At 44.5% G+C, this 143,587-nt stretch overlaps 8 protein-coding genes, 1 long non-coding RNA gene, 1 other non-coding gene and 1 pseudogene across 23 annotated transcripts in view; 5 read left to right on the forward strand and 6 right to left on the reverse strand.

Annotated features, from left to right (window-relative positions):
* The window catches only part of LOC110532740 (uncharacterized), a 9,810-nt gene extending 9,325 nt beyond the window's left edge, over positions 1 to 485 (reverse strand). For 4 of the 11 annotated variants that reach the window (XR_016483531.1, XR_016483533.1, XM_036988813.2 and 1 more), the window contains exon 1: positions 287 to 432. The gene's annotated coding sequence lies outside the window, so the exon portion shown is untranslated. Of the gene's footprint in view, positions 1 to 286 lie in introns of all 11 variants that reach the window. The other 7 variants (XR_016483532.1, XM_090185764.1, XM_036988809.2 and 4 more) reach the window with 4 other exon arrangements.
* Positions 486 to 1,813: 1,328 nt separating this feature from the next.
* On the reverse strand, positions 1,814 to 15,333 carry LOC110531250 (differentially expressed in FDCP 6 homolog). Of its 2 annotated transcripts, none has more exons than XM_036988815.2 (10): positions 15,136 to 15,333; positions 11,402 to 11,542; positions 11,123 to 11,308; positions 10,505 to 10,732; positions 9,146 to 9,401; positions 8,687 to 8,985; positions 4,678 to 4,844; positions 3,869 to 4,067; positions 3,605 to 3,695; positions 1,814 to 3,047 (listed from the first exon to the last, which is right to left on the reverse strand). In XM_036988815.2, the coding sequence occupies exons 1-10, from the start codon at positions 15,280 to 15,282 to the stop codon at positions 2,851 to 2,853; spliced, it is 1,911 nt and encodes a 636-aa protein (XP_036844710.2). In that variant the 5' UTR covers positions 15,283 to 15,333; the 3' UTR covers positions 1,814 to 2,850. The 2 variants fall into 2 exon arrangements, with proteins under 2 accessions (XP_036844710.2, XP_036844711.2); XM_036988816.2 differs by having other exon boundaries at positions 10,589 to 10,732; positions 15,136 to 15,332.
* A 6,271-nt stretch (positions 15,334 to 21,604) lies between these two features.
* fance (FA complementation group E) lies at positions 21,605 to 27,375 on the forward strand. Of its 2 annotated transcripts, none has more exons than XM_090185767.1 (10): positions 21,605 to 21,961; positions 22,130 to 22,751; positions 22,850 to 22,894; positions 22,984 to 23,040; positions 23,129 to 23,272; positions 23,693 to 23,816; positions 25,543 to 25,618; positions 25,827 to 25,893; positions 26,617 to 26,742; positions 26,953 to 27,375. In XM_090185767.1, the coding sequence occupies exons 1-10, from the start codon at positions 21,753 to 21,755 to the stop codon at positions 27,055 to 27,057; spliced, it is 1,575 nt and encodes a 524-aa protein (XP_090041893.1). In that variant the 5' UTR covers positions 21,605 to 21,752; the 3' UTR covers positions 27,058 to 27,375. The 2 variants fall into 2 exon arrangements, 1 of the variants encoding a protein (XP_090041893.1); XR_016483534.1 differs by having other exon boundaries at positions 21,612 to 21,961; positions 25,742 to 25,893.
* Positions 27,376 to 29,266: 1,891 nt separating this feature from the next.
* LOC110532743 (innate immunity activator protein-like) lies at positions 29,267 to 52,203 on the reverse strand. The gene is made up of 10 exons (XM_021616864.3): positions 52,115 to 52,203; positions 39,243 to 39,330; positions 38,795 to 38,928; positions 36,244 to 36,366; positions 35,739 to 35,979; positions 34,562 to 34,615; positions 34,177 to 34,453; positions 33,808 to 33,981; positions 32,408 to 33,197; positions 29,267 to 30,797 (listed from the first exon to the last, which is right to left on the reverse strand). The coding sequence occupies exons 2-10, from the start codon at positions 39,295 to 39,297 to the stop codon at positions 30,702 to 30,704; spliced, it is 1,944 nt and encodes a 647-aa protein (XP_021472539.2). The 5' UTR covers positions 39,298 to 39,330; positions 52,115 to 52,203; the 3' UTR covers positions 29,267 to 30,701.
* Positions 52,204 to 53,113: 910 nt separating this feature from the next.
* On the reverse strand, positions 53,114 to 60,787 carry LOC110531251 (protein FAM107B). Its single transcript, XM_036989288.2, has 5 exons — positions 60,562 to 60,787; positions 57,209 to 57,248; positions 56,722 to 56,890; positions 55,834 to 55,978; positions 53,114 to 55,463 (listed from the first exon to the last, which is right to left on the reverse strand). Exons 1-5 carry the CDS (start codon positions 60,586 to 60,588, stop codon positions 55,359 to 55,361), a joined length of 486 nt encoding a protein of 161 aa, XP_036845183.1. The 5' UTR covers positions 60,589 to 60,787; the 3' UTR covers positions 53,114 to 55,358.
* A 4,978-nt stretch (positions 60,788 to 65,765) lies between these two features.
* On the forward strand, positions 65,766 to 72,028 carry LOC110531252 (protein kish-B-like; annotated as a pseudogene).
* On the forward strand, positions 67,041 to 67,349 carry LOC118966196 (small Cajal body-specific RNA 2). Its single transcript, XR_005053462.2, has one exon.
* A 7,220-nt stretch (positions 72,029 to 79,248) lies between the features above and the next one.
* On the forward strand, positions 79,249 to 114,268 carry LOC110532744 (mitogen-activated protein kinase 14A). 2 transcript variants are annotated; one of them, XM_090185313.1, is made up of 12 exons: positions 79,249 to 79,622; positions 86,709 to 86,838; positions 87,965 to 88,023; positions 98,772 to 98,883; positions 99,164 to 99,193; positions 99,618 to 99,665; positions 99,875 to 99,989; positions 102,245 to 102,316; positions 105,267 to 105,346; positions 108,624 to 108,702; positions 108,986 to 109,159; positions 109,333 to 114,268. In XM_090185313.1, exons 1-12 carry the CDS (start codon positions 79,504 to 79,506, stop codon positions 109,395 to 109,397), a joined length of 1,083 nt encoding a protein of 360 aa, XP_090041439.1. In that variant the 5' UTR covers positions 79,249 to 79,503; the 3' UTR covers positions 109,398 to 114,268. The 2 variants fall into 2 exon arrangements, with proteins under 2 accessions (XP_090041439.1, XP_090041440.1); XM_090185314.1 differs by lacking the exon at positions 105,267 to 105,346 and adding an exon at positions 106,182 to 106,261.
* A 3,856-nt stretch (positions 114,269 to 118,124) lies between these two features.
* tlr5 (toll-like receptor 5) lies at positions 118,125 to 121,371 on the reverse strand (the record flags this gene model as incomplete). The annotated part of the gene is given in 2 exon segments (NM_001124208.1): positions 118,125 to 120,487; positions 121,221 to 121,371. Coding segments are annotated over 2 exon segments (1,995 nt in total). The 3' UTR covers positions 118,125 to 118,512.
* A 3,530-nt stretch (positions 121,372 to 124,901) lies between these two features.
* LOC149981329 (uncharacterized) lies at positions 124,902 to 129,649 on the reverse strand. Its single transcript, XR_016483535.1, has 2 exons — positions 129,501 to 129,649; positions 124,902 to 126,956 (listed from the first exon to the last, which is right to left on the reverse strand). It is a non-coding gene; the product is annotated as an uncharacterized LOC149981329 (long non-coding RNA).
* Positions 129,650 to 134,299: 4,650 nt separating this feature from the next.
* LOC110532746 (carbohydrate sulfotransferase 11) overlaps positions 134,300 to 143,587 on the forward strand; it is a 24,326-nt gene continuing 15,038 nt past the window's right edge. Inside the window, exon 1 of the mRNA XM_021616867.3 lies at positions 134,300 to 134,872. Coding sequence (XP_021472542.2) covers positions 134,779 to 134,872 — 94 coding nt within the window. The 5' untranslated portion in view covers positions 134,300 to 134,778. The remainder of the gene's footprint in view (positions 134,873 to 143,587) is intronic.

Genomic DNA, 143,587 nt, shown 5'->3' on the forward strand with positions numbered 1-143,587 from the left:
GAACCAAATGTTTGTAAACATAATTCAGCATGCTGGCTAACACAGTTGGCAAGAGCGCATAGATAGCTACGCCTTTTAGGGACAACAACATTGACGCAGTGCTCAATTGCTTTGCTGTAGTTGGTTAACTTCATTTCACTTGAATACATCAAAGAACACATTGCAATCTTCTAGCTAATTCCTTAAAAAAACACCACAAAACGTTGAACAATTTAACCGGTACTGCTAGCTTGCTAACGTTACTTGATTCATGATATGACAATATATCAAATCTTACTTTACTCACATGCAAACTTCAAAATAGTTAAATGTTTGCTTGCTTCCAAAAATGTATTCTGTAAATTTCGAAGAAAATATTAAGAATATCCCAGACTTTTCACCCCCAAACAAACCTCAAAACTTCCTGGACATGCGTCAGTTTTACAAAGCACCTATTTTCATTGGTTAAACAACAAACACCAAAATCCAATCGCTGTGAATGTTTATTCTGCGGCCATATTTCCTTTGGCCAATCAACAACAAGCGTGTAAAAACAACTCCATGGAAACGACGCATGAATCTTCACCAGGTGATCTATTGCAGAACCGTTCCATAGGCACAAAAAGCTTATTTTTCTAAATTGTTGTGTTTACATCCCTGTTAATGAGCATTTCTCCTTAGCCAATATAATATATCAAGCTGACAGGTGTGGTATATCAATAAGCTGATTAAACAGCATGATCATTACACAGGTGCACCTTGTGCTGGGGACAATAAAAGGCCACTCTAAAATGTGCAGTTTTGTCACACAACACAATGCCACAGATGTCTCAAGTTTTGAGGGAACGTGCAATATGCACGTTGACTGCAGGAATGTCCACCAAAGCTGTTGCCAGAGAATTGAATGGTCATTGCTCTACCATATGTTGTTTTAGAGAATATGGCAATACGTCCAACCGGCCTCACAACCGCAGACCGTGCACGTGTCAGCACGCCAGCCCAGGACCTCCACATCAACCCAGGACCTCCACATCCTGCGGGATCATCGGACAGGGAAGGGGGTGCTGTAATAAAGCCTTTTTGTGGGGGAAAACTCAGTGTGATTGGCTAGGCCTTGCTCCACAGTGGGTGGGCCTTGCTCCACAGTGGGTGGGCCTTGTTCCACAGTGGGTGGGCCTTGCTCCACAGTGGGTGGGCCTGGCTCCCAAGTGGATGGGCCTATGCCTTCCCAGGTCCACCCATGGCAACACCCCTGCCCAGTCATGTGAAATCCATAGATTAGTGCCTAATTGATTTATTTCAATTGATTTATTTCCTTATATGAACTGTAACATAAGTAAAATCTTTGAAATTATTGCATGTTGCGTTTATATTTCTGTTCAGTAAATAAAGTAGTCAAAAGTTTTTAGTATTTGGTCCCATATTCCTATAATGTAATGACTCTACAAACTTGTTGGATGCACTTGCAGTTCGTTTAGGTTGTGTTTATTTTTTTGTGCCAAATATAAATTGATGTTAAATAATATATTGTGTCATGTTGAGGTACATTTTATTCTAAATAAGAATATATGTTTTTAAACACTTCGACATTAATGTGGATGCTACCATGATTACGAATAATCTTGAATTGATCGGGAATAATGATGTGTGAGAAAGTTACAGAGGGCCAAAGATCATAACCCCAAGACATGCTAACCGTTCACCATTACCGTTAGCATGTCTTAGCATGTCTTTAATGCCTACCTCTGAAATTTAAAAATAAATTGTTAAACAACATTTCTTTCTCTGAGCAATTGTATTAGTATAAAATAATTTCCAAAAGAAATTGAGCATATAATATTGCTCAGTATTTGAATAATTTATTTTATACAGTCATTATTGCTCATCTTTATCAAGGGTGTCAATCATGTCAATCCCACCACATTATTGGATCTTGGTATTTGCAATAAATCTCTCCTGTAATTGTCCTTTTTGGTCAGAAGGTGTCTCTCTTAACACTTTTTTGATACATATTGTCACATCCAATATGTATCCACATCCAAAAAATAAAGCAGGATAATACCTTGAATTAGTTATTCGTTTCGTCACACAAACACTGAGAAGATATAAGGATTGGGAAAATGCAATGTCTACATAGTTTACACACACAGGGTACGCACCTGGCCCCCGAGCTTACATTTCTACATGTGTGTAAAGTTTCAACTGACTCCGGAAACAGGAAATAAAGAGACCACAGAGCTGTTTGCATTAATTTCCACTCTTCTCTGTTTTCATATTGTACCCATTTGGTACAGAGTACTCTCCTTATTTTATTAATATGTCTGTCTGTCTGTCTGTCTGTCTGTCTGTCTGTCTGTCTGTCTGTCTGTCTGTCTGTCTTTCTGTCTGTCATTACAAAGAGGGAGAGAAGAGAACAAACTAGACTCATTTAGTAAATATATTTACAGAATTCATTTTGTGAGATGAAAGAAATCTTCATCTTGTGATCTTTCAGAAGAAATTCTCAACAACAAAACAAACACTTGTGGTTATTCTGTTCTTCATTAAAACATGGAGACTTGCTATCAACATAGCGTGAGATGCTGTGATGGAATACTATTGACATAATACATTTACTACCAATGATGCATCTAATTGTTTACTACCAACTTGGTGGGAGAATAATATTCAAAAGATTAACATCATGTATCTTGACGATTCCTTTATCCCATCCATGCTTTTCCGTCAACTAGACAGAACGTTCACATTGACACCACCTAAAAGATGAATTCATACTCGCTCAGTCTTTCCACCTTTTCCATTACAAAAACCACAAACGAAACACAGTTGGTAACACAGTTTTCCCTTCTAGAGGAGAAGAACCATATCCTCTCAGGGGATGTCCATGCCTCCGTTAGAGGTCTGTGAGAGACGTTTCTCTCCTTCACAGCCTAACCCTGCACCACTGCTGTCCACGTTCTCCTTGCTCTCGTCATCCTGCTCCTCTGACCGCTGTCTCAGACGCAGGCCGGGATCTCTCTGAGAAGGGATCTGGAAACGGGAGAACGAGCCTCCAGAAGATCTCTTCTCTGATACAGGATACAGAAACACAAACACTAAGCCTGCTGTACTGTTTTCTGCTGGACAAGACCACATTGTAACTAAGTATGTCTTGGTCAATTATTCATAAGTGATGATTGGTGAATCTGACAAAGCCATCTTGTTATGAACGAGAACAGTGGTTGTTGGCAGGTAAGTCATCAGTGTACCTGTGGTTTGAAGTTACTGTGTCAAAGACAAGAGGGATGCTAGAGCCACGGGTTTACAGTAGAAAATATGATGAATAACTCAGAAATGCACGAGTACGTCTTATCAACGCTATGCTTAAAGAAAGAAGTACACTAAAAAGAGGTTGTCAAAACCTAGTTACAACCTCAGAGAAAGAGGGACATCTCTCACGACCTTTAGCATACACCTACTACTGTACAGTAGTTCTGCACATCGCATGTCTTACATCGCTCCCTGCTCTTTGTGCATAGTTAAATGTCAAATCGCAAGGAAATGTCTGCCCACTCAAGTGACCTCATTACATCACACGATGCTGAACACTTGACAAAATGGCAACATTTCAATGTGCGTGACATACCTCCTGGTCCAACTGGACTCATCAGCCGGTTCATCTGAACATTCCAGTGTTTGACGTTGGTGCTGGCTTGACGAAGCTTCCTTTGGGCAGCCTATCAGGACACAATGAAGATTGAAACATGTGGAACAAATTCACACTAAAGACATGAATAAGGCTCTAATGTTAATCACATTGATGTTAGTGTTGATAATTAAGCCCAATCTAAATATCCAGTGTTGTTGTGAAGGGAAGTAGTCAGTGTGTTGATAACGGTAGGCTACTCACCACAACGTCCTGGTCGACCCGGTGTCGGTTGGCCCTGACCTCCTCCAGCTGCCGCTGAGCTTCCTCCAGAGCCCGGGTCTTGTTCTCCATCTCTTGCCTCAGCTCCTGCTTCTCTCTCTGGGTCTTCCGGATGTACTCCTCCTGCTCGTCCTGGAGGGCCATCAGGGCCTTCATCTTCTCTTCCTCCTCAGACAGCAAACTGGGCAATACAGATTCAAGGTTTTTTAGAAACATGTCAAGTTAAAACACACAGGGCATACAGTAGTCAGTAAATATAGCATGATTTGCTGGAGATTTAGAAAGAATTCGGTAACACTGTATTTAAAGCCAAGTTATTACAAGCATGGACGAGCCTATATTCTTTATGATATCTTTGCCATGTCTGAGATTCTTTGAGAGCTTTGACAAGCAGGGAACTTAACGCTTGGTATTATATGCAGTGCTCACAGCCAGAAAGGGCATTAATGGAAGGACACGTCAGATAATTTCTTTTTTTGCATGTAAGATTGAGACAGAGCCCATGCACACCCTGTCAACATATCCAACAGATCGTAGCTAGACAACTTCCTCTGCTAAAAACTCTACTTCCTCAGGAACCTCACTAACGCAACAGCCCACCCTTCAACACTGATCAGCTTCTCACCACATCTGTCTCCCTGTGGTGTGCTGTGTTCAATAAAAGACATGCAGCTTATACGTGCTAAGTGGATGCGTTTTCACATGCCGACTGCTAGCCCTACCTGAGCCTGTCTATGGAAGTGAATATGTTTGAAGAAGAATACTGTGTGTGTGCGCATGCAGCACCCTACCCAGTCTGCGCGTATCTAAAGACCTCTTCGTCCTGTCTGGCCTTGATCTCCTGGTGCAAGGCCTCCTCCAGACTCGTCTGCAACCCCTCCAGCTCCTTGATCCTCTTCCTCTGCCGCTCCGCCTCCTCCTCCTTCAGAATCATCTCTGCTTGCATGCTGGCCCGCGACTGGAGAGACACACACAGCATAGAAGATCTGTCACCCACTCTAAATCTGCACCAACCATCCTCCATAGTACACAACACAACCGCCACCCTCCTCCTCCTTGACACAGGTAAGCACACACTCAAAACAGAAGGTTCTATAGACTGCCAAAAAAGGCAGTTGGATCTTGGATCATAACCATAGCAGATCCCTTTTTGGTGCTACATAGAACTTGTTGTAAGGTTATATAAAAGAACCATGCTCATAAGGTTCTCATTGGAACCTTTATGGTGCTATAACCACACTCCTTTCTTCCCTTCACCCTCTCCCCCTTTCCTGTTACTAGCTGTCCTCACCGCCTCCCTCCCTGTCCTCACCGCCTCCCTCCCTGTCCTCACCGCCTCTCTCCTCTCTATCCTCACTGCCTCTCCATCCTCACCGCCTCCCTCCCTGTCCTCACCGCCTCTCTCCTCTCTATCCTCACTGCCTCTCCATCCTCACCGCCTCCCTCCCTGTCCTCACCGCCTCCCTCCCTGTCCTCACCGCCTCTCTCCTCTCTATCCTCACTGCCTCTCCATCCTCACCGCCTCCCTCCCTGTCCTCACCGCCTCCCTCCCTGTCCTCACCGCCTCTCTCCTCTCCATCCTCACTGCCTCTCCATCCTCACCGCCTCCCTCCTCTCCGTCTTCACCGCCTCCCTCCCTGTCCTCACCGCCTCTCTCCTCTCCATCCTCACTGCCTCTCCATCCTCACCGCCTCCCTCCTCTCCGTCTTCACCGCCTCCCTCCCTGTCCTCACCGCCTCTCTCCTCTCCATCCTCACTGCCTCTCCATCCTCACCGCCTCCCTCCTCTCCGTCCACACCGCCTCCCTCTCTGTCCTCACCGCCTCCCTCCTTTCCCTCCCTCCATTGTCACCGCCTCCCTCCTCTCCCTCCCTCTCTGTCCTCACCGCCTCCCTCCTCTCCGTCCACACCGCCTCCCTCCTTTCCCTCCCTCCATTGTCACTGCCTCTCTACTCTCCCCCCCTCTCTGTCCTCACCGCCTCCCTCCCCTTCATCCCTCCATTGTCACTGCCTCCCTCCTCTCCCCCCCTCTCCGTCCTCACCGCCTCTCTCCTCTCCGTCCACACCGCCTCCCTCTCTGTCCTCACCGTCTCCCTCCTTTCCCTCCCTCCATTGTCACCGCCTCCCTCCTTTCCCTCCCTCCATTGTCACCGCCTCCCTCCTCTCCCTCCCTCTCTGTCCTCACCGCCTCCCTCCCCTTCCTCCCTCTCTGTCCTCACCGTCTCCCTCCTTTCCCTCCCTCCATTGTCACCGCCTCCCTCCCCCCTCCCTCCCTCTCTGTCCTCACCGCCTCCCTCCCCTCCCTCTCTGTCCTCACCGCCTCCCTCCCCTTCCTCCCTCTCTGTCCTCACCGCCTCCCTCCTTTCCCTCCCTCCAGTGTCACCGCCTCCCTCCTTTCCCTCCCTCTCTGTCCTCACCGCCTCCCTCCCCTTCCTCCCTCTCTGTCCTCACTTTCTCCCTACTTTCCCTCCCTCCATTGTCACCGCCTCCCTCCCCTTCCTCCCTCTCTGTCCTCACTTTCTCCCTCCTTTCCCTCCCTCCATTGTCACCGCCTCCCTCCCCTTCCTCCTTCCCTGTCCTCACCGCCTCCCTCCTTTCCCTCCCTCCATTGTCACCGCCTCCCTCCTCTCCCTCCCTCTCTGTCCTCACCGCCTCTCTCCCCTCCCTCCCTCTCTGTCCTCACCGCCTCCCTCCCCTCCCTCCCTCTCTGTCCTCACCGCCTCCCTCCCCTTCCTCAATCTCTGTCCTCACCGCCTCCCTCCCCTTCCTCACTCTCTGTCCTCACCGCCTCCCTCCCCTCCCTCCCTCCCTGTCCTCACCGCCTCCCTCCCCTTCCTCACTCTCTGTCCTCACCGCCTCCCTCCCCTCCCTCCCTCTCTGTCCTCACCGCCTCCCTCCCCTCCCTCCCTCCATTGTCACTGCCTCCCTCCCCTCCCTCCCCCTCTGTCCTCACCGCCTCCCTCCCCTCCCTCTCTCTCTGTCCTCACCGCCTCCCTCCCCTCCCTCCCTCCCTGTCCTCACCGCCTCCCTCCCCTCCCTCCCTCTCTGTCCTCACCGCCTCCCTCCCCTTCCTCCCTCTCTGTCCTCACCGCCTCCCTCCCCTCCCTCCCTCTCTGTCCTCACCGCCTCCCTCCCTCCCCTTCCTCCTTCCCTGTCCTCACCGCCTCCCTCCTTTCCCTCCCTCCATTGTCACCGCCTCCCTCCTCTCCCTCCCTCTCTGTCCTCACCGCCTCTCTCCCCTCCCTCCCTCTCTGTCCTCACCGCCTCCCTCCCCTCCCTCCCTCTCTGTCCTCACCGCCTCCCTCCCCTTCCTCACTCTCTGTCCTCACCGCCTCCCTCCCCTTCCTCACTCTCTGTCCTCACCGCCTCCCTCCCCTCCCTCCCTCCCTGTCCTCACCGCCTCCCTCCCCTTCCTCACTCTCTGTCCTCACCGCCTCCCTCCCCTCCCTCCCTCTCTGTCCTCACCGCCTCCCTCCCCTCCCTCCCTCCATTGTCACCGCCTCCCTCCCCTCCCTCCCCCTCTGTCCTCACCGCCTCCCTCCCCTCCCTCTCTCTCTGTCCTCACCGCCTCCCTCCCCTCCCTCCCTCCCTGTCCTCACCGCCTCCCTCCCCTCCCTCCCTCTCTGTCCTCACCGCCTCCCTCCCCTTCCTCCCTCTCTGTCCTCACCGCCTCCCTCCCCTCCCTCCCTCTCTGTCCTCACCGCCTCCCTCCCTCCCCCTCCTCCCTCTCTGTCCTCACCGCCTCCCTCCCCTCCCTCCCTCTCTGTCCTCACCGCCTCCCTCCCCTCCCTCCCTCTCTGTCCTCACCGCCTCCCTCCCCTCCCTCCCCCTCTTTCCTCACCGCCTCCTTCCTCTCCCTCCCCCTCTGTCCTCACCGCCTCCCTCCCCTCCCTCCCCCTCTGTCCTCACCGCCTCCCTCTTCTCCCTCCCTCTCTGTCCTCACTGCCTCCCCTTCCTCCCTCTCTGTCCTCACCGCCTCCCTCCTTTCCCTCCCTCCATTGTCACCGCCTCCCTCCCCTTCCTCCCTCTCTGTCCTCACCGCCTCCCTCCTTTCCCTCCCTCCATTGTCACCGCCTCCCTCCCCTCCCTCCCCCTCTGTCCTCACCGCCTCCCTCCCCTCCCTCCCCCTCTGTCCTCACCGCCTCCCTCTTCTCCCTCCCTCTCTGTCCTCACTGCCTCCCCTTCCTCCCTCTCTGTCCTCACCGCCTCCCTCCTTTCCCTCCCTCCATTGTCACCGCCTCCCTCCCCTTCCTCCCTCTCTGTCCTCACCGCCTCCCTCCTTTCCCTCCCTCCATTGTCACCGCCTCCCTCCCCTCCCTCCCTCTCTGTCCTCACCGCCTCCCTCCCTCCCCCTCCTCCCTCTCTGTCCTCACCGCCTCCCTCCCCTCCCTCCCTCTCTGTCCTCACCGCCTCCCTCCCCTCCCTCCCTCTCTGTCCTCACCGCCTCCCTCCCCTCCCTCCCCCTCTTTCCTCACCGCCTCCTTCCTCTCCCTCCCCCTCTGTCCTCACCGCCTCCCTCCCCTCCCTCCCCCTCTGTCCTCACCGCCTCCCTCTTCTCCCTCCCTCTCTGTCCTCACTGCCTCCCCTTCCTCCCTCTCTGTCCTCACCGCCTCCCTCCTTTCCCTCCCTCCATTGTCACCGCCTCCCTCCCCTTCCTCCCTCTCTGTCCTCACCGCCTCCCTCCTTTCCCTCCCTCCATTGTCACCGCCTCCCTCCCCTCCCTCCCTCTCTGTCCTCACCACCTCCCTCCCTTTGTTATCGCTTCTTTTCCACCGTCTCCCTCTCCCCTCCCAGTCTTCACCTCCTCTGCCTCGCGGAGCTGCACCTCCAGGGCCCGCTGCATCTCATCATGCTGCTGACGCCTCCTCATCTCGTCCTGTTCCAGGAGAGCCTGGGCCTGCCTCTGTGCCTCCTTCAGGAGCTCCAGCTCGGCCAGCTTACGCTCCTTCTCCTCCTGGAGGGCCCGAAAACGTTGCAGCTCCTCCTCCTTGGCCAGCCGCCTCCTCTCCCGTTGCTCCCTCTGCTCCCTCCTCTTCAGCTTCAGGTCCTTGTGGAGAGAGGTCTTCCCTTCAGTGTGTAGACGGATGGCTGTCTGAATGGCTGTGGGGAGGGAGGGGGATAGGCTGTAACAAGTTGTACAATAGTACTTCCACACAGGGCTCACATTATATATTCACTCTTAGAGGAGCCTGAAGTCTATTGCGAGTGAATGCATTATTAGTAGGAGGGATCACTGAGTAGAAGAACATGTCCCACAGACCTGCTGTCCATTCCTGTCTCTGCTTGGTGTCTGAGGCACTCATCTCATAGGTCTTGGAGAGAGTTTTCAGACAAAACATACACCTCTTCCCATCTCTGTCTGGCAGAACCTCCACACAGCAGTCCCCGTCCAGAGGGATGTTTCCCTGGCGATCCTTGCGGTCCTCGCTGGTGTAGTAGGCCAGGGTACCGGGCCTTAGGGTGAACCAGCGCTCCTTCCAATTCCTCCTCAGCTGACCCTTCTTCCAAAGATACCCCTGGAGGCCACAAAGTCAACACACACATTATTGACATAGAACAACTTATCACTGACACATCCCCTTTTGCCCTTACCAATGTTTGCAAATCTTTAAGGTGGTGGCAGCAATATGGTGGAAGATACATCACTACACAGCTTAAACACTCAGTTGCCAGTTTATTCGGTACACCCATCTAGTACCAGGTTGGACCCCCCCCCCCCCTTTTCCTCCAGAACAATCTGAATTAAAATGTTGCTCAATTGCTATCAAGGGACCTAACGTGTGCCAGGAAAACCTTCCCCACACCATTATACTACCGCCACCAGCCTGTACTGTCGACACCAGGCAGGATGGGGCCATGAACTCATGCTGCTTACACCAAATCCTGACACTGCCATCATCATGACGCAACAGGAACTGAGATTTGTCGGACCAGGCAAACTTTTTCCACTCGTCAGTTGTTTAGTGTTGGTGATGGCGTGCCCACTGGAGCCACTTCTTCTTGTTGTCAGCGGATAGGAGTGGAACCTATCAGCTGCAGTAGCCCATTTGTGACAAGGACCGACGAGTTGTGCGTTCTGAGATGCCGTTCTGCTCACCACTGTTGTACTGCGCCGTTGTTTGCCTGTTAGCTTGCCCGATTTTTGCCATTCTCCTTCAACCTCTCATCAACGAGATGTTTTGGCCCACAGAACTGCCGCCGATTGGACGTTTGTTTGTTACGCCATTCTCTGTAAACCCTGACGTGTGTGAAAAGTCCAGGAGGCCGGCCATTTCTGAGATACTGGAACTGGTGCATCTGGCACCAACGATCATACCACACTCAAAGTTGCTTAGGTCACTCATTTTGCCCATTCTAACATTCAATCGAACAGTAACCGAATGCCTCAATGCCTGCCTGCTTTACATAGCAAGCCACGGCCACGTGACTCACTGTCTGTCGGAGCGAACCATTTTCATGAACGGCGTGGTGTACCTAATAAACTGGCCACCGAGTGTACATATCCCTTCAGACATGCTAACATCAAGATTTTCTGGCCAAGCGGGAGGGAAAGGGAGCGATGTGGGACCGGCTGAGAGACAGACAGACCATACTGCTCTATTGTTTTCAGGTAGCCTACCTCTTTGAGGACATCTCCGACTATCTCCCTGTACACCTCCTCTATGGCCATGCTGGTGATTTCCTGGTCCATGCCTCTAGTTACCTTCCCAGAGTTCATCATGTCCAGGAAGGACCAGACAGTGAAACCATTCTGCTGCACTGTATCCTTGGAGATGAAGTCCTCCAGCTCCACACAGTTGAGCTCAACACTCATGGCCATACACATCTTCTTGAGCAGGTATTCCACCTGAACAAATAAAGTGTGGAGCACAAATATTTGGCATAGAAAAAGACATTGACATTGTATATTGTGGTGAAAATAGTTGCCTTTCACTTGTTTTGCCACCAGTGAAATGTATTGTTTTTGATTGATAAGGTAACCTCCTCCATTTTGTTTTTAGTGAAACAACCTTGACTGCTGGTTCTCACGCAGAGCCACTGTGCTCTACTCTAAAAGCTGCCTGTAGCTTATCATAACAACACTGCCAACAGCAGTTGTGAAAAACAGACTACAGGAAACCAGAAGCTATGTGACATGCAAGCCCACATTTACTGCGCATAAAGGACCACAAGTCTGCAATTTTTTTCCGAGATTTGGCAGGTAAATACTAGGACTGGATGGTGAAGTTGAACTCACCTCATCTGGGACCATAATCAGAGGGTATTTGTCCTCTGACAAAAAGTTAAACAGGCACCAGAGACTAAAGGCATCTTTCCCTGGCAACACGTTCTTATTGTCCTTCCCCGGCTTGTAGTTCTTCTTAGCAGTGAGAGTCCAGCAAAGCTCATCTACTTGTTCCTTGACAAAACAGCCCTCTTCTACCTGTGTGCAGGAAACATAATAATACACACAATGTTGAGTGAGACTAACAAAAACATAAACTCAGCTGTTGCCATGATGCATGCATTTCATTACCTTGTCCAGTATGTATTTGTTGAGGTAAGGCATGTACCCCTGGCTGGAGACCGGTCCATCATCATCATCCCTGAAGTGTTCTTCCAGAGCCACTGGGTCGTGGGGGATGGACAGAACCGTACACAGGTTATGGGACAGAACCTAAAACACATGGACAACAGGTAGATCTGGAGGAGTTTTTTTTATTATTTATTTTTATTTCACCTTTATTTAACCAGGTTGGCTAGTTGAGAACACCTTTATTTAACCAGGTTGGCTAGTTGAGAACACCTTTATTTAACCAGGTTGGCTAGTTGAGAACAAGTTCTCATTTGCAACTGCGATCTGGCCAAGATAAAGCGTAGCAATTCGACACAAACAACAACACAGAGTTACACATGGAGTAAACAAAACATAGTCAATAATACAGTAGAACAAAAGAAAACAAAAAGTCTATATACAGTGAGTGCAAATGAGCTAAGTTAAGGAAATAAATAGGCCATGGTGGCAAAGTAATTACAATATAGCAATTAAACACTGGAATGGTAGATCGGCAGAAGATGAACCAATACGGAACGTAACAGACGTCAATATTAGTATCTGGCCAAGACCTGTTTATAAACCTTGTACAGACTTGTCTCTGTCAGACAGAAAAGAGCATTAAATACTTTGACAGTTTAAGACCTGAAACACAAAAGCTGAATCATTACAGTATTTTAGTCTCAGAGGAAACATGCATCATGCACCCATCACGTCAGAATACAGGAGAAGGATATAGTCAAATATCTATTGGGTTACTTCAAGAGAGCTTCTTGTGTTCACACAACAATGTTCCAACTGCCATTTAGACCTTCTGATAAGATTGAGGATGCTCTCATGAAAAACAAGAATAAATGACTGGACCTTACTGAAATAGAAGTTGAGAGATATGTATCTTATTTTGAGAGAGACTCAGTAAACCCGTGTAGAACCCAGCCTTCATTTTCTGACACATCATCACCACATCCTGTCCTCCTCTCCTCCTCCCTCACTCAGTCAACCCTCTTCTCACAACTGAACCAAGGATTTTATTGGGATCCCCATTATCTGTTGCTGAAGCAGCAGCTACTCTGCCTGGGGTCCACACAAAACATAAAATATGACATAATACAGAACATTTAACTACACACATTTTAAATAAGCACAATGGAAACATAAACGTTCCTCTGGACAGTTACACGCATACATACTGACTGTACACTGGTACATATACATGTGAGTTATAGGGGAGAGGTGTGTTGTGAGGTGTTTTATTTTTTAAAGCAAATGTAGCTGTTTGCTTGAATAATTTGAGATGGGAAGGAGTTCCATGTGATCATGGCTCTACATAATACGTTGGGTTCCCTTGAATTCATTCTGAATGTCTGTGTCTGGTGGGTTATGTCTGTCAGAGCTGTGTGTAAGTTGATTATACAGGGAAGTTTGAATTTCACAATATTTCTCACAAAAACAAGAATGAATGCAGCCAATCTCTCCTCTACTATGAGCCAAGAGAGACTGACATGTATACTGTTGACATTAGCCCTCTTTTCTACATTGAAGGGCAAGACGTGTTGCTCTGTTCCGCGCCAGCTGCAGCTTTTCTAGGTCCTTAGTTGCAGCACATGATCATATCATCAGGCAATAGAGATGATTTGATAAAACTAGAGCTTGCAGGATTTGTTTGGTCGACTGTGGCGTTAAAAAAAAGAAGCAGAGCATCTCTTTATCACAGACAGACCTCTCCCCATCTTCACAACAATTATTCCTTGACCATGACACTTTACGGTCTCAGCTGACACCAAGAAGTTCTCCCCCCTCAACTTCCTCAACAGCCACATCATTCATTACCAGATTCAGCTGAGGTCTAGAACTTAGGGAATGATCTGTACCAAATACAAAACTCTTAGTTTTAGAGATGTTCAGGACACAGTTTATTATTAACCAACCACCCATTACAAAACTGACTGTATAATGTTAAATCATCAGCGTACATAGACACACAGGCTTTGTTTAACAGTAAAAGGCCCTAGAGTGCTACCTTGCGTTACAACACACTTGCCATGTTTTACTCCCAACCCACGATATGGCAGCAGATGTAAAGCCATAACACTTAAGTTCTCTCAACAACAGGTTATGGTCAATAATATCAAAGGCTGCTCTGAAGTCTAACAGTACAGCTCCCACAATCTTCTTATTATCAATTTATTTTAGCCAATCATCAGTCATTTGTGTCAGTGCAGTACATGTTGAGTGCCTTTCTCTATAAGCATGCTGAAAGTCTTAATTATTTTTCAAAAAGTTGCTAAGAGCCGGCAGCAAGTTGATTGATCGGCTGAACGAGTAAAGGGGCGCAATACAGCCTGCCATCATCTTCAGTAGCTTTCCAGCTAAGTTATCAATACGAGATGGATTCTCACACTAACTTCACAGAATTTAAAATTACAACGCTTTCTTTCATTATTAGATATTTTACGCATGAATATGTTGGCTCACAGTTTGTTGTTGGCATTTCATGTTTGCGTTTGCCCACTTTGCCAATGAAATAGTCATTAAAATAATTGGCAATATCAAAAGGTCATGTGATGAATAAGCCCCGAGATTCAACAAAACATGGAGTTGAATTAGTCTTTCTGCCCACAATTTCATTTAAAGTACTCCAAAGATTTTTATAGAATTTATATGAGTTTCATAAAACAGTTTCTTCTTATTTCTGTTCAGTTTAGTAATATACATTTCTCAATTTTAAAGAACACCAAGACCCGCGTGGCTTGGGGACCTTCAGCCTCTATGAACCTGACTCCCTGGTCTCTAGACTGGCCCATACTCCAGACCAGTCTGCCAGTACCAGCATGACAGGGATAAGCCTAGTCACGAGGTTCTGATAGTGAAAGCCAGGCCAGGAGCACATGGCTGAATCATGGAGCTCGATGGAGGAGAGTGGGACTGGTCCCACACCATGTAACAATATAGCCTGGTCCGATGTTTGTTTGTGCTCTGGCCAACTCCATTGTTCATTGTCAAGCCAAACAGCGTGACAGGGAGTTGGCATGCTAGCACCAACACACTGGCACTCAGGTTCATATCAATAAGCACTGAAGATGTACGTGGACTGTAGTACAAGTGGCGATGTGGTGACAAGTTATATTCACCAGCTGTCTGGTCGTGCTCAGTGCCACAGTACCAATTGCACTGCATGTGGTGACATCATGGACCAGCCTGGTCACAACTTGGTGATGAGGCCTTCCATTCATAGAAACGCAGAGCAAACTCTCCAGCTCACACATTGCCCCTACTGTGCACTATTTCACTATCATCAGTGTTGTTCTCCCACCCATGGGAAAAATATAGTTACCACTGCGAGCCCTATTACAACACTAAAACAATCAGCTAATAACTTGACACACACAGAGCATGTGCCATGAAGGTTTGCTCAACCAGGAAATACACTCAATCAGATGAAGATCAGCAGAAGATCTACCACATATACAAACATATACAGCATATCAAGATATTCAGGACCAGTTCTGCTCATCTTCACTAATGTCAAAAGTATATTTTTATTGACCCAGAACTATATATTATTGGATGACTCCAGCTACCCCAATAAAGATCTTCATGAGGTCGGAAATGAGAGAGCTGGGTGCCTTGGTTAGAAGACGGTGCCCCTAAAACATGGGGCCAAACCCCTTAGTAAAATCCCATCAATTTTGGCTGAAATGAATCCAGGTGCTCACCTTGAGTTGAGACTTGGACACTTTCCCACTCTTCTCAAGATCCAGAGCAGTGAAACCATACCAAATAGACTTGAGGAGCTCTGAGCGTAGGTCCATGTCTACAGCAGCATAACTTTTTCTCTCTCTCCCTCCCTCCTCTCGATACATGCCCCTACGCTGTGATAGCCTCTCGAGCCACCCACACCCAGTAGTGCTTTGACTGTGGGGCCCTGCTGTGCTGACTGCACTACTAAACCAGTCAGTCTCAGTTGCACCACCTGCTGGCGGGGCATTGTAGTGTAAGGGTCCAATAACAGACTGACATACTCCTTTAATATAGTGAACAAAAATATAAACGCAACATGTAAAGTGTTGGTCCCATGTTTCATGAGCTTAAATAAAAAAGGTACTTATGTAAAATGTCCATTTATTTTTTATAACTTTGCACAAATTTCACACCGTCACACTGTGTGTAGATTGCTGACAAAAAAACAAAACAATTTAATCCAGTTTATAATAAAGCTAACGTAACAAAATGTGGAAGAAGTAAATGGGTCTGAATACTTTCAGAATACACTGTATTCACTATATAAGTCCAAAATATTACAGTGAAGTATATCACCTCCTGCTTAACGTCTTATTTTGAATATAACCAATGACATGTATTTCATTTACTCTTACCTGTATAGTTGGTAGCAGCAGCTGGACTGTCTTGTCTGCTGTGGCTGGTCTTCACCTTCTCCAGTCTCTCCTCTTCCCCTCTTTCATTCTGTTGGCTGCCAGTCCCATTCCATGATACCCTCGAGATGGGGAGGGCAGTGGGGCGGAGAGGTCGAGGTCCCCCAACCCCCAGCAGGTCTCCAAAGTCAGAGGCCGCTGCCTCTTCCTCCTGTGCAGTTCATATGATATCAGCTGCTGTGTCCAGGGTCTCATGCAAGTATAACTGTAATCGCTGCCGAAGGTACTGAGTAAAGGGTCGGCAGGGTTACAGTTACACAGACAAGTTATACTTGCATGATTTAGCATAATTAATTAATTAAACCGTTTTGTTTGAAACTGAGATTGTGAAATTCCCATAAACAAAACATTTTTTTTAATCTTTATTTAACTAGGCGAGTCAGTTAAGAACAAATTCTTATTTTCAATGATGGGTTAAATGCCTGTTCAGGGGCAGAATGACCTTGTACCTTGTCAGCTTGGGGTTTTGGGGGTTTGAACTTGCAACCTTCCGGTTACTAGTCCAACGCTCTAACCACTAGGCTACCCTGCCGCCCCACTTAAACAGGAAGGTGGAGTGGTGTTCCTGTGTGGGTTTCTAACACAGCCCATATATATATATATATATATATATATATATATAAAACTTTTTTTTGTTTTTTATGTTGTTCAGTCTTTGATCTGCTGCAATGTTCAACATTTCATCCGGTTGTAGAGCACAAGTTGTTTTGATCAACTAAAACAACTGATTTCTGTTATTGATTAAACTTGTAGTTGAAACTTGGTATCACTTAACTTCATTCAAACTTTGAATTTGAAATGCCATTGCTATGGAATTTACTGCCTCCAAAATAATCGATTCCTCGACTCCCATTCTCCTATGATTCAGTATTTTTGCAACGAAGGAGACTGGATGGTTGCCATGGTCACTTTAATTATGCCTATACTGTTCAGCAGCTGAAATCAGCAGGATGGGGAGCGGGGGCATATTTACTAAGAGAGGTTTATCATGGATTTCTGAAATAATGATTATGATCACACTTCCTCAATGTAAATATTATGGGGACACCTATACATTTGGCAGCCAAGCATGAGTTATCAGTGTAGCCTTGTCTAGACATGACTTTGAAAACTATCTTCACGTCTTAAAAAAAATAACAATACAAAATACTCTACTCCAGACTTCCGTTAATAGAATGAAAAATAATTACAGGGCAGTTTGTCAAAACTAAACCTTTGTGAATCGTCCACTGGAATAACACACATGCTTGTATAATAATTACATAAACATTTCAAGTAATACTATCCCCATCCAGAAAGGGCTGTGTAACACCGCAAATAATGGGTTTATCAGCATAGTGCACCACATAACCCCATGTGATCTGTCAAGGCTGTGCACAGCGGAATTATGACTGAATAATTCTAGTTCCTACACACCACCTTCTATATTTATACAAAATAGGCCTTCTTATAAGTTGATAAGCATCATGCTAATGCCAGTTCTCTCTAGAATGCAAAATGTCTTCTTAGTAGGACTCCGCAATATTGAGTTGTTGTGTAAGCTATGCGCAGAGGTTTCAGCTTGTTTTGGGAGTCGAGGAAGATTTGACTCCAACCACAGGAGTCTGAGTCTACTCCAAAAATCATAGAGTCTTTCACCCCTAGCTTTAACTAGCTAAAGTGTTAAGTTCAATGATCGGTTAAAAAAAAGGTTTGAACCCCGGTCACACCACACCCAGACCCATATATTTAGTTACGCCAACTTTTAGAATTCTAGACATTCCCTGTTACACGACATTGTTTAAATATTCCCCATGTAATGTTAATTAGGAGGAAAACATGGCTGCCATAGAATGTTGAAGTGTCATGTACAGGGCTGTGAAAAAGTTTTGCCCTCTTTCAAATTCACATTTTTGATACTGAATGTTATCAGATCTTCAACCAAAACCTAATATTAGATAAAGGGAACCTGCGTGAACAAATAACACAATTACATTTATTTCATAAAGTATACAACACCCAATGCCCGTGTGGTACAAAGTAAGTGCCACCTTTTAGCTGCAATGATTCCAAACAAATGCTTCCTGTTGTTGTTGATCAGTCTCATGTCTCAAGACATCAGTCAGGAAGTTAAAGCTTGGTCATTTGCAGTCTTCCAAATGGACAAAGAACCCAAGCATACTTCCAAAGTTGTGGCAAAATGGCTTAAGAACAACAATGTCAAGGTATTGGAGTGGCCATCACAAAGCCCTGATCTCAATCTTATAGAAAATTTGTGGGCAGAACTGAAAAAGTGCATGCGAGCAAGGAGGCCTACAAACCTGACTCAGTTACACCAGCTCTGTCAGGAGGAGTGGGCCAAAATTCACCCAACTTATTGTGGGAAGCTTGTGGAACGCTACACAAAACGTTTGACCCAAGTTAAACCATTTAAAGGCAATGCTACCGAATACTAATTGAGTGTATGTAAACTTCTGACCCACTGGAAATGTGATGAAATAAATCAATCATTCTCTCTACAATTATTCTGACATTTCACATTCTTAAAATAAAGTGGTGATCCTAACTGACCTAAGACAGGGAATTTTTCTTTGGATTAAATGTCAGGAATTGTGAAAAACTGAGTTTAAATGTATTTGGCTAAGGTGTATGTAAACTTCTGACTTCAACTGTACATAAAGTGCATTTGGGAAAGCATTCAGACCACTTTACATTTCCACATTTTGTTACGACAGTCTTATTCTAAAATGTATTAAATTGTATTTTTTTTCCTCATCAGTCTACACACAATACCCCTTAATGACAAAGCAAAAACAGGTTTTGAGAAATGTTTACAAATGTGATAAGAAAGTAAAATATCATCAATAGTATTCTCTAATGGCACACGGAAATATTTATTGAGCCTTTTGGCTTTTCTTATGTTCTTTGTGTAACAGAGTCAAAGATTGTCCTGTAAGCTTTCCCAAAAGCTTGACATTTCTCTACTGGCGCTGCCGAATTGGATCCTTTTTGGAGGCGCAGCTGGTTAGTATGTTTCTGGTTAGTATGTTGCTGGTTAGTATGTTTCTGGTTAGTATGTTGCTGGTTAGTATGTTGCTGGTTAGTATGTTGCTGGTTAGTATGTTTCTGGTTAGTATGTTGCTGGTTAGTATGTTTCTGGTTAGTATGTTGCTGGTTAGTATGTTGCTGGTTAGTATGTTGCTGGTTAGTATGTTGCTGGTTAGTATGTTGCTGGTTAGTATGTTGCTGGTTAGTATGTTTCTGGTTAGTATGTTGCTGGTTAGTATGTTGCTGGTTAGTATGTTGCTGGTTAGTATGTTGCTGGTTAGTATGTTTCTGGTTAGTATGTTGCTGGTTAGTATGTTGCTGGTTAGTATGTTGCTGGTTAGTATGTTGTCAAACAGGGTGGTTGCGTGTTGGAGAAGCGGAGGTTGCAATATCAACTACCATTAAGGATGTTGAGTGCGGAAGTAATACTGCTAAGCAGCACTTGAAAGCTGTTACATTTGTTCCCAGCAGGAGCCTTCCTCCCAGGAGGCAGCGATGGCGGTGGCAGCAGAGTGTGGTGCCTCCTCTTTCTCCCCTTGCCCTCCAGGCAGACCAGGACAAACTTCAACCTGAGTAAAGATGTGACCTGTGGCATCTGCATGAAGACGGTGTACGAGAAGACCAGCGCTGGGGATAGGCGCTTTGGCATCATGCCAGAGCTACAGTGTCACCTGGAGAAAAAAACTAAACTTCCAGGAAGAAGTTATAAAGTAAGCGAATGGGGAGAAAGGTTAGTTTATTGTGGCTTGTTTTAGTTTTTGATCATCTACTGTCGGCAGTGTCCTATCTTTTTTAAAACATTTTTTGGACTTGTCGAAGTAACCAACAACTTTATCTCTCTTCCCAAGGGGTTTCCAAAAGTGCAGAGTCAAGTCGGCGTTTTACATCCCCAACAAGTACTGGGTGGAAGGAAAACCAAAGGAAAATCTTATCCGTAACTTTAAAGATAAATGCAGGTCAGCTTTTACCATTCTCTCGACCAGATGTCACTATGGATTTCTGGGGTTCTGGCATCCTAGTTTGATTGTGGTAAACCTATGCTCTGTTTCAACTCCAGAAAATAAGATGTAGTTTCTTCATGTGTCATGGATGCTGTCCCTTCAAGATGGAGTGTCTCTGTTGGTATGACCTGCCTCAAGGCTACAGACCCCATCGCTGCCACGATCATCTTGTGGTATTTCAATGATCGTATTAATGTCACACACACACACACACACACAGTTCAACATAGATAAATGTAAACTGAAACAGATATTTGTGATATTGTTGTGACCACTCAATGCATTTCTAAATTGTAAAAAGCTTCTTCTTTTTTTTCTCACCCAACAGCACCATGCCATGAGTCTGGATGACTTAAACAGCTTCTTGACTGTGTCATTGTTCTGCCTCTTCTGGATGACTTAGACAGCTTCTTGACTTTGTCATTGTTCTGACTCTTCTGGATGACTTGCTGGATGATGACAATGGTGTTCCCGCTGTACCTGGGTGAATATGACAAGTATGACCTATTCTAAGCACTGCCACCCTGCCCCATGGGTTTGGACTGCAATGGGTTGACTAGGGCCTTTACTTTTGATTGGATCCCAGGGTTGTGTGGGTTGTTGCTTGGAGTCATCCTCTTAGACCTGTGATTGGCTGTTCTCTTGCTGTTGATGGGTTTTGGTTCCATGCAAGTTGATGGGTTAATGAATTAGTTGGCTAATTGATGTGATGGCCACCCCACATTGCCTGGTTCCTCTCTAGGTTTCTTCCTAGGTTTTGGCCTTTCTAGGGAGTTTTTCCTAGCCACCGTGCTTCTACACCTGCATTGCTTGCTGTTTGGGGTTTTAGGCTGGGTTTCTGTACAGCACTTTGAGATATCAGCTGATGTACAAAGGGCTGTATAAATACATTTGATTTGTTAAGAACAAATTCTTATTTTACAATGATGGCCTACCCTGGCCAAACCCTCCCCTAAACCCGGACGATGCTGGGCCAATGGTTCGCACCGCCCTATGCGACTCCCAATCACTGCCGGTTGTGATGCAGCACCTTAGACTGCTGCGCCACTTGGGAGCCCAGATTAGGCTTCATGCTTACCTTTACTGTTGACAGGGAAACTCTTGTTGCGGTGTTGACATGATGATTGAAGACCTAATGTTAGATTTGATTTATTCTATTATGTTTTCAATGTACACACAGAAAAGGGAATAAAATATTGTTTCACAGTTTGCTGCTTATTTATTTTTTTCCTGCTGCAGGCATTGGCGATGTCTAATGTTAGTGAATTCCCACATATGCACAAGTGGTACTGTGCATTTGTAAATTCATACCCCTTCTCCTTTTCACATTTTGTTACTTAAGTCTTATTCTAAAATGTATTAAATTTGTTTTCCCTCATCAATCTACGCACAATACCCCATAATGACAAAGCGAAAACAGGTTTTTAGAAATGTTAGCAAATGTATAAATAAAAAAATAACAGAAATACCTTATTTGCCTAAATATTGCGACCCCTGTGTGTCTTAGTTGGCTTCAAGTAAAATTTGAGAACTGGCTTGTCTTTGTTGAACCTTTTTATACTGAAGCCAAAACAGCACACAGTGGTTGTGATAAAGACTGCTTGGTATGGATGACTCAAACACACATTTTCAGTATAGCCTCAAAAAAGTGAAAAACCATTTAGTTAGCCACGTCACCGGGGACCAGCAGTTATCGATCTTACCACTCCAGCTCAGTAGGCGGCGCCAGACCCTCATGTTACAAGTTCACGTCAGGAAGAGGGTGGTGAAAACGTAAACAAAGCATGACATTTTGTATCGCTGGTTAGTTGGAGGCAAAAAACAACATATTACGCTTATTTTAGGCCGTTTCTTGTTATCCATAAGACGACCATGGACACAAATACTTTGTTGCTCCGGTTTGATGGACGCTCCCGGTTGCTGTTTCGTTCTTTACTATCGGGAGCTACTGGTGCCCGTCGAGGTCTGTGGGTGTTCCAGCGGCAGCGACGGTCAGACCCGGACCGCTGCCTACACACCTGTCTCGAGACTCTTTGCCAGCAGGAAATATGCCTGAACAGTGATGCTCAGACCCTGACAACGTGAGAAAATAGTCCAAACTCGTTTATTCCACTAAAGTTAAACAGCTAGGCTTTTTGACCTCGTTGTTTGACTTCTCTAGACTGACCAGACTAGTGATGTGTATTTTAAATGTAAAAAAAATACATAATATACGTTTCTCTTCGATAACCCACTGCTCTTTTCCTTAGCAAACCACTCGTGTGCCTATTTCCAGTTGCCTTCCAACGGAGCCTCGTGTCCTTCCTCCATCTCACCCACCCTTTGCATCCCCGGACCAGTGTCCTTCACCTGCTAGACTGCCTCAGCCAGGGGGAGCATGCCCCAAACCCCTGGGTGTCTGCCCTAGTCGTACAGCTCCGGAGAGACCTGGGAGCCCCTGGGGGGAAGGAGCCTCTAATCACCCCCCAGTGCAGAGAAAGACTAAGGGGACTATGTGAGCGTCTGAGGGATAGTGGTGGTGGTGATGATAAAGCAACAGGATGGGCCTTGTGTTTAGGTGGACCAATAGAGCCACAACTGTCTTCATCCTCACAGGGTGGGCTAGATGTGGTTCCGAAGAGGAAGAGCAGCTGTGTTGATCTGGACTCAGAACCTGAGGACGACGCCGGACAGCAGCGTAAGAGGATGAGGATAAGTCTCTCTCCTGTGGACACTGAGAGGAGTTGTAGCAGTATGGAGTATGTGGTGGGAACGGAGGGTTTGAAGGATGAGATGGAGACGGATCGGGTGGTTGGTGTCATCCCAGAACCAGCTGTGGAACCGCAGCCAGCAGCAGGGAGTCCAAGTGATGCCCTGCCTGAGAATGTAAAGGTGAGATGAATAAAGGACATGACTTAACTATTCAGTCACATTAGTATTCTGTTGACACCACCGAAGAACTGAAAGTAACTTATGTGTTCTTGGTTCAGGCTTCTATCCCTCAAATCAAGGAAATGTTGGAAAGTGAGATGGAGGTAAGATATCTATTTTAATGAAGTGATCATGTCTGAGATGCACTGACTCACATGAAAGGGCCTTAATCCCCTGTGTCCTCTTTGTTTAGTGGGACCAGAGCTCAGTGGATATCTTCAAGGTGCTGAACGACTGTGACCCCTCCCAGGTTGGACTTTTTTAAATTGACACTAAAACATTAGCAAAATCAGGTTGTTCATGAGCACTACTTCCAATAACAACCATTCTCTCTGTAGGTAGAGATCTTATGTAGGATGCTGAGTTTGTCTGAGATGCCAGAACAGACCCTACCTCAGCTCTGTAGCTGCCTGCTAGAACTCTCTCCTGATCTCAGTCACAGCACAGCAGCCACACTCATCAAGAGTCTCCTGCTGGGAAAGGTACCTCACATTTCATTCATATGTACCCTTTTCACACCACTGACCAACACTGAGCCAAAACAAGCTGCACTGGGCTGGCCTGGTTACCAAGCTGCACTGGGCTGGCCTGGTTACCAAGCTGCACTGGGCTGGCCTGGTTACCAAGCTGCACTGGGCTGGCCTGGTTACCAAGCTGCACTGGGCTGGCCTGGTTACCAAGCTGCACTGGGCTGGCCTGGTTACCAAGCTGCACTGGGCTGGCCTGGTTACCAAGCTGCACTGGTTACCAATCCATCATAGTTTCTTTGCTGGAAAGGACAATGTGAAAATAAAAATCTGAGCCAGTACTGTTCAAGTCGGCCTTATAATGTGAATAAGACAATAGCTTGTCAGGCTACCTATATCTCTGACTTCTTCTCCCGTACTGTTGAACTCTGGCAGGTTCTGTCCCTTTCTGAACCTGCCTCACGCTGTCTAGTCACGGCTGTGACGTCACTATGCAGTCGCTACCCCAGGCCAACCTGCCACGCTCTGATTGGACCAGTCCTGGAGGAAGGGCAGACAGGTGAGTGGGACATACACATTGATCAATAGTGGACTCCAAAATAGAAGAGCATTAACTGTCAGTCAATATAGTATTCTCCACCTATGATGTTATATTTAGCCACTAATCATCAATTCATCTTTCTATTTATATATAATCTCTTTATTTACCACGTACGGTTCCTTTGGAAAATATTCAGAGCCCTTGACTTTCCACATTTTGTAACGTTACAGCCTTATTCTAAAATGTATTGCATTGTTCCCCCTCAATCTACACACAATACCCCATAATGACAAAGCAGAAACAGGTTTTTATAAATGCTTGCTAATTTATGCAATTTAAAAAAAAAAATGGATCACATTTATTAAGTGTTTCGACCCTTTACTCAGTATTTTGTTGAAGCACCTTTGGCAGCGATTACAGCCTTGAGTCTTCTTGGGTATGATGCTACAAGCTTCACACACACCTGTATTTGGGGAGTTTCTTCATTCATCTCTGCAGATCCTCTCAAGCTCTGTCAGGTTGGATGGGGAGCGTTGCTGCACAGCTATTTTCAGGTCTCTCCAGAGATGTTCAATCGGGTTCAAGTATGGGCTCTGGCTGGGCCACTCAAGAACATTCAGAGACTTGTCCCAAAGCCACTCCTGCGTTGTCTTGGCTGTGTGCTTAAGGTCGTTGTCCTGTTGGAATGTGAACATTTGCCCCAGTCTGAGGTCCTGAGCACTCTGGAGCAGGTTTTCATCAAGGATCTCTCTATTCATCTTTCCCTTGAATCTGACTTGTCTCCCAGTACCTGCCGCTGAAAAACATCACAGCATGATGATGCTTCACCGTAGGGATGGTGCCAGGTTTCCTCCAGACGTGACGCTTGGCATTCAGGCCAAATAGTTCAATCTTGGTTTCATCAGACCAGAGAATCTTGTTTCTCATGATTTGAAAGTCCTTTAGGTGCCTTTTGGTAAACTTTAAGTGGGCTGTCATGTGCCTTTTTACTGATGAGTGTCTTTTGTCTGGCCACTCTACCATAAAGTCCTAATTGGTGGAGCGCTGCAGAGATGTTTGTCCTTCTGGAAGGTTCTCCCATCTCCACGGAGGAACTCTGGAGCGCTGTCAGAGTAACCATCGGGATCTTGGTCACTTCCCTGACCAAGGCCCTTTCCCCCGATTGCTCAGTTTGGCCGGGCGGCCAGCTCTAGGAAGAGTCTTGGTGGTTCCAAACTTCTTCCCTTTAAGAATGATGGAGGCCACTGTGTTCTTGGGGACCTTCAATGCTGCAGACATTTTTTGGTACCCTTCCCCAGATCTGCGCCTTGACACAATCCTGTCTCAGATCTCTACGGACAAGTCCTTCGATCTCATGACTTGGTTGTTGCTCTGACATGCGCTGTCAACTGTGGGACCTTATATAGACAGGTATATGCCTCTCCAAATCATGTCCAATCAATTGAATTTACCACAGGTGGACTTCAATCAAGTTTCAGAAACATCTCAAGGATAATCAATGGAAACAGTCTCATAGCAAATGGTCTGAATACTTATGTAAATAAGCTATTCGGTTATTTTTAGTACATTTGCAAACATTTCTAAAAACCTTTGTCATTACGGGGTGTTGTGTGTAGATTGCAGAGGAAATGTTTTATTTAATACATTTTAGAATAAGGCTGTAACGTAACAAAATGTGGAAAAGTCAAGGGGTCTGAATACTTTCCGAAGGCACTGTACATCTAAATCTGGGATGTATCATCAGGCAGTGCACAGGCTGAGCTGCTCAACAGATTGATAGAAGACTGCCTGGATCCTCACTTCAGACTGCTGGTGTTTCAGTAAGACAAACCAACCCATTGGGTGTAATGGATCTAACAACTAGTGAAGTGTTCTGGCTGTATTGATTACATGTATTTTAATACAACGTCTTATACAGTCTCATAAGATCTTATTTTGTCCAGAATGACAATCAAAGGGATTTGGTGTGAAGGACTGCTGTCTGTCATTCATGCCTTATACAGTCTCATAAGATATTATTTTGTCCAGAATGACAATCAAAGGGATTTGGTGTGAAGGACTGCTGTCTGTCATTCATGCCCTGCTGGACAAGAAGGTGAACCATAAATCTACTCCATTCAAATACAAACTAGTCCTCTAATGTACCAGACCTACCAAACCAGACCAAACTATACTGAACAAAAATATAAACGAAACATGCAGCAATTTCAACGATTTTACTGACTTAAAGTTCATGTAAGGAAATCTTGTCAATTAAAAAAAGAGTTTTTCCCCACAAAAGGGCATCATTATAGACAGAAATTCTCCTCAGTTTCATCAGCTGTCAGACGATCCCGCAGGTTAAGAAGCCGGATGTGGAGGTCCTGGGCTGGCGTGGTTAAACGTGTTGCGGTTGTGAGGCTGATTGGACGTGTTGCGTTGTGTGATATTTTAGTAGCTTTTTATTGTCTCAAGCACAAGGTGCACCTGTGGTAATGATCATGCTGATTAATCAGCTTCTTGATATGACACCTGTCAGGTGGATGGATTATCTTGGCAAAAGAGAAATGCTCACTAACAGGGATGAAAACAAATTTGTGCACAAAATTTAAGAGAAATAAGCTTTTTGTGTGTATGGAACATTTCTGGGATCTTTTATTTCAGCTCATGAAACATGGGACCAATATAAATGTAGCATTTATATTTTTGTTCAGTATAGTTCTCTAATCTACCATAGCTATCCAAACCAATTTGATTTGATCGCATTGTATGTGAAAACAGAGTATTCATAAAATCTCTAGTCTCTCATTGATTTGAATCTGTTTGTATCACTTTTCAGCTGGAGCTGAATGAAGAGCTGTTCACACTCTTCACTGACCAGCTAAGCTCCCAGGCACCTCACTTCACCAAGTCCATGAAGTATGCCAAGATGATGCTCACTGTGCTGACCAAGTATAACACGCATGTAGGTTATTTCAATCAATCAAACGTATTTATAAAGCCCTTTTTAAATAAGCAGTTGTCCTAAAGAGCTGTACAGTAACCTGACCTAGATCCCAAAGAGGAAACGGAGGCACGTTGGCTATGAAAACACCTTAAGTCCAGTCTAAAGGTATAACTGTCACTTAACATCTGTTTACTGATAGACTGCTATTGTCTGGTTGTATTTGTCCAGGTAACTGTGGCTCACAAACACACACTGTCCTGCTGCTTGTCCTCCAATGAGACATTCTTGAAGAAGTCTCTTCAAGCTGCCCTGAAGAGAATCAAACATTCATGAAATACTGTCTGAATCACAATACTGTTAAACTATTAAATTCATTATAATGACTGATTACAGTAAATGGTAGGGTATTTTTAAAGTCATTTTTACTAAAATGTTATGTCAGCTGTGTTTAAAACAAATTACAAGTCAGACGTTTGTTGTTTCATATTGATCTAATGTAAAAATTCTGGAATTCTGCAAGAACTTGCATAGCATACCTGTAAACCTGTATGTATAAACAATGTTGCAAATGTTTGGAATGCAGTTTTAACCAATCAGCATTTAACCAATCAGCATTTAGACCCACTAGTTGAAATAAAACATGCACAAAAATATTGGTTACCTTTTGGAGAGTGTCTTTGAACCAGTATTTTGCTGTCAGAGAGGCAGACATACATGTGGTATTTTGCTGTCAGAGAGACGAACCAGAGAGACATACATTTGTTACCACAGCATTCACTTTAAGTCCCGATCAGATTTTCTTTAGTGGCACGATGGAAAAAATATCGCAATATTTGCACCCACCAATATGGCTGAACTCCGTGTCCAGTTTATTTTTGCGCAATTTTCGGGTGGACTTCCTTTCCAGCGCAGCGTGAAGGAGGAGAAACCGACAATATGAGGTCAGTAAAAAAATATTTTATAAATAATTTCTAATTTATTTATTTTTGACAATTATTACGGAATATATTTCTGTAAATCAGAACTTCAACAATTGCCCATTGGATGGATTTACATAGAGAACCTTTGTAACTAACATCCTGGACACATGATTTTTGAAGGTCAAATTTACCCAAGGACTTGAGGAGACACTTCTAACTATAGAATTATATATTCTTCTTTAACTCCTTGATTTACTTCAATTCTATCTGATCTAATTGAACACATGAAGCAGTTCAGGATTTACTTCTGATTTATTACTGTTAAAGCAACAACTGTTCAAGAGTCAAGTGTCAACATACTGTATGTTCACCAATCTAATTGGAGCTTGCTCTAAATAATGGGAGGCACTCAAAAGCTTTGCTTAATTTTTTCAAGGCTCAAATAAATTTAACTTCATAATAAGTGGGGTTTTAAATGATTGGTAAATAAATCCCTTGCTGCCCTGTACTACAGTTGTATGTCGTAATTTGTTGTTTGTCCTTTTTTTTCCATTCACAGTAAGGTCTCCAGGGACACGGTTATATGAGGCTGTTAGGGAGGTCCAGCAGGGCTCTCTGGCTAAGCCCAGGAAGTACATTACATCGTTTTTTTCCCCCTCAATCTACACAATTCCACATAATGACAAAGCAACAACAGGTTTAGATTTTCTTGCATGTTTATTAAAAATGAAAAACGGAAATATCACATTTAGATAAGTATTCAGACCCCTTTACTCAGTACTTTGTTGAAGCACCGTTGGCAGTGATTACAGCCTCAAGTCTTCTTGGGTGTGACGCTACAAGCTTGGCACACCTGTATTTGGGGAGTTTCTCACATTCTTCTCTGCAGATCCTCTCAAGCTCTGTCAGGTTGGATGGGGAGCGTCGCTGCACAGCTATTTCAGGTCTCTTCAGAGATGTTCGATCAGATTCAAGTTCCTGCTCTGGCTGGGCCACTCAAGAACATTCAGAGACTTGTCCAAAAGCCACTCCTGCGTTGTCTTGAATGTGCTTAGGGTCGTTGTCCTGTTGGAAGGTGAACCGCCGCCTCAGTCTGAGGTCCTGAGCACTCTGGAGGAGGTTTTCATAAAGGATCTCTCTGTACTTTGCTCCGTTCATCTTTCTCTCGATCCTGACTAGTCGTCCAGTCCCTGCTGCTGAAAAAACATCCCCACAGCATGATACTGCCACCACCATGCTTCACCGTAGGGATGGTGCCAGGTTTTCTCCAAATGTGACGCTTGGCATTCAGCCCGAAGAGTTCAATCTTGGTTTCACCAGACCAGAAAATCTCATTCCTCATGGTCTGGCAGTCTTTAGGTGCCTTTTGGCAAACTCCAAGCGGGCTGTCGTGTGCCTTTTACTGAGGAGTGGCTTCCATCTGGCCACTCTACCAGAAAGGCCTGATTGGTGGAGTGCTGCAGAGATGGTTGTCCTTTTGGAAGGTTCTCCCTTCTCCACAGAGGAACTTTAGAGCTCTGTCAGAGTGATCATTGAGTTCTTGGTCACCTCCCTGACCAAGGCCCTTATCCCCTATTGCTCAATTTGTATTAATCTCTCAAAAAATAAATGCCACTTAACGATCAGTCATAACAAGCCTTTTAATTATAAATATAGAAACGATATCAAAACGTAGACAAACAAACTGGTTAGTACCACAACAAATCCGCAATGCAGTGAAAACCTCCCAACACAATTATGCCTCAAACAAACCAATTAGAATCAAATGCATCTTAGGTTAATATAAATTAAAAGTTTAACAGGTTAATGTGCAGCTTATTTCATGTTATTGTACTACAGCTTACAGAGAAACAGACACTTTCTAGCATTTTCTAGTTCTATTTTCTAAATGATGTTAAAAAATAATATAATACAATTATATTAAGGATTTAGTGACAGTTGTGCTGAAGGATCCCTTAAGTTAAAAGAGAAAACAAAGATAATGTAGACATTCAATTAAATAAATACATAATTATATTAGGAATGTTACAGCTTTATTACTCCCAATGTAATAGATAAAGAAAGAAAACAAATATAAATAAATAAATAATTATATTAAAAATGACGTAACTTCATTTGGAAACTACGTGAACCTTGTTGTGCAAATATGTGTGCCAGACACGTAACTTCTACAGTAAGACACGTAACTTCTACAGTAAGACACGCAACTTCTACAGTAAGACACGCAACTTCTACAGTAAGACACGCAACTTCTACAGTAAGACACGCCACTTCTACAGTAAGACACGCAACTTCTACAGTAAGACACGCAACTTCTACAGTAATCTTGATATGTTATAGTCATTAACAAATGTATGAAACTTGTTACAAACACATATCATATTTAACCTGAAGAAAATAATCTAATTGATTCACCTGATAATAATAATAACGTAATTTTTTAAATAAAATAAATTAACTGGCAAAGTGCCTTTATATAGAAATGTCAAACTTGCTTTGCATAAAGCATTCGATAAAATAGTGGTCGAGCTAGATACTTTTCACGGTGCCCTACTACACATGGAGCCAAGATCTTCTTCATTTTGTCGAGGACAGTTGTCCCTCACCAGGGACATATAATCTCACAGAGAGTCCATTGACTCAAAAAATACAGACATACTCAAGTCTCTAGAAAGTCATTCCCTCCTTGTGTGTAGCATAGCATACTGCAGTAGGGTAACTCCCCCTGGTTACAGCCAGAGACATATACTGCAGTAGGGCAACTCCCCCTGGTTACAACCAGAGACATATACTACAGTAGGGCAACTCCCCCTGGTTACAGCCAGAGACATATACTGCAGTAGGGCAACTCCCCCTGGTTACAACCAGAGACATATACTACAGTAGGGCAACTCCCCCTGGTTACAACCAGAGACATATACTACAGTAGGGCAACTCCCCCTGGTTACAACCAGAGACATATACTACAGTAGGGCAACTCCCCCTGGTTACAACCAGAGACATATACTGCATAGATATAGATATATATTGTGTACCATATACTGTATATGGCTGTGGTTACACCTGGCTGACGATCTCTGAGTCCTCTTCAACAAACCACTGTACAGGAGTTCCATCTGCAGCCCTCTGAAGGATCCGCTTCTGGTGGGGACCCTGAAACACAACAACACATTTCGTTCCTGTTCATTATATTTAAATGTATACTTTAAATTTTAGCCATTTAGCAGACACTCTTATCCAGAGTGACTTACAGGAGCAATTAGGGTTAAGTGCCTTGCTTAAGGGCACATCAACAGATTTTTCACCTAGTCAGCTCGGAGATTCAAACCAGCGACCTTTCGGTTACTGGCCCAACGTTCTTAACTGCTAGGCTACCTGCCGCCCTACATACCATTACACTCTTAACCGCTAGGCTACCTGCCGCCCTACATTACATTACACTCTTAACCGCTAGGCTACCTGCCGTCCTACATTACATTACACTCTTAACCGCTAGGCTACCTGCCGCCCTACATTACATTATACTCTTAACCGCTAGGCTACCTGCCGCCCTACATTACATTACACTCTTAACCGCTAGGCTACCTGCCGCCCTACATTACATTACACTCTTAACCGCTAGGCTACCTGCCACCCTACATTACATTCTTAACCGCTAGGCTACCTGCCACCCTACATTACATTCTTAACCGCTAGGCTACCTGCCGCCGTACATTACATTACACTCTTAACCGCTAGGCTACCTGCCACCCTACATTACATTCTTAACCGCTAGGCTACCTGCCGCCCTACATTACATTACACTCTTAACCACTAGGCTACCTGCCACTCTACATTATATTCTTAACCGCTAGGATACCTGCCGCCCTACATTACATTACACTCTTAACCGCTAGGCTACCTGCCACCCTACATTACATTCTTAACCGCTAGGCTACCTGCCGCCCTACATTACATTACACTCTTAACCGCTAGGCTACCTGCCACTCTACATTACATTCTTAACCGCTAGGCTACCTGCTGCCCTACATACCATTACACTCTTAACCGCTAGGCTACATGCCACCCTACATTACATTACACTCTTAACCGCTAGGCTACCTGCCACCCTACATTACATTAAACTCTTAACCGCTAGGCTACCTGCCGTCCTACATTACATTATACTCTTAACCGCTAGGCTACCTGCCACTCTACATTACACTCTTAACCGCTAGGCTACCTGGCGCCCTACATTACATTACACTCTTAACCGCTAGGCTACCTGCCGCTCTACATTACATGACACTCTTAACCGCTAGGCTACCTGCCTCCCTATATTACATTACACTCTTAACCGCTAGGCTACCTGCCACCCTACAATACATTACACTCTTAACCGCTAGGCTACCTGCCGCCCTACATTACATTACACTCTTAACCGCTAGGCTACCTGCCTCCCTATATTACACTCTTAACCGCTAGGCTACCTGCCACCCTACATTACACTCTTAAGCGCTAGGCTACCTGCCGCCCTACATTACATTACACTCTTTACCGCTAGGCTACCTGCCGCCCTACATTACATTACACTCTTAACCGCTAGGCTACCTGCCGCCCTACATTACATTACACTCTTAACCGCTAGGCTACCTGCCGCCCTACATTACATTACACTCTTAACCGCTAGGCTACCTGCCGCTCTACATTACATTCCCGTTCCTTTAATATCAATATGAGATGTTAGTAATGCTATGGTGGTGAGTGTTAGGGGGCATCCTCACCTGCAGGTAGGGCGGGAGGTGAGGGGACGTGGGGCTCTTCACTCTGAACAACCCTTGGCCTTCCAGGGAACTCGGGCGTGACTTTTGGAACTGGTTCCAGGACTTGAGCTCGTCTGACGACATTTCCCTGGGCAACACCCGGGCAGGTTGATTGGGGTACTCCCTCAGTGACGGGGTATGTACCAGGCGAGTGTAGGGGGGTGGAGGCTTCAGAACTCTCCTGGGGGATGACGGTGGGGGCCCCTGCTGCCAGCGTCTGTGCTGCTGCTGTTGCTGTGGGGGCCGGGAGGGGGACAGGTAAAGACCCTTCCCCAGGGGACTGCCCAGGTCCTGTGGGGAAAGAGGGGAACATGTGCCTTCCTCTGCCATTCTTCTTCTCAAGCTGGGAGAGGACCGGTGCTGGTTGTTTTTCTTGTGAAAGCTGGAGCCATTCAACGCAGGGCTGGTGGGACTTTGGGCTCCGTAGTGGAAGCCATAGGGAGGAGGGCAGAGCTTGGGGATCTCGGGAGATGCGGGGCCCTCCCTCTCTTTGTGATTATCTCTGTCCGTGTCCCGGCTGGGGGGGCTGGTGTAGGAGGGGACAGAGTGTTCAGAGCTGCTGTCCTCAGAGCTGGACTGGTACAGTCGCTGGGGGCTGGTGTAGGATGGGACAGAGTGTTCAGAGCTGGACTGGTACAGACGCTGGGGGGTGTACTGTGGAGACCGAACCAGGAACTCTGGCCGTCGGCGTGGCAACCTGGCTCTCCCACGTCCCTCACCCAGGTCATGAGTGGGCTTACTTCTGGGAAGCCTGAGAAGATGAAAAAAGACAGGGGAGAGAAAAGTGAGCTACTGTGATGCACTTTGTGTATGTCTGTCTCCCTATACTGTGTAATTAATACAGCAACTTCATTATTAAATGTGATCTAATCTAGTCAATGTATTTTATCAATATAATTTATGTAACGTATTACCCACCCACAACAATAGACACACAAGAAGACACAATAAAGGTAATCAACACCTTCATCTGTGTTATGGTGTTGATGTTCTGTGTTATGGTGTTGATGTTATGGTGTTGACGTTCTGTGTTATGGTGTTGATGTTCTGTGTTATGGTGTTGACGTTCTGTGTTATGGTGTTGATGTTCTGTGTTATGGTGTTGACGTTCTGTGTTATGGTGTCGACGGTCTGTGTTATGGTGTCGACAGTCTGTGTTATGGTGTCGACGGTCTGTGTTGTGGTGTCGACGTTCTGTGTTGTGGTGTCGACAGTCTGTGTTATGGTGTTGACGTTCTGTGTTGTGGTGTCGACAGTCTGTGTTATGGTGTCGACGTTCTGTGTTGTGGTGTCGACAGTCTGTGTTATGGTGTCGACGTTCTGTGTAACGGTGGTGACGTTGTTAAGCGTTGGTTGGTTACCTGAAGGACAGGGAGTACTGTCTGCGTACGTGCAGCTCTGGAGTCGAGGGGGCGCTGGAGGAGTTGATCTGTCCATGTCTCAGAGCCAGGTTCTTAATGGAGGGGAAGTGGGAGGGCAGGACTCTGCTGTCTGCAGGGAACACTGGGGTCCCTACTGGGGTCCCTGCTGGACTTCTGCTCAGAAAAAGAGGGAGAGAGAAAGAGTGGGCAGGGCAGGATTTAGACAACTGCTAGTTTAAAAGTTAGAGGATGTAGTTTATGTAGTCAAAAGCAAAACCCTTTTTAATGGGGTTCTGGGCAGAATAAATATTTACGCTCCACCTTTATTGGTTAACAGCGTTCTGATCCAAAAAGGATATGGACTCTTACCTTGGCCTGCTGCTGCAGACAGTGTTAGGTTTCAGATAGGGCTGGTCCAGATTAGACTCTCTCCAGGGGGAGTTCTGGATGGGGGAGCGCTCAGGAAACTCCACACTGCAGCTGGAGCCCATACTGGAGGTTTGGGTCTGCTCCACACTGCAGCTGGAGCTGAGGCTCTGGGCTGAGATGTGATGGAGACTGCCCTGGGATGAGGAGGACTGGAGGGACAGGGAGCCCACAGAGGACTGTATGAGTGGGTCGACAGATGATGAGGAAGAGAGAGAGTCTATGGATAGAGATAGAGATAGAGGAGACACAATAGAAAGGGTCAGACATGACACTTTGGAATCGTTGAATTGTATTGGCATTTCTACTGTGTTAGTTGATAACTCACCATCGTCCAGGGCCACTGCATCAGACAGGGAGCTGTCGTCGGACATGCACAGATCTGGGGACAGAAATAAAAGAAGGCTTTATTTAAGACTTCATTCAATTAGGGGAAGGGGTTGTGAAAATGATCAACTTTGTAGTGTAATTCTTCTGACATGTACTGCTTATGTGATTCAATAACTAAACAATTGTGAATTTAAAAAAACTCCAACCTCCATCGGAATGAGTGAGAATATAACCAAAGACAGTACCGTATAAAAATAGGCATAGCCTTAATGGCCATGGACTCTTAGAATCTCTTAGAATCTTCCTAGGTTCCAGCCTTTCTAGGGAGTTTTTCCTAGCCACCGTTCTAATGCATCTGCATTGCTTTTAGGCTGGGTTTCTGAATAAGAACTTTGTGACATCTGCTTACATAAAAAGGGCTTTATAAATACATTTAATTGATCGGTAGAAACTGCCTATCAATCAATGTCATGGCGACCTTGGCTAGCTAAGCTCATGCGTAGAAACATGTCATCGGGTCTTAACTGTCCAATAAAAATAGTATCTGAAATACTTCTTCAGTATATCCTGTCCACAGGGGGCTGCTCAGGGGAGGACGGCTCATAATAATGGCTGGAATGGAGTGAATGGAATGGTATCAAACACCTGGAAACTGTGTGTTTGATGTGTCTGATACCATTCCATTTATTCCGCTCCAGCCATTACTATCAGCCGTCCTCCCCAATTAAGGTGCCACCAGCCTCCCGTGATCCTGGTGCTATCATCCGTAAAATATCTGTATAAATTAATTGTTCCCAATGAAGTATGAACAACAGTACAACTATAAAACTCAAAGGCACTCCTTCAATGTAAATTTGTTTTTGACAAAAATGAAAACTTGTCAGTTCGTCACTTTCACTAGGTTGGAGTTATAACATGTTCAACTACTTAAGAAATGGGATACAATCTAGGTTGTGCCTTTTAGATTTAGAGAAAATGAACAACTAAGGAATCATTTTTCATTTCTCTCATCGACTTGTCAAGCTCCAGCCTGGTCTGCTTAGTTTGCTTCGCAAGTATTCCCGGAAGTCTCACAATGTTTAGAAACGGTGATTCTGTGTAACCTAAGCTCCCTGCAGACTGCAGAGCCCAATGTGACCAGATGGGGGCAGCAGTAGCACAGGCACAGCATTCACCTCTGTGTTTGGCTGTGTTGTTGTTCTTGTTGGTCGGTGGAGAGGAGCACTCGTTTCTGATCCTGTGCTGAAACACAGCTTCCTGGAGATCCTTAACTTTCCTATCTTCCCTCTTACACTGCTGCAGCCTGCTCTTCTTCTGTGGTTTGGACAGGTGCTCCTCCACTGAGAGTCTACGGGCCGCTTCAACGATCTGGAGCTGCAAGGCCAGGTCTGCCTCTAAGGAATGAAGCTCTGAATCCTGAGTGAGAGAGTTTTTATTTTTATTTAGCTTAGATGAATAACAATGAACTATCAATTTAATAGACTTCTTGATTGGGCTGGGTTTAAGGAAATAAATACTGTATTCAGTGTTCAAATCTCTCTATCTGATATGCACTTTGCCTTTGCTTATAAGCTTTACGACATATTGTTAGGAAAAACTCCTGACCTTACCTATTACCAATACTGTGTAATATAGGAAGTGTAAAGGATGACCGTGGGAAGGGTTCATATTGGTCTGTACCTCTCCATCCTGGTGAATGAGACTGCCATCCAGTTTGAAGGTAGCTCCTATCCTCCTCCGGACACGAGGTGGCTTCTCATCAGGAAGTAGGGGGTAGTCTGAAGACAACTTACCTGTCAGCTCCTGTAAAATAAATACAATCCAAAGTCAACTGAAGTCATTTCTAAACACACCCCTAAGAGATTACATCTGAAAGAGCAGTCTGTAACTCTTCTATGAACCATTGGTATGTAAATATGAGACTCAGTTTTGTGACGTGCAGGAGACCTATGTTAGCCCACTGAACTACAACCTAGGCATTACCTCAGGGAGCTAACATAGGTCTTCAGGTCTCAGGCTAGGTTAGACACTCACAGCCTCCCTGACGCAAAAAAATATATATATTTATTATTATTATTTATTTTTTATATATTTTTTATTAGGGGGTAGATCAGCTTTAATATTGCAGGTAGATTGTAGCTTCCATCAATGTAATTGTCTGCATCACCCATATTGTCACGTATGCTCCCTCGCTGGCCTCTAGGTCACCAGGCTGCTCATTAGGGCGCACACCTGTCACCAGCGTTACGCGCATAATGACACTCACCTGGACTCCATCACCTCCTTGATTACCTGCCCTTTATATGTCCCTCCCTTTGGTTTCCTCCCCAGTCGTCATTGTTCCTGCTTCATGTCGGTGCGCTGTTTGTGTTTCTTGTTTTGTTCATTTATTAAATGTATTCACTCCCTGAACTTGCTTCCCGACTCTCAGTGTACATCGTTACACATATATTCTTGTTGCAAGTATATATACAGTACCAGTCAAAAGTTTGGATACACCTACTCATTCAAGGGTTTTTCTTGATTTTTTGACATGAAATAACACCATATATAACACCATATATTTTATATTTGAGATTCTTCAAAGTAGCCACCCTTTGCCTTGATGACAGCTTTGCACACTCCTAGCATTCTCTCAACCAGCTTCATGAGATAGTCACCTGGAATGCATTTCAATTAACAGGTGTGCCTTGTTAAAAGTTGTGGAATTTCTTTCCTTAATGCATTTGAGCCAATCAGTTGTGTTCAAACAAGGTATGGGTGGTATACAGAAGATGGCTCTATTTGGTAAAAGACCAAGTCCATATTATGGCAAGAACAGCTAAGCAAAGAGAAAGGACAGTCCATCATTACTTTAAGACCTGAAGGTCAGTCAAGGCGGAACATTTCAAGAACTTTGAAACTTTCTTCAAGAGCAGTTGCAAAACAATGAAGCGATACGATGAAACTGGTTCTCATGAGGACCGCCACAGGAAAGGAAGACCCAGAGGTACCTCTGCTGCAGAGGATAAGTTCATTAGAGTTACCAGCCTCAGAAATTGCAGCCCAACTAAATGCGTCACAGAGTTCAAGTAACAGACGCATCTCAACATCAATTCTTCAGAGGAGAATGCGTGAATTACATTTTTTAATGTTAACTTTATTTAACTAGGCAAGTCAGTTCAGAACAAATTCTTATTTACAACGACGGCCTAGAAACAGTGGGTTAACTGACTTGTTAACCCACTGTTAATAACAGTGGCAGAATGACAGATTTGTACCTTGTCAGCTGAGGAATTTGAAATTGCAACCTTTCGGTTACTAGCCCAACGCTCTAACCACTAGGCTACCTGCTGCCCCAATCAGGCCTTTGTGGTCGAATTGCTGCAAAGAAACCACTACTAAAGTACATCAATAAGAAGAGACTTGCTTGGGCCAAGAAACAGGAGCAATGGACATTAGACCAGTAGAAATCTGTCCTTTGGTCTGATGAGTCCAAACGTGAGGTTTTTGGTTCCAACCACCGTGTTTTTGTGAGACGAAGAGTAGGTGACCGGATGATCTCTGCATATGTGGTTCCCACTGTGAAGCATCGAGGAGGAGGTGTGATGGTGCTTTGCTGATGACACTGTCAGTGATTTATTTAGAATTCAAGGCACACTTAACCAGAGATACGCCATCCCATCTGGTTTGCGCATAGTTGGACTATCAATTGTTTTTCTACAGGACAATGACCCAAAACATCTCCAGGCTGTGTAAGGGCTATTTGACCAAGAAGGAGAGTGATGGAGTGCTGCATCAGATGACCTGGCTATCACAATCACCCGACCTCAACCCAATTGAGATGGTTTGGGATGAGTTGGACAGCAGAGTGAAGGAAAAGCAGCCAACAAGTGCTCAACATATGTGGGAACTCCTTCAAGACTGTTGTAAAAGCATTCCTCATGAAGCTGGTTGAGAGAGTGCCAAGCGTGTGCAAAGCTGTCATCAAGGCAAAGGGTGGCTACTTTGAAGAATCTCAAATATAACATATATTTTGATTTGTTTATCACTTTTTTGGTTACTACATGATTCCATATGTGTTATTTCATAGTTTAATGTCTTCACTAGTAATCTACAATGTAGAAAACCCCTGGAATGAGGAGGTGTGTCCAAACTTTTGACTGGTACTGTATATATAATATATATATATATATATATATATATCAACACCGTTATAGATATGCATAAATACAATAGTGTGAATACTCACAGCCTCTCTAATGCAGAGCTTCTTGAGGTCCAGTAGACACAGCTCCAGCCTGTTCTCCAGAGCCTGGTGCTTCAGCCTCATGGCCCGGGTGTGGGTGGTCAGGTCCTTGACTGGCAACGTGGGGCTGTCGGGACCTGAGATGATGTTAATGGAGATTTTTCCACAGAGCACAGGCCTCATGCAGGCATCACATGGTGCCACATTTGGTGCTTTTATCACAGAATTAACGATTGCTATAGATTATAGACATTTCAGCAAGCTTGCCAACTATCAATACACTTTATCTCTTGAATTTATCTCCTGAATTTATCTCTGAAGTTCAATATTTGATACGACAGATTTAGGTCTCAGCATTAATAATGCGTTCAGTGCTTTCCGTAACGATTTATATCTGAACCTAGAATGGATCTCTTTCACATTTAGGGTTGTTGATGTGTTAAGCACTTACCAGAGTTGAGAATGATCCCACTGTCAGTGTCACTGGTCTCCTCTTTATCCATCATGGCTGTTGGAAGGTATTTTCACACTGTTAAAACCTGTTGGAAAATAGACAAATAGTTAAATCATTATTAAATCATCCTTATTCACCAAAAAACATATCCAGCTTTATGATCACTCAGGACGGGGGAAAACTGATTCACCTAAAAAACATATCCAGCTTTATGATCTCTCAGGACGGGGGAAAACTGATTCACCTAAAAACATATCCAGCTTTATGATCTCTCAGGACGGGGGAAAACTGATTCACCTAAAAACATATCCAGCTTTATGATCTCTCAGGACGGGGGAAAACTGATTCACCTAAAAACATATCCAGCTTTATGATCTCTCAGGACGGGGGAAAACTGATTCACCTAAAAACATATCCAGCTTTATGATCTCTCAGGACGGGGGAAAACTGATTCACCTAAAAACATATCCAGCTTTATGATCTCTCAGGACGGGGGAAAACTGATTCACCTAAAAAACATATCCAGCTTTATGATCTCTCAGGACGGGGGAAAACTGATTCACCTAAAAACATATCCAGCTTTATGATCTCTCAGGACGGGGGAAAACTGATTCACCTAAAAACATATCCAGCTTTATGATCTCTCAGGACGGGGGAAAACTGATTCACCTAAAAACATATCCAGCTTTATGATCTCTCAGGACGGGGGAAAACTGATTCACCTAAAAACATATCCAGCTTTATGATCTCTCAGGACGGGGGAAAACTGATTCACCTAAAAACATATCCAGCTTTATGATCTCTCAGGACGGGGGAAAACTGATTCACCTAAAAACATATCCAGCTTTATGATCTCTCAGGACGGGGGAAAACTGATTCACCTAAAAACATATCCAGCTTTATGATCTCTCAGGACGGGGGAAAACTGATTCACCTAAAAACATATCCAGCTTTATGATCTCTCAGGACGGGGGAAAACTGATTCACCTAAAAACATATCCAGCTTTATGATCTCTCAGGACGGGGGAAACTGATTCACCTAAAAACATATCCAGCTTTATGATCTCTCAGGACGGGGGAAAACTGATTCACCTAAAAACATATCCAGCTTTATGATCTCTCAGGACGGGGGAAAACTGATTCACCAAAAAACATATCCAGCTTTATGATCTCTCAGGACGGGGGAAAACTGATTCACCTAAAAACATATCCAGCTTTATGATCTCTCAGGACGGGGGAAAACTGATTCACCTAAAAACATATCCAGCTTTATGATCTCTCAGGACGGGGGAAAACTGATTCACCTAAAAAACATATCCAGCTTTATGATCTCTCAGGACGGGGGAAAACTGATTCACCTAAAAACATATCCAGCTTTATGATCTCTCAGGACGGGGGAAAACTGATTCACCTAAAAACATATCCAGCTTTATGATCTCTCAGGACGGGGGAAAACTGATTCACCTAAAAACATATCCAGCTTTATGATCTCTCAGGACGGGGGAAAACTGATTCACCTAAAAACATATCCAGCTTTATGATCTCTCAGGACGGGGGAAAACTGATTCACCTAAAAAACATATCCAGCTTTATGATCTCTCAGGACGGGGGAAAACTGATTCACCTAAAAACATATCCAGCTTTATGATCTCTCAGGACGGGGGAAAACTGATTCACCTAAAAAATATACGTTTCCATTCCTGATGCCGAAAGTATTTTTATTCTGATCCTCTAGCTTCCTCTTCTCTCTCTTTCTTCTTCTCCCTCCTCCCTCTTCTCCCTCCCTCCCTCCTACCCTGTCCTCCCTCCCTCCTACCCTTACCTCTCTCCCTCCTACCCTGTTCTCCCTCCCTCCTGCCCTGTTCTCCCTCCCTCCTGCCCTGTCCTCTCTCCCTCCTGCCCTGTCCTCCCTACCTCCTACCCTGTTCTCCCTCCCTCCTGCTCTGTTCTCCCTCCCTCTTGCTCTGTTCTCCCTCCCTCCTGCCCTGTTCTCCCTCCCTCCTGCCCTGTTCTCCCTCCCTCCCTCCCTCCTGCCCTGTTCTCCCTCCCTCCCTCCTGCCCTGTTCTCCCTCCCTCCCTCCTGCCCTGTTCTCCCTCCCTCCTGCCCTGTTCTCCCTTCACAATAGGCAGCAGCCCCCATGCTTGACTCGGCACATGTGCGAGGGGACCATGGGTTAATCCGAAACCGGACGCTATGGCAACGGTCACAGGGCGTACCGCTGTTCTCCAAGGGGAGTGTGTGTGTGTTGCCATACGGAATGTCAGAGGGCGTTTAAAAGGGACGCACCGTCGCACCCCAAAAAAGAGAACAGGAAAGCAGATGGCTGCAGAGCAGGGGAATTATCCCTCTCATGGACTGCACCTGTTCCCCCTCCCAGAGTCACACACACACCAACAGCGCTCCATTCAACCAGTGTCCAGAGAAACAACCCTCGAGGGGCTTTTGAAGTGGAACAATGTTTCAATGCTGAACCTGTCTCTGTAGCATCAGCCAGCTCACATAAAGACACTGAAGGTTCATGATATAGCACATCTAGGATTTCACTTATACATTCTCACACTGTTGAACACATAAACAATGTTTATGATCCATTCTATTGTGTGTGTGTGTGTGCGTGTGCGTGCGTGTGTGTGTGCGTGTGTGTGCGTGTGCGTGTGTGCGTGCGTGTTTGTATACGTACTAGGGTTGAATGGCGGGAACCCGGTTACTGAGATTTACCGCCCAAAACCACTCCCTTTCCCTGGTATAAATAACTGAGAGAAAACGGTAAATTATAATAAATTATTTATATGAACAGCATGGTGTGAAATGGAACTTTTTAATTATATGCCATGTCTAAATACGGCCTCTATACGGCCTCTATACAGGCTCTATACGGCCTCTATACGGGCTCTATACGGGCTCTATACGGGCTCTATACGGTCTCTATACGGCCTCCATATGGCCTCTATACGGCCTCCATACGGCCTCTATACGGCCTCTATACGGGCTCTATACGGGCTCTATACGGCCTCGGCATGATGAATCAACGCTCAGGGTGGGGACAGACCATCTCAGGATGGAGAGTAGTTCACAATGAATGTACTGTAGATCTATGTATCATCTCACCATGGTAACGTTTTGTGACAGGTAGGCAGCAGCACAGCCTATGCTACAGTAATAGAAAGCCTGAACATCTCCATCTGGCTTTCAGGGATCACCTTGTTATTGTTTTAATTCCAGATGCAGAGTTTTAAAACAGCCTGTCACTCAAATATCGTTGCTTTAAGTCAGTGTACATGCAAGCACTCTCTCTCCGTCAACTCTCTCTCCATCAACATCCAAAATAGATCATCCTGTTCTAGATTTTCTAGATAGATTGAACAGGTCAGCGTAGACCAAGTGTGCATCTGAAATGGCACCCTACTCCCTATATCATGCCCATAGCTCTGGTCAAAGGTTGTGCACTATAGGGAATATGATGCCATTTTGGGCACATCCCATGACCACTACACTGCTGAAAATAACTTCCTTTAGACTGGGCAGCAAATTTGAGCTGTTGACATGAATCTTCTGTATCTATGTCTAAAAACACAACTTCAGTATGTCAACAGACGGAAGGAACTCATGTAGCTCACGTCTCTACAGGTCATGTTGCCTTAGCCACTGTGGGTTACCAAGTCCAAATAATCCACTGGCCCTATCTAGAGCAGTGATGTTTAGAGATGGGTATCAGGCCTGTTCCTGTAGAGATGCGGAGGACTCATCACCCTGGGAGAGTTCCAAATGGAACCCTATTCCCTTTAGGGTGCACTACTTTTGACCAGGGCCCATGTCTTCTATATAGAGAATAGGCTCAATGGCACGGACAAATTATTCACCTAGTCGGCTCAGGGATTCGCACCAGCGACCTCTCGGTTACCGGCCCAACGCCTTAACCACTAGGCTACCTGTATCCACCAGTCTGGACAATCTGCTGTGGGTTCAATAATTGCTGATCCAGTCGAGAAGGAGCGCTGGTTGGTTGGGCCAACACTGAGACAACAGAGCAGGAGGAGGAGAGTGGAAAGGAACAGGGCTGAGTGGCTGAGGTAGGGGCCTACAGTGAGACAGTGGAAGGAAGAGGACTGAGGTAGGAGCCTACAGTGAGACAGTGAAAGGAAGAGGACTGAGGTAGGGGCCTACAGTGAGACAGTGAAAGGAAGAGGGCTGAGGTAGGGGCCTACAGTGAGACAGTGGAAGGAAGAGGGCTGAGGTAGGGTCCTACAGTGGAAGGAAGGGGGCTGAGGTAGAGGCCTACAGTGAGACAGTGGAAGGAAGAGGGCTGAGGTAGGGGCCTACAGTGAGACAGTGAAAGGAAGAGGGCTGAGGTAGGGGCCTATAGTGGAAGGAAGAGGACTGAGGTAGGGGCCTACAGTGAGACAGTGGAAGGAAGAGGGCTGAGGTAGGGTCCTACAGTGGAAGGAAGAGGACTGAGGTAGGGTCCTACAGTGAGACAGTGGAAGGAAATGTGCTGAGGTAGGGGCCTACAGTGAGACAGTAGAAGGAAGAGGGCTGAGGTAGGGGCCTACAGTGGAAGGAAGAGGACTGAGGTAGGGGCCTACAGTGAGATAGTGGAAGGAAGAGGACTGAGGTAGGGGCCTACAGTGAGACAGTGGAAGGAAGAGGGCTGAGGTAGGGGCCTACAGTGGAAGGAAGAGGACTGAGGTAGGGGCCTACAGTGAGACAGTGGAAGGAAATGTGCTGAGGTAGGGGCCTACAGTGTGACAGTGGAAGGAAGGGGGCTGAGGTTGGGGCCTACAGTGTGACAGTGGAAGGAAGGGGGCTGAGGTAGGGGCCTACAGTGTGACAGTGGAAGGAAGGGGGCTGAGGTAGGGGCCTACAGTGAGACAGTGGAAGGAAATGTGCTGAGGTAGGGGCCTACAGTGTGACAGTGGAAGGAAGAGGACTGAGGTAGGGGCCTACAGTGTGACAGTGGAAGGAAGAGGGCTGAGGTAGGGTCCTACAGTGGAAGGAAGAGGACTGAGGTAGGGGCCTACAGTGAGACAGTGGAAGGAAGAGGGCTGAGGTAGGGGCCTACAGTGAGACAGTGGAAAGGAAGAGGGCTGAGGTAGGGGCCTACAGTGTGACAGTGGAAGGAAGAGGACTGAGGTAGGGGCCTACAGTGAGACAGTGGAAAGGAAGGGGACTGAGGTAGGGTCCTACAGTGAGACAGTGGAAAGGAAGAGGACTGAGGTAGGGGCCTACAGTGAGACAGTGGAAAGGAAGGGGGCTGAGGTAGGGGCCTACATTGAGACAGTGGAAAGGAAGGGGGCTGAGGTAGGGGCCTACATTGAGACAGTGGAAAGGAAGGGGGCTGAGGTAGGGGCCTACAGTGAGACAGTGGAAAGGAAGGGGGCTGAGGTAGGGGCCTACATTGAGACAGTGGAAAGGAAGGGGGCTGAGGTAGGGGCCTACATTGAGACAGTGGAAAGGAAGGGGGCTGAGGTAGGGGCCTACAGTGAGACAGTGGAAAGGAAGGGGGCTGAGGTAGGGTCCTACAGTGAGACAGTGGAAAGGAAGGGGGCTGAGGTAGGGGCCTACAGTGAGACAGTGGAAAGGAAGGGGGCTGAGGTAGGGGCCTACAGTGAGACAGTGGAAAGGAAGGGGGCTGAGGTAGGGGCCTACAGTGAGACAGTGGAAAGGAAGGGGGCTGAGGTAGGGTCCTACAGTGAGACAGTGGAAAGGAAGAGGACTGAGGTAGGGGCCTACAGTGAGACAGTGGAAAGGAAGAGGACTGAGGTAGGGGCCTACAGTGAGACAGTGGAAAGGAAGGGGGCTGAGGTAGGGTCCTACAGTGAGACAGTGGAAAGGAAGGGGGCTGAGGTAGGGGCCTACAGTGAGACAGTGGAAAGGAAGAGGGCTGAGGTAGGGGCCTACAGTGAGACAGTGGAAGGAAGAGGACTGAGGTAGGGGCCTACAGTGAGACAGTGGAAAGGAAGAGGACTGAGGTAGGGGCCTACAGTGAGACAGTGGAAAGGAAGGGGACTGAGGTAGGGTCCTACAGTGAGACAATGGAAAGGAAGAGGACTGAGGTAGGGGCCTACAGTGAGACAGTGGAAAGGAAGGGGGCTGAGGTAAGGGCCTACATTGAGACAGTGGAAAGGAAGGGGGCTGAGGTAGGGGCCTACATTGAGACAGTGGAAAGGAAGGGGGCTGAGGTAGGGGCCTACAGTGAGACAGTGGAAAGGAAGGGGGCTGAGGTAGGGGCCTACAGTGAGACAGTGGAAAGGAAGGGGGCTGAGGTAGGGGCCTACATTGAGACAGTGGAAAGGAAGGGGGCTGAGGTAGGGGCCTACATTGAGACAGTGGAAAGGAAGGGGGCTGAGGTAGGGGCCTACAGTGAGACAGTGGAAAGGAAGGGGGCTGAGGTAGGGGCCTACATTGAGACAGTGGAAAGGAAGGGGGCTGAGGTAGGGTCCTACAGTGAGACAGTGGAAAGGAAGGGGGCTGAGGTAGGGGCCTACAGTGAGACAGTGGAAAGGAAGGGGGCTGAGGTAGGGGCCTACAGTGAGACAGTGGAAAGGAAGGGGGCTGAGGTAGGGGCCTACAGTGAGACAGTGGAAAGGAAGGGGGCTGAGGTAGGGGCCTACAGTGAGACAGTGGAAAGGAAGGGGGCTGAGGTAGGGTCCTACAGTGAGACAGTGGAAAGGAAGAGGACTGAGGTAGGGGCCTACAGTGAGACAGTGGAAAGGAAGAGGACTGAGGTAGGGGCCTACAGTGAGACAGTGGAAAGGAAGGGGGCTGAGGTAGGGTCCTACAGTGAGACAGTGGAAAGGAAGGGGGCTGAGGTAGGGGCCTACAGTGAGACAGTGGAAAGGAAGGGGGCTGAGGTAGGGGCCTACAGTGAGACAGTGGAAAGGAAGAGGAACTCTAACCTTGAATACAAACTTATATGAGCAGAAACAGCATATTCAGACAGAGAGAGGGGGAAAACAGGGCTAGGTCTGAGTGGGTGAAGTGGAGTGAGGTGGAGACCTACATAGGGGGAACTCTCTGACTCAGACACTGACTGTAATAAAAAACAGACAGCAACAGGAACTCAAGAACTGAGTAATCAGACAGAGGCAGTCAGAGTTAGGGTAATATGGTGTTTCGCCCACTTAAGACTTTCACAATGTCTGTGGTTGCCTGAGGCCTAGGTCTACTGAGTGGGTGGATTGGATTGGATTGGGGTACAGCATTATTCAGAACCTTTCTATAAGTTGTAAACCTATGCCAAGATAAAACATAATTTGCCATAAAGTCTCCCTCTGTAGTGCCTTGCGGTTGGAGGCCGAGCAGTTGCCATTCCAGGCAGTGATGAAACCAGTCAGGATGCTCTTGCTGGTGCAACTGTTAAACCTTTTGAGGATCTGAGGACCCATGCCAAATCTTTTCAGTCTCCTGAGGGGGAATAGGTTTTGTTGTGCCCTCTTCACGACTGTCTTAGTGTGCTTGGACCGTGTTAGTTTGTTGGTGATGTGAACACCAAGGAACTTGAAGCTCTCAAGCTGCTCCACTACAGCCCCGTTGATGAGAATGGGGGTGTGCTCGGTCCTCTCTTTCCTGTAGTCCACAATCATCTCCTTTGTCTTGATCACGTTGAGGGAGAGGTTGTTGTCCTGGCACCACACGGCCAGGTCTCTGACCTCCTCCCTATAGGCTGTCTTGTTGTTGTCAGTGATCAGGCTGTTGTCATCTGCAAACTTAATGATGGTGTTGGAGTTGTGCCTGGCCGTGCAGTCATGAGTGAACAGGGAGTACAGGAGGGTGCTGAGCACGCACCCCTGAGGGGCCCCTGTGTTGAGGATCAGCGTGGCGGATGTGGTGAGTGCGACCCGTCAGGAAGTCCATGATCCAGTTGCAGAGGGAGGTGTTAAGTCCCAAGGTCCTTAGCTTATTGATGAGCTTTGACGGCACTATGGTGTTGAACGCTGAGCAGTAGTCAATGAATAGCATTCTCACATAGGTGTTCCTTTTGTCCAGGTGGGAAAGGGCAGTGTGGAGTGCAATAGAAACTGCATCATCTGTGGATCTGTCGGGGTGGTATGCCAATTGGAGTGGGTCTAGGGTTTCTGGGATGATGGCGTTTATTTGAGCTATGACCAGCCTTTCAAAGCACTTCATGGCTACAGACATGAGTGTTACGGGTCGGTAGTCATTTAGGCAGATTACCTTAGTGTTCTTGGGCACAGGCACTAAGGTGGTCTGCTTAAAACATGTTGGTATTGCAGACTCGGACAAGGAGAGGTTGAAAATGTCAGTGAAGACACTTGCTAGTTGGTCAGCGCATGCTTGCAGTACACATCCTGGTAATCCGTCTGGCCCAGTGGCCTTGTGAATGTTGACCTGTCTAAAGGTCTCACTCACATCGGCTGCGGAGAGCGTGATCACACCGTCTTCCGGTACAGCTGGTGCTCTCATGCATGTTTCAGTGTTATTTGCCTTGAAGCGAGCATAGAAGTAGTTTAGCTCGTCTTGTAGGCTCGTGTCACTCTCGGCTGTGGTTCCCATTGTAGTCTGTAATGGCTTGCAAGCCCTGCCACATCCGACAAACGTCAGAGCCGGTGTAGTACGATTTGATCTTAGTCCTGTATTGACGTGTTGCCTGTTTGATGGTTCGTCGGAGGGCATAGCGGGATTTCTTATAAGCTTCCAGGTTAGAGTCCCGCTCCTTGAAAACAGCAGCTCTAGCCTTTAGCTCAGTGCGGATGCTGCCTGTAATCCATGGCTTCTGGTTGGGGTATGTACGTACAGTCACTGTGGGGACGATGTCATCGATGCACTTATTGATGAAGCACTCGGCGGTTCCGTTCTCTTAGCTTGTGTGGCTTACCAGTTGACCATGACAGCTCAAGCAGGCCAGAAATTTTATGAACTGAGTTGTTGGGAAGGTGGCATACTATGACGATGCCACGTTGAAAGTCACTGAGCTCATCAGTAAGGCCATTCTACTGCCAATGTTTGTCTATGGAGATTGCATGGCTGTGTGCTTGATTTTCTTGGTCGACCAACAGCTTATCGACCAGTCGACTAATTCGGGCCAGCTCCACTCCACTGGGTCAAGAGTAGCCAAAAATCTCAGCATTTCCTGTAGTATTACTGTTACCTTATGCTCTACCTTACAGTAGACCATGGCTTCATTGCTGTTGTCATAACAAGCTAACTTCCCCAAAGTCCTGTGATGATCAGTGATCACAGCAATCTTAGGATGGCTTGTCAGGATCACTGCTTCTGTTACTCCCATCCTCATTCCCCTCTGCTCGGAGGACTGTGAAAACTAAACATCTAACGGGAAACGGTTTGTTTACAGTTGATGATGATGATGATGGTGTGTGTGTGTGTGTGTGTGTGTGTGTGTGTGTTCAAATGAAACCAAACCAAGGCGTATGTGAAGCCTGTAATTAAGATTCACTAGTGAATGCTGATACTATGGAAGAAACTAAATGACTTTACAAAATGGATCCATTCTGTTCTGTCTGTATATACACAACATGGTCTGCTGGAGTGGAGGAAAGGGATTCCATTTATTTAACCTTTATTTAACTAGGCAAGTCAGTTAAGAACAAATTATTATTTACAATGACAGCCTGCCCCGGGTGACGCTGGGCCAATTGTGTGCCGCCCTATGGGACGAGTGAGTGAGTGAGGTGAGTGAGTGAGTGAGTGAGTGAGTGAGTGAGTGAGTGAGTGAGGTGTGAGTGAGGTGTGAGTGAGTGAGTGAGTGAGTGAGTGGAGTTTTATAACCCCACAATATTTTCTTTGATCATCTTATCTAGACCAACAGTACTGTAAAGTCAAAATATGTATCCATCAACATAGTGGTAAAACAATGGGCAAAATTGGTAGAGAAGAACATCTGAAATTCCACAACCATAGAATTAGAATGAATAGAATGGTTATTCTAAAGTCATTCATTCTAATTTTATCACCACACCAGCATGGAGAGAATGAACCTCCCTCCCACACACACACACACACAGTTGCCTGAACCCAAGCAGTGGAGGCCATATGCTAGGCAGACACAGCAGCTCTGCTACAGACCAAGAACAGCATTAATACAGAGACCATAGAGGACAGCATTAATACAGAGACTATAATACAGAGACCATAGAGGACAGCATTAATACAGAGACCATAGAGGACAGCATTAATACAGAGACCATAGAGGACAGCATTAATACAGAGACCATAGAGGACAACATTAATACAGAGACCATAGAGGACAACGTTAATACAGAGACCATAGAGGACAACATTAATACAGAGACCATAGAGGACAACATTAACACAGAGACCATAATACAGAGATCATAGATGACAACATTAATACAGAGACCAGAGAGGACAATATTAATACAGAGACCATAGAGGACAGCATTAATACAGAGACCATAGAGAACAGCATTAATACAGAGATCATAGAGGAGATAACCCATTGTTCTGGTTCTGAAACATGGTGAAGCCCCAAAATTTCCCTCCCTGGAAGCCTGTGTTTCAGACATAAGGAAGTGGATGGCGGCAAATGGTCTACTTATAAACTCGGACAAAACAGAGATGCTTGTTCTAGGTCCCAAGAAACAAAGAGATCTTCTGTTGGATCTGACAATTAATCTTGATGGTTGTACAGTCGTCTCAAATAAAACTGTGAAGGACCTCGGCGTTACTCTGGACCCTGATCTCTCTTTTGACGAACATATCAAGACTGTTTCAAGGTCAACTTTTTTCCATCTACGTAGCATTGCAAAAATGATTAACTTTCTGTCCAGAAATGATGCAGAAAAATGTATCCGTGCTTTTGACACTTCTAGATTAGACTACTGCAATGCTCTACTTTCCGGCTATCTGGATAAAGCACTAAATACATTTATGTTAGTGCTAAACACGGCTGCTAGAATCTTGACTAGAACCAACAAATGTGATCATGTTACTCCAGTGCTAGCCTCCCTACACTGGCTTCCTGTCAAGGCAAGGGCTGATTTCAAGGTTTTACTGCTAACCTACAAAGCATTACATGGGCTTGCTCCTAAATATCTTTCCGATTTGATCCTGCTCTACATTTGACCTTTATTTAACTAGGCAAGGCCTCCTTATTGTCCCTAGAATTTCTAAGCAAACAGCTGGAGGCAGGGTTTCCTCCTATATAGCTTATTTTTTATGGAATGATCTTCCTATCCATGAGAGAGACAGACTCAGTCTCCACCTTTGTCTTTATTGAAGCCTCATCTCTTCAGGAGGCCCTATGATTGAGTGTAGTCTGGCCCAGGGGTGTGAAGGTGAATGGAAAGCCACTGGAACGACGAACCGCTCTTGCTGTCTCTGCCTGGCCGGTACCCCTCTCTCCCTATTAACCCTATTACGGGGGCTGAGTCACTGGCTTACTGGTGCTCTTCCATGCCGTCCCTAGGAAGGGTGCGTCACTTGAGTGGGTTGAGTCACTGACGTGATCTTCCTGTCCAGGTTGGCGCCCCCCTCAGGTTCGTACCATGGGGGAGATCTTCGTGGGCTATACTCGGCCTTGTCTCAGGGTAGTAAGTTGGTGGTTGAAGATATCCCTCTAGTGGTGTGGGGGCTGTGTTTTGGCAAAGTGGGTGGGGTTATATCTTGCCTGTTTAGCCCTGTCCGGGTGTATCGTCGGACGGGGCAAGCAGTGTTTCCTGACCCCTCCTGTCTCAGCCTCCAGTATTTATGCTGCAATAGTTTATGTGTCGGGGGCTAGGGTCAGTCTGTTATATCTGGAGTATTTCTCATGTCTTATCTGGTGTCCTGTGTGAATTTAAGTATGCTCCCTCGACTTCTCTCCTCTCTCCCTCTCTCTTTCTCTCTGAGGACCTGAACCCTAGGACTATGCCTGGCATGATGACTCCTTGCTGTCCCCAGTCCACTTGGTCATGCTGCTGCTCCAGTTTCAACTGTTCTGCCTGCAGCTATGGAACCCTGACCTGTTCACCAGACGTGCTACCTTGTCCCAGGCCTGCTGTTTTCGTCTCTCTCTCTCTCTACCGCACCTGCTGTCTCTAACTCTGAATGATCGACTATGAAAAGCCAAATGACATTTACTCCTGAGGTGCTGACCTGTTGCCACCTCTACAACCACTGTGATTATTATTATTTGACCCTGCTGGTCATCTATGAACATTTGAACAACTTGGCCATGTACTGTTATAATCCCCTCAGAGCCTGGTTCCTCTCTAGGTTTCTTCCTAAATTCCTGCCTTTCTAGGGAGTTTTTCCTAGCCACTGTGCTTCTACACCTGCATTGCTTGCTGTTTGGGGTTTTAGGCTGGGTTTCTGCACAGCACTTTGTGACATCGGCTGATGTAAGAAGGGCTTTATAAATACGTTTGATTGATTGATTGACAGGATCTACTGGTGATTGTATCATTAAGATAACTAGTGTGGTGTATAAACAACACACTCTCAATTAGTAATATGTTAGGACTATTGCAGCTTTAATTCTGGGTCTAAGAGGTCAACTTAAAGTAATGCTCATATGACACACCGTTTATCAGACAAATAATAACCATGTAAAATAACAGGAAGGCTGAGAGTTGCTCATCTAATGTCTGTCAAATATTTTATGTCTGGATCAAAGAGTACTTTTCAGATAAATCTGAGTTGAAAAAGTCATCCTCATAGTCAGTCACACTCACACAGATAAAATGCATTCTGAAGAATCACCGCCAAACTCATCGATTGAAACTTTGTATCAGTTGTCCTGTTGGAACGTCTATACATTCATCTGATAATGATACAGTAACTTTGCATAGTTTTAAACTGTCTACATTGTTACTGTACACCCAGTTACTGTATTCTCACTGTGCCATATAACAACAATACGATTGTAAAATGTGATAATTATTTTTACCTTTTAGAAGCGTTGGTCCAACAATCCTGAGGACTTCACCACAGCACCTCGTTGAGGAAATGTGCAGAGTCTATCTCGGGTCACATGTGTGATGGGTATTGGGGCGTTTCGTTCTATGGTGGGACGTCTGTCCTCGGATCAATCCGTTCTCTAGAAAGAGAGAGGAGCGTGCTGCGAAGTTTTGGAATTTTGACCGATTTTTTTTTCTTTAACTGGGTATATTTTCTAGATGAGTTTTTGAAAGAATAACAAAGTAAAATCTAACTTCATTTGGGATAATTCCTCCTTCCGTGTTCACTTTTTGTTTGTTTGTCCAGACACGCTCTGCCCCATTGACGCAGACAGGACTCTCGGAGGAGGGGAAGGGGGCATTATACGACTGAAAGGGGATCTCGAGAAGAATAGCCGTAGGAAAGAAAAGTTTATGGGAGGGGCAGAGACCGGTGGACAGCTGGCTGGTAGGACTGTGTGATGGAGCATGCCTCTTGAATAATACAATGACATACAACTCAAATGCGTGACATGCATCCACAATTACATACAACTTTTTTCATGCTATTTTGACTAATTCTAAGATATATATATAAATAAATATATATAAAGGTATTTAAATTCAATGAAGGAGGATGATGGATTGTAGAATACATTAAAATCAATTAAAAATCCCAACCCCCAGAGTCACAAATGCCCCACGGAGCATCTTGACCAGATCAGAGCATCCCTTTACTCCCGGGGCGGAGAGGGGAGAGGGAGAACAAGCCTGTCGCTATAGCTACCATTCCCTCCCCCCGCCGCATCCCTCCAGATGGCCAGCTTTCTTCTCTCATCCCGTGATGGAATGAAAAGATCGGCTAATTAAACAAAGTCCCATATCCATGTGAAAGACCGAAGAGCCCTTGGGGAACAGTTGAGCGCAGGAGAGCTGGCCTGGCCAAGTATTGATTCTCACAGTTGTTGTCCCCTAGATTCTACAGCACTAGGGTTATTTAAACGGGCATGTTTGTAATCGTTGAAGTCTTTATTGCTAAAAAAAGAAAAGGAACAACCACAACAACAACAGACAAACAAACAATTTAATTAAACGATTAGGACTAATACACCTAACATCTGCGATTATGGGGGTTTAGCTATATGAGTGACAACTGAAAAGAGAACATAACTACATTACATAAAGAGAGTTCAGAGTTTCAGTCACTGCCCTGTGTCCAATAGTGGAGTAAGGTATACTTAGTATATGGCCTTTGAAAGAAATGAACAAATGAAAATGAACACACACACCACATTATGATGCCATGCTGCTGTAAACCAATTGCTTGTGTTGAATACAGACTTCAAAACTAAAAGTGAATCATTTTTCTAGTAATATTATTTTAAAAAACGTAGAAAAAGAAAAACATCTATTCATAAATAAAATAAGATATTTGTCCTTAACATACACATTGTTTACAGTAGACATAAACTCAGCAAAAAAAGAAAGTCCCTTTTTCAGGTCCCTGTCTTTCAAAGATAATTCGAAAAATAATTCAAAGATCATTTGAAAATGTTTCCCATGCTTGTTCAATGAACCATAAACAATTAATGAACATGCACCTGTGGAATGGTCATTAAGACACTAACAGCTTACAGACGGTAGCCAATTAAGGTCACAGTTATGAAAACTTAGGACACTAAAGAGACCTTTCTACTGACTCTGAAAAACACCAAAAGCAAGATGCCTAGGGTCCCTGCTCATCTGCGTGAACGTGCCTTAGGCATGCTGCAAGGAGGCATGAGGACTGCAGATGTGGCCAGGGCAATAAATTGCAATGTCCGTCCTGTGCGATGCCTAAGACAGCGCTACAGGGAGACAGGACAGACAGCTGAACGTCTTCACAGTGGCAAACCACGTGTAACAACACCTGCAAAAGATCGGTCGCTGGACCAGACAGGACTGGCAAAAAAGTGATCTTCACTGACGAGTCGCGGTTTTGTCTCACCAGGGGTGATGGTCGGATTCGCGTTTATCGTCGAAGGAATGAGCGCTACACTGAGGCCTGTACTCTGGAGAGGGATTGATTTGGAGGTGGAGGGTCGTCATGGTCTGGGGCGGTTTGTCACAGCATCATCGGATTGAGCTTGTTGTCATTGCAGGCAATCTCAACGCTGTGTGTTACAGGGAAGACATCCTCCTCCCTCTTGTGGTACCCTTCCTGCAGGCTCATCCTGACATGACCCTCCAGCATGACAATGCCACCAGCCATACTGCTCATTCTGTGTGTGATTTCCTGCAAGACAGGAATGTCACTTCTGCCATGGCCAGCAAAGAGCCCGGATCTCAATCCCATTGAGCACGTCTGGGACCTGTTGGATCGGAAGGTGAGGGATAGAGCCATTCCCCCCAGAAATCTATGGGAACTTGCAGGTGCCTTGGTGGAAGAGTGGGATAACGTCTCACAGCAAGAATGGGCAAATCTGGTGCAGTCCATGAGGAGGAGATGCACTGCAGTACTTAATGCGTGGCCATACTGACTGTTACTTTTGATTTTGACCCCCCCATTTTGTTCAGGGACACATTATTCAATTTCTGTTAGTCACATGTCTGTGGAACTTATTCAGTTTATGTTTCAGTTGTTGAATCTTGTTATGTTCATACAAATATTTAGACATGTTAAGTTTGCTGAAAATAAATGCAGTTGAAAGTGAGAGGATGTTTCTTTTGTTGCTGAGTTTATGTATTTTCACTCACATTCTTTATATAAAACCTACTGACTGGTTTTCCTACATTGCTTATTTGGGGCGGCAGGGTAGCCTAGTGGTTAGAGCGTTGGACTAGTAACCGGAAGGTTGCAAGTTCAAACCCCCGAGCTGACAAGGTTGTTCTACCCCTGAACAGGCAGTTAACCCAGGCAGTCAACCCTGTCAATGAAAATAAGAATTTGTTCTTAACTGACTTGCCTGGTTAAATAAAGGTCAAATAAATAAAAATGGCCTTTTTCCACACAGTAAGAGCAAGAGATGCATATCAGTCCTAGGAGAAGTCTTTTCAGTAACTTGCTGCAGTGAAGTTGATCCTCATCATATAGCTGTAGGATATGGATCGCAGTGGAGGCTGGTGGAGGGAGAAACAGGAGGATGGATTCATTGCGATGGCAGAACCATTGTGGTGGGGGAGGTGAACAAGTGCACCTCCCCCACCAGAAACGGACTGCAGCCGTGGTGAGAGGCTGCGGGGGCGGACGGGACGGGACGGAGCGTCAGCTGGTCGTCACTGCCCAGACACCTGTGTGCGTCTCAGGTTGTCCTTTACACGTACAAACTCAGGGACTTCTCTCTCCTGCTCCTCCCTGCGCCTGATCTCCTCCTGCTCATACTGAAACACGACAGTAGATTAAATATGGTCATAGCCTTCTGCTGTTTTTGTAAATAGTAAATACACCATTTATTTTTCTTCCACTTATTGGTGTTTTATTACATAGTGTGTGGATGTGTGTTTGGCGTGTGTGTGTGTCTGGTGTGTGTGTGTTTGGAGTGTGTGTTTGTGTGTGTGTGTGTGTTTGGAGTGTGTGTCTGGTGTGTGTGGCATGTGTGTGTGTGTGTCTGGTGTGTGTGTGTGTGTGTCTGGTGTGTGTGTGTGTGTGTGTGTGTGTGTGTGTGTGTGTCTGGTGTGTTTGTGTGTGTCTGGTGTGTGTGTGTGTGTGTGTCTGGTGTGTGTGTGTGTGTGTGTGTCTGGTGTGTGTTACCTCCAGCAGTATCTGCTGTCTCTTGCGTAGCTCCGTCTCCAGTTCCAGAGGAGGCTGTAGAGCCAGTTCCTGCTCTCTGTGCTGCTCCAGCCTCCTCTGTTCCAGGACTCGCTTCAGCTCAGGCTTCTCTCCTGGCAACAGACCTCTAAGTGGGCAGAACAGACAACATATTCAGACATATTTACACTACTGCGCCAAGCAGAGCTGAGCTGAGCTGGCCTGGCTTGCATCCATCATAGTTGCTGGAAAGGACAATGTGAAACAAAATATCTAAGCCAGAAGAACGGTTCAGGTTGGCATGATTTGGGGGGAAAGGGTATTACATGCAGGGGTCTCAGTCTCTCTCACTCACTCACTCACTCACTCACTCACTCACTCACTCACTCACTCACACACTCGAACACTCACACACACACACACACACACACACACACACACACACACACACACACACACACACACACACACACACACACACACACACACACACACACACACACACACACACACACACACACACACACAATATGTCTATAGCGTCATCCACAGGACTCAGTGTAAATCCTGGCATGCCATTACACTATGTACTGCATGTGTACAGAGGCACAAATAAAAGTTCAAATGAACACACACACACACACACACACACACACACACACACACACACACACACTACCACTCGATCTGTCCTTGTGGTGCTGGGAATAAAGGCAGCATAGTTTAATAATACTAGACCTACACTCAGACACTATTATCTCTTACACCTTTCATTTTGTCTATGCTTCAGCAGATGAGATCTTTCTTCAAAATTTGGAGACATATAATAGAGCCTTCTGTTGATTTCTATGTAGATTGTAAGTATATGGAAGTGTTTTATTTCAACCCCACCGTTTGGTGCTGACCAACAGTTCGCGGTGCAGGTCGTGGTGACTGGGTGTCTCCACAGTGGAGCCGTTCAGCTTCACCCTGGACTGCTGCAGCTGGGACTGGCTCGCCTCCTGGACCTCACTACACTCTGTAGACTGCCGGGACAGGGCGTCGCGGCACACATAGTTCTCTACAGAGGAGAAAAGGGTAAAAAAAATAAAAAATATCTGAGAATTTGGCACGTCGAGCGTTTTTCCAGATCTGTTTTTTTTGCGTTTGCCAACTCCAATGCTGTCATTGTCAGATAATTCCATAAGTTGTCAAGAGAGTAAAAACAGACAAATCAAATCTAATTTTATTTGTCACATGCGTCGAATACAACAGGTATTAGACCTTACAGTGAAATGCTTACTTACATCTCAGCCTACCACAAGTCAACGTGTACCATCAAATCTGAGATCACATCATTTATGAATTAAATCCCTCTTAGCTGTTACTATAGATGTACCTTTTCTATGGTGCCGAAATCCTGGCCGCTGAGGAAGCACCTGAAAGGTGAGAGAGAAAAGAAAGGAAATCGCCCATCAATTAACTCCAGCAGAGTATACAAACATTGTACTGCATGGAGTGTAGTAATATGATACAGTAGGGAACAACACATCCGCACCACACCGTACCAAAGGCATGGTGTAAAACATCAGAGAGCTAACGGAGAAATAAGGATTGAGCCACATCAGTGCATTATGTGGGGTGGAGTCTGAACATCCTGTCTGATCACCATCACCACCACCTCAGAAACACTGGATGTGTGGGTAATATTCTCCTATAGTGTAAAACATCTTCCGTCACAGCACATTTTAATCTAACAATGTGGTATGTAATCAAGTCTTCCCTGTGTTAATCAAGCTGTTTGTTGATTCACCCCGTGCGATCTAGGTTGTGTAATAAGGGATAGAAGAAGAAGAGCCATCCCGGATAGGCTGCCTGCTGTGTTACTAAACGTGTGAAGAAGAAGAAGAGCCATCCCGGATAGGCTGCCTGCTGTGTTACTAAACGCGTGAAGAAGAAGAAGAGCCATCCCGGATAGGCTGCCTGCTGTGTTACTAAACGCGTGAAGAAGAAGAAGAGCCATCCCCGGCTAGGCTGCCTGCTGTGTTACTAACGCGTGAAGAAGAAGAAGAAGAAGAGCCATCCCGGCTAGGCTGCCTGCTGTGTTACTAACACGTGAAGAAGAAGAAGAACCATCCCCGGCTAGGCTGCCTGCTGTGTTACTAACACGTGAAGAAGAAGAAGAGCCATCCCGGCTAGGCTGCCTGTTGTGTTACTAACACGTGAAGAAGAAGAAGAGCCATCCCGGATAGGCTGCCTGCTGTGTTACTAACGCGTGAAGAAGAAGAAGAGCCATCCCGGCTAGGCTGCCTGTTGTGTTACTAACACGTGAAGAAGAAGAAGAGCCATCCCGGCTAGGCTGCCTGCTGTGTTACTAACACGTGAAGAAGAAGAAGAGCCATCCCGGCTAGGCTGCCTGCTGTGTTACTAACGCGTGCCGTCTCTATTTAGTCCCTCCGTGCTGTCACACGAAGGGAGCTCCTGTCAGAGCGCCAGGTCTTATTAACGGTTTGGCTCTACACTCAAGGTTACCAAGCTTTCCCAGTCCAGTCCATTCTCAAGCTCATCATCATCATCATCCTCACAGGGGCTTTAACTAAGGAACTTCAATATCATCATGATAATAATGCCATGGCAACCATCTGATGACAAACTCAACAAATATAAGGAGAAACCGTAGTATGCATGTGAAAACAAGCACCAAACTATTCGAACTGAACAGCGTAACAGCCATGTAACAGCCTAATTATAGCCTTTATAAGAGATGACCCTGCTTCTACACCTGCATCGCTTGCTGTTTGGGGTTTTAGGCTGCGTTTCTGTACAGCACTTTGAGATATCAGCTGATGTACGAAGGGCTATATAAATACATTTGATTTGATTTTGATTTGACTTTATTGTAAAGTGTAACTATTAGAAGTATAGAAATAGCTACCACAGCTGATAGAGAGAATAAATTCATCATAAGACTGTCCCTACTAGTCTCGACACACAGATTCCTCTGTCAGTAGTTGAAATCAGATAACCCTACTCTCAGATATATAATCACACTCTCCTTTGGAAGCAGGCCTCATGAACAGTATCATATTAACCAGAGGACAGATGGCAGACTGCAGTTGTCGTGAGTGTTCTGTGACTGACCTTTGACTCACAGACAGGCAAAGTCAAAGACAAAAACTAGCATCTTGCTCCAGGCCACAAACACTATCAACTACTACTACAGGTCTCTAGATAGTTTTTTTGTGCTGGATTGATTGTACTGCACCCATAATGTGTCGGAGGCACTGAGGCTTTGGGAAAAGACCGCTGTTGGTCCTACAGCCTATCAACTACCCAGCATGCTCTGTGCTGTGCCACGTTGTGCATGCATGTCTGTTTAGAACATGTCACTCTAAAGACTGTCAGGGACTATCTGCTATCTCTGGAACCAGTGTTATAAGCTGTACTGTCCTATTGCCCCCTCCCTCCCTCCCTGCCTCCTTCTTCCTGGTGCAGCCGGGTGTTATTGCAGCCCCTCCCAGCAGGGTGTTGATCTGGAAATGGAGGATAAAGAGGGACAGGGAACATGGTGACTCGCTTTTAACCAGAATTATAGAGCCAGGAAATAGATGAATGCCACCCGCCAGCCAGACAGACCAGTCAGCCAACCAACGGCTAGCTAGACCAGAACAGATCAGCCAGCCAACCAACAGCTAGCCAAACCAGACTAGCCAGACAACAGCTAGCCAGACAACAGTCAGCCAGACCAGTCCAATCTGATCTTCTGGTGTCCCTCTCTAACCCTTCAGACACTGACATTGTTGGACCAATCCATATCTATAGAAATTCATGTCATTTTGATCAATCTCAACAACTAGGGCATTTTATTGCATTCTTGGGGGAAAACACATTGGATTGAATTTGTATCATTATGCCATAGGTTTATGGTCAAATCAGTTCAATAGGAAGCTATTCCCTTCTTGTAAGATTCAGATGACCCATTTTAAAACCCACTTGGCCACCTTGTGGCCACCAGTGGTAACATCCTCAGTCGGACCTGAAGTGTTTTTATCATGGTCTGTGGACTATAACTAACTCAAAGCCCAAAGCTTGGTTATGACAGAAGGATAGACTATGTTTCTTCCTGGGTTTTGACCTTTCTCTGGAGTTTTTCCTAGCCACCGTGCTTCTACACCTGCATTGCTTGCTGTTTGGAGTTTTAGGCTGGGTTTCTGTACAGCACTTTGTGACATCAGCTGACGTAAGAATGGCTATACAAATACATTTGATTGATTGATTGAGCTCTCATCCTTTGCCAAAAAACACCAACATACACCTCCAGTCTAATGCAAAGAAATCCACATGTCTGTCTGAAATTTTTGTCGATTGCTCGAATCTTTTGATTGTTTGGATCAATCCACACACTGTCTGTAATGCTGTACTACTGATTAAGTATAGGCACAGTAGAGTTGTTGCTCTACAATATAACCCCATAACATTTTGACTATGCAGAAAGAAGCAACAGCATCCATAGCATCAATGCATAGTCAGCTTAGGTATCCATTCCTAGAAGGTCACAGATCAGCATCTCTAATATGTTGATCAGAATCACCTGCCACTGTCAATCAACACCATAGAATTGAATATAACACTAATTGAATGTATCTCTATGGCCAGCACCCACCACCTATGACAGGTGTCCAACGGAAAACCAGGTGTGATAGTTGAGCCACCAATTCAGAAAGCAGTTCAGACGATAATAAACAGACTCACTTTCTTTGAGTTGTATGCCCCTTCCATGGCACGGTCGCTATGGTCCCCCGCTTCTATCAAGCTACAAGGTCTCTCCCCTCTCTCTCTCTCTCTCTCTCTCTCTTATTCAATAGTCCATTGTCAAATGCCACACACCTCTACACAGACTGCTTCTTTGCATCTCCCAAATCCAACATACTAGTGCTGTCGCCGAGGAGAAGACTGTAAGGTTACAGTTGAATGATTTAAACTACCAGTCGTTGACACACAGTGGCAGTAGACAACCCCGATAATCCCATTACGCCATTCAAGATTAAGGGAACATCCCAAATGCAACCCTATTTCTTATATAGAACACTACGTTTAACCAGAACACTGGTCAAACGTAATCTACTACATAGAGACTAGGGTGCCATTTGGGATTCACCCCCCCCAGATAAGGACGTGGGATTAGCTAATTGCCTTGGACATGAATGCGGCTTTTAACCACTCCAAATTACAAAGGTAACGTAATGCAAAGAAATCGAGCCAAGACCTCAGAAAAAAAATTGTAGACCTCCACAAGTCTGGTTCATCCTCAGGAAGGAGACACGTTCTGTCACCTAGAGATGAACGTACTTTGGTGCGAAAAGTGCAAATCAATCCCAGAACAATAGCAAAGGACCTTGTGAATATGCTGCAGGAAACAGGTACAAAAGTATCTATATCCACAGTAAAATGAGTCCTATATCGACATAACCTGAAAGGCTGCTCAGCAAGGAAGAAGCCACTGTTCCAAAACCTCCATAAAAAAGCTAGACTACGGTTTGCAACTGCACATGGGGACAAATATCGTACCTTTTGGAGAAATGTCCTCTGGTCTGATGAAACAAAAATATAACTATTTGGCAATAATGACCATCCTCATGTTTGGAGGAAAAAGGGGGAGGCTTGCAAGCCAAAAACACCATCTCAACTGTGAAGCACAGGGGTGGCAGCATCATGTCGTGGGGGTGCTTTGCTGCAGGAGGGTCTGGTGGACTTCACAAAATAGATGGAATCATGAGGAAGGACAATTATGTGGATATATTGACGCAACATCTCAAGACATCAGTCAGGAAGTTAAAGCTTGGTCGCAAATAGGTCTTCCAAATGGACAATGACCCCAAGCATACTTCCAAAGTTGTGGCAAAATGGCTTAAGTACAACAACGTCAAGGTATTGGTGTGGCCATCACAAAGCCCTGACCTCAATCCTATAGAAAATGTGTGGGCAGAACTGAAAAAGCGTGTGCGAGCAAGGAGGCTTACAGTTACACCAGCTCTGTCAGGAGGAATGGGCCTATGTTCACCCAACTTATTGTGGGAAGGTTGTGGAAGGCTCTCCGAAACGTTTGACCCAAGTTAAACAATTTAAAGGTAATGATACCAAATACTAATTGAGTGTATGTAGACTTCTGACCCACTGGGAATGTGATGAAAGAAATAAAAGCTGAAATAAATAATTCTCTCTACTATTATTCTGACATTTCACATTCTTAAAATAAAATGGTGATCCTAACTGACCTAATACAGGGAATTTTTTGTGTGTGTTTGTGTGTGTGAATATATATATATATATATATATATATATATATATATATATATATATATATATATATACAGTATATCACAAAAGTGAGTACACCCCTCACATTTTTGTAAATATTTGAGTATATCTTTTCATGTAACAACACTGAATAAATGACACTTTGCTACAATGTAAAGTAGTGAGTGTACCCCTTGTATAACAGTGTATAACAGTGTAAATTTGCTGTCCCCTCAAAATAACTCAACACACAGCCATTAATGTCTAAACCGCTGGCAACAAAAGTGAGTACACCCCTAAGTGAAAATGTCCAAATTGGGCCCAATTAGCCATTTTCCCTCCCCGGTGTCATGTGACTTATTAGTGTTACAAGGTCTCAGGTGTGAATGGGGAGCAGGTGTGTTAAATTTGGTGTCATCGCGCACACACTCCCTCATACTGACTGGTCACTGGAAGTTTGACATGGCACCTCAAGGCAAAGAACTCTCTGAGGATCTGAGAAAAATAATTGTTGCTCTATATAAAGATGGCCCAGGCTATAAGAAGATTGCCAAGACCCTGAAACTGAGCTGCAGCACGGTGGCCAAGACCATACAGCGGTTTAACTGGACAGGTTCCACTAAGAACAGGCCTCGCCATGGTCGACCAAAGAAGTTGAGTGCACGTGCTCAGCGTCATATCCAGAGGTTGTCTTTGGGAAATAGACGTATGAGTGCTGCTAGCATTGCTGCAGAGGTTGAAGGGGTGGGGGGTCAGCCTGTCAGTGCTCAGACCATACGCCGTACACTGCATCAAATTGGTCTCCATGGCTGTCGTCCCAGAAGGAAGCCTCTTCTAAAGATGATGTCCATCTCTGATTTCTTCCTGTGACATCGGGTGCTGTAGATGTCTTGGAGGGCAGGCAGGGTGCTCCCGGTGATGCGTTGTGCAGACCGTACCACCCTCTGGAGAGCTCTGCGGTTGCGGGCGGTGCGGTTGTCATACCAGGCGGTGATAGACCCCGACAGGATGCTCTCAATTGCGCATCTGTAAAGGTTTCTGAGGGTCTTAGGGGCCAAGCCGAATTTCTTCAGCCTCCTGAGATTGAAGAGGGGCTGTTGCGCCATCCTCACCACACTGTCTGTGTGGGTGGACCATTTCAGATGGTCAGTTATGTGTACGCCGAGGAACTTGAAGCTTTCCACCTTCTCCACTGCGGTCTCGTTGATGTGGATAGGGGCGTGCTCAGTTTGCTGTTTCCTGAAGTCCACGATCAGCTCCTTCATTTTGTTGATGTTGATGGAGAAGTAATTTTCCTGATACCAATCCGCCAGGGCTCTCAACTCCTCCCTGTAGGCTGTCTCGTCATTGTTGGTAAATCAGGCCTACTACTGTTGTGTCCTCTGCAAACGTGATGATAGAGTCAGGGTGTGCGTGGCCGCGCAGTCATGGCTGAACAGGGAGTACAGAAGGGGGCTCAGCACACACCTTTGTGAGGTGCCTGTGATGAGGATCAGCGAAGTGGAGGTGTTGTTTCCTACCTTAACCACCTGGGGGCGGCCCTTCAGGAAGTCCAGGACCCAGTTGCAGGGTGGGGTTCAAACCCAGGGCCCCGAGCTTAATGATGAGCTTGGAGGGTACTATGGTGTTGAAGGCTGAGCTATAGTCAATGAACAGTATTCTGACGAAGGTATTCCTCTTGTTCAGTTGGGTTAGGGCAGTGTGCAGTGCGATGGCGATTGCATCAACTGTAGATCTATTGTCGCGGTAAGCAAATTGAAGTGGGTCTAGGGTGTCAGGTAAGGTAGAGGTGATATGATCCTTAACTAGCCTCTCAAAGCACTTCATGATGACAGAAGTGAGTGCTACGGGGCCATAGTCATTTAGTCCAGTTAACTTTGCTTTCTTGGGAACAGGAACAATGGTGGACATCTTGAAGCATGTGGAGACCGCAAACTGGGATAGGGAGAGATTGAATATGTCCGTAAAGCCTTGCGAGGGTTAACACGCTTAAATGTCTTACTCGCGTTGGCCACAGAGAACGAGAGCCCACAGTCCTTGGTGGCACTTTATTATCCTCAAAGCGGGCAAAGAAGGTGTTTAGCTTGTCTGGGAGCAAGACGTCGGTGTCTGCAACATGGCTGATTTTCGCTTTGTAATCCGTGATTGTCTGGAGACACTGCCACATACATCTGGTGTCCGAGCCGTTGAATTGCTACTCCACATTGTCTCTGTACTGATGTTTAGCCTGTTTGATTGCCTTAGGGAAGGAATAACTACACTGTTTCCATTCTATCATGTTCCAAGTCACCGTACCATGGTTAAATTAGGTGGTTTTCTAAAATGAGTTATCTGTGTTTTGTCTGGTTGATCATGAGTCTCCATCTTTTACACTAATTGACTGCACATTGCATGTTCTGTAGGTCATGTCCCGTTTCTTTCATCAAAATACCATCAGCATATAAAATGATACTTAGCATTTCATCATCTTACTCCAATATTTAACTGTTTCATTTATTTTGCCAAATAATTTATAAACAAAGCAAACAAAGTCAGTGATAAGGCATCTCCTTGTTTTACACCCGAAAGTGTTGGAAACCAATCTGTATGATATTCATTACATCTAGTTCTTAACTGGCTTGCCTAGTTAAATAAAAATGTATTAAGAACTAACATAAACACAAACAATTGGTACTTTGTAAAGAGACTGGATTGCATGATAAAATTTCCCATCAACCATTGTCTTTAACATTTCAATAGTCTAAAGTGGGTTTCTCTCATAGTCTCCTTTCAAAATAGATCTGTTAAGATCAGCTTGGTCCAGTTTAGCTCAGTGCAGAATGCAAATGTAGGGATTAAGTAAGTTAAAAAGAAAAATATTTCAGTAAGAGATGGACCCTCATTGATTTCACTAAGAGATGCACCCTCATTGATTTCACTAAGAGATGCACCCTCATTGATTTCACTAAGAGATGCACCCTCATTGATTTCACTAAGAGATGGACCCTCATTGATCTCACTAAGAGATGCACCCTCATTGATTTCACTAAGAGATTGACCCTCATTGATTTCACTAAGAGATGCACCCTCATTGATTTCACTAAGAGATGGACCCTCATTGATTTCACTAAGAGATGGACCCTCATTGATTTCACTAAGAGATGGACCCTCATTGATTTCACTAAGAGATGCACCCTCATTGATCTCACTAAGAGATGGACCCTCATTTATGTCACTAAGAGATGCACCCTCATTGTACCAGATATGGACTAGAAGTGATCCTGCAACTGGTTTACATTGCCCTTCTACTGTGATACATTAACCATATACATGTTTTTCCGGTCAAACAAATGTAAATATAGTAGCAGCATGACTTTGCTTGGAGAATGCAACGCTTATTTCTGTATCGTTATGAAAGTGTTTAAGTACAGTTGCTTATTAGCTAGCAAGCTAACTTTAGCCACCAACAAGTTCAGGTGTCGTTCGCCAGCAGGTAATTTAGCTAGCTAATGTGAAGACTTGGTTGACTCAGTCAATAGCCATTCACTTCAAAAGCACAATAAAGCCCTAAATTAACGCCACACTTGAACTATTCGTTCAACTTCAGCAAGTTAGTACACAAACGGTCTACAAACAAATCTATGAAATTGTTACATCAGTTTGCTAATGCCTATCTCTGAGCAATGTATTCGTTCGATGGTGTACTGGTGTTCGGCTTGCTGTTCATCTGCACGTGTGCCTCGCATGAAGGGCTGGCTGAAAAGAGAGGGGTCTGGGGGAGTGTTCTATAATGGTATTAAATGGGAATAAGACTGTGCCTCCTAATTAACATGCCAGCGATTGATAATTAGTCAACAGGATTAAATCAGGCATCCCTTAAACACAGTAAAGGGTCTTCTTATTAATGTGCTATTTAAAATGGAAAGTTTAACATTCAATAAACGTTCATGCACATCACTTGTGCATTTGTACACACACCTACCACTTGCTTTTCTAATGAGTTTAAAATGTGATGTTTACGACTTGATATAACCAGTGATTGTCTTTGTTCTTGTCTCAACAGCATCTGTGATTGGGACCAGACTTCACCTGACAGTGGCTCTATCCTGTGTGACCATGGCGTTCTATGTCTTTCTAAAGGGACCAACTAGGGGACTGGACTGTCTAGTCGGCACCTCATGGACACTAGCCTGGTCCCAGGTTTCTTTGACAATGACAGCAATTGAATTTTCAAGACAGTAAAAACACAAATAGATCTGTGACCAGGCTGCATGGACACTGGCTATGAGCTCGGAACCAAATGAACGATGGGGATAAAAACTTTCCAAAAGTGGGCATCTCTCTGTCAACATGCCACACTTTCTGAACTGAGATGTTATTTGAGTTAGAGAGGTGATGAAAAAAGGTCAAGACACTGACAGACACAGAGATCAACAACATGAGAGAGCCTCTGTGTGCAGTCAGTGGTGAAAACAAATTGGGTGATGTATCTCTTTCTGTGTATTCAAAAGGGGACTTTGGGAATTTAACTGTGAATCTCAGGAGTTTGGACCAAGGTACCTCGACAGGACCAATGTATAAAATTTTCATTTGACATTTATTTTTTAAAGTGTGATTTTCTATTACGTGGATGAAGGTGGAATAGAGGGTGGAAATGGAAAATAAAGTTGATAAAATATATTGCCGTAAATTAATAAAGTTTAACCATTTATGAGTTATTTATATGTTAAGAATGTTGTGTGATTATTTTTTTTTTTTAAAGGCACATGTAAGCCTCCTGCTCAATACAAGGCAGTCACTGGTTACCATCTATGGCCACATGAGGGCACGCTATTATTTTACGACAGCCTTCCCCCCGAAATGTCCCATGATTCCTTGCGCTCTATAAATTCCATAACTCGGAAACGGAGCCATTCTTGTTTTGTTTGACTGGTGGCGTGTGTTTGTGTGAGCGAATGAATGCGAGAGAGAATGATTGTTTTATGTCTGTAATGTTTCATGTCTTAGTCTAGCGACCAAAAAAAACTACACAGTGATCTTATTTGATCTGATCGGGGTTGGGCCTTGCTCCGATTCGGAAATGATAGGACCCGACATGCGAGCCCCTGAGGCCATGAGCATGAAGCTTCCACTAACTTCAGGGCCTCCACAAGAAATTGTGGTCAGAAGTGATGACTCGATCAGATATACTAGGTCCGAGGAGATTTGTGGTTTTACCTCATTCTCCACACCGGCCAATGAGTATAACAGCGATTCTGATCTGCCATAAATTCGATAATTGTGCCCAGGTGTAAGAAGCTGCCTGTATTTGGCTGGCTAGCTACTAAGCTAACGTTGGCTAACGAGGTGACTCTTTGTGGCCCATGCGAACAGCAAAGCTAACAAACAGCCAGGTAATGAGCCAATGACAATGGCAGTAAAGTCGTTTTGGAGAGAAGTGGGCAAATTTGTAGTTTCATAGATATTCGTTTTGTGGTCCTGCTGCTGGTCACTTCAAAAGAAACCATGCTCGTTAAACACTTTCTGCTCAATGTGCATCCAGTCTAACATGTCATTTGACATGGTTCGTTTTTCTTGGGGGGTAGATAGATAGTAGCTTCCGTCAATGTAATTGTCCGCATTTTCAATCTCCCATGTATTTTATTTTTTTATGTGTGTGTATGTATATGTAGCGTGGTTCGTTCTGCGTTGTGTACTTTTAATTAGGACCTTGACACAACTGTAGGTCTGCTGATTTGCCCTGCCCACGAAGAGACGACACACAATATCTTTGCCTTTTAGCACTTTTACAATCACGTGTATGTACAATATTGATATGAAAAAGTGTTTGTACACCAAAAATAACATTAGCTATGCAGCTGTAAAAAAAAAAAGAAGCAATTTTAAAGCACACGGAATTATTATTATCAAATTATTAACATCTCACCTTAGCCTTGCCTATTTGAATTGGACCTTGTGTGCAATTTGGTGCATAATCTAGGGGAACAACATCACACTGTGACATATATATGTATGTATACATTATCATTTTCTGCTAACTCTACCTCCCCTAATTGGAGTAAACTAATTAACAACAACACTTAGGATTTTACTTCCAGTTTATACACACTATATACATTTTACAGACACAATCTATTTTACAATAGTTATATTTTGTTTGTTTTTAGTCCTGTCCTTCCCCAACCTCCCATCGATTTCTGATGTCCATCTAGTTGCTGTATATTTTTAACCGCTGTTTCACAAAAGTTCTGAACCTATATACATTTTACAGACACAGTATATTTTAGATTTGTTATCTTGTTATTAGTCCCACCCTACAGCTCCATTCAACTCCTCCCATCTGTCTCTTAACGCCATCCTCATTGGATTTCTATTATCTGTGCTGAGATGCTTCACAAAAGTTCGGAACCTTTGTAATCTCATAGTTTCTATAGATTGTAAATTAAATAGTTTTTTTTTTGCTAAAAGTATTATATTATTGATCGATTGACTGACTTTTCAGATCACCCAGTATTGCTATCTGCAGCGTTAGTTCCAGGTAAATGTTGCAATTCTTCAGCCATTACATATGGACAGTACCAAAATAAATTGTCTAATGACTGTCACTTCGCAGAAAAATCTGCAGAGCTGGGAAAGTTGTATCCCCCATATATGCACGACCGTTCAAAAGTTTGGGGTCACTTAGACATTTCCTTGTTTTTGAAAGAAAAGCTAATTTTTTGTCCATTTTAAAATAACATCAAATTGATCAGAAATACAGTGTAGACATTGTTTATGTTGTAATGACTAGTGTAGCTGGAAATGGCATGTTGTGTTAGCTAATCCAAGTTTATCATTTTAAAAGGCTAATTGATCATTATAAAATATTTTTGCAATTATGTTAGCACAGCTGAAAACTGTTGTTCTGATTAAAGAAGCAATAAAACTGGCCTTCTTTAGACTAGTTGAGTATCTGGAACATCAGCATTTGTGGGTTCGATTACAGGCTCAAAATGGCCAGCAACAAAGTATTTTCTTCTGAAACTCGTCAGTCTATTCTTGTTCTGAGAAATGAAGGCTATTCCATACAAGAAATTGCCAAGAAACAACATGTCATACAACGCTGTGTACTACTCCCTTCACAGAACAGTGCAAACTGGCTGGCTCAGTGCACAACCGAGCAAGAGGACAAGTACATTAGAGTGAAAAAATATATATATGCTAATAACGGTCCTCTGAGTATATCAACAAAAGGCTTGGTATACCTCCACTGGTATGCCAACCAGCCCTGGAGATTTCCCAGACTTAAAGGCTTTAATTGCATCAAGAAGTTCCTGCTATGTAATTTGGCCTTCACATAGTTTGTTTTCTTTTCACATACTTGTTTAGTTATGTAGTGAAAGCAACTTAAAAGAGGTGTTGACAAAATAGTGATTTTATTGAAATATGTTTCTGTAGACTTGAATACAGTAATAGTAATGATCTTGCGTAGGGGTTAGTTTACTGGACGCTGAGTGGGATGTCCTCTGGGTATGTTGGTATTATTAAATAGAGTAGAGTCCACAATAGTGCTTCCAGGAGTATCTCCTTTTGGTAAGAGGTATTGTGAGGAATTTATGTGGAGACAAAAGAAAGATGAGATCTTATCACACATTGTTTGGGAACATGCCCTGCCTAGGCCAGTAGGCCTGTGGATTGAAATTATCCCCAACTGCCTTTTTCTTTGATAACTGGTGTCCCTCATACTTGGCCAGGCCCAGAGCCCGTACCATTATGTCAGAACTAATACCTTTACCATTAGGTCAGAACTAGAACCCTTACCATTAGGTCAGAACTAGGACCCTTACCATTAGGTCAGAACTAGAACCCTTACCATTAGGTCAGAGCTAGAACCCTTACCATTAGGTCAGAACTAGGACCCTTACCATTAGGTCAGAACTAGAACCCTTAACATTAGCTCAGAACTAGAACCCTTACCATTAGGTCAGAACTAGGACCCGTACCATTATGTCAGAACTAGAACCCTTACCATTAGGTCAGAACTAGGACCCTTACCATTAGGTCAGAACTAGAACCCTTACCATTAGGTCAGAACTAGAACCCTTACCATTAGGTCAGAACTAGAACCCTTACCATTAGGTCAGAACTAGGACCCTTACCATTAGGTCAGAACTAGGACCCTTACCATTAGGTCAGAACTAGGGACTCTTACCATTAGGTCAGAACTAGAACCCTTACCATTAGGTCAGAATTAGGACCCTTACCATTAGGTCAGAACTAGGACCCTTACCATTAGGTCAGAACTAGGACCCTTACCATTAGGTCAGAACTAGGGACTCTTACCATTAGGTCAGAACTAGAACCCTTACCATTAGGTCAGAATTAGGACCCTTACCATTAGGTCAGAACTAGGACCCTTACCATTATGTCAGAATTAGGACTCTTACCATTAGGTCAGAACTAGAACCCTTACCATTAGGTCAGAACTAGGACCTTTACTATTAGGTCAGAACTAGAACCCTTACCATTATGTCAGAACTAGAACCCTTACCATTATGTCAGAACTAGAACCCTTACCATTATGTCAGAACTAGGACCCTTACCATTAGGTCAGAACTAGAACCCTTACCATTAGGTCAGAGCTATGACTGTTTGTTAGTAGTCCCAGTAGTTATGGACACAGTCAAAAATATGTTCATATACCAGTCACAAAGTAGATAACCATGATATTCCTTTCAGACTTCTTCATTATGCACATCCTCCCCTTGTCTGCCCATCAGAGTATTTGCTAATTCACCCCATTAGTTATAATTTATTGAACAAGTCATCAGGACCGAGTTTGCGAAACCCTGATCTAGACAACAGCAGCACCACAGTTTGAGCGTTTCCCCCAGTTTTATGCCCATGTTTTGTGACTTTTGACCCCTAGCCTCCTGGTTTTGTTACCCATGCTTGTCAGTAGCAGTCTCCCTCTGGTATAAAGTTCTTACTACTGAGGAAATCTTGGTGGTGTTCATTTGTTGATTTCAGATGGAAGTCTAGGTTGTCTTTAGGTGCCATGGATGGTATAGATGATCGTTAAGCTAATTTATATGCCATTTTATGATGTAAATTATGCATATTTTCAGTTTCTGTAAAATGTGCGTGTGAATCAATCATGTCAAAGTTTATATTGTGCTAGCTGCATTTAGCTAGTAGGGCTACTCCCCCTCTCCCCCCCTATCTCTCGTTCTCATGTTTAAGGAAAGGGATGTCTCGTTTTCATGTTTAAGGAAAGGGATCTCTCGTTCTCATGTTTAAGGAAAGGGATCTCTCGTTCTCATGTTTAAGGAAAGGGAAAGGGTTCTGTCATTCATGGCGTTATAACAGCTAGAAATGTTACAATGTGGATGAAGATAAATAAATGTTTTTGCCGCCAAATTGTGTCCCCTTGTGTTTGTCGCGCTCTACAATGTTTACTAACTTAACATTGGTAGCCCAAAAGCTGGCAGATGGCAATATTGAGTCGTGTCACCTTACCATCCAAATGCACCATCCGTTCAGGCTGCATAGGCTTCGATTTCCTCCTTAACTTTATTTAATGGCGAAAAGGCAGAAAAAAACGGGGGAAATATGCATACTTTCCTTATTAAAAAACCCATTACCAACACCATTACCCACCACCATGCTATTGGCTAATCCCAGATTCTGTGTATTGCATTCAGTTTCAACCTGATTGTCTGAATACGATACACAACATCCGGGATTAGCATTTAGCCAAAAGGGTCAGCAGCCAGTTCTGAACTGATAATCGGGCTGAGCCGAGGTATCACAGCAGGAACAGACATGTTCTCCAGAGAATGCAGAATCGCTCCCCGGGCAGGGTGTGACTGTGGATCCTGGGCTAGAACTGCAGAGGGTTCTTCACAACTGGCAGGTTGGGGCTCCCGACAGAGCCAGGGTGGACCTCACAGGCAGGGACTAGCAGAGGACTGAAGGGCCCCGAAGTCAAGGTCGAGCTCTGGCCTCTCAGGAGGCGTCGCTGAAGGTCTCCGATGAGGAGCAAGCGGAGGCTCCCCCACAGGGTCAGAGAGGACCTTGCTGGTGAGGATGGGACCTCAGGGCAAAGGCTGAAGCGGCCCCCGTGGAGGAAGCCATGGTGGGCTCCCACTCAAGACCAGGTGGGGGCTCCCCAAAGGAGCTGGGCTGGTCTCTTTGTGCTGAGATAAGTGGGAACCCCAATGCATGGGCAGCCGGTGTCTGGAAGCCAGGGCTAAGTGGAGGACCCGTGGCTGGAGATGAACTTGGCTCCTCATCAGGAGCAGGTGGGGGCTTGTCATTGGCTTCTGGTGAAGCCCCCCTAACTGGAACAGGGATGACTCCTAGTGTAAAGCCAAGTGGTGGCCCCTGGGCTGCAGCTGGTGGCATAGATACTGGGACAGGGTCTAAAGATCCCTGGGCTGCAGCTGATGGCAGAGATACTGGGACAGGGGCTGGGGATCCATGGGCTGCAGGTGATGGCAGAGATACTGGGACAGGGGCTGGGGATCCCTGGGCTGCAGCTGGTGGCAGAGATACTGGGACAGGGGCTGGGTATCCCTGGGCTGCAGCTGGTGGCAGAGATACTGGGACAGGGGCTGGGCATCCCTGGGCTGCAGCTGGTGGCAGAGATACTGGGACAGGGGCTGGGCATCCCTGGGCTGCAGCTGGTGGCAGAGATACTGGGACAGGGGCTGGGGATCCCTGGGCTGCAGCTGGTGGCAGAGATACTGGGACAGGGGCTGGGGATCCCTGGGCTGCAGCTGGTGGCAACCAGGGAGATGCTGGCTGATGAGCTGCATCAACGACGGTCTGTGGGCCAGTGGCTGCAACACGATGGCTCTCTGTTACAGGAGCTGGTGACCTGAAGACTGGGCCAGGTTGTACCTTCAGGTCCAGCTGGGCTGCCCGGGTAGCAGGCAGCGGGTCTACGATGACGGAAGCAGGCTGGGCCCTTGTAGATGGAGAAGGCTGCTCCTCATGCCTGGCAGACAGGGAGTCTGACTTGACAAGGGTAGGCTGAGCTCCTATAGCAGGAACAGACAGAAGACTGGAGCACAAGGTAGGCTCAGACCCATATTCAGTGGCATACAGGAACTTGAGGGAAGAATGGGTTAGCTTTGTAGGGATCAGCAGTAACCCTGGGGAAGGGGCAGACTGGGCCCCATCTGTGGTAGCTGGTCTGGGCTCCAGGAAAGGGGTAGTCAGAGCACCTGTGGCTGGAGAGGGCTGTAGCACCATGTTTGCCTGGAGCACCACGGTGGCTACTACTGGCTGATTCTCTGTAGCCGGAGCAGCTGAAGAGTCCACCTCGTTGATTAACTTCGGCTCTGTAGCAGGAGCGGGTGGCAACACTGGAACAGCAGCTGGCTACAGGCTACTGTTGACTGATAGGTCCTTTGTGGCGGCAGACTGAAACACCTTGTTAGGAACAGGCTGGATACCCATGCTGAGGGCAAATTGAGAACCAATGGCAGTGACGGGTAGACATACCCTGGCACCGTCAGTTGGCTGGTACTCCACACTGGGAGTGTCTAGAAGCTGACAGGTAGGTATGTCTCTTAGCTGGACCACTGGTGGAGGAGTAGCCACCTGACAGGTGGAATGAGCACCGGGACTGAGGGGAACTCATAGCTGCTGGAGGAGGCTCTTGGTAGCCGCACTGTAGGCTTGGAATGCCATCACATGCTGGAGGCCATGCATACCAAACATACCAAGACAGTCGTGAAGAGGGCACAACAAAACCTTTTCCCCCTCAGGAGACTGAAAAGAATTGGCAATGGCCCCCAGATCCTCAAAAGGTTCTACAGCTGCACCATCGAGAGCATCACCGCCTGGAATGGCAACTGCTCGGCATCTGACCGTAGCACTACAGAGGGCAGTGCGAGCGGCCCAGTACATCACTGGGGCCAAGCTTCCTGCCATCCAGGACCTATATAATAGGCGGTGTCAGAGGAATGCCCATAAAATTGTCATAGACTCCAGTCAACCAAGTTATAGACTGTTTTCTCTGCTACCGCACAGCAAGTGGTGCCAGAGCGCCAAGTCTAGGACCAAAAGGCTCCTCAACAGCTTCTACCCCCAAGCCATTATACTGCTGAACAATTCATACAAATTGCCACTGGACAATTTACATTCATTTACATTTCCCCCCTCATCAATCTACAGACAATAGCCCATGATGACAAAGCAAAAACAGGTTGAGACATTTTTGCGTAGTTTAGAAGAAAAAAAACTGAAATGTCACATTTACATTTACATACTCAGTACTTTGTTGAAGCACCTTTGGCAGCGATCACAGCATTGAGTCTTCTTGGGCATGGCGCTACAAGCTAGGCACACCTGTTTTTGGGGAGTTTCTGCCATTCTTCTCTGCAGATTCTCTCAAGCTATGTCAGGTTAGATGGGGAGCATTGTTGCACATCTATTTTCAGGTCTCTCCAGAGATGTTCTATCGGGTTCAAGTCCGGTCTCAAAGACATCCCGAGACTTGAACCTTCGCCCCATCTGAGGTCCTGAGTTTCGCTTTGTCATTGTGTGTAGATTGCTGAGGATTTTATTCTTAATTTAATACATTTCAGAATAAGGCTGTAACGTAACAAAATGGGGAAAAAGTCAAGGGGTCTGAATACTTTCCGAAGGCACTGTACATGTGACTATTAAATTTATAATCTGAAATTGTGTTGTTGAATCTCTGTTCATCAACATTGGGCCTTATAAAAATGCACACAGTCTCATTTAATTCATACATCTGATGAGATCGTGCACCTGTCAAGTGCGGCAATGCCTGCTAAAACAGCATTCTCTAATGCAAAAAATTGACTTTTAGTAAAATAGACAAAATGTTGCTGTCCATTCATTTAACTAAATTAAAACCCTATATTTATTTGATTATTTTTGGGGTTCTAGAGTGGAATCCTGTGCCTCATAGTTAGGCTAGATACTGTATCAGCAGTCGTAGAATAATTTCAACTCTCCACCCCAACTGAGTATCATCTCCAGCGTGGAGGGACCTGCAAGCTGTTTTTTGTAGTCTACCTACTGCTCAACAACGATGATGCTTCACAAAGTTTCACAAAGCCTTCTTTGGCTCTTTTTATCCAAATTGATGCATCCATAGTGAGTGTTGCAAACGAGGACAGACCATTTTTACACGCTACGTGCATCAGCACTCAGCGGTCCCATTCTGTGAGCTTGTGTGGCCTACCACTTCGCAGCTGAGCCGTTGTTGCTCCTAGACATTTCCACTTCACAATAACAGCACTTACAATTGACTGGGGCAACTCTAGGAGGGCAGAAACTGATTTGATGGAATGGTGGCATCCTATGACGGTGCCACGTTGAAAGTCACTGAGCTCTTCAGTAAAGCCATTCTACTGCAAATGTTTGTCTATGGAGATTAAATGGCTATGTCCTCGATTGTACACACCTGTCAGCAATGGGTGTGGCTGAAATAGACAAATCCACTCATTTGAAGGGGTGTGCACATGCTTTTGTATATAATGTATAGAATGATGTATCATCATCATCAATCTGCATTTCCAAATAAAATACATATTTTAGTGTTAAAGATGTGTTACAGTAGTTTTGAAACTTAAAGGCAGAGATATAACCAGATGTACTAGTGGTGGTTATTGTTGTTCTGAGTACCAGTACTATCACAACTTAATACTATATAACCTCTATTTATCTACCAGTACTATCCCAACTTAATACTATATAACCTCTATTTATCTACCAGTACTATCCCAACTTAATACTATATAACCGCTATTTATGAACCAGTACTATCCTAACTTAATACTATATAACCTCTATTTATCTACCAGTACTATCCCAACTTAATACTATATAACCTCTATTTATCTACCAGTACTATCCCAACTTAATACTATATAACCTCTATTTATCGACCCCAGCTGTTCTCTCCCAACCTGAATAGGTTCTGCTGTGTGACGTCTGGCAGTGTGAGACTACTACAGCATGTTAACTCTCTCAACCTGAAAAAGAGCAAAGCACCAATATTTGGAAAGGCACACACCTGTCTATATAAGGTCCCATAGTTGATAGTGCATGTCAGAGCAAAAACCAAACCATGAAGTCATCATCAGGTTCAGAGATGGAAATTAGTTAGAGAAGGGATTCCCAAACGTTTTAATGTCGTGGCTCCGAAATATGATACTCCTCTGGTAGACCCCAGTTTGGGAATCCCTCCCCTAACTAGAAGAGCACCTGGAACCTCCTTCAACCTCTGGATGGAGGAGCACATATGGGATCTATTTATTATTCCGTGTGTTGAAATTTTCAGAACGTTGCATATAGAAATGTATGAAATAGTGCTGTCACGATTCCTGGACTCTATTCTACCTGACAGACAGTCATATTTGTTCTACACAATACAAATCTATGGGAACATTCTGTAATGTTGCACCTGGTGAACAGTATGAATGTTGCTCCATTCACTGCTTTGCACCAGACAAGAAGCATATATTCTAAACCAAGCAATGGAATGAATGGAATGGCCGGAACATGATGGATGTCTTTCTAAGTTTACAGAGAGGTGAAGAGAGTAAACATTTTGTTCAAAAACACTCCGTTTAAACTCTCAACATCTCTGGATTGTTGCAAGAACTATGTTAAAGATTAGTGGTGTAAAAAGTATTGTCATACTTGATTAAAAGTAAAGATAACTTAATAGAAAATGACTCAAGTAAACGTGAATGTCACCCAGTAATATACTTCGTGTATAAAAGTACCTGGTTAAAAATATTTTTATTTTTATTTTATTTCACCAGGTAGGCTAGTTGAGAACAAGTTCTCATTTGTAACTGCAACCTGGCCAAGATAAAGCAAAGCAGCGCGACACATACAACAACACAGAGTTAGACATGGAATAAACAAACATTTTTATTTATTTTACCTTTATTTAACTAGGCAAGTCAGTTAAGAACAAATTCTTATTTTCAATGATGGCTTAGGAACAGTGGGTTAACTGCCTTGTCAAACATCAGCTATCTGAGCAGCTAACCGATCGCTGCAGCTGTACATAGTCTATTGGTAAATAGCCCACCCATTTTCACCTACCTCATCCCCATACTGTTTTTATTTATTTACTTTTCTGCTCTTTTGCACACCAATATCTCTACCTGTACATGACCATCTGATCATTTATCACTCCAGTGTTAATCTGCAAAATTGTAATTATTCGCCTACCTCATGCCTTTTGCACACATTGTATATAGACTCACCCTTTGTTTTCTACTGTGTTATTGACTTGTTAATTGTTTACTCCATGTGTAACTCTGTGTTGTCTGCTCATACTGCTATGCTTTATCTTGGCCAGGTCGCAGTTGCAAATGAGAACTTGTTCTCAACTAGCCTACCTGGTTAAATAAAGGTGAAATAAAAATAAATAAAAATTGTTCAGGGGCAGAATGACAGATTTGTACCTTGTCAGCTCGGGAACTTGCAACCTTTTGATTGCTAGTCCAACACTCTAACCACTAGGTTACACTGCTGCCCCACTAGGCTACACAAACAATCAATAATACAGTAGCATATACAGTATATACTTAAGTACAGTTGTGGAAAAAGTTCTCAATTGTCATACTTAAGTAAAAGTAAATACTATACATCAAAATCCTTATATTACGCCAGCCAGATGGCACGATTTTCTTTTTTTTATGTACAGCTAGGGCATATTCCAACAACACTCAGACATCACAAATGCAGTATTGGTGTTTAGTTAGTGCACCAGATCAGAGGCAGTAGGGATGACAACACACTGTTCTGCCTGAGCATTCAAAATGTAACAAGTACTTTTGGGTGTCAGGGAAAATGTTGGGATTAAAAAGTACAGATTTTCTTTAGGAATGTACATTTTACATTGACATTTAGTAATTTAGCAGACACTTTTATCCAGAGCGACTTGCAGTTTAGTGCAGTCATTTTAAGATAGCTATGTGTGACAACCACATATACCAGGCATAGTTAGTACACTTTTCTTCAATAATGCAGCTGTCAGCAAAATCAGAGCTAGAAGGGGAAGTCAAGTGTTGGTTCAGGAAAGTTTTTTTGTGTGGGGGGGATTCAAGGGGAATTATAGCCTACTTGGTGAAATAAAATAACGATACTCTTTGAAGAGGCAGGGTTTCAGGTGCTTTCAGAAGACGGGCAGGGACTTTGCTGTTCTAGCTTCTGGGGGAGCTCTGTCCTGGCAGTGCCAGAGAAGAGCTTTGATAGGGCTCCTGTATGGGTGGAAGGACAGCTCCTGCTCAAAATGTTGTAACTTTACATTTGAGTCACTTAGCAGACACTCTTATCCAGAGTGACAGTAGTGAGTGCATACACGTTCATACTTATCCCCCTTGGGAATCGAACCTACAATCCAAAGTTGCAAGCACCATTCTCTACCAACTGAGCCACACAAGACCAATGTAGCAAAGTAAAAGTTAAAAAATATATAAATAGTAAAGTACAGATATCCAGTAGAACCTCAAAGTAATTTTACTTAGTTACTTTACACCTTTGTTAGAGATAATGAGAATATGTTTTTTACCTCAAGTTTTTATGTATTTGATCATATCAAAACAAATTCATGTTTCCATGCATTTGGAGAATGCTTTTCTCACCAAATTGTGTTGAATGTTTAGACGCGAACATGGACCGATTTGATGCTCTCGCAATAGTAATATAGTTTGCAGCCATGTAAAAGTCTCAATGGGTGCCTTATATTTTATGGTGAGATTGATTTCCCACAATATTTTCGGTATATTTTCATGAAACATGTGAACCTGTGCATTTGGGTTAATTAATTACTGACGTGTGTTTTTTTTCTTCATTATTATCAGCCATTATATAAAAACATTTCCAAATGATGTCTGTTTCCCAAAATATGTTGTGAAAAACATGACTTTGTTCTTATTTCTACTCATACTGGAGGTGAGTATTTAATTTGGAAATGGGGCCATTTACTAAATGTTTGATACGCTTTTTTATTGACTCTTTAAATAATTTGTATTTGCATTAAAATCACTGTTTGTCTAAGCTTTTAAATAAACTTATTAAAAAGGTTCAGTGAAAAAATATCTGGTTTGTCCTTTGAGTTGCTCGAGGTTTAGAGTTTATCTCGCGACATTTTGTTGTTTTAGCAGAGGGAAACGGGCGCGCAGGGTAGATGACATTGTGAAATCCCGGGAGCCTAAACGCAAATGGAGTAGCTAGAAACGCATTCTCAACAAACTATTTCCGCCTTAAAACGTGCAGAATTTCAAGAATTTTGCACCTCGCTCACAACGAACTAGTTAGCTAGAGGCAACAGCTTTTTCTTAAACTAGTTAGCGAACTTACTTTAGTTGCTGCCACCTTTGACCAAGAAAAAGGAGAAGTCACAACTTGCACTTTGAGGGTTGTTCTGCAGGAATGTCGCAGAAAGAAAGACCTACGTTTTATCGGCAGGAGGTGACCAAGACGATTTGGGAGGTACCAGAACGCTACCAGACCCTGTCTCCAGTCGGTTCCGGGGCCTACGGATCAGTTTGGTAAATCACGTTTTTTTGTGTGTCCTATTATGTCTACGTAGATCTAACTAATGTAGCCATTAATTTCTATAAGGCCTGTATAGACAGACGCTAAAGTTAGTTTTCACGGCTGGTGTATTCAGAATAGACCGATGCCCGGCCGTAGAGGCCCTCCGGATTCGCCAAAGGTGACAGCGACAGCGAACGAGCTAAACCAAGTCTGTCCTCGCACAGTCGAATAACATTAACTAGACTCAACATTTAGAGAAAAAAATTGCCATGTGAAATGCTGCAAGTTCCCTATCTACAAAGTTGGCTAGAGTACGTGCACGATTTAAATGTAGCCAGGTACTTGTATAGCTTTATCCGAATAGCAACATTACATTTTAAACGTATTAAACCTATGGAAATATTATGCAAATTGATAGCCACAAAGATAGTTGTAAAGTACTCCGTGTGGTCGTATCGGTAATTGGGTTCGTGTACTTTCTGTTATGTTATTTAATACTTTATCCAGCGGGTTGGGCCACAGATGCATTTTCAACCCAAAGTTGGCAGCTCTTTAGTGGAACTTGCCGCAACTGAAGTAGCTAATTACATCTGTTGTTAAACCTCCTCAGAGTGATGTTATGATGACTCATAGGCCCAGAATAGGACTAATTATTCTTACCGGGATACATAGCTCACTGGTTTACTGTCTGGACTTGCTCCTTAGATGTTGAAGAAAGGGGATAGGGTCTGTCAGTCTTTACGTGTTCCTTAGTTGAGGAAACAAGATATGGTGTGTGTTTCTGTATGAAGGACATTGACTGCAAATTATTAACCTCTTGCCCTTTTTTTCCCCCACTTTTGACATCTATGTTTTCCCGTTTGAATCCACTTTTAGTGAAGTACTTGCCTGGTCCCACATCTGCTAGTGCTTTTGCCAACTCCATTGTCATGTTAGCCTAGTTTGTTTTGCTCCAATACAGGCTCCTGTAATACTTCTGCTGCTAGGCAACAACAGGACAGGGTAATCCTTCAAGTATCATATATTCAGAGGTTTCCTTAACCTTTAGTTAATGAAAATGGGCCTAGTAGTACCCTGTACTACCCGAGTAGTACTCTGTACTACCAGAGTAGTACCCTGTATTACCCGGGTAGTACCCTGTATTACCCGGGTAGTACCCTGTATTAGTATCATCTGCTGGGTTGGTGTCTGAGTAAACATATAGTTGTTGTTGTTCTCCCCAGAGCAGGAAGTGACTGCTGTGCTGCTACTTGATGGCGGGATTACTTTTGGGTTAAAAAGGGAACTGGATATCAGACCAAGGGACATTTTATAGTACATAAAACATTTGCTTTATATTCAGAAGGATTACCTCCTTAATGTGTGCACCACAGCTCACATACATACAACTCTAGTTTGTATTGCTCCAATACAGGCTCCTGTAATACTTCTGCTGCTAGGTAACACCAGGACAGGGTAATCCTTCAAGTATCATATATTCAGAGGTTTCCTTAACCTTTAGTTAATGAAAATGGGCCTAGTAGTACCCTGTATTACCCGAGTATTACCCGAGTAGTACCCTGTATTACCCGAGTAGTACCCTGTATTACCCGAGTAGTACCCTGTATTACCCGGGTAGTACCCTGTATGTTATTAGTATCATCTGCTGGGTTGGTGTCTGAGTAAACATATAGTTGTTGTTGTTCTCCCCAGAGCAGGAAGAGACTGCTGTGCTGCTGCTAGGCAGTGGGCAGATTTTTTTTTATGGCGGGATTACTTTTGGGTTAAAAAGGGAACTGGATATCAGACCAGGGGACATTTTATAGTACATAAATCATTTGCTTTATATTCAGAAGGATTACCTCCTTAATGTGTGCACCACAGCTCACATGCATACAACTTTATCTAAATGTTTGTTTGGTGTGGCCCGGGGGACTCCGGACCTCCTTGGTCTTGCAACTATTTCATCACAAACAATTATTCACCTCTGCTCTGTGAGGGTGTACAACAGTTTTGGCTCTCTTGCCAACTCCCTGTGGAATTGTCAATGACCGCAATAGATTTGACAAGAGAGACCAAACGGATCCAGGCTGGCAGCTGACTGCTCATGACTGTGGTTAGGAGAGATTCAAAGAGAGAGGAAGTGAGTGGGAGACTTCCCTCCCGGTCTGTCAGTCAGCCAGGGTGAATCTCAAAGGTATTATACTCGATTCCTCAGGTCTTCCCTCTCCTTGCCATCTTCAATACGTCAGGAATAGAGGAGAGCATTGTTTCAACTTTTTTAATGTCACATACACAAGTACAGTGAAATGACTTTCTTGCCAAATCAAAACCCAACAATGCAATAATCAATAACAATGTATTACTAGAAAAAAGCACACAAGAATTAAGAAATATGAAGTGCATGATAAAGTAAGCATACTATGTACAGGAAATATTTAAAAGGTCAGTTCCAATACCATATTTACATGTGCAGGGATACTAGTGTGATAGAGATAGATATGCATAGGGGTAAGGTAACTAGGCAACAGGATAGAAGGTAAACAGAGTAGCAGCAGTTTGCATGTGAGTGGGTGTGCGGGTGTGTCGAGTCAGTATAAATGTATGTGCATATTATGTGTGAGTGAGCAAATGATGGAGCGGGTGTGTGTGTTGGAGTGACGTGAGTGTGTAGGGTGTGCACTGTGCATAGTGAAAGGTCAATAAAGATACAAGGTTAACTTGGTCCGTTTTAGATATTTGATTAGCTATTTATCAGTCGTATTGCTTGGGGATAGAAGTTGTTCAAGAGCCTGTTGGTGTCAGATATTATGCATCGGTACCTTTTCCCGTGCTGCAGCAGAGAAAATATTCTATGGCTTGGGTGGTTGGGGTCTTTGCTGATTTTCCGGCCCTTCTTTTCACGCCTGATATAGGTCCCAGTGATGTACTGGGCTGTCGGCACAACTCTCTGTAGCGCTTTACGATCGAGGGCGGTGCTATTGCCATAACAAGCAATGATGCAGCCAGTCATTGGAGGAGAAGATCCAAGATGAGATCCAAGGTGTTTGTCTCCTCCAATGCTTTCCTCACTTCCCTCTAACGCAACAACACATCTGCCACGCTGATCCTCAACACTGGGGCCCCTCAGGGGTGCGTGCTTAGTCCCCTTCTATACTCCTTGTTCACCCACGACTGTGTGGCCAAGCACGACTCCAACACCATTAAGTTTGCTGACGACACAACGGTGGTAGGCCTGATCACCGACAACGATGAGACGGCCTATAGGGAGGTGGAGACCTGGCAGTTTGGTGCCAGGACAACAACCTCACTCAACGTGAGCAAGACAAAGGAGCTGATCGTTGACTATAGGAAAAGGAGGGCCGTCAGGCCCCCGTTTAACATCGTATTGAAGTGGAGCGGGTTGAGAGTTTCAAGGTCCTTGGTGTCCACATCACCAATGAACTATCATGGTCCAAACACAAAAGACAGTTGTGAAGAGATTTGGCATGGTTCCCCAGATACTCAAAGTTCTACAGCTGCACCATCTAGAGCATCCTGGCCGGTTGCATCACCGCCTGGTATGGTAACTGCTTGGAATCTGACCGTAAAGAGCTACAGAGGGTAGTGCCTACAGCACTGGGGCCAAGCTTCCTGGCATCCAGGAGCTACAGTTGAAGTCAGAAGTTTACATACACCTTAGCCAAATACATTTAAACAACATTTTTTCACAATTCCTGACATTTAATCATATTAAAAATTCCCTGTCTTAGGTCAGTTAGGATCACCACTTTATTTTAAGAATGTGAAATGTCAGAATAATAGAGAATTATTCATTTCAGCTATTATTTATTTTATCACATTCCCAGTGGGTCAGAAGTTTACATACACTCAAGTATTTGGTAGCATTGCCTCTACATTGTTTAACTTGGGTAAAATGTTTCGGGTAGCCTTCCACAAGCTTCCCACAATAAGTTGGGTGAATTTTGGCCCATTCCTCCTGACAGAATTGGTGTAACTGAGTCAGTTTGTAGGCCTCCTTGCTGACACATGCTTTTTCTGTTCTGCCAACAAATTTTCTATAGGGTTGAGGTCAGGGCTTTGTGATGGCCACTCCAATTCCTTGACTTTTTTGCCAATTTGCCACAACTTTGGAAGTATGCTTGGGGGCATTTTCTAGTTGGAAGACCCTTTTGCGACCAAGCTTTAACTTCCTGACTGATTTTTTGAGATTTTGCTTCGATATATCCACATAATTTTCCTCATGATGCCGTCTATTTTATGAAGTGCACCAGTCCCTCCTGCAGCAAAGCACCCCCACAATATGATGCTGCCACCCCCGTGCTTCATGTTTGGTATGGTGTTCTTTTTCCTCCAAACATAACGATAGTCATTATGGCCAAATAGTTATATTTTTGTTTCATCAGACCAGAGGGCATTTCTCCAAAAAGTACTATATTTGTCCCCATGTGCAGTTGCAAACCGTAGTCTGGCTTTTTTTATGGTGGTTTTGGAGCAGTGGCTTCTTCCTCGCTGAGCTGTCTTTCAAGGTTATGTCAATATAGGGCTTGTTTTCCTGTGGATATAGGTACTTTTGTACCTGTTTCCTCCAGCATCTTCACAAGGTCCTTTGCTGTTGTTCTGGGATTGATTTGCACTTTTTTCTTTAGATTTTTCCATGATGTCAAGCAAAGAGGCACTGAGTTTGAAGGTAGGCCTTGAAATACATCCACAGGCACACCTCCAATTGACTAAAAAAATATCAATTAGCCTATCAGAAGCTTCTAAAGCCATGACATAATTTTCTGGAATTTTCCAAGTTGTTTAAAGTCAGTCAATTTAGTGTATGTAAACGTCTGACCCACTGGAATTGTGATACAGTGAAATAATCTGTCTGTAAACAATTGTTGGAAAAATTGCTTGTGTCATGCACAAAGTAGATGTCCTAATCGACTTGCCAAAAACTATAGTTTGTTTACAAGAAATTTGTGGATTCGTTGAAAAACGAGTTGTAATGACTTCAATTTAAGTGTATGTAAACTTCCGACTTCAACTGTATATACAAAGCGGTGTCAGAAGAAGGGCCAAAAAATTGTCAAATCCTCCAGTCACCAAATCATAGACTGTTCTCTCTGCTACCGCACGGCAAGCGGTACCGGAGCGCCAAGTCTAGGACCAAAAAGCTCCTTAACAGCTTCTACCCCCAAGCCATAAGACTGCTGAACAATTAATCAAATTGCCACCCAGACTATTTACGTTGATCCTCTGCCATTTTGTTCCAATTTCTATTTTCTAAGTTTATTTAGTAAATCTTTTCTTAACTCAATTTTTTTGAACTGCGATGTTGGTAAAGTGCTTGTCAGGAAGCATTTCAATGTAAGGTGTTGTATTCGACCCATGTGACAAATATAATTAGATTTTATTTGCTGATAGCGTATTGATAGGGTGTCAGGAGAGAGGACAAGAGGACTCTAGGAAAAGACTGAGCATTCCCTAGCAATGCTCCTCTTCCCCTAGCCTTTCAGTCAGACTCTCCATGGCCAGACAACATGGATATGAAGTGGACTTTTAAAGGTCGTGCCGTTTGGGGGATAGCCTCAGTCTGCTGAGAGATTACCTTTTCACTTCTGCTGACGTCTCGTTTTCCTTCTCACTTCACCACCTCTTGCGTCACTTCATCTGGTTTCATGCAAATATCGGGCCCCTTTAAATGTTTTTTCCCCCTGTGTCTTGTAAAATGACAGCCTGGCTGCAGCAACTTGCTTCAGGACGACACCTATTTGTGAGTTAAGTTAACTCTTATGTTTATCGTTAGCTGTTTTCCTTTATATTTTCCTGTCAGACAATGCCTATTGACAGTGGATCGTTCTCTCGGCCAATGCCTATTGGCAGTGGATCGTTCTCTCAGCCAATGCCTATTGACAGTGGATCGTTCTCTCAGCCAATGCCTATTGACAGTGGATCGTTCTCTCGGCCAATGCCTATTGGCAGTGGATCGTTCTCTCAGCCAATGCCTATTGACAGTGGATCGTTCTCTCAGCCAATGCCTATTGACAGTGGATCGTTCTCTCGGCCAATGCCTATTGACAGTGGATCGTTCTCTCGGCCAATGCCTATTGACAGTGGATCGTTCTCTCGGCCAATGCCTATTGACAGTGGATCGTTCTCTCGGCCAATGCCTATTGACAGTGGATCGTTCTCTCGGCCAATGCCTATTGACAGTGGATCGTTCTCTCGGCCAATGCCTATTGACAGTGGATCGTTCTCTCGGCCAATGCCTATTGACAGTGGATCGTTCTCTCGGCCAATGCCTATTGACAGTGGATCGTTCTCTCGGCCAATGCCTATTGACAGTGGATCGTTCTCTCGGCCAATGCCTATTGACAGTGGATCGTTCTCTCGGCCAATGCCTATTGACAGTGGATCGTTCTCTCGGCCAATGCCTATTGACAGTGGATCGTTCTCTCGGCCAATGCCTATTGACAGTGGATCGTTCTCTCGGCCAATGCCTATTGACAGTGGATCGTTCTCTCGGCCAATGCCTATTGACAGTGGATCGTTCTCTCGGCCAATGCCTATTGACAGTGGATCGTTCTCTCGGCCAATGCCTATTGACAGTGGATCGTTCTCTCGGCCAATGCCTATTCACAGTGGATCGTTCTCTCGGCCAATGCCTATTGACAGTGGATCGTTCTCTCGGCCAATGCCTATTGACAGTGGATCGTTCTCTCGGCCAATGCCTATTGACAGTGGATCGTTCTCTCGGCCAATGCCTATTGACAGTGGATCGTTCTCTCGGCCAATGCCTATTCACAGTGGATCGTTCTCTCGGCCAATGCCTATTGACAGTGGATCGTTCTCTCGGCCAATGCCTATTGACAGTGGATCGTTCTCTCGGCCAATGCCTATTGACAGTGGATCGTTCTCTCGGCCAATGCCTATTGACAGTGGATCGTTCTCTCGGCCTACGGTTCGTGTGCGTAACTTTTTGTCACAACGCTGATTTCTATTAGATCCGTACTTTGAACTAACCTATCAGTACTTGTATTGAAGAAGAATGGGTGCAGCTCTGTTAGGTAATGTTGACTAATATCCAACTCTTGTAGTTGAAATAATCTGTTTTTTGTTTTCTCCTCCAGCTCGTCGTACGATCAGAAGACGGGTATGAAGATCGCTGTGAAGAAGCTCTCCCGGCCTTTCCAGTCCTTTATCCACGCCAAGAGAACCTACAGAGAGCTACGGCTGCTCAAGCACATGAAGCATGAGAATGTGAGTTTTGTCTCAAAAGCTTCACAAAGCTGTTTGCTGCATGAATCATTATGTAACTGCTTGAATCATTATGTAACTGCTTGAATCATTATGTAACTGCTTGAATCATTATGTAACTGCTTGAATCATTATGTAACTGCTTGAATCATTATGTAACTGCTTGAATCATTATGTAACTGCTTGAATCATTATGTAACTGCTTGAATCATTATGTAACTGCATGAATCATTATGTAACTGCATGAATCATTATGTAACTGCTTGAATCATTATGTAACTGCATGAATCATTATGTAACTGCTTGAATCATTATGTAACTGCTTGAATCATTATGTAACTGCTTGAATCATTATGTAACTGCTTGAATCATTATGTAACTGCTTGAATCATTATGTAACTGTTTGAATCATTATGTAACTGTTTGAATCATTATGTAACTGTTTGAATCATTATGTAACTGCATGAATCATTATGTAACTGCTTGAATCATTATGTAACTGCTTGAATCATTATGTAACTGTTTGAATCATTATGTAACTGCATGAATCATTATGTAACTGTTTGAATATTATCTCTAGGATGATGTTGGTTTCAGTCTTCTATTGCCCTCGCTGTCTCTGTCTGTCTCTCTGTCTCGCTGTCTGTCTCTGTCTCGCTCTCTTATCCGTCTCTGTCTCGCTCGTCTGTCTCTCTGTCTCGCTCTCTTATCCGTCTCTCTTTCTCGCTCGCTCTCCTGTCCATCTCGCACGCTCTCCTGGCTCGCTCTCTCTTATCCGTCTCTCTGTCGCTCTCTCTTATCCATCTCTCTGTCTCGCTAGTCCGTCTCTCTCTCGCTCTCTTATCCGTCTCTCTCTCTCTCCTGTCCGTCTCGCTCTCTCCTCTTTTAAAAGCAGCAGAACTGTTGGCTACATGAATCATATTACTGAATACAACTGTACTGCTTACTGAGATATCAACTGTATGAAGATGTTGGTTGAAGTATTCTATTGTTCTAGTTCCAATGCTCTCCGATGCTCCTCTCTGCTGAAACCAACTTCTTGTGGAGTCATGAAGTCATTGGGAGAGCTGATACAGTCCTCGTTCCTTGTTGCGTTATTAACTTGACCATTGGCCTTTCTGTATTTCAGGTGATCGGCCTTCTAGATGTTTTCACACCTGCTACTAGTCTGGAGGAGTTCAATGATGTGTGAGTTGAGTTAACTCTTAGGTTTATCGTTAGCTGCTTTCTTTATGTACTGAATATCTCTTTATTACCCCTTCATATTTTCCCGTCAGCCAATCAAGGCCTATTGACAGTGGATCGTTCTCTCAGCCAATGCCTATTGACAGTGGATTGTTCTCTCAGCCAATGCCTATTGACAGTGGATCGTTCTCTCAGCCAATGCCTATTGACAGTGGATCGTTCTCTCAGCCAATGCCTATTGACAGTGGATCGTTCTCTCAGCCAATGCCTATTGACAGTGGATCGTTCTCTCAGCCAATGCCTATTGACAGTGGATCGTTCTCTCAGCCAATGCCTATTGACAGTGGATCGTTCTCTCAGCCAATGCCTATTGACAGCGGATTAATACCTCACTTCCGACACAGAGTAGCCTACACAGTGTCTTTATTTTCCCAGCAGCAGAGATCAAACAAATCCTGCTCAGCTCCTGGGGTACCTGTGACTATTATCAGTAGTACTACCTATTAACAATGTTCCCTCTAAGCTGCGTGAGTGCCCGTACTCTACACAGACTGCACTACTCAGCCTGTACTCTACACAGACTGTACTCTACACAGACTGCACTACTCAGCCTGTACTCTACACAGACTGCACTGCTCAGCCCGTACTCTACACAGACTGCACTACTCAGCCCGTACTCTACACAGACTGCACTACTCAGCCTGTACTCTACACAGACTGTACTCTACACAGACTGCACTACTCAGCCTGTACTCTACACAGACTGCACTGCTCAGCCCGTACTCTACACAGACTGCACTACTCAGCCCGTACTCTACACAGACTGCACTGCTCAGCCCGTACTCTACACAGGCTGCACTACTCAGCCTGTACTCTACACAGACTGCACTACTCAGCCCGTACTCTACACAGACTGCACTACTCAGCCCGTACTCTACACAGACTGCACTACTCAGCCCGTACTCTACACAGACTGCACTACTCAGCCCGTACTCTACACAGACTGCACTACTCAGCCCGTACTCTACACAGACTGCACTACTCAGCCCGTACTCTACACAGACTGCACTGCTCAGCCCGTACTCTACACAGACTGCACTACTCAGCCCGTACTCTACACAGACTGCACTACTCAGCCCGTACTCTACACAGACTGCACTACTCAGCCCGTACTCTACACAGACTGCACTACTCAGCCCGTACTCTACACAGACTACACTACTCAGCCCGTACTCTACACAGACTGCACTACTCAGCCCGTACTCTACTCAGACTGTACTCTACACAGACTGCACTACTCAGCCCGTACTCTACACAGACTGCACTACTCAGCCCGTACTCTACACAGACTGCACTACTCAGCCCGTACTCTACACAGACTGCACTACTCAGCCCGTACTCTACACAGACTGCACTACTCAGCCCGTACTCTACACAGACTGCACTACTCAGCCCGTACTCTACACAGACTGCACTACTCAGCCTGTACTCTACACAGACTGCACTACTCAGCCTGTACTCTACACAGACTGCACTACTCAGCCTGTACTCTACACAGACTGCACTACTCAGCCTGTACTCTACACAGACTGCACTACTCAGCCTGTACTCTACACAGACTGCACTACTCAGCCTGTACTCTACACAGACTGCACTACTCAGCCTGTACTCTACACAGACTGCACTACTCAGCCTGTACTCTACACAGACTGCACTACTCAGCCTGTACTCTACACAGACTGCACTACTCAGCCTGTACTCTACACAGACTGCACTACTCAGCCTGTACTCTACACAGACTGCACTACTCAGCCTGTACTCTACACAGACTGCACTACTCAGCCTGTACTCTACACAGACTGCACTACTCAGCCCGTACTCTACACAGACTGCACTACTCAGCCCGTACTCTACACAGACTGCACTACTCAGCCTGTACTCTACACAGACTGCACTGCTCAGCCCGTACTCTACACAGACTGCACTACTCAGCCTGTACTCTACACAGACTGTACTCTACACAGACTGCACTACTCAGCCTGTAGTCTACACAGACTGCACTGCTCAGCCCGTACTCTACACAGACTGCACTACTCAGCCCGTACTCTACACAGACTGCACTGCTCAGCCCGTACTCTACACAGACTGCACTGCTCAGCCCGTACTCTACACAGGCTGCACTACTCAGCCTGTACTCTACACAGACTGCACTACTCAGCCCGTACTCTACACAGACTGCACTACTCAGCCCGTACTCTACACAGACTGCACTACTCAGCCCGTACTCTACACAGACTGCACTACTCAGCCCGTACTCTACACAGACTGCACTACTCAGCCCGTACTCTACACAGACTGCACTACTCAGCCCGTACTCTACACAGACTGCACTACTCAGCCCGTACTCTACACAGACTGCACTACTCAGCCCGTACTCTACACAGACTGCACTGCTCAGCCCGTACTCTACACAGACTGCACTACTCAGCCCGTACTCTACACAGACTGCACTACTCAGCCCGTACTCTACACAGACTGCACTACTCAGCCCGTACTCTACACAGACTGCACTACTCAGCCCGTACTCTACACAGACTGCACTACTCAGCCCGTACTCTACACAGACTGCACTACTCAGCCCGTACTCTACACAGACTGCACTACTCAGCCCGTACTCTACACAGACTGCACTACTCAGCCCGTACTCTACACAGACTGCACTACTCAGCCCGTACTCTACACAGACTGTACTCTACACAGACTGCACTACTCAGCCCGTACTCTACACAGACTGCACTACTCAGCCCGTACTCTACACAGACTGCACTACTCAGCCCGTACTCTACACAGACTGCACTACTCAGCCCGTACTCTACACAGACTGCACTACTCAGCCCGTACTCTACACAGACTGCACTACTCAGCCCGTACTCTACACAGACTGCACTACTCAGCCCGTACTCTACACAGACTGCACTACTCAGCCCGTACTCTACACAGACTGCACTACTCAGCCTGTACTCTACACAGACTGCACTACTCAGCCTGTACTCTACACAGACTGCACTACTCAGCCTGTACTCTACACAGACTGCACTACTCAGCCTGTACTCTACACAGACTGCACTACTCAGCCTGTACTCTACACAGACTGCACTACTCAGCCTGTACTCTACACAGACTGCACTACTCAGCCTGTACTCTACACAGACTGCACTACTCAGCCTGTACTCTACACAGACTGCACTACTCAGCCTGTACTCTACACAGACTGCACTACTCAGCCTGTACTCTACACAGACTGCACTACTCAGCCTGTACTCTACACAGACTGCACTACTCAGCCCGTACTCTACACAGACTGCACTACTCAGCCCGTACTCTACGCAGACTGCACTACTCGGCCCGTACTCTACGCAGACTGCACTACTCGGCCCGTACTCTACGCAGACTGCACTACTCGGCCCGTACTCTGCGCAGACTGCACTACTCGGCCCGTACTCTGCGCAGACTGCACTACTCGGCCCGTGCTCTACGCAGACTGCACTACTCGGCCCGTGCTCGGCGCAGACTGCACTACTCGGCCCGTGCTCGGCGCAGACTGCACTACTCGGCCCGTGCTCGGCGCAGACTGCACTACTCGGCCCGTGCTCGGCGCAGACTGCACTACTCGGCCCGTGCTCGGCGCAGACTGCACTACTCGGCCCGTGCTCGGCGCAGACTGCACTACTCGGCCCGTGCTCTGCGCAGACTGCACTACTCGGCCCGTGCTCTACGCAGACTGCACTACTCGGCCCGTGCTCTGCGCAGACTGCACTACTCGGCCCGTGCTCGGCGCAGACTGCACTACTCGGCCCGTGCTCGGCGCAGACTGCACTACTCGGCCCGTGCTCGGCGCAGACTGCACTACTCGGCCCGTGCTCGGCGCAGACTGCACTACTCGGCCCGTGCTCGGCGCAGACTGCACTACTCGGCCCGTGCTCGGCGCAGACTGCACTACTCGGCCCGTGCTCGGCGCAGACTGCACTACTCGGCCCGTGCTCGGCGCAGACTGCACTACTCGGGCCGTGCTCGGCGCAGACTGCACTACTCGGCCCGTGCTCGGCGCAGACTGCACTACTCGGCCCGTGCTCGGCGCAGACTGCACTACTCGGCCCGTGCTCGGCGCAGACTGCACTACTCGGCCCGTGCTCGGCGCAGACTGCACTACTCGGCCCGTGCTCGGCGCAGACTGCACTACTCGGCCCGTGCTCGGCGCAGACTGCACTACTCGGCCCGTGCTCGGCGCAGACTGCACTACTCGGCCCGTGCTCGGCGCAGACTGCACTACTCGGCCCGTGCTCGGCGCAGACTGCACTACTCGGCCCGTGCTCGGCGCAGACTGCACTGCTCGGCCCGTGCTCGGCGCAGACTGCACTGCTCGGGCCGTGCTCGGCGCAGACTGCACTGCTCGGGCCGTGCTCGGCGCAGATTGCACTGCTCAGCCCGTGTTCTACTCAGACTGCACTTCTCGGCCCGTGCTCTACTCAGACTGCACTTCTCGGCCCGTGCTCTACTCAGACTGCACTTCTCGGGCCGTGCTTGGCGCAGACCAGTGTGGCATAAACAATCAGCGCTGCAGTAGGACTATATGCAAATAGACCATTGCCATATGTTTTTATTTTAACTTAATTTAAATAGGCAAGTCAGTTAAAATAACAAATTCTCATTTACAATGACGGCCTACGGCGGACACAAATTGTGCTCCGCCCTATGGGACTCCCAATCACGGCCGGTTGTGGATTCGAACCAGGGTGTCTGTAGTGACGCCTCAAGCACTGAGATGCAGTGCCTTAGACCGCTGCGCCACTCAGGAGCCCTTATATGGATCTGTGCCATTTGCTTTGAACTTGACTGTTTACGGGGCAGCCTAGTGGTTAGAGTGTTGGACTAGTAACAGAAATGTTGCGAGATCGAATCCCCGACATGACAAGGTAAAAATGTGTCGTTCTGCCCATGAACAAGGCAGTTAACCCACTGTTCCTAGGCCGGCATTGAAAATAAGAATTTGTTCTGAACTGACTTGCCTAGTTAAATAAAAGGGGGGGAAACATCTGCGGTCGTGAGTAGATGTGCTTTGAGATCAAAGCCATACTGCATGTAGCCACGTGTGCACATTTAGTTCATATCCTTCGCTAGTTGGTGAGTTATTAGCCCAGTTATAGATCACTTGTAGTCAGCAACAGGGGAGTGATTGCTTCCTACAAGACCACAAAACCTGTACGTTTCTTGACGTCTTTGAAAAGGGAGTCGGCTATTTTTTTTTTAAATTAATTTTTTATATTTAACCTTTATTTTACTAGGCAAGTTAGTTAAGAACAAATTCTTATTTACAATGACGGCCTAACCCGGATGATGCTGGACCAATTGTGCGCTGTGCTATGCAACTCCCAATCACGGCCGGTTATGATACAGCCTGGAATCGAACCAGCGTCTGTAGTGACGCCTCTATCACTGAGATGCAGTGCCTTCGACTGCTGCGTCACTCGGGAGCATGATGGTATGGGAATAATAATGCATTTGATTTTGTAAAGTGGTTTCTTCGTCATACAACACAAAATCATTTTCAGTCAACTCCATGTCTTTATAAACAGGTTAATGTAGATGAACAGGTTCATGTCCAGCCCTGCGTGTTTTATTTCTTCCATAAGTCTCATGGAATGTAGGTCTACATTGAACACCACACATTGGCTTCTACTGTAGGCTGAATGATCATATAACACCTATTTCCATGTTAAAATGTGATGGGATGCATTTTATCTGTTGTTTTTGATGGCAGGCCATTCTTGTAGGCCTACATGATGATAAAATAGCCACAGTAGCCTACGTGGCTGTTGTTAAAACTGAAACCTAAAGCGGGTACAGCCTCGGTGTTCACAGTAAACAGGTGCTGGAAGCTGCACAGAATCTTGTGCTTAACAAGACCTGAAATTTGCTCAGTGCTGACATTTATTTGAAGGAACATTGCCTGTGACTCTTGTCGGTAGTACTGCCTGGCGACTCTTGTCGGTAGTACTGCCTGGTGACTATTGTCGGTAGTACTGCCTGGTGACTATTGTCGGTAGTACTGCCTCTCCCTTCCTTACCTTGCTAAGAGTTCCTCATTGACTGCCTTGGCTTCAGGCAGTTATGGCTTGTTGATGTTGAAAGTGAGAAAAGGACATTGTTCAGCTAGTGAGTCAGAGCTGCACTGCAGGCTGTGTCTGTTAGTGCTATTTGCCATGTTTGTCTTGACAATGACAGCAATGAAGAGCACAAACTGATCTGGGACCAGGCTAGCTCTCTGGCAGCTCCACACCCACAGGCAGATAGGCAGGGGTGAAGTATTCTCTCAGACTCTCAGCTGTCCCCTTGTCCCAGATAGATGAACACCCTGTACCACAGAGGAATTGGGGGGGGGGGGGTGATATGTCACACAGGGAGAAGAGAGGGAGGGTAGAGAGGAGAGAAGCGTCTGGAGAGAGGAGGGGAGGGTAGTGGAGGAGCGAAAGAGAGGGTGGGTGGAGAGAGAGGGAGAGATGTGAAACTGCTGCAGTGGAGGAAGCTGCTCACACAGAATGATCAAAAGGGAATTAAGGCTATTTTCAGCTCATGTTTATAATCTGTGTTCAACATACGCCTGCAGGACGGAGGAGCACAAACTGCTGTCCAGGAAAATGATGGGATATGTTATGCAGAGGTGCTGTATCAGTGGTTCGCCCAAACAGCTTCTAAAATATGTGACTCACAAGACTGTCCATATCACCTCCTACCTACCACCCCCTGAGAGGGAGAGAGGGAATGGATCAACACAGATGAGGGCTCAGTATTTATTTACCTTATTTATACCCCCCCCCCCCCCCCCCCCCCCCCTCTCTCTCTCTCTCTCTTGCCCTCCCTCACTCACTCTGAGTGAAACCTCCATCTGCTCCTCCTGTATCTTTTGGCTCGTCTTCCTCCTTCCCTCCAGAAGTGCTTTACCACTGTTTGGGGCTGTTTTAATCCACTATGGGATTAGATTTGAATTGCAAAAAATAAGTGGGTTTAATGGACCTGTATTTTGTTTAATGCCATTCTATTCGTGGAGGGCTCGCCTTGCTGTGGCTTCTAGAGAGGAGGAGGAGGAGGAATGTGTGTCTGGGGAGCAGCCGCTCAACCGGTTTCAGCTGGCAAAAAAGGGACACAGTCGGTTTACAATCAAAGGCTTATTGACAACTTGTGAGCTATATTTCATTAGCAAATATTTATTGTGAGAGCAGCCGCTTAAATGCATTTGTCCACAAGCACGTGTTGTCTCAAATACATTGTTAAGGTTGTTGGTTAGCTAGCTAGCAAATCTGAGCCATATTAGCATAAACATGACATCAGTAAAAACAAGAGATGGTATCAAGAACAAGATAGAACTAGCTGAAACGAGACATCTACAATTCACAGCGCAGCAGTTTCTTGTCATTGTTGCCATCGATCTGACCATTCAGGCAACATACAGCCTTTTAACACTCTGCACGCGCGTTATTATAGTGACATCGTCAACCCACCCGTCTATAGAAACAAGTGAATGTATGTGTCTATGGGTAAAACAAATATAATGAAGAATTTTGGGAAAATGATATATATTTTGGTCTATCCAATGACTTTTTTAGAGGTGGGTGGGAAACAGATGGCACATCGTAATACTGTGGCGTTGGTGAGCATTATGGGTTCACTGGTTACATTAACCAGATAATAAACAAATTAGCCGAAATGGCGGCAGGTAGCCTAGTGGCTAGAACCTTGGACTAGTAACCGGAAGGTTGCAAGATCAAATCCCTGAGCTGACAAGGTAAAAATCTGTCATTCTGCCCCAGAACAAAGCAGTTAACCCACTGTTCCTAGGCGTCATTGTAAATAAGAATTTGTTCTTAACTGACTTTCTTAGTTAAATAAGGGTAAGATAAAAACTTATTTTTTTTAAGCCGAAAACCTAAACATATGTCACACTAGTGGACTATGTAACAGTGAGAAACAGATGGTTGTCGATGTCTTAATACCACAGAGTTCTAAACCCAGAGGCGCAGCAACGCGATACTTCCGGGAATGCTTGCAATTCCTTTCAATAGTTTTTCCAAATCTGAATGCACAAGCTGGAATGGAGCCAATGTCTTCAGTAGCTGAACATGTTGTAATGCCTTCAGTAGCTGAACATGTTGTAATGCCTTCAGTAGCTGAACATGTTGTAATGTCTTCAGTAGCTGAACATGTTGTAATGTCTTCAGTAGCTGAACATGTTGTAATGTCTTCAGTAGCTGAACATGTTGTAATGTCTTCAGTAGCTGAACATGTTGTAATGCCTTCAGTAGCTGAACATGTTATAATGCCTTCAGTAGCTGAACATGTTGTAATGCCTTCAGTAGCTGAACATGTTGTAATGCCTTCAGTAGCTGAACATGTTGTGAACATGTTGTAATGCCTTCAGTAGGTGAACATGTTGTGAACATGTTATAATGCCTTCAGTAGCTGAACATGTTGTAATGCCTTCAGTAGCTGAACATGTTGTAATGCCTTCAGTAGCTGAACATGTTGTAATGCCTTCAGTAGCTGAACATGTTGTAATGCCTTCAGTAGCTGAACATGTTGTAATGCCTTCAGTAGCTGAACATGTTGTAATGCCTTCAGTAGCTGAACATGTTGTAATGCCTTCAGTAGGTGAACATGTTGTAATGTCTTCAGTAGGTGAACATGTTGTAATGTCTTCAGTAGCTGAACATGTTGTAATGTCTTCAGTAGCTGAACATGTTGTGAACATGTTGTAATGTCTTCAGTAGGTGAACATGTTGTAATGTCTTCAGTAGATGAACATGTTGTAATGTCTTCAGTAGATGAACATGTTGTAATGTCTTCAGTAGGTGAACATGTTGTAATGCCTTCAGTAGGTGAACATGTTGTAATGTCTTCAGTAGGTGAACATGTTGTGAACATGTTATAATGCCTTCAGTAGCTGAACATGTTGTAATGCCTTCAGTAGCTGAACATGTTGTAATGCCTTCAGTAGCTGAACATGTTGTAATGCCTTCAGTAGCTGAACATGTTGTAATGTCTTCAGTAGCTGAACATGTTGTAATGTCTTCAGTAGCTGAACATGTTGTAATGTCTTCAGTAGCTGAACATGTTGTAATGTCTTCAGTAGCTGAACATGTTGTAATGTCTTCAGTAGGTGAACATGTTGTGAACATGTTATAATGCCTTCAGTAGCTGAACATGTTGTAATGTCTTTAGTAGGTGAACATGTTGTAATGTCTTCAGTAGGTGAACATGTTGTAATGTCTTCAGTAGGTGAACATGTTGTGAACATGTTATAATGCCTTCAGTAGCTGAACATGTTGTAATGCCTTCAGTAGCTGAACATGTTGTAATGCCTTCAGTAGGTGAACATGTTGTAATGCCTTCAGTAGGTGAACATGTTGTAATGCCTTCAGTAGCTGAACATGTTATAATGCCTTCAGTAGCTGAACATGTTGTAATGTCTTCAGTAGCTGAACATGTTCACCTACTGAAGACATTAGAACATGTTGTAATGCCTTCAGTAGCTGAACATGTTGTAATGCCTTCAGTAGCTGAACATGTAATGCCTTCAGTAGCTGAACATGTTGTAATGCCTTCAGTAGCTGAACATGTTGTAATGCCTTCAGTAGGTGAACATGTTGTAATGTCTTCAGTAGGTGAACATGTTGTAATGTCTTCAGTAGGTGAACATGTTGTAATGCCTTCAGTAGGTGAACATGTTGTAATGCCTTCAGTAGCTGAACATGTTATAATGCCTTCAGTAGCTGAACATGTTGTAATGCCTTCAGTAGCTGAACATGTTATAATGCCTTCAGTAGGTGAACATGTTGTAATGCCTTCAGTAGGTGAACATGTTGTAATGCCTTCAGTAGGTGAACATGTTGTAATGCCTTCAGTAGCTGAACATGTTATAATGCCTTCAGTAGCTGAACATGTTGTAATGCCTTCAGTAGCTGAACATGTTGTAATGCCTTCAGTAGCTGAACATGTAATCCCTTCAGTAGCTGAACATGTTGTAATGCCTTCAGTAGCTGAACATGTTGTAATGCCTTCAGTAGCTGAACATGTTGTAATGCCTTCAGTAGGTGAACATGTTGTAATGTCTTCAGTAGGTGAACATGTTGTAATGTCTTCAGTAGGTGAACATGTTGTAATGTCTTCAGTAGGTGAACATGTTGTAATGTCTTCAGTAGGTGAACATGTTGTAATGTCTTCAGTAGGTGAACATGTTGTAATGCCTTCAGTAGCTGAACATGTTGTAATGCCTTCAGTAGGTGAACATGTTGTAATGCCTTCAGTAGGTGAACATGTTGTAATGCCTTCAGTAGGTGAACATGTTGTAATGCCTTCAGTAGCTGAACATGTTGTAATGCCTTCAGTAGGTGAACATGTTATAATTCCAACCTCGTGAAAGTGACAAACTGGCGCATTTTAATTTTCAGAAACAACTTTATATCGAAGAAGTACCTTTTATTTTGAAGGCCTGCGCCGTTCGGTGCAAGACGACCGTTAGACCAGATGACGTGGTTTTGCGCATGAGCTTAGTTGGCCAACGTCGCCATGACATCGCCGACGCACGTGATCAGGGATTTCTATTGGAGAAGCCATTTCTACATATCTTCGTACTAAACCATCTTTGTTAATCCAGTGGAGGTGTTTAGTTTGAGCCTATGTCTGGTTGTGATTGGCAGGTACCTGGTGACCCACCTGATGGGGGCAGACCTCAACAACATAATCAAGTGTCAGAAGCTGACAGACGACCATGTGCAGTTCCTCATATACCAGATCCTCCGGGGGTTAAAGGTGAAACACACACACACACAGACAGACAGTTCCTTATCTACCAGATACTCTGGAGGTTAAAGGTGAAACAACATGCTTGGAGATTTTAAACATTCTTCAACTAACTGCCATTCACAGTTGTTGACCAGTGTTGTGTACATTCCCAGCAGGCAAAACTGTTGAAAGGAAGTCATAATTTTGTAATTTTGCCATCTGTGATGTACCTAAAAACTACCAACTTATGATTCATGATGTTGATTTAATGTAATCCCTTTGCTCTCCTTCACCTCTCTCTCCTCAGTATATCCACTCAGCAGATATCATTCACAGAGTAAGTCTCCTCTCCTGTTTGATTCAGCCCACAGTGAAAAATCCCTTCCCAGATGGCAACCCTGTTTCTTGTGTTAGTTTATGACCAGTTGGTTCACTTCCACATGGCAGGTTCAGGCCCAGGCTCGCTCCTTATTCAAACACTATAAACCACAGAGGAAGTGAAACCATAAACAGTACCCCTGTTTTGTACTGTGACCGAGTCAATTATTCAGATCTGCTGTTTTGAAATAACTGATCTGATTGGTTAGAGATTGAGTTAGTCTTGCAGAAGTACTGTAGAAGTTTTGTAGGAACACTTCTACAGATAGTGGGGGTTTGGTTTGAGAGAATCTAGACCCAATTGAGAAAGCCCATTCAGATCTGGCCTCATGTAGGTAGTCTGTAGTAATATAGAAATAATCTTGTCTCCCATCGCTCTCCAGGACCTGAAACCCAGCAACCTGGCTGTGAATGAGGACTGTGAGCTGAAGGTAAGGTGTTTATTATTGGCCCACTCATTCAAACTTTGTTCATCCTGAACGGTCTGGACAAGAATATCAGACCGTCTGCCTGAGGGTGAAACCAAGCACACCCTTATGAAATGGTTCTATTAAATGTTCACTGCAAGGAAAGAACAGGGTGTGACTTTTCACTATCTGACTCTCGAAGTACCACGTGGTTTGGTTCTGTCTGTCCTCAGATTCTTGACTTTGGGCTGGCGCGGCACACAGACGACGAGATGACTGGTTACGTTGCCACTCGCTGGTACAGGGCCCCAGAGATCATGCTAAACTGGATGCATTACAACATGACAGGTACAGTAGCTAGAGATCTGATGTATTACATCATGACAGGTACAGTAGCTAGAGATCTGATGTATTACATCATGACAGGTACAGTAGCTAGAGATCTGATGTATTACATCATGACAGGTACAGTAGCTAGAGATCTGATGTATTACATCATGACAGGTACAGTAGCTAGAGCTCTGATGTATTACATCATGACAGAGACAGTAGCTAGAGATCTGATGTATTACATCATGACAGGTACAGTAGCTAGAGATCTGATGTATTACATCATGACAGAGACAGTAGCTAGAGATCTGATGTAATACATCATGACAGGTACAGTAGCTAGAGATCTGATGTATTACATCATGACAGGTACAGTAGCTAGAGATCTGATGTATTACATCATGACAGGTACATTAGCTAGAGATCTGATGTATTACATCATGACAGGTACAGTAGCTAGAGATCTGATGTATTACATCATGACAGGTACAGTAGCTAGAGATCTGATGTATTACATCATGACAGGTACAGTAGCTAGAGATCTGATGTATTACATCATGACAGGTACAGTAGCTAGAGATCTGATGTATTACATCATGACAGAGACAGTAGCTAGAGATCTGATGTAAGACATCATGACAGGTACAGTAGCTAGAGATCTGATGTATTACATCATGACAGGTACAGTAGCTAGAGATCTGAGTGGTTTAGACAGCCTGCATCTGCTCACTGTAGACATGTATACGAGCTATACATTTAGGCTACACATTGTTGATGTACTTGTGATGTTGGGCCGATGTTCTTGCCAGGTGGATGTCTTAATGGCAGGACACTGAATGGACATGCTGAACATAATGTTTTCCCCCCTATATGTAACAGTAGATGTGTTATTCCCCTAAATGTAACCGTAGATGTGTTATTCCTCTATATGTAACAGTATACATGTCTTATTCCTCTATATGTAACAGTATACATGTCTTATTCCTCTATATGTAACAGTAGATGTGTTATTCCCCTATATGTAACAGTATACATGCCTTATTCCTCTATATGTAACAGTATACATGTCTTATTCCTCTATATGTAACAGTAGATGTGTTATTCCCCTATATGTAACAGTATACATGTCTTATTCCTCTATATGTAACAGTATACATGTCTTATTCCTCTATCTAACAGTATACATGTCTTATTCCTCTATATGTAACAGTAGATGTGTTATTCCTCTATATGTAACAGTATACATGTCTTATTCCTCTATATGTAACAGTAGATGTGTTATTCCTCTATATGTAACAGTATACATGTCTTATTCCTCTATATGTAACAGTAGATGTGTTATTCCCCTATATGTAACAGTAGATGTGTTATTCCTCTATATGTAACAGTAGATGTCTTATTCCTCTATATGTAACAGTAGATGTGTTATTCCCCTATATGTAACAGTAGATGTGTTATTCCTCTATATGTAACAGTAGATGTCTTATTCCTCTATATGTAACAGTATACATGTCTTATTCCTCTATATGTAACAGTAGATGTGTTATTCCTCTATATGTAACAGTAGATGTCTTATTCCTCTATATGTAACAGTAGATGTGTTATTCCCCTATATGTAACAGTAGATGTGTTATTCCTCTATATGTAACAGTAGATGTCTTATTCCTCTATATGTAACAGTATACATGTCTTATTTCTCTATATGTAACAGTAGATGTCTTATTCCTCTATATGTAACAGTATACATGTCTTATTTCTCTATATGTAACAGTAGATGTGTTATTCCCCTATATGTAACAGTAGATGTGTTATTCCTCTATATGTAACAGTAGATGTCTTATTCCTCTATATGTAACAGTATACATGTCTTATTTCTCTATATGTAACAGTAGATGTGTTATTCCCCTATATGTAACAGTAGATGTGTTATTCCTTTATATCTAACAGTATACATGTGTTGTTCCTCTGTTACGGTACACGTGTGTTGTTCCTGTGTTTGTGTTACACGTGTGTTGTTCCTGTGTTTGTGTTGCACGTGTGTTGTTCCTGTGTTTGTGTTACACATGTGTTGTTCCTCTGTTACGGTAGACGTGTGTCGTTCCTCTGTTTGTGTTACGTGTGTTGTTACTGTAGACGTGTGTCGTTCCTCTGTTTGTGTTACGTGTGTCGTTCCTCTGTTTGTGTTGCACGTGTGTTCCTCTTACGGTAGACGTTAGACGTGTGTTGTTCCTCTGTTTGTGTTACACAGACTAATGATTTCCTCTTTGTTACAGTGGACATTTGGTCTGTGGGATGTATCATGGCTGAACTCCTCACTGGCAGAACTCTGTTTCCCGGTACTGACCGTATCCTTTCATTGCCCTAACCTCAGTTACCCTACTATTGGTCTGATATGAGTACCGAAGCTGAAATGCCCTCTACTTTGTGAGTATGCCTGGCCTACACATTAAACCACTCTGTTTCCGTGACGGACCTTCGAGTGGTTGGTGGTGAGATTCCCACACAATATGTCCTTATTGAATCACATTGGATAAGACCGGTGTACACACAGAATCCTACTGCTGGTGATTGATTGACCTAATGGTAACAGCTTTTTGCAGGTCCAAGCCATGTGACCTAAAATAATGTGTTCTAAGCTAAAGCTCTTCAATGTTCCTAACCTGCTAGTCTGCAAAACTAACCTCTTCAACTAACCCCACTATGGTGTTTTCTTCAACTAACCCCGCTATGGTGCCTTCTTCAACTAACCCCGCTATGGTGTTTTCTTCAACTAACCCGCTATGGTGCCTTCTTCAACTAACCCCGCTATGGTGCCTTCTTCAACTAACCCCGCTATGGTGCCTTCTTCAATTAACCCCGCTATGGTGCCTTCTTCAACTAACCCCGCTGTGGTGCCTTCTTCAACTAACCCCGCTGTGGTGCCTTCTTCAACTAACCCCGCTGTGGTGCCTTCTTCAACTAACCCCGCTGTGGTGCCTTCTTCAACTAACCCGCTATGGTGCCTTCTTCAACTAACCCCGCTATGGTGCCTTCTTCAACTAACCCCGCTATGGTGTTTTCTTCAACTAACCCGCTATGGTGCCTTCTTCAACTAACCCCGCTATGGTGCCTTCTTCAACTAACCCCGCTATGGTGCCTTCTTCAACTAACCCCGCTGTGGTGCCTTCTTCAACTAACCCCGCTATGGTGCCTTGATGCCTTCTTCAACTAACCCCGCTATGGTGTTTTCTTCAACTAACCCGCTATGGTGCCTTCTTCAACTAACCCCGCTATGGTGCCTTCTTCAACTAACCCCGCTATGGTGTTTTCTTCAACTAACCCGCTATGGTGCCTTCTTCAACTAACCCCGCTATGGTGCCTTCTTCAACTAACCCCGCTATGGTGCCTTCTTCAACTAACCCCGCTGTGGTGCCTTCTTCAACTAACCCCGCTATGGTGCCTCGATGCCTTCTTCAACTAACCCCGCTATGGTGTTTTCTTCAACTAACCCGCTATGGTGCCTTCTTCAACTAACCCGCTATGGTGCCTTCTTCAACTAACCCCGCTATGGTGCCTTCTTCAACTAACCCCGCTATGGTGCCTTCTTCAACTAACCCCGCTATGGTGCCTTCTTCAATTAACCCCGTTATGGTGCCTTCTTCAACTAACCCCGCTGTGGTGCCTTCTTCAACTAACCCCGCTGTGGTGCCTTCTTCAACTAACCCGCTATGGTGCCTTCTTCAACTAACCCCGCTATGGTGCCTTCTTCAACTAACCCCGCTATGGTGTTTTCTTCAACTAACCCGCTATGGTGCCTTCTTCAACTAACCCCGCTATGGTGCCTTCTTCAACTAACCCCGCTATGGTGCCTTCTTCAACTAACCCCGCTATGGTGCCTTCTTCAACTAACCCCGCTATGGTGCCTTCTTCAACTAACCCCGCTATGGTGCCTTCTTCAACTAACCCCGCTATGGTGCCTTCTTCAACTAACCCCGCTATGGTGCCTTCTTCAACTAACCCCGCTATGGTGCCTTCTTCAACTAACCCCGCTATGGTGCCTTCTTCAACTAACCCCGCTATGGTGCCTTCTTCAACTAACCCCGCTATGGTGCCTCGGTGCCTTCTTCAACTAACCCCGCTATGGTGCCTCGGTGCCTTCTTCAACTAACCCCGCTATGGTGCCTCGATGCCTCTTTAACTAACCCCGCTATGGTGCCTTCTTCAACTAACCCCGCTATGGTGCCATCTATGTTTGTTCTCTTGCGATCCGCTCTGTTGTCTCTCCCTACAGCATGCCATGAGGCTGAATTACACTGTAGAAACTTTGTCCGTTTCTGTAGCCACACTAACGTCTACCTCTCCACACTTGGTCTCTAAAACTCTGTTTTATCAGGCTTCCTAGCCTTCTTACGTTGTCTGTCTGATGCACAGAGCCTCCTCTTCTGTAACACGTGTCTAATAGTCTGCTGGACTGTATGAGAATGTTTTAGTCTTTGGATCTGCTGAATGAGTCTGGCACTAATCTTTGTATTTCCTTGCCTGTCAGTGTTTTCAGAGGTACTAACAACGAGGCATTTAAAGATCCATCCTCTGCTGTGTGTTTACCCATTCCATAGTTCTTATCCAGCATGATAACACCTAGCAATTCCAATTGGGGCCCTGTGTTTTGCACAGTCATGTGTCATAGCAAGATTTGAATAAAGGTTCAAATCCAAGCATGTCACATGATTGCGCAAAACAGGGCCTCCGATATAATATAGGTCATGTTGATTTTCAACCATTCAGAGAGGCAATTCTGATTATAGTTTGTACAAGCATGTTACACTTAATTTATAATAGCAGTAAGGCCCGAGGCGGTGTGGTGTATATGGCCAATATACCACGGCCAAAGGATGTTCTTAGGCACAACGCAACGCAGAGTGCCTGGATACAGACCGTAGCCGTGATATTTTGTCCACATATCACAAACCCCCGAGGTGCCTTATTGCTATTATAAACCTCTTACCAACATAATTAGAGCAGTAAAAATAAATGTTTTGTCATACCCGTGGTATATGGTCTGATATACCATGGCTGTCAGCCAATCAGCATTCAGGGCTTGAACCACCCAGTTTATAATATATGTTATAGTCCGTGTGAAACTCTGACAATTCAATGTCCCGGGCTGCATTTGTCATTGTTCTTGGTTCCATTGTGCCAGGCAAGCTCAATCAAGTACAGCTCAGTTATTTTTAAAGACAACAAATACTGTTCTTGCTGGTTCCTCTCCCCTCCCCAGCCAGCTCCTGTTGTTCCTTTACACACGGTACCTGTTAGACATTGATCAGTTGAAGCTAATAATGATGCTCGTTGGGACGCCAGAGCCTGAGCTCTTGATGAAAATCTCCTCTTCGTCTGTGAGTTGTACACATAGTTATTATGCTGCAAGGTCTCTGCTTGCTTAAATTGCTAAAGTCCCTGGTAATTATTTGTTTTTGCATCAATTTGTGAAGTGTGTTATACTCTTCAGCAACAACAACTATTTTACATGTTTACATCCTTTGAAATCTCTGTTTGTGAGATGGGGTCAAATGCAATACCTGTTTTGATTTGAAAACAAATTCTTCACTTGGATAAATTAACATACATTTCTCAGGGCTCTACAGTGCGACCATTTTACTTGCATATGCGCCTAAATATTTTGCTGTGTGATCTGGAATTTAAATTTAGGAGCACCAGTGCTCCTAGAAAAATTATGAATTCTAGCTTTATTACCAAAAATATTTTTTTCGGTGTGCTCCTAAATTTCTGTGTGCCTAAATTTTTTTAAACTAAAAAGGGTCAGCATAGAGCCCTGCTTCTATGTTCAAAGCTTTGGGTTTCACACCTGTGATTTATTAACTTGACTTTCTCCTGACTAATTGAACTTTCTCTTCTCTAACATAACCTCAAGCATGCTATCAGTCTGCCTTACACACACCTTTACAATCTCACCCTCTCTTTTCTGACCTTTCCCTCCAAAGATGGGACTATTCACTTTTTTTTTTGCAGAGTGTCTTAGGAGTTGAGCCTTACCATAAAACTCATAAAGAAGACTGTTAGCCCGCGGAGCTAAACGCCTAGGCCAGAAAGCCAGGTATAAGCTCGAGGAGCTAATGCGAGTCATCAGGTCTCCCACTGACTAGCTGCTTGTCAACTTACCGTCTCTGCTATACTGCTGTCTGCTGATACCCCTTGACCCGTACCTGATAGATATAAACCAGCTTCAGCAGATAATGCGTCTGACAGGAACGCCCCCAGCCTCTCTAATAAGCAGGATGCCAAGCCACGAGGTGAGCAGGACCAAATTACTCAATTCAATGCATTCTATATGGGGCCAAGCAAGGATTCGAACCCAAGTCCTCGAACCTGCGTGCCACAAAACTGTTAGCTCCAGGGTTTTGGTAAATTCCAAGTCAATTCAGGAAGTAAAGTGAAAATTGCATTTTTACTCCCTGAGTTGACCAAATTGACTCCAACCCTGGTTAGCCCGAACCACCGCCGTCACACCTAGCCCAGAGCAGTGCCACCTCCGTCACACCTAGCCCAGAGCAGTGCCACCGCCGTCACACCTAGCCCAGAGCAGTGCCACCGCCGTCACACCTAGCCCAGAGCAGTGCCACCTCCGTCACACCTAGCCCAGAGCACTGCCACCTCCGTCACACCTAGCCCAGAGCACTGCCACCTCCGTCACACCTAGCCCAGAGCAGTGCCACCTCCGTCACACCTAGCCCAGAGCAGTGCCACCGCCGTCACACCTAGCCCAGAGCAGTGCCACCGCCGTCACACCTAGCCCAGAGCAGTGCCACCGCCGTCACACCTAGCCCAGAGCAGTGCCACCGCCGTCACACCTAGCCCAGAGCAGTGCCACCGCCGTCACACCTAGCCCAGAGCAGTGCCACCGCCGTCACACCTAGCCCAGAGCACTGCCACCGCCGTCACACCTAGCCCAGAGCAGTGCCACCTCCGTCACACCTAGCCCAGAGCGCTGCCACCTCCGTCACACCTAGCCCAGAGCGCTGCCACCTCCGTCACACCTAGCCCAGAGCGCTGCCACCTCCGTCACACCTAGCCCAGAGCGCTGCCACCTCCGTCACACCTAGCCCAGAGCGCTGCCACCTCCGTCACACCTAGCCCAGAGCACTGCCACCTCCGTCACACCTAGCCCAGAGCAGTGCCACCGCCGTCACACCTAGCCCAGAGCAGTGCCACCTCCGTCACACCTAGCCCAGAGCAGTGCCACCTCCGTCACACCTAGCCCAGAGCAGTGCCACCTCCGTCACACCTAGCCCAGAGCACTGCCACATACCCAGTGCTACAATATTACAACCTCCTTAGATGATATTTGCTCCCACATAAAGAGGAAGTAGACAAACATACATGTAGCATTTTGACATTGCTGCTTTTTTCGACTGTAGGTTTCTATGTTCTACTACCCAAAGCGCTCTACTATAACCACTGAGTGGCGTCTGATGCTTGCTGTACGTCAATGCAAGTCAAGCAGCAACTACTCTCTTGCCTTCTAATGTTTGGCTTGCCATAGCAGTGTTGTAAAGAATTCTGAAACCATATGAAGTATTAATATGTCTAGAATTGCACACTAACAAACTATGGCACATTGCCTGAACCAGAATTTGTTTGAAACACTTCCTCCTCTGACAACAGTGTGGTAAGAAAAGTAGGAACTGAAATTCACAGTATTGCAGTTCCTCTTCTTGAAGTGTGAACTGATTGAATAGATGGTAGCTATATTACATGGTGCTAGATTATACAGTAAGTACTGCAACCAAATAAATAAACAATACTCGGTTATTGTTTACATACTCATGGGGCGGCAGGGTGGCCTAGTGGTTAGAGCGTTGGACTAGTAACCGGAAGGTTCCAAGTTCAAATCCCCGAGCTGACAAGGTACAAATCTGTCGTTCTGCCCCTGAACAGGCAGTTAACCCACTGTTCCTAGGCCGTCATTGAAAATATGAATTTGTTCTTAACTGACTTGCCTAGTAAAATAAGGTCAAAAAAAAAATGTTTTTAAATACTGTTTCTTCTCCTTCTGCTTTCTCTCTCTCTCTTTGCACATTCACCAAATCTGCAATGAAACCCTCTCTTAGCAGTGCTGATAATTAATCAAATTCTTGCCAATGCTGCCATATGATCAAGTGACTGGGACAATATGGTTATGAGTAAATCTAGTCACATTTCTCCTGATGAGGGATCCCAAATGGCACCCTATTCCCTTTATAGTGCACAGTCACAAGTGGTGACATGGGGAATATGATGTGGTTTGGGAAAAGTCCTTGTCTAATATGGGACTAATTAGTGCTAATCATAGTCTTTACTCTCTGAATACAATGTTAGTGGCTGCTTTCGCAGCCCCAGATAAAGATTTTTTTTGTTGTTGTTGCCCAGAATGAGTAGCCTTAATCTGGGTCGGGGAAACCAACCTTATGACCCCAAAAGAAAAGGGGTCATCTTGTGGCTTTGAATTGTATTCCAAATGGCACCCTATGTTCTACATAGTGCCTATGCAGAGCCCTATGGGACCTGGTCAAACAGGGCATTATGTAGTTAATACGGTGCTGTTTTGGATGCCAGCCTTGTTTTGTGTTCTAATGGCCTTTAACCTCTGATCTCTTTACTCCCATTGGTTTTCAGGCAAGGAACTACATCAAATCCTTGCCTCAGATGCCCAAGAGGAATTTTTCTGACGTGTTCATTGGAGCCAACCCACAAGGTAGTGTTGGAATAATTTTATACTCAGAACACTTGGCTGTAAATCAGACCCCAAGATGTTATAATTTATGATGATAATGAGAGGAAGGAGTCATAAGATGGCCTGCTGCAGCCATTTTCAAAAAGCATCATAGAGTAGGTGCTTTTTTAGGTTCCCCCTGTCCATACAATCTTTATCAATTTATGATGGAAAAAGCTAAACTGATCCTATAACAGCACTCCTACACTGAGAGTCTTTGTGAATATGGACCCTGTTGGTATGGATGATGTTTTTCTGCTTGTAGCTGTGGACCTGCTGGAGAAGATGTTGGTTCTGGACACAGATAAGAGGATCACGGCTGCCGAGGCACTGGCCCACCCCTACTTCTCCCAGTACCACGACCCAGACGACGAGCCTGAGGCTGACCCCTACGACCAGAGCTTTGAGAGCCGCGATCTGGACATCGAAGAATGGAAACGTATGTAGAATGGAATAGACGGGGCCATTATACCTGAATGCTTTAAAGTAAAGTGGGACCAAACTTTTTCCATCTTGCAAAATAAATGTATTTTGCTCTGCTCTGCTCACAACCCCTCAGACAGCTCTGAAACACCTGCGAAAAACATTTCTATCTCCCTCCCTTCCTCACAGGGCTGACCTTTGAGGCGGTATGTGATTTTGAGCCACCCATCTTCGATGAAAACGACATGGAATAGTGATTGGGCGATGTGATTTCTACAAGCCCCTCTCCCGTCAACACCAAACATCTCTATCACTGAGGTTCCCTCTTATCAGACGACCTTTTGGAATAATATTATCATCTGAGTGCCTGCAAATGTTTGTCAATTGTTATATTTCTTAAGCTCGCGCTCTCTCTCCCACCATTTTGACTCCGTAAGGTGTTGCAAGGGAAACGTTACAAAAAATAGCCTGGTCCCAGATTCGTTGGTGCTGTGGCATGACAATGGCCATGGGAGTTGGCTGTACAACCCAAACAGATATGGGACCAGGCTAGAACTACAATGGAGGAGAGGAGAGCGACATTTTAAGGGCTGTTAAATCGGTGTTAACAAATACTGATTGTATGTGTCTACTACCGTGTATTTTCAAGGGAGAAACGGAGGCAAGCAGAAAACAACCACTAATACCATTATTGGTCCATTTCTGAAAAATGTCATGCTTCTTTTATTATTCTGTCTATATTTGTGTCCCAAATGGCACCCTATTCCCTATTTAGTGCTCTGCTTTTGACCAGGGCACTATATAGGGAATAGGATGCTATTTGGAATAAAATCTATATTTAAACTAGTTTTGTATTGCTCCTTCAGAAGTTTTATTATTATGAAAGTATTGCTCACCACTGTATTCTCTTGCTCACCACTGTATTCTATTGCTCACCACTGTATTCTCTTGCTCACCACTGTATTCTATTGCTCACCACTGTATTCTCTTGCTCACCACTGTATTCTCTTGCTCACCACTGTATTCTCTTGCTCACCACTGTATTCTCTTGCTCACCACTGTATTCTATTGCTCACCACTGTATTCTATTGCTCACCACTGTATTCTATTGCTCACCACTGTATTCTATTGCTCACCACTGTATTCTATTGCTCACCACTGTATTCTATTGCTCACCACTGTGATATCCGAAAGAAATTAGATGCTGAATTGAAACATCCGGAAAATGTGTTCTGATTGAATCATTTCATGATGTGTATCATCTGAAATGTGCAATAATGCTTGTCTGTCACTCGCGCTCTGCCAATCTACCAATCACAGCGTTCGTGTCAGACTCCCCTGGCTTTGTTTTCCTGTCAGTCACAGCACTGGTGTCAAGACTCCCAGGCGCTTCAGAAACCGTTGATGATCTTCTTTAATGGATCTGGTATATGATATAGGATGTGTCCCAAATGGAACTCTAATACTGCAGTACTAAATGTGGAAGACTATATTTCAGTTGAATGCATTGAGTTGTGCAACTGACTAGGTATGTTCCTTTCCTTTGAACAGGGCCCATAGGCTTATGGTCAACAGTAGTGCACTATATAGTGAATTGGGGACCATTTGGAATGCACATAGGGATTCATTCTATTCTTCAACATTGTTATTAACTTTTTAACTTTGCAGATTAGTTCCCCCTCCCCCAAGTGTTAATACTGTTCAATATACCACGTTGCAGATTAGTTCCCCCTCCCCCAAGTGTTAATATTGTTCAATATACCACGTTGCAGATTAGTTCCCCCTCCCCCAAGTGTTAATACTGTTCAATATACCACGTTGCAGATTAGTTCCCCCTCCAAGTGTTAATACTGTTCAATATACCACGTTGCAGATTAGTTCCCCCTCCCCCAAGTGTTAATATTGTTCAATATACCACGTTGCAGATTAGTTCCCCCTCCCCCAAGTGTTAATATTGTTCAATATACCACGTTGCAGATTAGTTCCCCCTCCAAGTGTTAATACTGTTCAATATACCACGTTGCAGATTAGTTCCCCCTCCCCCAAGTGTTAATATTGTTCAATATACCACGTTGCAGATTAGTTCCCCCTCCCCCAAGTGTTAATACTGTTCAATATACCACGTTGCAGATTAGTTCCCCCTCCAAGTGTTAATACTGTTCAATATACCACGTTGCAGATTAGTTCCCCCTCCAAGTGTTAATACTGTTCAATATACCACGTTGCAGATTAGTTCCCCCTCCCCCAAGTGTTAATACTGTTCAATATACCACGTTGCAGATTAGTTCCCCCTCCAAGTGTTAATACTGTTCAATATACCACGTTGCAGATTAGTTCCCCCTCCAAGTGTTAATACTGTTCAATATACCACGTTGCAGATTAGTTCCCCCTCCAAGTGTTAATACTGTTCAATATACCACGTTGCAGATTAGTTCCCCCTCCAAGTGTTAATATTGTTCAATATACCACGTTGCAGATTAGTTCCCCCTCCTCCAAGTGTTAATACTGTTCAATATACCACGTTGCAGATTAGTTCCCCCTCCCCCAAGTGTTAATACTGTTCAATATACCACGTTGCAGATTAGTTCCCCCTCCAAGTGTTAATATTGTTCAATATACCACGTTGCAGATTAGTTCCCCCTCCAAGTGTTAATACTGTTCAATATACCACGTTGCAGATTAGTTCCCCCTCCCCCAAGTGTTAATACTGTTCAATATACCACGTTGCAGATTAGTTCCCCCTCCAAGTGTTAATATTGTTCAATATACCACGTTGCAGATTAGTTCCTCCCCCAAGTGTTAATACTGTTCAATATACCACGTTGCAGATTAGTTCCTCCCCCAAGTGTTAATATTGTTCAATATACCACGTTGCAGATTAGTTCCCCCTCCAAGTGTTAATACTGTTCAATATACCACGTTGCAGATTAGTTCCCCCTCCCCCAAGTGTTAATACTGTTCAATATACCACGTTGCAGATTAGTTCCCCCTCCCCCAAGTGTTAATACTGTTCAATATACCACGTTGCAGATTAGTTCCCCCTCCCAAGTGTTAATATTGTTCAATATACCACGTTGCAGATTAGTTCCCCCTCCAAGTGTTAATACTGTTCAATATACCACGTTGCAGATTAGTTCCCCCTCCAAGTGTTAATATTGTTCAATATACCACGTTGCAGATTAGTTCCCCCTCCAAGTGTTAATATTGTTCAATATACCACGTTGCAGATTAGTTCCTCCCCCAAGTATTAATACTGTTCAATATACCACGTTGCAGATTAGTTCCCCCTCCCCCAAGTGTTAATACTGTTCAATATACCACGTTGCAGATTAGTTCCTCCCCCAAGTGTTAATATTGTTCAATATACCACGTTGCAGATTAGTTCCCCCTCCCCCAAGTGTTAATACTGTTCAATATACCACGTTGCAGATTAGTTCCCCCTCCCCCAAGTGTTAATACTGTTCAATATACCACGTTGCAGATTAGTTCCCCCTCCCAAGTGTTAATATTGTTCAATATACCACGTTGCAGATTAGTTCCCCCTCCAAGTGTTAATACTGTTCAATATACCACGTTGCAGATTAGTTCCCCCTCCAAGTGTTAATATTGTTCAATATACCACGTTGCAGATTAGTTCCCCCTCCAAGTGTTAATATTGTTCAATATACCACGTTGCAGATTAGTTCCTCCCCCAAGTATTAATACTGTTCAATATACCACGTTGCAGATTAGTTCCCCCTCCCCCAAGTGTTAATACTGTTCAATATACCACGTTGCAGATTAGTTCCCCCTCCAAGTGTTAATACTGTTCAATGCCAGCGCCAGACCATAGGATGTTTAATACCTTTTACATGTTAGTCATTTTAACAGACGCTCTTATCCAGAGCAACCTACAAGAGCAATTGGTGTTAAGCGCCTTGCTCAAGGGCACATCGACAGATTTTTTTAATTGAATACCCAAATGATGGAATTCTGGCAGATTCAGACCATTTTTGTGGATTCCTCTCGTCCTCATCTCCTTGATCTGCACCGAGGTAAAGGAACTGGGCAGGAGAAAGCGAAGGCCTGGTAAGGGGTCAACCATATTGCTTTCAACTGTTCTATGTTTTCAGAACACAACTGTGAAGATGACGGACACAATGGAAGGAAGCCACTAGAATATTGAGATACAGCCCGAGTCAGAATAAATAACCGTGATAGCCCCAGGACTCTAGTTGAACCATGCTGCACTCCATTGAATAGCCCCAGGACTCTAGTTGAACCATGCTGCACTCCATTGAATAGCCCCAGGACTCTAGCCTAGTTGAACCATGCTGCACTCCATTGAATAGCCCCAGGACTCTAGTTGAACCATGCTGCACTCCATTGAATAGCCCCAGGACTCTAGCCTAGTTGAACCATGCTGCACTCCATTGAATAGCCCCAGGACCCTAGTTGAACCATGCTGCACTCCATTGAATAGCCCCAGGACTCTAGTTGAACCATGCTGCACTCCATTGAATAGCCCCAGGACTCTAGTTGAACCATGCTGCACTCCATTGAATAGCCCCAGGACTCTAGCCTAGTTGAACCATGCTGCACTCCATTGAATAGAGAATTCATTCTGGTTTCACCACTTTCCATATTGACACTTTAAAACCAGATGGAGTTGATATGAGCCACTGTGGGTTGTCAATGAATGTGCCAATCAACGTGGCATTAAGTAAACTAGGAAAAATATGTATTTTTGGGTACAAAATCAACTCAAATGTATGTAAATATCTGTTCTATATTTTATTTTTTAATCTTCATGACTTCTTTTTTGGTTTGTTGAATTTAAACAATCTTCATTATCAGCATGTTCATCATTTGTGCGTGTGTGTTTTGAATATGTGTTAACAGGAGCTTGACGTGTCATGCTTAAAGCCGCAAAATAGAAAAATGTAAGTCGATGTCAAAAAGAAATGAGGGAATTGCTTAGTTATATTTATACTTTGTTGAGGTGGTATTTCAACTGGAGAGAGATACTGTTGTTTATTTCAGCCAATCCCCATAGAAGACTGACATCTAACAGTCTTTACAGCAGAGTAACTATTACTATAATTAATGCCTTTGTTTCTAAAGAAATAAAGACAGTTATTTTTAAGTCTATAGTCTGTTTTATACTTTGTGCCTTCAAGTCCATACCCTACATGTGCTAGAAGTATTCAAGGTTTGCAAAGGAAGTGGCAATGCTTATCTCTGTAGCTTATAACAGTTTTTCACACTACTGAGTCATATCATGCCGGATTGTGCATCCACCAACCAAGCAGTAAAAGACAATGTGAAAAGATCAGAGCCATCACAGTTGTGTTTGGGTCAGAGCAGTTGTGTAGAAATGTGTATTATCATTAGTGTATTAATGGTGAAGTTTGTTTTGCATGGCCAGGTACCCCAGGTGGGCAGAGTTCTCATTTTAGACCATTCCATTGGTCCTTAAGTGAATCCTCATCCAACCGAGGCACCAGCCATCCAAAACGAACTCCACCACTCAATTAAATGAAGGCATGAGTCTGTGGGCCATTCATTCATTCAATCATTTAAATGTGAAGACAGTTATATTTATCAAATCAATTCTCTGTATAATTATTCAGTAATTAAACAAATCACGGAATAGTAATTAGCTAGGAAGTCGGGTTTCCACGGGGAAATGTTTTATAGAGTTTAAATTTCCCAAATTTAACTTCAGATATTTTATCTTATCGATTAGTCTTCTATTAATGTATTGTGACCTCGTCTCATTCCTAAACGTTGCAAGCCTTTGGATATCTGCACGAATCCTAACATAAATCATGAATCAGCGATAAACAAATTGGCTTATTTATTTACCAACTAATCAATCACAGAATTACATAAATACACACACACACACACAATAGTTATACATTGGTTACTGACATGATACACAAAAGTCCCTAGTGGGCTAAGTCGATATGACGGCTTGGTAGACAAAGGAAAGGGGTGGGGCCAGCTCAAGAGTGGCCCCACCCCTTCGCAGAGAGGGCCTTTGTTGTCCCTCTCTGCGATCGCCCGTCTGCTGGATAGATTTTCGACAGAAAGTCTCTGGTTTGTCCACCATAGATCAAAGTCTTTGGGAGTTGTAGCTTGTTATAATAGATACGTCAGAGTACTATTCGGTCATTCGACTGTTTGCGTTTACTAGACTAAAGTACTTAAAAAGCTGCAGCCTGAATAATTGGTCTGTAGTTTGTAGATTTCTTCACCATTTCAGCGTGGTGATGATCTCCACGTTCTCTGGCCTTGTCCTTTGGTAGAGTTGTAGTTTGAACCACTTCACACGCTAGCATCACCCTGCGTGTTTTGGTCTAGCGTTTTAGCCATTTCAACGTGGGGACCCTGTCCTGGCGTTATCTTGACTAAATGTACATTTTGTAAATGTGCTCTGTGGTCACTGACTAGTTGAAACTTTACATGAAAAACCATACTCTCATTTAGAAGGCTAACATCACATTTCATCTTTTAAAAAGTAGTCCCATACTCAATCATTCATTTTATACAACATTCAAATGTAAATCTGGTAACTGGGAAATATACACATTCAGAGAAACAGTTATGTTGTTCAGCTGTGGTAGTTTGTTACATGAATTTAGTAACTATGTGTTCATTAACCAATTCAATTGTAACAAAGCAAAACACTTTGTCTGTTTCTAAGAATTTGTAAGGTTCTTATTTGCATAAAATAGACAAAGATCAGTCTCAAAATTAATCAATAGCATTAATTCCCGAGAGCTTTGGTCATAATACCATGTACATTGGTTTATATACCTCACATTTCGTCATAAATGTCCCTCTCAGATACAATGGCAATATAGTTCACAAGCCTTCTCAGATTGTCTGCCACCTGTTAAACAATCTACAACAAGCCCACGGTCTCTCCCCTCCCTGGTAGGGACAGAATGTCCTGTAAGGAAAACAGTATTCCAGCCTGTCTGATGATAGCTCCATTAGTTTCTAACAAGGAACAGAAAGTCCTTGTTCTAATTCTTGACTAAAACTACACACATTATATTCAGTATTATGATTATAAAAAGATTCATACATTCATACAGTAACATAGTAGTATTCTGTTTAGTTCTAGTTCTAAATTAAATGTATACATAATTTAGTAATTATTCATAAAAAATCCCATAACATTGTTACATTACAAATTAGTAAAGGAATTCAACATGATTGTTCTTTGAGTACCCACGGACAATTTCAATTGGTTGGAATACAGAAATATTGTTACATTATTCAATCTTTTGAGTTTACCATATTGCACAGTCTTTCTCTGTGGTAACAAAGGGATTCCTAACCTCCATTTTTGCTGAGTGGGGCAAAGAGTTTTAGGTATTTATGACCGTCATAAACCTGTGGTCGGAGAGAGCGAGAGAGGGCTATGATCTTCACCGAAAAAAGGACGCGTTGAGACACTAGATTGAGTACATTCTATTTTCAAAATAATGTTATTTTGCAGTTATTAATAAATTGATTGGGGACCCTGTGTAGCACCTGGATTAGGCCAAACCTAATGAACAGACGAAGCAGGTTGTGTTCTGTATAAAGGGGGGAGGTGACAAATAAACGTGGCGTACTGGAAGATTGAACGAACATGCGTGAGATACTAAACCTATCTAGCTGCTATCAGACGTGGGATATTAAACCTCTCTAGCTGTTATCAGGCGTGGGATATTAAACCTCTCTAGCTGCTATCTGGCGTGGGATATTAAACCTCTCTAGCTGTTATCAGGCGTGGGATATTAAACCTATCTAGCTGTTATCAGGCGTGGGATATTAAACCTCTCTAGCTGCTATCAGGCGTGGGATATTAAACCTATCTAGCTGCTATCAGGCGTGGGATATTAAACCTATCTAGCTGTTATCAGGCGTGGGATATTAAACCTATCTAGCTGTTATCTGGCGTGGGATATTAAACCTCTCTAGCTGTTATCAGGCGTGGGATATTAAACCTATCTAGCTGCTATCAGGCGTGGGATATTAAACCTATCTAGCTGTTATCAGGCGTGGGATATTAAACCTATCTAGCTGTTATCAGGCGTGGGATATTAAACCTATCTAGCTGCTATCAGACGTGGGATATTAAACCGATCTAGCTGTTATCTGGCGTGGGATATTAAACCTATCTAGCTGTTATCAGGCGTGAGATATTAAACCTCTCTAGCTGTTATCAGGCGTGGGATATTAAACCTATCTAGCTGCTATCAGGCGTGGGATATTAAACCTATCTAGCTGCTATCAGACGTGGGATATTAAACCTCTCTAGCTGCTATTTGGCATGGGATATTAAACCTATCTAGCTGCTATCAGGCGTGGGATATTAAACCTATCTAGCTGCTATCTGGCGTGGAATTGACATTTTAGTCATTTAGCAAACGTTCTTATACAGAGCGATTTACAGGGGGGGATGTTTATTCATACATTCTCTCTGAATTAAAACATTCTGAATAGTTCAAAATGTCATTGTTATTACAATCATATTAGCCTCTCAGAATACAAACATTTATCTTAATTTAAAAAAGAAATTAAGTTCGTATTGGTAATGTTTTTGGGAGCAGGACAGATATGATCTGAAATTACATATAATGTTGATAAAATCGCAACCCTGCACGCAAAATGAACTCTGTCTGGAATAAGACAATATATTGAATTAATGAAAAATGAATGGCTATATAAGGATAGCAATAACCTGGGTGGTTCGAGCCCTGAATGCGGATTGGTTGACAGCGGTGGTATATCAGACCGTATAACACAGGCATGACAAAACATGTATTTTTACTGCTCTAATTATGTTGGTAACCAGTTTCTAATAGCAATAATGCACCTCTGGGTTTGTGGTATATGGCCAATATACCACGGCTAAGGGCTGTATCCAGGCACTCCGCGTTGCGTCGTGCTTAAGAACAGCCCTTAGTCGTGGTATATTGGCCAAATACCACTCCCCCCCGGGCCTTTATTGCTTAAATAAGCATCAAATAGCAGCCTCTTTAGTAGTCCACAGGGGCTCACACTTCACAAAGGATTGGGTCTTGTGGTGAGATAACGGAAAAAAGCACAGAATGACAATATATATATATATGTATTTTCCTTTAGACAAACATTTGAAAATAATGCTTTTGGAAGACACCTTTTTACTGTCTTTTGGCTGATTTGTTTTACACTGTGTGATAAACTAAAGATGTGTTGATGAGGTATTTATATCATACATTATGCCATATGACATTCAGGATATTGTAGGCAACAAAATAAAATGTGATTCCCAATAGCAATTGTGTAAACAGAGTAGATAGCATGGAAAATGACACACATAATACCAACTCTAATTGTCTTGTTTTATATTTTTGTCAAAGATGGTTTTGGGTACTTTTCCGTTATGACTTTGCTGTAATTCAACAGGCTGACACCATGGAGATCCGAGGGGAACTCACAGCTGAATTCAGCCACGCCGGGGTCTGGAAAAGTCACGTTGGTCCTGTTCATCCACGTCAGAAAGTCCTTCAGGCCACCGTCACAGTGGAAGCGATTCCTATATAAGTTGATCCAGCTGAGAGAACTGAAAGCCGCTGGGTCAGGAGAGGAGAGGAAATTGTAAGAGAGGTCAACTGTTTTGAGACTCGCTGGGAAAATGTCTGGTTGGAGGTATGTGAGAGAGTTGAAGCTGAGATCCATCTCTTCCAGAGAGACAAGGCCTTTGAATATGCCATCTGGGAGAGCCCTCAGCGAGTTAAAGCTTAAATCCAGACTAAAAAGCTTGATAAGATTTTCAAATACGTCCAAACACACTCCATGTCCCCATAAAATTTGCAGGGCGATGTTCCTGAGCTCCAGCAGCTTTAGAGAGTTTACAGCGGGCACAGAAATATTACTGCTAAAGATGCACCACTTCATGTTGTTGTTACCATACCAGATACGCTCAATGCGCATGAATTTAGCTAACACAATGTATACATCCTCTAAATTAGTTAACCTGTTGTTTTGAACATTCAGTATGATAGTACTGTTAGCAAAGCCCAAGAGGCCCTCTAAGGATGTGATCTTATTATCAGCCAAATTAAGAAGTTGCAAGTTTGGTAGTGGTGCAAGGTAACCATATGTACCTAGTTGGCGAATAGAGTTTCCTGTAAGATCCAGGATTTGTAGGTTTGGAAGTCCTGTAAATGCCTGATATCCCAATGCACCAATATGATTGTAAGATAAATCTAATTCTAAAATATTGGGTAGATTGTCAAATGTGTAAGAATAGATTTCCCCTATAAGATTGTGTGACAGGTTGAGCCTTTGTAAATTTTCAAGACCCCAAAACGCCCCCCTGTCAATCTGGTTAATTTTGTTTTGGGCTAATGTTATGTCCTCTACCTCTCTCAGTGGACTGAATACTGCATATTGCAAAGCAAATATAAAGCATTTGGACAAATCTAGAATCTTGATGCCACTATTCTTGAGGCCATTGAATGTTTTCTTGTTTGGGTCTTTGAAATTGCTGAAACCAAATGATTTTCCCATGGTGCTGTGTTCCAGAATAATATGGTGAATTTTCGTTCCTTGGATTGCATTGAAAAACAATTTAGCCTTGTCCACGTTGAATCCGTTGGAAGATAAGTCAAGTGTCTCTATAGACATGTTTCTAAAGGGATTTCCACATCGTTTCCAGTCAAAACCATTTTGAGTCATACCATATAGATAGACACTGTTCAATTTGAGCAACCGAAAGTGTTTTCCACAAAAGCCAAGCAAATCTTCCTCACATATGCTTTCCATCTGGTTTAGGGTAATGTTTAACTCTTGGAAATCTGTCATGTTCACAAAGAATGGTGAAGGTTGGATTCTTTTCACTTGGTTACCATACAGATCTAGCGTTTTCAAAGACACCAGGGGCCTGAGATAGTCGCCCTGTAATATGGATTCAGTCAGGTCACACACATACAGAGAGAGTGTTCTCAGGTTGGACAGTCCCACAAACGCACCTGGCTCAATCTGTAAACCTCTATTATGTCCTAAATAGAGCACTGCCAAGTTTGCCAGTCTTTGAAAGGTGTTAGTTCTTATAGTTAGCCCATTGACACGTTGCCAACTGAGGTCCAGTTCCTTTAGCCCTTCAAGCCCAGAGAAAGACGTCTCGTTTATCTCACTGATGTAGTTATCCCTCATATACACATGGGTAATGTATGGAGGCAGTGCAGGGACCTGATATAGAGACAGGTTGGTGCAAACTGCTATAGAACCATATAGTGGACATCTTGGGGTGCATTTCACCACTTGCAGGTAGACTCCAAAGATAACCAGCAGTATACAGTTCCTCATCATCCCCCTTGCACAAAAGTAGAAAATAATGCAAATTATTTAAATATAATACAAATGATGTTTATGTCATTACAGGGCTACCATACATACATTAATTGGATAGATATTTCAGTCTTGAGGTATCCCCTTCAGATGAGACATCCTTGGTTAGGGAGTTTATGTTTAACTGTCTGTTTTCACTTAAAGGTCCATAGTCCACTGGTTCTGTCCCAGCCTGCTAATGGAAATCCCCTACTTTATGTGAGTACACAGCCTTGCTCTAGTCTGGTGTAACAAGGCTTCCCCAGGCCTGTTTGTATTATATCAATGAATAAAGGTGCTTTTTGAGCTAAACAACTGAGGGATGGGACTGGAGAAATGTCACCACTCTCAAATTCATAGACGGGACTATGAGATCAAAATGGTAGAAGCTATTTTTTGTATCTTTTTGACCATTTTAATTAAAAACAACCCAAGTTAGATACTTAGTTGTTACCCAGAAATGATTTGATGGTGAGATCAAAATGGCTGCATTGAACCTTTAAGTTCTTGTACATTTTTTCCTCCAAAGTTCAATGCAAATCCAATGTCAACAATCAGGTTCAAATAATGTTGAAAAACAAATCAATATTTTCTCCATGTATTAAGTTAAGTCAAAAAAGGTCAAAAAAAGAAAAAGTCAATCACATTAAACCAACCAATCAACTTCAACAAAAATGAATAGTCAATAATCAAAGAATTAATGAAAAGTTGTAGCTTACCTGAAGTGATGCGCGCTCATAAAGAATGTGTTTACAGCTTGTGAGTATGTTTATCAGATCTCCCCTCGCAGATAACTTGAAGCACTGATTTTCATAAACCCAGAAACTGACTTTCCTATCCAGCAATTTTTGAGAGTGATCTACATGAGATTCTAGTGATCTACATGAGATAACCTTACTTCTCTTCTGACTGACCTAGTGAAGTTTTTATAGGCCTGTGGTTTTGACTTAAATCAAAGCGTCCTTGTGAAACACAGGGGAAAAACCTTTCCCCCTGTCTAAACATGTTGTGCAACATTGTGTCACAATTACATTGTTATTACACATTATGCTAATTGAATGTGTAGAACCAGGGAATTTCTTTCTGTCTCAATACTCCATTTACAATCAGGGGTGGAATTGGTGAAAAAATATCACTCCGGGAATGAACCACTATCGGACCACCGGGCATGAGCCTCAAAACATTTTGCATGCCGAAAATGTTCCCCCTGTTGTTTTGGAAACTCCTTCCTTACGCAATTTCCACACAATTTGATTTGGTTTGATTTTCACCGCTGCTTACCTGTAGCCCACTAGTGTGAACTTCTAGAACTGTAAAATGGTGTATTAATATTTTCACTCTGAATTAAAAGATTTGGAATAGTCCAAAACTGTAAGCTTTTAATATTACACTCATATTAGCCTCTCAATAACATTTAAAAAATGAAGTCCTCGGATGAATAGTCCAAAACTGTAAGGTTTTAATATTACACTCATATTAGCCTCTCAATAACATTTAAAAAATGTAAAGCTCATATTGGCAATGTCTTTGAGAGCAGGACAGACACGATCTGAATTACATGCAATGATGGAAAAATTGCAACCCTGCACACCAAAAACATCAGCCTGGAATAAGACAATATATTGAACTAATGAAATAGGAACGACTGTAAATCAATAAGGATGAATAAGCATCATCAAATAGCAGCCTCTAGTAGTCCACAAGGGGTCACACTTCACAAATGAGTGAGACTTATCATAGAGAATGATAAAGGACTCTACTGCCCAAAAGCCTGTTTTACCATGGGCATCACTATTGAGGACTTTTACCAGTTTGAAGTCGTCAACTGGGAGGGACTTGCTGTGGGTTAAGGACGAGTCACATAATTCCACCCAGGTCATCAGGAGGGATCAGTCAACTAATTGTAATTGTGATAAAATATTCCATAACTGCAGGGGGCAGTAAATCACCAACCTTGGCTTATCCCTCTTTAAACAACACACTCCAGGTGGCAGTATGCACCGTTTCAGTTTGTTTATCAACTCATAGAAGTAGTAGAAGAAGAAAAGGGACTACTTCAAAGTGGAGATGGCCTCAATGGCGCTGCCCGTACGCTCACAGATGCCATAATGGGACAAATACAAAAAAAGAGTCCTCTATCCTTCTATATGGGACTTACCACTAGTCTTATTAGAGGTTTGACTTCACTAGCCAGTTCCCTCTTCAACCACTAGAAGGCCTGTCATGCCAAATAGTGTCCCCCTGCTCAAAAGTGTAATAGTTTATCGATTCCCATTGTGACTCAGGGGGGGACCATTTTTGTCTTGGGGACATTATTTGTCATGACAGCCCCACATTTCTCTGAGAAGGATGAGCAGGAAGTAGGGCAGATGCTTTTTTCACTCTCTCTCTCTGTCTGTGTGTGTACCAATGTATTTTGGGTTTTCTATCCAGGAATCTATGTCCATTGTGGATGAAGTGATTCTTTCCCCCTCCCTGACCTACAAGTCCCTGCCCAGCCCCACCTCCTCACTGTTGGCCCTGACTGTCCTTCAGAGCCTTGCTCCTCACACCTGGAGAGACACCACTGTCCTTCAGAGCCCTGCTCCTCACACCTGGAGAGACACCACTGTCCTTCAGAGCCCTGCTCCTCACACCTGGAGAGACACCCACTATCCTTCAGAGCCCTGATCCTCACACCTGGAGAGTCCATCACTGTCCTTCAGAGCCCTGGTCCTCACACCTGGAGAGTCCATCACTGTCCTTCATGCCGTGGTCCTCACACCTGGAGAGTCCATCACTGTCCTTCAGAGCCCTGCTCCTCACACCTGGAGAGTCCATCACTGTCCTTCATGGCCCTGCTCCTCACACCTGGAGAGTCCATCACTGTCCTTCAGAGCCCTGCTCCTCACACCTGGAGAGTCCATCACTGTCCTTCAGAGCCCTGATCCTCACACCTTGAGAGTCCATCACTGTCCTTCAGAGCCCTGGTCCTCACACCTGGAGAGTCCATCACTGTCCTTCAGAGCCCTGATCCTCACACCTGGAGAGTCCATCACTGTCCATCAGAGCCCTGGTCCTCACACCTGGAGAGTCCATCACTGTCCTTCATGCCGTGGTCCTCATACCTGGAGAGTCTACCACTGTCCTTCATGGCCCTGGTCCTCACACCTGGAGAGACACCACTGTCCTTCAGAGCCCTGCTCCTCACACCTGGAGAGTCCACCACTGTTCTTCAGAGCCTTGGTCCTCACACCTGGAGAGTCCATCACTGTCCTTCATGGCTCTGGTCCTCACACCTGGAGAGTCCATCACTGACCTTCATGCCGTGGTCCTCACACCTGGAGAGTCTACCACTGTCCTTCAGAGCCCTGCTCCTCACACCTGGAGAGACACCCACTGTCCTTCAGAGCCCTGCTCCTCACACCTGGAGAGTCCATCACTGTCCTTCAGAGCCCTGGTCCTCACACCTGGAGAGTCCACCACTGTCCTTCATGCCGTGGTCCTCACACCTGGAGAGTCCACCACTGTCCTTCATGCCGTGGTCCTCACACCTGGAGAGTCTACCACTGTCCTTCAGAGCCCTGCTCCTCACACCTGGAGAGACACCACTGTCCTTCAGAGCCCTGCTCCTCACACCTGGAGAGTCCACCACTGTCCTTCAGAGCCCTGCTCCTCACACCTGGAGAGACACCACTGTCCTTCAGAGCCCTGCTCCTCACACCCGGAGAGACACCACTGTCCTTCAGAGCCCTGCTCCTCACACCCGGAGAGACACCACTGTCCTTCAGAGCCCTGCTCCTCACACCTGGAGAGTCCACCACTGTCCTTCAGAGCCCTGCTCCTCACATCTGGAGAGACACCACTGTCCTTCAGAGCCCTGCTCCTCACACCTGGCGAGTCCACCACTGTCCTGGGGAGCATTCAGCAGGACACAACTTCTTGGAATGTTCAGATCGAAATATGCTATGTAGAACAAACATGCCTTTGACTTGTAGAATAAGGAATCATGTTTGCTCTATTCTATGCCACGATCAACCAAGTTTGGCTACTGAACGTGGCCCAGCAGTCCACCACACAGATCCTGGGTGAGACTCAAGCAAGGATGAATCACTGGCAGTCAGCTTGTAGTTCTATTTCTAATCATTAGTAAAAAAAAAACATTCTAAAATAAATTATTATTATTTTGAAATAAGTCATTTTCTGGTTTAGATAATATTTCATGTATATGACAAGTATTTAGATTAGCTTAAATTCTCTTTCGGTAGTTAGTTTAAAGCACAGGAGGTTGGTGGCACCTTGATTTGAGAGGACAGGCTTGTGGTAACGGCTGGAGCAGAATCAATGGCATGGTATCAAACATAAAACACAAGGCTCTCCACTTATGAGCTGTTGTCACGTTGGTAAAAGATATCAGGAGATGCATAATAATAACTTTTATTTACCCAAATTACAGAGTGCCATGTAAAGGCACAGGGACGAAGACCAAACAAACACGTATACAAAACACAAGGTCGAGAACCAAACAAAAGAGCGAGGAGTACCTCGAATAAATACACAAGCGCCCAATGATACCACACGGGACAAGACCCGTAATCATCTGCACAATACAAGCGGCACGAAAGCCAAAACAACACAGCACAGCTACTCACACGACCAACGGATATTGGAACAATAATCAACAGCCCAATGGAAATCAAAGGGCACATTTATACAATTACAATTAGGAAAATGGGGACCAGGTGTGCGTAATGACACAGTTCCGGAGGGATCCGTGACATCCGTAAAGGGATACTTTTATGGTAGCCCTATGCATTGATGTGGCACAGTAGAGAGTTTCCAAAACATGAGCCCAATGCGATCATTACAGTATGTGGAACTACTCCCCACTGACAGCACAATCATCTCTCCATCTGCAACACACCAATTAGATAGTCAGAGATGGGTGTGTGAGCAGGCACAACATGTATATGGAATGCACACCAGCAGACATTTCACTGTGTTGTCAGTCACTTTAAAGTTAAGATAATGATAAGAAGAAGGAATCTTTGTTTACTGACAATGCAATGTTTTTTCTCTGTAGCATCAGGTCAGTTATTGAGGCAGCAGGTCTCCCCAACCTGAGTCTACCCCAGAGTTAGTCCAATAAGAGAACACAGCCGAATCCCGGGAGGACAAATCAGACATCCTAGCAGTGGCGATTTTAACATGTAAATCTTGGTGAGGCAAACAAAAAAATGCATGTTTTAGATGCATGCCAGCAAACCCACTACACAAAACACAACACTACACAATACATGAATTGCACTGTTACTGTGACAAATGGTGCCCACACACTGTTAGGGCCCACATAAAGCTGTCCCAACAGCAGTCCCAACACCTTACCACTGCTACACCCGGCAGTGGAGCCTTGTATGGCAACTAAACAGTTCATTCAGCCTCATTTACTGCCTTTCAAAAACAAACATAGCTGATATGGCTGACTTGTTTAACAAATGTGGTTTCTACTGACAATTGAGATGTACAAATTATGGCATAAGGGGACAACAAGCGGATAAGAGGCAATCTGTAATTTAGATTAAAACATTTTTCGAGCTAGGACGGACGTAGTCAATATTACTAACGTATTTGTTTAGCACTTTTGAAATGTACAGCGACAGAATTCAGAACATGGGCCGTTAAAGTATTCTCCCTGTACACCAAGTCAGAACTGCAGAACTGTATGATAAATAAATGGGGCATATAAGCAGACAATGAATGCTCTTACAATATTCAAAGATTACATTTTTAAAACATGCTATAGGCTACATGTACACCACCAAGTCAGAACAGTAGGCTAAGTTATAAGGGGAAAAGGGACCAAATGATTAGAGTGAGGCACATAGGCTATTAACAGCTTACTACACAACATCAATCAATCAATCAATCAAATGTATTTATAAAGTCCTTTTTACATCAGCCGAGTGCTGTACAGCAACCCAGCCTAAAACCTCAAACAGCAAGCAATGCAGATGTAGAAGCACGGTGGCTAGGAAAAACTCTCTAGAAAGGCCAGAACCTAGGAAGAAACCTAGGGAGGAACCAGGCTCTGAGGGGTGGCCAGTCCTCTTTTAGCTGTGCCAGAAGGAGATTATAACAAAACATGGCCAAGATGTTCAAACGTTCATAGATGACCTGCAGGGTCAGATAATAATAATCACAGTGGTTGTAGAGGGTGCAACAGGTCAGCACCTCAGGAGGAAATGTCAGTTGGTTTTTCATAGCCGATCATTCAGAGTATCTCTACCGCTCCTGCTGTCTCTAGAGAGTTGAAAACAGCAGGTCTGGGACAGGTAGCACATCCGGTGAACAGGTCAGGGTTCCATAGCTGCAGGCAGAACAGTTGAAACTGGAGCTGCAGCATGACCAGGTGGGCTGGGGACAGCAAGGAGTCATCAGGCCACGTAGTCCTGAGGCATGGTCCTATGGCTCAGGTCCTCCGAGAGCAGAGAGAGAGCAAGAGAAAGAGAAATAGAAAGAGAGAGAAAGATAATTAGAGGGAGCATACTTAAATTCACACAGGACACTGGATAAGACATGAGAAATAGTCCAGATATAACAGACTGACCCTAGCCCCCCGACACAAACTATTGCAGCATAAATACTGGAGGCTGAGACAAGAGGGGTCGGGAGACACTGTGGCCCCGTCTGACGATGACCCCAGCAGGGCCAAACAGGCAGGATATAACCCCACCCACTTTGCCAAGGTACATCCCCCATACCGCTGGAGAGATATCTTCAACCACCAACCTACTACCCTGAGACAAGGCCGAGTATAGCCCACGAAGACCTCCCCCACACCACGAACCCGAAGGGGACGCCAACCCAGACAAGAATTTCACGTCAGTGACTCAACCCACTCAAGTGACACACCCTTCCTAGGGACGGCATGGAAGAGCACCAGTAAGCCAGTGACTCAGCCCCCATAATAGGGTTAGCAGCAGAGAATCCCAGTGGAGAGAGGGGAACCGGTCAGGCAGAGACAGCAAGGGTGGTTCGTCACTCCAGTACCTTTCCGTTCACCTTCACACCCCTGGTCCAGACTACACTCAATCATAGGACCCACTGAAGAGATGAGTCTTCAATAAAGACTTAAAGGTCGAGACCGAGTCTGCATCTCTCACATGGATAGACTCCATTCCATAAAAATGGAGCTCTACAGGAGAAAGCCCTGCATGCAGCTGTTTGATTAGAAATTCTAGGGACAGTAAGGAGGCCTGCATCCTTACCGTAGCGTACATGTCGGTATGTATGGCAGGACCAAATTGGAAAGATAGGTAGGAGCAGGCCCATGTAATGCTTTGTAGGTTAGCAGTAAAACCTTGAAATCAGCCTTAGCCTTCACAGGAAGCCAGTGTAGAAATGCTAGCACTGGAGTAATATGATCACATTTGTTGGTTCTAGTCAAGATTCTAGCAGCCTTGTTTAGCACAAACGGAAGTTTATTTAGTGCTTTATCCGGATAGCCGGAAAGTAGAGCATTGCAGTAGTCTAATATAGAAGTGTCAAAAGCATGGATACATTTTTCTGCATCATTTTTTGACAGAAAGTCAAAAAATATGTAAAAACTGAAATATTATTGATATGTTCGTCAAAAGAGAGATCAGGGTCCAGAGTAACGACGAGGTCCTTCACGGTTTTAATTTGAGACGACTGTACAACCAGATTAATTGTCAGATCCAACAGAAGATCTTTTTGTTTCTTGGGACCTAGAACTAGCATCTCTGTTTTGTCCGAGTTTAAAAGTAAAACATTTTCCGCCATCCACTTCCTTATGTCTGAAAGACAGGCTGTGTCTAGTCCGCATAGCAGTGAAAGTTAACATTATGTTTCCGAATGACATCACCAAGAGGTAAAATATATAGTGAAAACAATAGTGGTCCTAAAACGGAACCTTGAAGAACACCGAAATTTACAGTTGATTTGTCTGAGGACAAACCATCCACAGAGACAAACTGATATCTTTCCGGCAGATAAGCTCTAAACCAGGCCTGAACTTGTCCATGTAGACCAATTTGGGTTTCCAATCTCCAAAATAATTTGGTGATCGATGGTATCAAATGCAGCACTAAGGACTAGGAGCACGAGGACAGATGCAGAGCCTTGGTCTGACTCCATGAAAAGGTCATTTACCACCTTCACGATTGCGGTCTCAGTACTATGACAGGGTCTAAAACCAGACTGAAGCGTTTCATATACATTGTTTGTCTTCAGGAAGGCAGTGAGTTGCTGCGAGACAGCTTTTTCAAAAATGTTTGAGAGGAATGGGAGTTTTGATATTGGCCGTTAGTTTTTAATATTTTCTGGGTCAAGGTTGGCTTTTTCAAGAGAGGCTTTATTACTGCTACTTTTAGTGAGTTTGGTACACATTCGTGGATGGGAAGCCGTTTATTATATTCAACATAGGGGTGCCAAGTACAGGAAGCAGATCTTTCAGTAGTTTAGTTGGAATAGGGTCCGGTATACATCTTTAAGGTTTAGAGGCCATGACTATTTTCATCAATGTGTCAAGAGATATAGTATTACAAAACTTGAGTGTCTCTCTTGATCCTAGGTCCTGGCAGTGTTGTGCAGACTCAGGACAACTGAGCTTTGGAGAAATACGCAGATTTAAAGAGGAGTCCGTAATTTGCTTTCTAATGATCATGATTTTTTCGTCAAATAAGTTCATGAATTTATCACTGCTGAAGTGAAAGCCATCCTCTCTTGGGGAATACTGCTTTTGAGTTAGCTTTGCGACAGTATCAAAAATACAATTTGGATTGTTCTTATTCTCTTCTATTAAGTTGGAAAAAATAGGATGATCGAGCAGCAGTGAGGGCTCTTCGATACTGCACGGTACTGTCTTTCCAAGCTAGTCGGGAAGACTTCCAGTTTGGTGTAGCGCCATTTCCGTTCCAACTTTCTTAGCTACTGTATACATATCTCCATGGCATATAACATCGTTTATGCAGCAGCATGCAATACATTTTTGGACTCACCTTGTTATGCTGTGCTCACTTGAACAGGAATGTGGCGCGGCGGCCCTTTGTGGGCAAATTTTGTCATCAAAGTCTGGCATTCTCTGGATTTATGTTGCTTTCAAGGCAACTGGGAACTTAGAAAAAAAACAATGTTGAATCATGATGACGTCAGTGATCTTCAGGTCAGAGCTCTAAATAGAGGCCAGAGTTCCCGACTTGCAATTCCGAGTTGGATGACTGTTCAAAACGTATTTTCCCAGTCAGAGCTCGTTTTTGTCCCAGAGTTCCCAGTTGTCTTGAAATCAAATTTCCCAGTTCTGAGTTTCCAGTTGTTTTGAGCGCGGAAAAAGTCATGCTGGATTGACACCATGGCCACTCACCCACTCCACCAAAAAGCAGACTAGTGATTGCTTTGCAATGCTTGCAGTTAGCCACTGATTCCTTCCAAACCACTCATTGTTGAATTTGCGATATCCAACTTAATTTTTATGTTCAATGGCCGATGAGCACCGATACATTTTATCTATAATTTCTCTTCGTTATTTCTCTTCATATGATAAGGATTCAAATGGATTTGCCAGCAGATTGTTGACTTGATTCATGATGATGACTGCTAGCTTGCTAGCTACGATTTTGAAAGTATGATGTTGACATGATCAGTCTAATCAAAGCTGCTCTAGATATAACGTGATTTGACATCATTTTATCTGTTGCCAATGACCTTGAGCCTTCTTGGATGGGCATTCTAATGTAACTCTATTGCAGCACCAAAGGGGCTAGAATTTTCTAGCTGGCTGACCCACCACCACAGAAAGCACTGAGCTAGGCTCAAACACCTGCATTTTGCAGCTGCCTTACTTAAGAAAGCAAAAAAGACACTACGTTTGCATGCAGCTTTATTAACTCAATTAAAAACATGTTTTCAAACTAATATGTGAAGGTGGGTCTCAAAACAGCCCTGAATGACTGGTCACCACTGGATCCTAGAAATGCCTGCTGTATGGAGCGTCCAATCAGTGCATTCAAATAGAGATGACTGTCAGTCCGAAAGAGGAATAACCCCCCACATTCCTCCAACCACCAGTCATGGTACTGCCACTTAATATCCTCTTTTACTATGCATGATAATGATCATTAAACAAAACTATTCCTTAATGAAGGGGTATTGTGTAATCAGATGTGTCAGAGGTATCGTACTCCATGTTAAATTTGTTTGGCGCTGTTAAATCCCAGCCTCAGGCATTGTCCGGTGTGGAGCAGAGTTGAGGTAATGTTTGGCGTGACTCCTCACAACATTTGACTGATATCTCCACCGCCAGAAGTTTCAGTGGAGCACATTGTGCCGAACCGCATCATGAAAGAGCCTCCTGCCTCTCGTCAACAGCCACTTCACTAACCCCAACATCCCTCGACTCACTTCACTATCCCCAACATCCCTAGACCCATTTCACTATCCCCAACATCCCTAGACCCACTTCACTATCCCCGACATTCCTAGACCCACTTCACTATCCCCGACATCCCTAGACCCACTTCACTATCCCCGACATCCCTAGACCCACTTCACTATCCCCGACATCCCTAGACCCACTTCACTATCCCCGACATCCCTAGACCCACTTCACTATCCCCGACATCCCTAGAACCACTTCACTATCCCCGACATCCCTAGACCCACTTCACTATCCCCGACATCCCTAGAACCACTTCACTATCCCCGACATCCCTAGACCCACTTCACTATCCCCGACATCCCTAGACCCACTTCACTATCCCCGACACCCCTAGACCCACTTCACTATCCCTGACATCCCTAGACCCACTTCACTATCCCCGACATCCCTAGACCCACTTCACTATCCCCGACATCCCTAGAACCACTTCACTATCCCCGACATCCCTAGACCCACTTCACTATCCCGACATTCCTAGACCCACTTCACTATCCCCGACACCCCTAGACCCACTTCACTATCCCTGACATCCCTAGACCCATTTCACTATCCCCGACATCCCTAGACCCACTTCACTATCCCCGACATCCCTAGACCCACTTCACTATCCCCGACATCCCTAGACCCACTTCACTATCCCCGACATCCCTAGACCCACTTCACTATCCCCGACATCCCTAGAACCACTTCACTATCCCTAACATCCCTAGACCCACTTCACTATCCCCGACATCCCTAGACCCACTTCACTATCCCTGACATCCCTAGACCCACTTCACTATCCCCGACATCCCTCGACTCACTTCACTATCCCCAGCATCCCTAGACCCATTTCACTATCTCCGACATCCCTAGACCCACTTCACTATCCCCGACATCCCTAGACCCACTTCACTATCCCCGACATCCCTAGACCCATTTCACTATCCCCGACATCCCTAGACCCACTTCACTATCCCCGACATCCCTAGACCCATTTCACTATCCCCGACATCCCTAGACCCACTTCACTATCCCCGACATCCCTAGACCCACTTCACTATTACCGACATCCCTAGACCCACTTCACTCTCCCCGACATCCCTAGACCCACTTCACTATCCCCGACATCCCTAGACCCACTTCACTATCCCCGACATCCCTAGACCCACTTCACTCTCCCCGACATCCCTAGACCCACTTCACTATCCCCGACATCCCTAGACCCACTTCACTATCCCCGACATCCCTAGACCCACTTCACTATCCCCGACACCCCTAGACCCACTTCACTATCCCCGACATCCCTAGACCCACTTCACTATCCCCGACATCCCTAGACCCACTTCACTATCCCCGACATCCCTGGATCCACTTCACTATCCCCGACATCCCTAGATCCACCATGAATATACACTCCTCTCCATATTGTATGGCTGCAACCTGGTCTCAGAGCATTTCATATTATTCTGTACGTAAATCCATCACACTCCATTTAGTATGATATGTTAGATTTCCTATGGTATGTATTAATTTGTGGATGTTCCTCACCCATTTGTTTCACATTTTACGAATCTGCAAAATGTACTGTATGTTATGAATTTGCAAAATGTATGATACGTTACGAATTCTAACTAGGTGGTTAGGTGGCTAATGTTAGCTAGGCTAGGGGTTAGGGTTAAGTTTAGGAGTTAGGTTAAACGGTTAAGGTTAGGGTTTGGGGAAGGGTTAGCTAAAAGGGTTAGGGTTAGGGGAAGGGTTAGCTAACATGCTAAGTAGTTGCAAAGTAGCTAAAAAGTAGTAAGTGGTTGAAAAGTTGCTAATTAGCTAAAATGCTAACATTGTTCATAATGAGATGCAAACTCACAACCTTTGGGTTCCTAAACATTTGTGTTATACCACCCATCCAGCCTACTTTTGTTTTGCCTTAAGTAACCATTGGCCTTATGTAACCATACCAACCGTAACAAATACTAATTTGAGTGTGCCATATTTATGTTTACTATGTTACATCTAGTCTATGAGACCAGGCTGGTAAATGTGGCTCTATAATTGGATTTGAGATCAATGTTTCATATGATGAGACAGTACAGAATTTCACCTTTAATTTTAGTGTATTTTCATACATATCTGTTTCACTGTTTAGAAATGAAAGCACTTTATGTAGCTAGACCCCACTTTGGAAAGGTTTCATAAGTATTGGACAAATTCACTTATAGTGTATTAAAGGAGTCAGAAGTTTATAATTTGTATAGTATACCTGGCACCCAACTTGTTGGATGCAGTTTGTTTTGGTTGTGTTTTGGGTTATGTTTTGCCCAATAGGAACTGAATGGTGAATGATGACTGAAGTGAGTCGATAAGATGTTTCTGAGCGGTTAGCATATGAGGTTAGCATCGTATGATCTTTGTGCCTCTGTATCTTTCTGACTCATCATTATTCAAATTCATGATCCATAACCATGGTAGCATCCACATTAATGTGTTCAGAAGATCTTATATTCTTGATTACAATAAAAGTTACTCCAAAAAGACACATACATAAATACATAAAGTGCTTTAATTTCTAAATGGTAAAACAGATATGTATGAAAATATCCTCAAATAAAAGGTGACATTCTGTACTGTCCAAATACATTGGGTAGAGTGGGGTAGAAGGCCCGCATCCCCGATTGGCCTCTTCACTGTTGATGTTGAGACTGGTGTTTTACAGGTACTATTTAATGAAGCTGTCAGTTGAGAACTTGTGAGGCATCTGTTTCTCAATCTAGACACTCTAATGTACTTGTCCTCTTGCTCAGTTGTGCACCGGGGCCTCCCACTCCTCTTTCTATTCTGGTTAGAGCTAGTTTGCGCTATTCTGTGAATGGAGTAGTGCACAGCGCAATTTCTCGCATTTCTCGCATGGAATAGCCTTCATTTCTCAGAACAAGAATAGACTGACGAGTTTCAGAAGAAAGTTCTTTGTTTCTGGCCATTTTGATCCTGTAATTGAACCCACAAATGCTAATGCCACAGATACTCAACTAGTCTAAAGAAGGACAGTTTTATTGTTTCTTTAATCAGTACAACAGTTTTCAGCTGTGCTAGCATAATTGCAAAAGGGTTTTCTAATGATCAATTAGATGTGCTTTTCTTTCAAAAACAAGGACATTTCTAAGTGACCCCAAACTTCTGAATGGTAGTGTGTATATATATATACTTTTCTTCTTCTCAAATAACTCGGGGGCCCGCGGGCCACCAGTTGGGGAACCCTGACCTATATTATTGGATTCATTTGTCACAGGGAAGATTGGGGTCGTCACTAGTTACCACAGCCACAAACTCTTCATCATGGCTAAACCCCACCTATTATACAATTTGACTTTGTGGCTGTAGTAACTAGTGACAACCTTCAGATGGGTAACGGTCACCGCAAGAAAGTACTAGGGGTGGGTGTGACGTCATAGCCCCAGAGCCGCCGACCATGTTTCGGGAAGTTTGACTGGGTTGAAAAAATTTACGAAACGAAAACTGTTGAACGATGGGGATTATCAGAGAACTCCGAAACAATCTGGCTCTCTCGGGACTTGTAGACGATGAGAAATTTCAGCGGAACGTAAAATATGATTGAAATATATAATTGATCTGAACTCCTACAAAGGCAACCGACTTTCGCGCGTTCATATATTTTCGCGGCTATTCATTTTTTCGTCGAATAGAATAATTGAGAAATAGACTGATATAACGGTATCACTGCCAAGTTTTTCCACATGAAGGCCCATTCTTTCCCTTCTATCGTTAAGTCGCATCAGACGAGCTGCCTCGCATGAGACACCTCGGGGAGAGGGTTCTGCTCTACTCTGCCAGCTCGGGGAATCAGGATGACAAAACCCAAAGTTGGACGAATTTTCCTGGCGACATGCGTTGGGTCACTTTTCATGGTCATATTGTACTTTCAGAACATCACAAGGCCAGGTAAGTGTGGACTGTCGACCATCATCTTACATCCGCCATGGGATGGTGTCCCTATGCACCTGTAGAGGGACGTTTTGGGGTATTAGGTATAACACGTTGTTAGCTGTTGTTCATTAGCCTAGTTGTCTAGATCACAAACATCATGTCTAACTGAAACGAGCTGTAGGTTTGTGCCACGATGCTACCAAAGAAGACCCCGAAGTGATGCAAATCTCTACCCTGCCTGTTGCACAGTGTCCCCCTCTGAATAATGGTGTGGTTTCTAAATTAGCATGTGTGTTGAGCTGGGACACAATGAAAGGAGTAAATGGCAGGGCATGAATAAGACCACTGTGAGTGTGAACCGTGGAATGTTGTGATAGCCCCCTCTGAGAGACCCTGCTGCATTCCTGTTCCTTTTGGACCAGTCTCAGCTCTCATGTTCTCCACTGGGCAGAGACAGAGGAACAGGAAGCATTTACCCATAGTGGAGTGATACCGAGGGACATTAAAAATAGGAGAGAAGTGAAAAGAGTGGTCAACCTAACCTGACCTCCTTCCTGGGTTATGTCTTACGTTTTAATAGAGAGATAATTCAAAATGAACTATACATTTGTATGTCACAGTGTGTATGCTGTTGTTTTACCATAGAAATGGGAAAGCAACGATGTAATAAGTCCAGATACTTAATTTTACAGAGCCTCCAAGACTAAGTGCGACCGAGGAAGGGACACTACTATGCTATTACATTATGTCATAAGAGTCTTTCTGTTTAAACATTAAAAGTTTAAACAGAATACAATCAGAACAGAATCATCCTTCCTCTCCAACCGTCTCCTCTTAATACCTGCACTGTCTGGGCTTGTTTATCTGCTTTACGGCAGGGCTCCTACACATGTACGGTTCAATGCCAGAGGCACAGCACTGTCCGGGCTTGTCTAATTGTTAGTTATTCTGTAATGTAGATCTATTTTAGCCCTGCCAAATGTGACAGCCAATAGCAGGCCTCTCGTCAGAGAAGAGGCCCTTGTCAGGGCTTTGCTCTTTCTCTGACCACATACTGTAGACAACATATAGTCTGTGACAGTCCTTCCTTTCCTCCCAAACCCTCATGTTGTCAGAGAAGTTACACGAAGATACTCTGTGTGATATGAGTAAAACATATGAGGAAGTCGGAAGGGTTAACTTCTAAAACCAAAACATATGAGGAAGTCGGAAGGGTTAACTTCTAAAACCATACACATTTCCTTATTTGTGGCTGACTTGCATAGCCAGTATTTATTTCAACGCTGATGGCATTAACATGAAACCCATATGGACTGGATGAGGTACATCCACTGAGAACACACTAACCCTCTCGTAAAACACACACATGCCCTCGTTCAGCACACACACACACACACACACACACACACACACACACACACACAGTAGAGTCCCATTGTGTTAGTAGACAGGAAGAGAAATAGAGCTTATTGTTCTGACCCCATTGTGCATTTTGCTGAACCGCCAACACCCAGGGAAGCACAGGACCCAGGGGAGCACATTAATTAGTCATTGCTTACACTAGAGTTATTATGAAAGTTGAGAATTTAACAGAAGTGTGTATTTTCCTATAGTGGGCAGATGTATTCACAATGTGACAGGTGAAAATACTGTTACATTGAGGGAACTTTTCATACGGAACCTCCTTCAGATGTATTTGGTTTGTCTATACTCCCTCCTGACGGTCTTCGGCTGAAGTCCAGACGTCATTTTAGGTGGAGTGGCATGAGCCCAGTACCACATGCTGAGCAGACTTTCTCAACTCTTTGGCATTTTGGTCTTGTTCTAAACCTTAAATACTTCACTATCAGATATCGTTTCTAATTATTTTATTCATCAAACGCTGCCACCAGACATCTGCTAAGAATGAGGGATTTAAACTTTCACTAACACACACACACACACACACACACGCACACACTGTGGCATCATGTGGGTCTTGTCAAGTAAACAAACAAGGTTGGCATACTGTACCCTGAGTGGACAAAACATTAAGAACACCTGCTCTTTCCACGACATGGACCAACATCCCTTATTGATGTCACTTGTTAAATCCACTTCAGTCAGTGTATGCACCCGAGTGGGGCAGCGGTCTAAGGCACTGCATCTCAATGCATCTTGATTCCAGGCTGTATCACAACCGGCCGTGATTGGGAGTCCCATAGGGCGGTGCACAATTGGCCCAGCGTCTTCTGGTTTTGGCCCGAGTAGGCCGTCATTGTAAATAAGAATTTGTTCTTAACTGACTTGCCAAGTTAAATAAAGGTTAAATGTAAAAAAAAAAAAAAAAAATGTAGAGCAGGAGACAGGTTAAAGAAGGATTTTGAATCCTTGAGACAGTTGAGACATGGATTGTGTGTGTGTGCCATTCAGAGGGTGAATGGGCAAGACAAAAGACTTGAAGTGCCTTTGAACGGGGTATGGAGGTAGGTGGCAGGCACACCACTGGTGGAACTTAGTGTTAGGAAGGTGTTCCTAACGTTTGGTGTTTGTCCCAAACCCCATTCCCACGCTGGCACAGAGCTGAGTCAGCCATGCCTACACCTGCTGGGTTTGTGTTCTTGCTCACTGTTTTTATTCCATTTCTATCCTGCTTATTGAGTACCTGGGGGGCATGCTATACAGATATGGTCACTAACATTACAGTGAATAATGAAATGTGGATCCTGTGATCTCTTCTCCATAATGAGAGGAGATGCTAAAAGATGGTTCTTTTTTTCAAAAACAGAACTCTTCTGATTTCAAATAAAATAATATTTGTCACATGCGCCGAATACAACAGGTACCTTAATGTAAAATGCTTACTTACAAGCCCTTAACCAACAATGTAGTTCAATAAATAGTGTTAAGAAAATATTTACTAAATAAATTAAAGTAAAAAATAAATCACAATAAAATGACAATAACAATAACGAGGCTATACGGGGGTACCGGTACCGAGTCAATGTGCGGGGTGACAGGGGCAGGCATTTGATTAGTTGTTCAGCAGTCTTATAGCTTGGGGGAAGAAGCTGTTAAGGAGCTTTTTGGTCCTAGACTTGGCGCTCCGGTACCGCTTGCCGTGTGGTAGCAGAGAGAACAGTCTGTGACTTGGGTGACTGGAGTTTTGGGGCCTGTCCTTTGACACAGCCTAGTATATAGGTCCTGGATGGCAGGAAGCTTGGCCCCAGTGATGTACTGGTGTGTATTTATCTTTGGCCAGTGCATAGACAAGGGGTTCATTTGGAATCTTGACGTTGTTTTGTAACACTGAAACTTCCCCCTCTCTGTGCACAGTGCAATTCCTCCAAAGCGGAAGTCACAGTCATTGTCACAGATATGTAGAGCAGATGAGCTGACAGAGATGTCGAAGGGGGAAGGCTTTTTTGTTGCACTAAAATACTTAGTGAGACTGCTTTAACAAGCTGATTCATGAACTGAATTAGGATAAACTAATACATAACACGTAATTGTAATGTTTATTCATGCTGTTGGTTATTTGCTATTGCACCACCTTGTTTGTTGTGTTGAGAGTGCCTCAGCTTCAGTCTTCTTGACCCACTTTCCCAGCAGTTTACTGAGGGTGTATATGTACACCTGAGGTAGGAGTTGTAGTGGTTGTCGGCTAGAAGACCTTCCCATTTTCCTCCCCCCACCTGGTCCTCTTCTCCTTTTGTGTCCTCTCTCTCTCCCTCTCTCTCTACCTCTCTCTATCTCTCTCACTGTCTCTGTCACTTTGCCTCGCTGTCTCTCTCTCTCTCTCTCTCTCTCTCTCTCTCACTGTCTATGTCTCTCTGTCACTGTCTCTGTCACTCTGTCTCTCTCTCTGTCACTGTCTCTCTGTCACTCTCTCTCTCTCTCTCACTGTCTCTCACTGTCTCTGTCACTCTGCCTCGCTGTCTCTCTCTCTCTCTCTCTCTCTCTCTCTCTCTCTCTCTCTCTCTCTCACTGTCTGTCACTCTGTCTCTGTCACTGTCTCTGTCACTCTGTCTCTCTCTCTGTCACTGTCTCTCTGTCACTGTCTCTCTCTCTCTCTCTCTCACTGTCTCTCACTGTCTCTGTCTCTCAATTCAATTCAATTCAAGGGCTTTATTGGCATGGGAAACATGTGTTAACATTGCCAAAGCAAGTGAGGTAGACAACATACAAAGTGAAAATATAAAGTGAAAAACAACAAAAATTAACAGTAAACATTACACATACAGAGGTTTCAAAACAGTAAAGACATTACAAATGTCATATTATATATATATATACAGTGTTTTAACAATGTACAAATGGTTAAAGGACACAAGATAAAATAAATAAGCATAAATATGGGTTGTATTTACAATGGTGTGTGTTCTTCACTGGTTGCCCTTTTCTCGTGGCAACAGGTCACAAATCTTGCTGCTGTGATGGCACACTGTGGAATTTCACCCAGTAGATATGGGAGTTTTTCAAATTTGGATTTGTTTTCGAATTCTTTGTGGATCTGTGTAATCTGAGGGAAATATGTCTCTCTAATATGGTCATACATTGGGCAGGAGGTTAGGAAGTGCAGCTCAGTTTCCACCTCATTTTGTGGGCAGTGAGCACATAGCCTGTCTTCTCTTGAGAGCCATGTCTGCCTACGGCGGCCTTTCTCAATAGCAAGGCTATGCTCACTGAGTCTGTACATAGTCAAAGCTTTCCTTAATTTTGGGTCAGTCACAGTGGTCAGGTATTCTGCCGCTGTGTACTCTCTGTTTAGGGCCAAATAGCATTCTAGTTTGCTCTGTTTTTTTGTTAATTCTTTCCAATGTGTCAAGTAATTATCTTTTTGTTTTCTCATGATTTGGTTGGGTCTAATTGTGCTGTTGTCCTGGGGCTCTGTAGGGTGTGTTTGTGTTTGTGAACAGAGCCCCAGGACCAGCTTGCTTAGGGGACTCTTCTCCAGGTTCATCTCTCTGTAGGTGATGGCTTTGTTATGGAAGGTTTGTGAATCACTTCCTTTTAGGTGGTTGTAGAATTTAACGGCTCTTTTCTGGATTTTGATAATTAGTGGGTATCGGCCTAATTCTGCTCTGCATGCATTATTTGGTGTTCTACGTTGTACACGGAGGATATTTTTGCAGAATTCTGCGTGCAGAGTCTCAATTTGGTGTTTGTCCCATTTTGTGAAGTCTTGGTTGGTGAGCGGACCCCAGACCTCACAACCATAAAGGGCAATGGGCTCTATGACTGATTCAAGTATTTTTAGCCAAATCCTAATTGGTATGTTGAAATTTATGTTTCTTTTGATGGCATAGAATGCCCTTCTTGCCTTGTCTCTCAGATCGTTCACAGCTTTGTGGAAGTTACCTGTGGCGCTGATGTTTAGGCCAAGGTATGTATAGTTTTTTGTGTGCTCTAGGGCAACAGTGTCTAGATTGAATTTGTATTTGTGGTCCTGGTGACTGGACCTTTTTTGGAACACCATTATTTTGGTCTTACTGAGATTTACTGTCAGGGCCCAGGTCTGACAGAATCTGTGCATAAGATCTAGGTGCTGCTGTAGGCCCTCCTTGGTTGGTGACAGAAGCACCAGATCATCGGCAAACAGCAGACATTTGACTTCGGATTCTAGCAGGGGGAGGCCGGGTGCTGCAGACTTTTCTAGTGCCCGCGCCAATTCGTTGATATATATGTTGAAGAGGGTGGGGCTTAAACTGCATCCCTGTCTAACCCCACGACCCTGTGTGAAGAAATGTGTGTGTTTTTTGCCAATTTTAACCGCACACTTGTTGTTTGTGTACATGGATTTTATAATGTCGTATGTTTTACCCCCAACACCACTTTCCATCAGTTTGTATAGCAGACCCTCATGCCAGATTGAGTCGAAGGCTTTTTTGAAATCAACAAAGCATGAGAAGACTTTGCCTTTGTTTTGGTTTGTTTGGTTGTCAATTAGGGTGTGCAGGGTGAATACATGGTCTGTTGTACGGTAATTTGGTAAAAAGCCAATTTGACATTTGCTCAGTACATTGTTTTCATTGAGGAAATGTACGAGTCTGCTGTTAATAATAATGCAGAGGATTTTCCCAAGGTTACTGTTGACACATATTCCACGGTAGTTATTGGGGTCAAATTTGTCTCCACTTTTGTGGATTGGGGTGATCAGTCCTTGGTTCCAAATATTGGGGAAGATGCCAGAGCTAAGTATGATGTTAAAGAGTTTTAGTATAGCCAATTGGAATTTGTTGTCTGTATATTTGATCATTTCATTGAGGATACCATCAACACCACAGGCCTTTTTGGGTTGGAGGGTTTTTATTTTGTCCTGTAACTCATTCAATGTAATTGGATAATCCAGTGGGTTCTGGTAGTCTTTAATAGATGATTCTAAGATCTGTATTTGATCATGTATATGTTTTTGCTCTTTATTCTTTGTTATAGAGCCAAAAAGATTGGAGAAGTGGTTTACCCATACATCTCCATTTTGGATAGATAATTCTTCTTGTTGTTGTTTGTTTAGTGTTTTCCAATTTTCCCAGAAGTGGTTAGAGTCTATGGATTCTTCAATTGCATTGAGCTGATTTCTGACATGCTGTTCCTTCTTTTTCCGTAGTGTATTTCTGTATTGTTTTAGTGATTCACCATAGTGAAGGCGTAGACTCAGGTTTTCCGGGTCTCTATGTTTTTGGTTGGACAGGTTTCTCAATTTCTTTCTTAGATTTTTGCATTCTTCATCAAACCATTTGTCATTATTGTTAATTTTCTTCGGTTTTCTATTTGAGATTTTTAGATTTGATAGGGAAGCTGAGAGGTCAAATATACTGTTAAGATTTTCTACTGCCAAGTTTACACCTTCACTATTACAGCGGAACGTTTTACCCAGGAAATTGTCTAAAAGGGATTGAATTTGTTGTTGCCTAATTGTTTTTTGGTAGGTTTCCAAACTGCATTCCTTCCATCTATAGCATTTCTTAATGTTACTCAGTTCCTTTGGCTTTGATGCCTCATGATTGATTATTGCTCTGTTTAAGTAGACTGTGATTTTGCTGTGGTCTGATAGGGGTGTCAGTGGGCTGACTGTGAACGCTCTGAGAGACTCTGGGTTGAGGTCGGTGATAAAGTAGTCTACAGTACTACTGCCAAGAGATGAGCTATAGGTGTACCTACCATAGGAGTCCCCTCGAAGCCTACCGTTGACTATGTACATACCCAGCGTGCGACAGAGCTGCAGGAGTTGTGACCCGTTTTTGTTGGTTATGTTGTCATAGTTGTGCCTAGGGGGGCATATGTGGGAGGGAATGCTGTCACCTCCAGGCAGGTGTTTGTCCCCCTGTGTGCTTAGGGTGTCAGGTTCTTGTCCGGTTCTGGCATTTAGGTCGCCACAGACTAGTACATGTCCCTGGGCCTGGAAATGATTGATTTCCCCCTCCAGGATGGAGAAGCTGTCTTCATTAAAATATGGGGATTCTAGTGGGGGGATATAGGTAGCACACAGGAGGACATTTTTCTCTGTTAGGATAATTTCTTTTTGAATTTCTAGCCAAATGTAAAATGTTCCTGTTTTGATTAATTTAATGGAGTGAGTTAGGTCTGCTCTATACCAAATTAGCATACCCCCTGAGTCCCTTCCCTGTTTCACACCTGGTAGTTTGGTGGATGGGACTACCAGCTCTCTGTAACCTAGAGGGCAACCAGTGGGTCCGTCTCCTCTATACCAGGTTTCTTGCAGGATGACAATGTCTGTATTACCGATTTCTTTGGTGAAGTCCGGGTTTCTGCTCTTTAGGCCAAAGGCAGATGACCTCAGGCCTTGGATATTCCATGATAATATAGTGAAGGCTTTTTGTTCCATAGAGTGTCCAATGTTGTTGGTCGTGGTTTGGCCTCAGGCCAGTAAGTGTGAGCAGAGCCTGCTGAGCATCTGGTACATGCCATTGGCTTCGGCGAGTGTGAGAGTGGGGGTTGGGACTGTTTGCCCGCTCACTACCTGGGCGTATGTGTGGCTTCCATGTTGAGGCCCTCTTTGCGGGGGTGGGGTGCATGGGGTGGGCAGGAGTGGCATAGGTCTGACCTGGGTGGGCCTAAATGGGGTGTGGGCATGGTTGACGTGGGGGGGTGTTGATTGGTTGGGGTGGGGGTGTGGATGTGTCTGGGTGTACTGTGGTCTGGATGTAATTCCTCTTGGCGTGGGTCCTCTATGTGTAGGTCCAGGGGGGGGTCCTGCAGATCTGGGAGGGTGTCTCGCTGGTCTGGATGGGGTGTCTATTGATCTGTTGCTCCTGTGTGAAGTGTTGGGGATACGTTTGAGAGCGATGTCCTTTAGAGTTCGGGCAAAGGTGGGCACTGCTGCCTTGTAGAGGTGGACCTGGTCATAGAGGCTGTTCAAGTCCAGGGTGGAGTGGTGGGCCAGGAAAACGTTTGGTTTTGAGGCACAGTCACGGGAAATACTTGCATTTACCCGCTGTATTGTGGCAGGGTGGAAGTCTTTTCGTGGTAGCAGGGTGGAGATAACCACTTGTGCGTTGGGGAAAGTAGAAGAAGCCTTTTCAATCACTCTCTTCAGTGCTGTGGCCACTCTTTCCTGCAGTGCTCTCAGGTCGTTTGTGCCTGTGTGTATTATTATGTGGCTGGGTGAGCCTAGTTTGGCCTCAGACAGAAGGTCGAGGGCACGCTGGGTGTTTGGACACCAGAGTTTAGACACACTGTGTTTGGGAAAAAGTTTTTTTTCTTCTATATATTTCCCATTTGAGTCCATAA

This window comes from Oncorhynchus mykiss, chromosome 9 (assembly GCF_057628025.1).
Source record: "Oncorhynchus mykiss isolate SJ-2025 chromosome 9, ASM5762802v1, whole genome shotgun sequence".
In the NCBI taxonomy this organism is placed as follows: Eukaryota; Metazoa; Chordata; class Actinopteri; order Salmoniformes; family Salmonidae; genus Oncorhynchus; species Oncorhynchus mykiss.

Excerpts from the sequence above, each read along its gene's own strand:
- fance (XM_090185767.1), top strand. The coding sequence starts at position 21,753 with ATGGACACAAATACTTTGTTGCTCCGGTTTGATGGACGCTCCCGGTTG. Across the intron at positions 22,895-22,983 it reads TGTTGGAAAGTGAGATGGAG|TGGGACCAGAGCTCAGTGGA; the intron begins GTAAGATATCTA and ends CTCTTTGTTTAG. Across the intron at positions 23,041-23,128 it reads ACGACTGTGACCCCTCCCAG|GTAGAGATCTTATGTAGGAT; the intron begins GTTGGACTTTTT and ends TTCTCTCTGTAG.
- LOC110532744 (XM_090185313.1), top strand. The coding sequence starts at position 79,504 with ATGTCGCAGAAAGAAAGACCTACGTTTTATCGGCAGGAGGTGACCAAG. Across the intron at positions 108,703-108,985 it reads CATTGGAGCCAACCCACAAG|CTGTGGACCTGCTGGAGAAG; the intron begins GTAGTGTTGGAA and ends TTCTGCTTGTAG. Across the intron at positions 109,160-109,332 it reads GGACATCGAAGAATGGAAAC|GGCTGACCTTTGAGGCGGTA; the intron begins GTATGTAGAATG and ends CCTTCCTCACAG.
- LOC110531251 (XM_036989288.2), bottom strand. The coding sequence starts at position 60,588 with ATGGAAGGGGCATACAACTCAAAGAAA. Across the intron at positions 57,249-60,561 it reads GGGCATACAACTCAAAGAAA|GTGCTTCCTCAGCGGCCAGG; the intron begins GTGAGTCTGTTT and ends CTCACCTTTCAG. Across the intron at positions 55,464-55,833 it reads GACAGCAGATACTGCTGGAG|TATGAGCAGGAGGAGATCAG; the intron begins GTAACACACACC and ends GTCGTGTTTCAG.
- LOC110532743 (XM_021616864.3), bottom strand. The coding sequence starts at position 39,297 with ATGATGGATAAAGAGGAGACCAGTGACACTGACAGTGGGATCATTCTC. Across the intron at positions 38,929-39,242 it reads TGGGATCATTCTCAACTCTG|GTCCCGACAGCCCCACGTTG; the intron begins GTAAGTGCTTAA and ends ACATCATCTCAG. Across the intron at positions 35,980-36,243 it reads TCATTCACCAGGATGGAGAG|GATTCAGAGCTTCATTCCTT; the intron begins GTACAGACCAAT and ends TCTCTCACTCAG.
- LOC110531250 (XM_036988815.2), bottom strand. The coding sequence starts at position 15,282 with ATGTATCGAGAGGAGGGAGGGAGAGAGAGAAAAAGTTATGCTGCTGTA. Across the intron at positions 11,309-11,401 it reads ACAAATACATACTGGACAAG|GTAGAAGAGGGCTGTTTTGT; the intron begins GTAATGAAATGC and ends TCCTGCACACAG. Across the intron at positions 10,733-11,122 it reads TGATTATGGTCCCAGATGAG|GTGGAATACCTGCTCAAGAA; the intron begins GTGAGTTCAACT and ends TTATTTGTTCAG.